Genomic DNA, 140,824 nt, shown 5'->3' with positions numbered 1-140,824 from the left:
TTTCCTATACAACAATATAATAAGTTGGCACAACTTTAAAAAATTTGGGACTCTTGGTATGTAAAACTTACATGTTGAGGTTCATATACATGGGCAAGATAAATTATCTGAACAAGATATAATAAGTTAGCATAACTTGAATCATTAGGAATTATTTGTAGGCAATACTTAAAATCTGAAGTTTATATACCTGTGAAAAATAAATAATTGGAACAAGAAATAATAAGTTGGATCAACTGAGTGAATTTCTTAAAAACTTAAGAGTTTGAGTTGGGATCAAAACTCAAAAATCGAGTGCAGTAAGTTGCCTTGAAATTTTGAGTTTTCTCAACTTTTTTTTTTTTGGATCAAACTCCTCCATCTGGCCCTGTCCTGAGTGTCCTCCACTGACACCACAGCCACTCTCATATCCTCTACCACTGCATCCATAAACCTCCTCTTAGGTCTACCTCTCCTCCTCTTGCCTGGCAGTTCCATCATCAAGACCCTCCTACCAATATACCTCTCTTCCCTCCTCTGTACATGTCCAAACCACCTCAATCTCGCCTCGCTAACTTTATCTCCAAAACATGCTACATGTGCTGATCCTCTAATAAACTAATTTCTGATGCTATCCTTCCTCGTCACTCCAAATGAAAATCTCCACATCTTCATCTCAGACACCTCCATCTCCCTCACCTGTCTCTTTGTCAGTGCCACTGTCTCCAGTCCATACAACATAGCAAATTGCAGCCCTTACTTCCTCCTTGTTCACCTGAGGCACTTCCTGATTCACAACCTCTACCTCTTCTAACCTTCTTTCCCTTTCATTCTCTTGATTCATCAGTTCCTCAAAATACTCCTTCCACCTTTCCAAGACACTCTCCTCACCAAACAACACATTTCCATCTTTATCCTTTATCATCCTAACCTGCTGCACATCCTGACCATCACGGTTTCTCTGTCTGGCCAATCTGTACCAGTAGCGAACCGTGACCATTAAACCTGGGCCCTCTTCTAATAAACTGCAATAAAGAATTAAGAAAAAACCGAGACAACAGTATAGCTTTAGAAATGCAATAAACAATAACATTTGTACTAGATAACTTGTTAAGCAAAATAAGTTTCCAAACAAAATAAGGTTTCACAGCTCCGTGGTTCTCGGAAGTGGAATATGTAAATGAGGACATCAAAGGACTGAATCGAAACTAGCTAGCGGTGGTGCGCTAACGACAGCTAGCGTCGCCACAGCGGGCGGAAATTATCATATAGTTAAGCTCGCCCACTAAGAGGGAAGATATGATTGGTCAATTTTACTGTCATTTGAAACTAGTATTGCGCTGAATTATAACTGCCAGGCCCTCTGTAAACGAACAGCGGGCACCACAGTCCTGATAGGGGGAGACACAGGGTCACAGGCTTCCACTTAACCCCTCACCTTCCAACACAGATTGAATAGACACGGTTGAATAATTTGTGAATTACAATTTGTAATTGTTTAGATGTTGATTGTAAAACTGTAAGTAGATCAAATAAAATTGGATAATTATATATATATAATGTTTTAAGAATATTTTAAGCCCTCTGAGAGGGCGTAGAGGGCCCTGACGGTTCCCCACTGAACTGTACAGATCCTGTTCCCCTTCCTTAGTGTCCAACTTCTCATACAGCTTGCTATATGCCTTCTCTTCAGCTTCTGCCACTGCTCTCTCTGCCTTACGACACATCTCCTTGTACCTCTGTCTACTTTCTTCATCTCGCTGAAAATACCAATTATTTTAAGCCAAACACTTTCCTCTCAAACTTTCCTGAACTTCCTCATTCCACCACCACGACTCCTTGTCTATCTTCCTCTGTCCTGAGGTCACACCAAGTACCTTCCTAGCCACATCCCTTACTGCATTTGAAGTCTCATCCCAGGTATCCAGAACACCACTACCATTACCCAGTACCTGCCTCACCTCATCCCTGAATTTTACACCACAGTCCTCATCCTTTAACTTCCACCACCTGATCTTAGGTTCCGCTCTCACTCTCTTCCTCTTCTTCACCTCCAAGACCATCCTACATATCACCATCCTATGCTGTTTAGCTACACTCTCCCCTGGTAACACCTTGCAATAACTAACCTCTTTCAGGTTTCATCTCCTACAGAGGATATAGTCGACCTGTATGCATCTTGCACCACTCTTATGTTACCCTGTGCTCTTCCTTTTTCTTACAAAAAAGGAAGTTTTCTGTTAACTACAGCCATCTTTATCCTTTTAGCAAAATCTACCACCATTTGTCCTTTCATATTCCTTTCATTAACACCATATCTACCCAACACCTCCTCATCACCACTGTTCCCTCCACCAACATGTCCATTTAAATCTGCTCCAATAACCACTCTCTCTTCTTTAGGAACCTGCAAAACAACTTCATCTAACTTTCTCCAGAATTCTTCTTTCTCCTCCACATCACAACCTACCTGAGGAGCACAAGCACGGATGACATTCATCATCAACCCTTCAATCTCTAACTTTACACAGATCATCCTGTCACTTACTCACTTTACCTCCACTACACTCTTACTAAACTCATCCTTCAGGATTACCCCTACTCCATTTCTCTTCCTGTCTACACCATGATAGACGAGTTTGAAGCCACCACCAATGCTCCTGGCCTTGCTCCCCTTCCACTTGGTCTCATGTACACACAGTATATCTATCTTCCTCCTCTCCATCGCATCAGCTATCTCTCTCCCTTTACCTGTCATAGAGCCCACATTCAACGTACCAACTCTAACCTCCACCTTCCTGCTCTGCCTCCTCTCCTTCAGCTTCAGAACCCTCTTCCCCCCTCTCCTCCTCCTCCTTGTCCCAACAGTAGTCCAATTTCCACTAATGCCCTGTTGGACAACAGCACCAGTGGTGGTTGTTGTTAACCCGGGCCTCGACCGATCCGGTATGGAATTTCTGTTTTTGATCCGCATCATTTGATTTGGTGCAGTTTTTACACCGGATGCCCTTCCTGACGCAACCCTCCCTATTTATCCGGGCTTGGGACCAGCACTAAAATACACTGGTGTGTGCACCCTAGTGACTAGGTTACACTATGTCCACTGCTATGGACTGGAAATTCACAAAAGGTACATTATATTTCACCTGTGCTTGTGTCTGTTGTAGGAGAGGAAGTGACTGTAGTTTTAGATGTTGTGAGTACAGTTGATCTTGGTGATGAGCATGATGAAGATACTGATGGTACTGGCACTTGTGGTTCTGTTAATGGAGATGAAGACATTAACATTTCAACATTCAGTTGCAAAAGCAAAAACTGTTTTGGTTAAGATTATGGCGTGTGTAATTGGCTGCTGCTTCTCAAGTGTGTGTGTGTGTGTGTGTGTGTGTGTGTGTGTGTGTGTGTGTGTGTGTGTGTGTGTGTGTGTGTGTGTGTGTGTGTGTGTGTGTGTGTGTGTGTTGATTGGTTGCATAAAGGGAGAAAGGCAATATAGAAGTGTGTAAAAATAATAATGTCATAAGCAGTACATGTGAGGTCTGTATTATACTCAAACATACTTCATGTGTGCACATAAATAATAAAAAATAGCTCAAACAGACATTCGTCTAAAATCACCCATTCTGGGACATACTGATGTCTGTATTCTAAAAAAGTAAATTCTACAGAATAAAACATCATGTACACAATAATAAAGCTACTAGACAACTAATTGAGGCTTTTTTCTGCCCCTCATGTTAAACAATATAAATATGACCAACTTCCCCATTTAAATAATATATTAGAATGTGCAGCTATTTCCTAATAGAAAGTGTCTTATATCAGTGATTCACAACTGGTGGGTCGAGACTCAAAAGTGGGTCGCTGACAGCTTGTAAAAATTTAGCTCTTATTGGGTGGCTGAAGTTGGTTCCTTATTCAAAAAGGGTGTGTTCACGATGTGTGTTTGCTGCGCACTTTGTTTAAAAGAGATAGATTAAACAAACGAGCACAGGAGCATACATTTAATAGGTTATTGTTTCCCATACTGATTTTGTGAACGTAAAAAAAATTATTAAAATATAATGAAAGCATTCCTTTTGTAAATTAGTTCTATTTCAAGTTGTTCCAGTTGTATGCAATTTGTACATAATTGAATTCATCAGCATTTCTAACGTAAGGAAACATTTTTAGGCCCCGTCCACACGACGCAGATTTTTAAAAACTGAGGTTTTTGTCTCCGTTTCAGCCTCCCGTCCACACGAAAACGGCGTTTTCGGTCACCGAAAACAGAGGTTTTTGAAAACGCCTTCCATGGTGGAGACTTTTGAAAACTCCGGTCTCGGCGTTTTCGTGTGGACGGGGAAAACGCATGTTTAGGAAAACGCTGACGTCACATAGTGAGTCTGCGCATGTCTTTTTTTTGTTTACATTCGCTCAGCTTGTTCAGCATGGATACGCAGCCGTGTGGACATAGATATTTTTGAAAACGGAGACAAAAACCTCCGTTTTTAAAAATCTCCGGCGTCGTGTGGACGTAGATATTTTTGAAAACAGAGACAAAAACCTCAGTTTTAAAAAATCTCCGGCGTCGTGTGGACGTAGATATTTTTGAAAACGCTGATCGTGTGGATGGAGATATTTTTTTACAACGGAGACAAAAACCTCAGTTTTTAAAAATCTCCGGCGTCGTGTGGACGGGGCCTTAGATTTGAAAATTAAAAAGGCTGTTCTAGAACACAAATGAATTGGAAGAAGAACATGGCATATTGAGCAGTGGGCATATAGGTGAATGGATTTAAAGGGGCAGTATCAGAGGCTTATTGAAGGCCTTATTGATGGTGGGCCAGAGAAATAACAAATGCATCATGAAGAACAGATCGCTCCCTAAGAGAGCAACCTGATTTTAGCCTGATCCAACATCATTTTATACCTTAAATCTAACTGGCAAATTGGCATATTGAGTAGTTAAGCGCACAGATGAAATGGTTCATGAGGTTGATTTCAGAGGTCTGCTGTATGCCTCTAAGGCTTTGGGCCAGACAAATAACACAACTGGTTCCTATATGTATGAGGAACCTAATTTTTGCCTGTCTCAACATCATTTTAGCATTCAGATCTAACTGGAAACATGGCACATGCAGTGGTGCGCACAGGTGAAATGGTTCAGATGGGCAATTTCTCAGGCCTGCTGTATACCTGTAAGGTCTCGGGTCAGGCAAAACTCAATCTAAAATCAGGTTCCACTTGTAACGTTAGACAGAGACTGGGATGACACAAATGCAGGCGAACTGCTTTATTCAAATAATAAAACAGAAACACTGAACACAAGGAGCGAACCTAAACAACAAGGAAATACAAGAACACAAAGAAACACACAACCACCAACTCAACAGGCTCAACAGGGGAAACATGAGGAACATAATGCAACAACCTCCATTAATTACAGCTAATGATAAATATAGTGGATCATGAGTCATGGGAATGGTAAACGGGGAGCAGGAGTACGCTAGTACGCTAGTACACTACAACCACTGAGAGGCAGAACAGAGAATAAGGCACAGACACAAAGCACTCTCAACAAACGAAATTTGGACAAAGACTACAATGCAGGGCAAGATAAGGGAGTACTCACGAACACAATGATCGACACAGATGGCTGAAACAGAGGGACTAAAAGACACTGGAACAGGGAAACGAAACAAGACACAGGTGGGAACACTAAGGCCTAGTGTATGACCTACAGAAGGGAACTATGGCAACAGGGAAACAGGGTGGGACAAGGGAGGAGGCCGGAGTGAGGCGTAACACCTCTCTTAGGGAGCGACCTGTTTTTTTATGATGCATTTGTTATTTCTCTGGCCCACCATCAATAAGGCCTTCAATAAGCCTCTAAAATTGCCCCTTTAAATCCATTCACCTATATGCCCACTGCTCAATATGCCACATTCTTCTTCTGATTAATTTGTGTTCTAGAACAGCATTTCTATGTTTTTAGTTTTCAAATCTAAGAATGTTTCCTTACGTTAGAAATGCTAATGAATTCAATTATCATGTACGAATTGCATACAATTGGAACGACTTACAGTGAAAAATCACAATTAACAAAATATGGCACATTTACAGTCATGGCCAAAAGTTTTGAGAATTGCTTGGCATCATTGTTTCTCTTCTGTTAACCATGGTTATCTCTAAAGAAACACGTGCAGTCATCATTGCACTGCACAAAAATGGCCTAACAGGGAAGAGTATCGCAGCTAGAAAGATTGCACCTCAGTTAACAATCTATCGCATCATCAAGAACTTCAATGAGAGAGGTTCCATTGTTGCCAAAAAAGCTCCAGGGCGCCCAAGAAAGACAAGCAAGCGCCAGGACCGTCTCTTAAAATTGTTTCAGCTGCGGGATCGGGCTACCAGCAGTGCAGAGCTTGCTCAGGAATGGCAGCAGGCAGGTGTGAGTGCATCTGCACGCACTGTGAGGCGGAGACTCTTGGAGCAAGGCCTGGTCTCAAGGAGGGCAGCAAAGAAGCCACTTCTCTCCAGACAAAACATCGGGGACAGACTGATATTCTGCAAAAGGTACAGGGAGTGGACTGCTGAGGACTGGGGTAAAGTTATTTTCTCTGAATACCCTTTCTGTTTGGGACATCTGGAAAACAGCTTGACGAGGTGAGCGCTACCACCAGTCTTGTCTCATGCCAACTGTAAAGCATCCTGAAACCATTCATGTGTGGGGCTGCTTCTCAGCCAAGGGAATCGGCTCTCTCACAGTCTTGCCTAAAAACACAACCATGAATAAAGAATGGTACCAGAATGTCCTCCGAGAGCAACTTCTCCCAACCATCTAAGAGCAGTTTGGTGATCAACAATGCCTTTTCCAGCATGATGGAGCAACTTGCCATACAGCAAAGGTGATAACTAAATGGCTCAGGGAACAAAACATATAAATTTTGGGTCCATGATAGATTCAACTTTATTGTCATTGCTCAGTACAGGTACAAATGCAGTTAGCATCTACCAGAAGTGCAAATAGTAGCAATAGTGCAAAAAGACAGGGCAAGTGTGCAATAAGTGTACATAGTATACATGTACATAGTGCAAGATTGATGGAATAAATTACTATTCTAAATGTGCAAAAATAGATTCACTGTGGATATGTGAATATTACTGTTATAAATATACAAAAATAAATTAACTGTGGGTATGAACTTGTTGGAGACTGCAATGAAACTAGTCCGCTGTGTGCAGTATGAGTGGTAGTGTTATCGGTGAGGTGTGCAGTATGAGTGGTAGTGTTATCGGTGAGGTGTGGAGTATGAGTGGTAGTGTTATCGGTGAGGTGTGCAGTATGAGTGGTAGTGTTATTGGTGAGGTGTGCAGTATGAGTGGTAGTGTTATTGGTGAGGTGTGCAGTATGAGTGGTAGTGTTATCGGTGAGGTGTGCAGTATGAGTGGTAGTGTTATCGGTGAGGTGTGCAGTATGAGTGGTAGTGTTATCGGTGAGGTGTGCAGTATGAGTGGTAGTGTTATCGGTGAGGTGTGGAGTTCAGCAGAGTGATTGTGGAGGGAAAGAAGCTGGACCTGAGCCGACTGGTTCTAGCACGGATGCTCCTATATCTCCTCCCGATATGGAAGTAGGTTGAACAGTTTGTGGTTGGGGTGGGAGGAGTCCCTAATGATGCTGTGTGGGGTGGGAGGGGTCCCTAATGATGCTGTGTGGGGTGGGAGGGATCTCTAATGATGCTGTGTGCTCTACACACACAGTGCTGGTGGTGGATGTCTTTGATGGCAGGGAGCTGCGTGCCTGTGATGCGCTGTGCAGTCTTTACTACCCTCTGCAGGGATTTCCTCTCTGTCATAGTGGAGCTTCTGTACCACACGGTCACAGTTGGTCAGTATGCTCTCAATGGTGCAGCGGTACAAGTTTGTGAGGATCTGAGGAGACAGACGGTCTTTCTTTAACCTCCTCAGGAAGTAAAGATGCTGCTGTGCCTTCTTGACCAGATGGGAGGTGTTGAAGGACCATGAGAGGTCTGCAGAAATGTGGATTCCCAAGAACTTGAAGCTGGAGACACGTTCTACCTCTGCTCCGTTGATGTAGACAGGAGAGTGTGTGCAGCCCTTGGTTCTCCGGTAGTCCACGATGAGTTCTTTAGTTTTGTCTGTGTTCAGGATGAGGTTGTTGGTGGTGCTGCACCAGGAAGTCAGGTGCTGGATCTTCTGCACACTTAATGAAGGTGTTGGATGTGTGCGGAGGAACACAGTCATAGGTAAACAGGGAGAAGAGCAGAGGGCTCAGCACACAGCCTTGCGGTACACCAGTGTTCAGAGTGATGGTGGTAGACATATGATTGCCCAATCTCACGGACTGAGGTCTGTCTGTCAGGAATTCCAGGACCCAGTTACACATGGGAGTGCTGATTCCCAGGTCACTGAGGTTGGTCACTAGCCTAGTCGGGATGACCGTGTTAAAAGCGGAGCTGAAGTCGATGAATAACATGTGGATGTAGGTGTTCCTTTCATCCAGGTGGGTGAGGGCAGAGTGAAGAGCAGTGGAAATTGCAATCCTCAGTCGACCTGTTCGCACGGTAAGCAAACTGATGGGAGTCCAGAGATGGTGGGAGCACCATCTTCAGGTGGCTGAGGACCAGTTTCTCAAAGCACTTCATCACGATGGGGGTGAGCGAAACTGGACGGAAGTCATTAGGACATGCAGCAGTTGAGCGCTTTGGCACCGGTATAATGGTGGATGTCTTCCAGCATGCAGGAACAGCCGCCTGGGCCAGTGATAAATTGAAGATATCAGTGAAGACCTTGGCTAACTGTCCAGCGCACGCTCTGAGGACACGTCCAGGAACGCCATCTGGACCAGCAGCTTTGCGTGTATGCAGCATGCTCAGTACAGACTGCACATCATCTGAGGAGAGTGTGAGAGGGCTTCCATTGTGGGGAAGACCACTCCATGTGCTGTGTTGGTCATTCCTCTGGTCAAAACCAGCGTAGAACTGGTTAAGCTCATCTGGGAGAGAGACACTGCTGGCTGGGGGCGTCAGGGATGGAGGCCTATAGTCAGTGATAGCCTGGATACCCTTTGTCGTGGAAATTTTCTGGAAATAGATGAGGACTCAGACGTGGTTATATGATTAATTTATTACAAAAACATAAATATATATAAATAGGACAAAGACAGATACAAGACAGACACAGACATGAGAGTCTCATTCAAGCATGACAACTCTGAAGGCAGAGGTCAGAGTTGTAGAAGTTCTCTTCAACAGACAGTTTGTAGGTGTATTTAGCTTTCCTGATCCCCTTTTTCAGGTTTGCCCTGGCTGAGCTGTAAGCTTCGGCATCACTAGATCTGAAAGCAGCATCACGTGCTTTCAGCAGTAGGCGAGCCTCCGCATTCATCCAGGGTTTCTGATTAGGGAAGATTGTCAGTTGTTTGACAGAAGTGACGTTGTCTATACATGAGTTGATGTAACTCATGACTGCAGAGGTGTATGTGTCCAAATCTGTGTGTGATCCTGTGGTGGCTTGAGAGGAGAACACACTCCAGTCAGTCAGTGAGATATAGATCTCAAGATGGCGGTGCGTGCACAACGCGAAGCTCAGTGTCTCTCCAGATTTCGCTTTCTAGTAGTTATTAGTCTACTGGTTTCAACTTTTTTTATTACAAACTGCCAGGCAAACATATCTTACAGCCGGCAGGCCTTGTTGGACATTGGTTTCACCTGCAACAACAGAGTTTGAACCATCTAGAACTCCCTCGGGAAATCTCAGCAGTACCGTGGGCAACGCAGCCTGCTCCCCCAGCTGAGTGCAGCCGGCGCCAGCGTGCAGAACGAAAACGCGGGGAAAGCGAGGGGGGCTACGTGCTAAGCTAAGGCTAAGCCCCCACCAATCAGCGGTTCCCAGCTTATTTCTCGCCAACATCCGGGCTCTAGCGGGCAAAATGGACGAGCTGTGACTATGGACCACTACACAGAGATGGATCAGGGAGTGTAACATCATGATTGTGACGGAATCGTGGCTGAACGGCAACATTCCCGACACCGCGGTGGACCTGGACGGACGCAGCATGTTCAGAGTGGACAGAGTGGCTGAGGACTTCAGTAAGGGGGGGGGGGGGGGGGGGTCTGTGCATCTATGTAAACAAACTGTGGTGCACAGACTCCACAGTAACTGAACGTCGGTGCTCTTCAATCATTCCAACCTGAGATCTGTACTGCCAAAATTTCACCAGTATGTCTCTTGCCCTACAAGAGGAGACAAGACCCTGGATTGGGTCTACACAAACATCGCAAAGGCATACAAGGCTGTACCCCTCCCCCACCTGGGGCAGTCTGATCACCTCTCATTGTTCCTGCTCCCGAGGTATGTGCCACTCATCAAACGTGTGAAAACATCAACAAAGACTGTTAAAATGTGGCCAGAGGGGGCCATCTCTACCTGACCTGGAAATTCCCCAGATCTTAAACCCATTGAGAACTTGTGGTCAATCATCAAGAGAGGGGTGGACAAACAAAAACCTACACATTCTGACAAAATGCAAGCATTGATTGTGCAAGAATGGACTGCTATCAGTCAGGATTTGGTCCAGAAGTTGATTGAGAGCATGCCACAGAGAATTGCAGAGGTCCTGAAGAAGAAGGGTCAACACTGCACATAATGACTTGCTGCATTAACTCATTCTAACTGTCAATAAAAGTTTTTGTTACTCATAATATGATTGCAATTATATTTCTGTATGTGATAAAAACATCTCACAAACACATAAAAACCAGAGGGCAGCAGATCATGTAAAAATATAATATTTGTGTCATTCTCAAAACTTTTGGCCATGACTACACATTCACCCTTTTTGAATAAAGAACCAACTTCAGCCGCCCAATAAAGAGCTGCGAATAAGTAGCCAAACGAATCGGAAGCTGCGAATGAGTAACCAACTTCAGCGTCGTCCAGTGGCGACAGGTGATACAACAGCATAATTTTTTATGGGTGAGGATTTTTTGTAATTGGAAAAAAATATCCACCATTTTCTTTTGAGTTTGTATTTTAAAAGTTAAACGATAGTTATGGAGTGATTTGAAATTCTTTCTTCAAAAATTTTAAGACATTACTAGCAAAAGTGCCAAAATATGGAAATTCTTTTTTCTGGCAACCAAGACAAACATCTACAACTTTGTTTCCGTCAGGAATAGACATATTTTCAATAGCAGACGGGTTGCGTCTTAATGACAATGAGAAAATGTGGGTCCCGGTTTGAGACCAGTTGAAAACCCCTATCTTAAATAACAGATTCATTGATCATGTTATGTACTCACCAGTCACTGTCAGGTAGATCTGTGTGATATAAACCTTGTATCCATGATCAGATTCCCAGTCTGATTCAGCTCCACACCAGTATGTACCAGAACCAGTCAGTTCTCTGATGGTCACAGTGAAGAGTAGAGTTGTTCTGTCGTCATACAGAGACATGTATCCCTCATTTATCCATCTGCCACTCTCTTTAACTGACATTTTATAAGCACAAACATCAGTGCCCACAATCTTGCAGAGAAACTTGGGGTCACTCCTCTGGGATTCTGGGTATTTGCAACTGATGTTCACAGTTCCTCCTCTATAGCCAGTCTCACTGATGGACCTCCCATAGTTCAGATCTGTCAATCATATACATTCAGATCAATATGTGCATTTATTAGTACTGTTATTCTGGCATTTACTATGCTAATAAATGTTAATATATGCTAATAAATGCTAACAAAGTACAAATATCACACATATTTAGCTCTGCTTCACATGACTGTGGTTGATTTAGGGTTGACGGGTCAGATCTGGTTCACACTTGCATCCTTTAATGCTACGGATCAACAGAGCAGTCTCACTGCTCCAGTGTCCTGGGGTTGAAAATGGCAACTTACTTATTTTGCTTATTTGGTTTGATAGGTTCACATGTGAAACCAATCTGTTCACACTGGACATGACTTCAAGTTATAAACAATTCGATGAAATCCTTGGCTATAATCTAGTTTATGCCCTGATGTCCTGTCCAAGTTTGGTTCCTGTGATGCACCATGTACTGCTATAATAGGCTCCGCCTCCCATGACCTGGAGTTGGATTTAGCAGTTTAGTAGATGAATGTATGTTACATGATACTCACCTTCTGGTACATTCACCTTCACTTCAGTGTAGGTGTGTAGTTGATCAGACACAGCAACACCACACTGGTATGTTCCAGAGTCATTTACACTCAGTTCTCTGATAAACACACTGAAGAATCCTGCACTTCTGTTGTCATGAACTGAGGATCTGAGCTGATGAGTCCAGTCAGTGTTTGGGTTTGTTATTTGATCTAAACACCAATGATCATTTCCAATCTTACAGAAAGATTTCAGTTTGGTTTTGTATTCATCCTCATATTTGCACTTGATGTTGACTCCTCCCCCTGCATATGCAGTCACTTCTTTAGAGGCCACGCCCCCTGCTAAAAGCATGTTGACATCACACTGTTATAAAGAGTCCTGTATGAGAGCTTGTACTGTTACCCTCCCTGTAGTAGTAATACATGATGCTGGAAGGGGTAGTAGGATGAACAGGAGCAGTAGAGGAGAACACTCACCTGCTATTACCTTCACTTTCACTGCTGTGTATTTGTCTGTCTGTAGAAATTTATCCACTGCACACTGGTAGGTTCCAGTATCCTCCACAGTGAGGTTTCTCATCAACACCCAGAAGAATTTAGCACTGGTGTTATCATACAGAGAGAATCTGCCTTCATGCACCCATGTGTTTTTAATGTCTGTTTTAATTTGAATATCACATGGTGTACTTTCACCCTTGCAGAAATATTTATTGTTTGTTTCATATCTTTTGTGATATTTGCATTTGATCCTGACTCCTCCTCCTGAATATGCTGTCACTTCATTGGTGGACTCTCCTGTCACTGAAACACATATCAAACATCAGAGTGAGCTCATAATATGTTTGTGAAAGCTCAGTGGTGACTTTTGTAATAACAAGTATAACACTGCTGTGCAGGCGAATTCAGACCGTAACAACCTTCCTGTGCAAATATACTCAGACAAATAACTTCCTCTTACTGACAGTGTTGATGATGTAGAAGTGCTTTTCATTACCTGAGATCAGGTAGAGGGTGAAAATGATGACCTTCATTCTGAGTTCAGGAGTTCAGATATCCAGACCAACTCCACTGTAAACAGATACCGGAGTCACACCACAGCTCTGTCTCTGTCTGGGCTGTTTCTTCATCCGATTAATAAAGGACTTCCCTCTTTCAAGAGGGAGAGAGAGACCATATTAAGTCAGTTTTATTCATCCCAGGAAGTGACATATAAATGTTTATTAAAGCTTTGTAGGAAATACATAACAAGTCAAATTTTGGGACAAGTTTAGGAACCTTGTAGCTAGTGGCATGTTCTTCTTTAAATAAATGGCAACCTATTTATTTGCCGTTTTCATAGGTTCACATGTGAAACCAATTTGTTCACACTGCACACGCATCTTCACAATTTCTCCCTCATAAATGAACAGCACAACATAGTTCGTATTTATTGTGTCATATTCCTTTGACTACTGAAACATGAAAGTTTAACGTGAAACTTAAATTCTTAAAAAAAACTGTTGTGATGTACAGATGTCAGTGTGATGGTCTACAGCAGATATCAATGAGTGTTGTACCACTGTGTGTGTTGTGTTGTACCACAGTGTGTGTGTGTGTGTGTGTGTGTGTGTGTGTGTGTGTGTGTGTTCTCTCACCTCCTCCCCTCTCTCAGCCTCAGTGAAAGATATAGATGACGTATCGATTGTCTGAGTCATTTGGGCATCTTGTGCACATGCATGTACATGATTCATATAATAGTGTTTTAACTACGTAAGAACCAATTGTTTCTGAATGTTGTTCATGATAATCTAATAAGCTAAAAAAGCTGATTAAACTGATAAACTTAATTAAATTACTTTGTTTAAAATAACACTGGTTTTACAAGCTCATGTTTTTATAATACCACCATAGTCAGCATATATTGTTATGAATCTTGGAAGAAACAAACCTTTTGGTTGTTAAAAATTTTGTAAAGCCTTCATTTGATGCTGATGATTCAAATTGTTTCAGAAGTGTCTGTTCTTACCTGAGATCAGTTAGAAGATGAAGATGAGGAGAATCTTCATCCTGAGATCAGCTTTGTTTGTTGACTTCAACTTCAACTCCCAGATCAGTTGAGGATTAAAGCTAAAGTCTTTGAAGATTCGGTCTGTCTGCATCTGTGTCTGGTCTGTTTCTCTCACTGTTTATCTGTACATTTGTTTCTGTCAGACCACAGGAAGATGAGACATTAGCCACTTCCTATTGCAGCTGGTGACAAAGCAAATTCATCTTTACTACCTGAGTATGACAAATACATTTAATAAAAGGTCATTTTCTGTGGATAACTTTATTGACTTGTCTTGATTTAATGTTTGTAATACCGAGGTCTCTATTATTAATACTATGTTCACATTAATATATCTGTCACATTGAGGACCCCGGCCCCTCCCTTTTGGGCGTGTGTCAACGTTGTCCACGTGCTTTGTCTGCGTCAGTGGATATACGTGGTTAGGGTTTTGTCGTGTGATTTATAAGTCTCACCTGTGAATCGTCTCGTGATCACGTGGGTCTAATGTGGTTTGTCTATTTAATGTGCGCTCGCGCAGTGTCCTGTGCTCGTCGTTGTCTAAGTCGGGGTCCTCAACGTGACAGTAGGATGCCCAACAAACTCATTTTGGAGTGATAGGAAAGTCTCTACATACTGAACAGTGTAGAATAGGAACAGTGACTATACATCAGATTATCTGTGGCAAAAGCTCTGCTGCCATCTAGAGGAAACTGAGAGTAAAGACATTAGCACAAATCCTAAAGGTGTTAAAAACAATGCAGGCTTGAAATTATTCATGAACTGCAGCTATTATCAAACACTATTCTTCAATATAAAATGAATTAACATTATCCAGTGTGAAGCTTACTTACCATATATTGACGTAAATTGTATACTGGTCAAGGTTTACCTGCTTACTTTGAGAAGTATAAAGTGGACAATAAGAACATGAGCACAGACACAAAAGTGTACAAGATATTACCCACATCAACATGATTGACAGATACAATGAGTGCAACTGGGGTTCAGAGACTGAGAGATGGAATGGATCAAATAAGATGAGAGACACTCAGCACATTATGACACAGTTGCACATGTGTGTACAACATGAACTTACAAACTTATGAACTTATGAAGATGGCGGCGCGTATTTACGCAGCGGATCAGTGCTCTCCCTTTAGGTGTTTAGTGTGGTTGTGTGTTTGTGTATTACTGTCCGTTATATTAGCATCCTGCCGCGCAAGGAACACATACAGCCGGCACCGACTTCTAGAGATAGGATTAAACAGAGAACGAACTATTACAGCCGAGTTTCTTCGCTCTCATAACATACGGGAGGACATTGCGCGGAACCCTACCTCTACATGGATTACCATTCCAACGGGGAGGCAACGTCGGCGTCGCCGGGAGAGGAGGCAGAAGCCAGGCTGCAGAGCCGGCGCACTAGCGAGGCTACGAAGGCGGCCACATAAACCACCGCTGCAGAGTATTTTTCTTGCTAATGTAAGGTCCCTTGCTAACAAGACTGATGAACTGAGACTCCAGATTACAACAAATAACATTGTGAGGGACAGCTGTGTGCTGCTTTTCACGGAAACCTGGCTTCACTCGGGGATCTCAGAAACGGCTATCGAGTTAGCAGGTCGCATGCTACATCGGCAGGATAGGACCCAAGCCTCCTGTAAAAGCAGAGGTGGGGGGGGGGGGCGTGTATGTATGTGAACATCAGCTAGTGCACTAACTCTAGGACTATAAGGAGCCACTGTTCTCCGGACCTGGAGTATGTGACTGTCAGGTGCAGGCCCTTTTATTTGCCGCGGGAATTTTACGCTGTGATAATAACGGGGATATAAATTTCACCAGATGCTAATGCCAGCTTGGCCCTGGGACTCTTACATGACATTGTTAGTAGCCAACAGCGTAAGTATCCTGAAGCAGTTAATATCGTGGCAGGAGATTTTTATCATGCTGATTTAGAGAATGAGAAATGTGCTACAAGAGGAGGAAATACGCTGGACAATGTATATTCCAATATAAAGCTAGGATATAAGGCTAAGCCACTGCCACATCTGGGCCAGTCAGACCACATGTCCCTGCACCAGCATATGCTCCTCTCAGTAAAACTGCCCCTACCACATTAAGAACAGTTAAGTCCGCAGGACCTGACGGTGTCTCAGGACAGGTGCTAAGGGACTGTGCTTTTCAACTGGCTGGGATCTTTACTAGGATCTTCAACCAGTCCCTGAGGCAGACCACTGTTCTACATTGTCTAAAGGCCTCCATGATTGTCCCCCTTCCAAAGAAAACTAACATCAGCAGCATGAATGACTATAGTCCAGTAGCACTGTCTTCTATTGTCTCCTGTGTTTTGAGAAACTGGTCCGGACCTACATCATCTCCAGTCTCCCTCCCAGGTTAGATCCTCATCAGTTTGCCTACAGAGCTAATAGGTCAACAGAGGATGCTATAGCCACAGCTCTCCATGAGACACTGTCACACCTGGAGCATCAGGGGGACTATGTACGGCTACTCTTTGTTGACTTTAGCTCAGCTTTTAATACCATACGTCCTGACAGACTGGTGTTCAAACTGTCTCATCTGGGAATATCACACTCCCTATGTCTCTGCATTAAGGACTTATTGACAAACCGCTCCCAGAGGGTGAGGGTGGGTTCTTCCATCTCCTCAGCTATCATCCTCAGTACCGGCTCTCCCCAGGGATGTGTACTAAGCCCATTACTATACAGTCTCTATACTCATGACTGCGTCCCTGTACATTCCAGCAACAGAATCATCAAGTTTGCTGATGATATTACTGTGGTAGGGCTCATCTCAGGGGATGATGAGTCAGCATACCGAGATGAGGTGGAACGGCTAGTGGTGTGGTGTAAGGAAAACAACCTGATCTTGAACACATCCAAGACAAAAGAGATGACAGTGGACTTCAAGAGGAAACCTACAGCAATGCAGACCCTGCTCATCGGGGGGGAGAGTGCTCAGGAAAAACCATCTTGCACAGAAACTCTTGGTGTCTTTCTATCGTTGCTCAATAGAGAGCATCCTGACATACTGTATGTGTGTTTGGTTTTTCAGCTGCACTGCTGTAGAGAGGAAAATGCTCCAGAGGGTTATCACTACGGCCCAAAGGATCATTGGTTGTCCTCTCCCCTCCCTGGAGGACTTGTATCATTCTCGCTGCTTAAGTAAGGCAAAAACATTCTGAAGGACTCATTCAACCCTGGTCATCCACTTTTTGAGCTGTTACCCTCAGGCAGATGGTATCGGACTCTAAGGACCAGAACACACAGACTCAGAAATAACTTTTACCCCAGAGCCATACTTGCACTCAACAATGCAATGTAAATGTATGCAGTTTGATGTAATGTGGGTTATTGTTGATATATGTGTATGTCCATAATTGTTGTGTCCTGGTATTTGAGTTAATTGTAGTTGCACTTTGCACTTTAAAGGAGAAGTACTTCAATTTCGTTGTTTTAAGCAATGACAATAAAGAATTCAATCAATCAATCAATCGAAATGAATGCAGAACGACTATTGACCACCAGTGTAAACACTTGTGTGTTTATTGCACATCTCTAGGTCACACTGCTGCAAGAGTTCAGGGTTCCCACTAGATGGCACTACTGAATCTGTTAAGCACATTATATTCAGCAACAGTATAAGCTCCCCTACCACATTACATATATAAACAAAATATTTCATTGTTTAGATTTATTTATGTTATGTCCAGAGGTGGGCAGTAACGAAGTACATTTACTTAAGTTCTGTACTTAAGTACAGTTCTTGAGTATTTGTACTTTACTTAAGTTGATTTTTTTTTAAAATACTTATGACTTTCACTTCACTATAGTTGAATAACAAATACAGTACTTATCACTCCACTACATTTCTGTCCAGCTCTCGTTACTCGTTACTTCCACACACAACTCTCCCTCCCCCGATAGTATTTTCACAGGTGACAGCCTATCAGCAATCAAGGATGTGTCTGTGAGGTGTAAAATCAAGTTCGGTGTCGCTAGTCGTTCTTTTCCTAAATAACAAGCAACATGAACGGAGACGGCGGTGATGGAGCATGCCAGGGTTACCAACTTTTCAAGATTGCTTGGAGGGAGATTTGAACCTGGACTTGGTGGCGAGTGTAAATTGTTGATCGGGGGGGGTGGCGAACGTAAGTTGTTGAGCGGGGTGGTGAACGTTACCGGGGCGGTGAAAAATGGACACAAATTAAGTATTATATCGCGATCGCCGGTGGTTGATAGATATAGATCAGAGGTAAATAAACTAGATTTTTTTTCGGCGTGAGATATCGGAAGTGTGGCGTGAGAGTGTGTGAAAACGGTCAAATGCGTGTGTCTCACGCTGGCAACCCTGGCATGCTTTTTCGAGTACTTGCACCCATGGCCGTATCTCGACAAAATGTTCAGTTTTCTGAACGGATAAATCATTCCTATCGTTTTAAATGCATGCTTTGTTTGCCAAAAACAAACTATAGGCTATCACTGCATACAAAAATTCACTGTCCCACCTGAGGAAGCATATTATATGCAGCCTAAATGTTTTGTTAAGTGACCATTTTCTATGTAGTCAGAGGAGCTTTGCAGTAAGGCTAGTGAAATGACTTTGCCTGCTCACTCCACTGCTAGGTCTGCTAGGATCACTATAAATAATGTTAACATTATATTGGCAAGTAATACTACGGAAAACTACGCAAGCAAACTACGGAAACATCAATAAGGGAAACCGTGTGGGTTAATCGAATATTGTCAAATAATGTTTCCATTCTAATGTCAGTGTAATGTCAATAATTCTAATGTGGCTGTGATTTCTAGTTTGAAAAGAGTTTGCTAGCATGTTGGGTGGCATGGAGTTGGCGGGCTTTAGCCATACTGCAAAAGGTTGTGGCAAGGTTAGACTACCAAGATGCCGCATTGCTAATTTTACTTTGTCTTTGTTAATATTGACTGTAGCATAATGTTGTATTGGATGACTGAATACCTAACTAGCAAAGAGAGAAAACCGTCATTTTATTATTGACTTTTAATATGGTGACATAATTTGCTTAAACAGGTTAGGCTAGGCTAATCAGTGAATTATGGTTTTAGAAAATGTTTTTGTTCCTTAAACTAAAACGTAGGTTAAAACTTTTCTGCTACCACTACCTGAATGATGTACATCATTGGAATATGCCTTATGGATTATTATCAAAGACTGTATGATTATTATGCCCAAAATGGATTTGGTAGGTTGTATAATACTTTTAAACTATAACGTTTTTACAAATGTGAAGGAAGGTGTACTTTAATACTTAAGTATTTTTAAAAGCAAGTACTTCAGTACTTTCACTTAAGTAAGATTTTGAACATGCAACTTTCACTTGTATTGGAGTAGCATTTGACCAGTGGTATCTGTACTTTGACTCAAGTAATGAAATTGAGTACTTTGTCCGCCTCTGGTTATGTCAGAGAAACAATTCTTGACAAACAGGATAATTTTTAGTGCTGTCAATTCCAGGTGCAGCGATTAAAAATTCTCACCTGGATTTTGCTCAAGCTTGCTAGATTTTCTAATTAGCAATCCAGGTAACATTAGTGGAATCAACACAATCCAGGAAGCCTGAGCAAAATCCTGGTGAGGACTTTTAATAGCGGCACCTGGAATTGACAGCACTAATAATTTTATATAACATTAAAAAGAGAGCATACATTATGAATATCTGTGTCCTGTGCTCCATCACTCCCTGTGCTCCATCACTCCCTGTACTCCATCACTCCCTGTACTCCATCACTCTCTGTACTCCATCACTCCCTGTGCTCCATCACTCTCTGTGCTCCATCACTCCCTGTACTCCATCACTCTCTGTACTCCATCACTCTCTGTACTCCATCACTCCCTGTACTCCATCACTCTCTGTACTCCATCACTCCCTGTGCTCCATCACTCTCTGTACTCCATCACTCCCTGTACTCCATCACTCCCTGTACTCCATCACTCCCTGTACTCCATCACTCTCTGTACTCCATCACTCCCTGTGCTCCATCACTCTCTGTACTCCATCACTCTCTGTACTCCATCACTCCCTGTACTCCATCACTCCCTGTGCTCCAACTCTGTTTCAGTATTAGCTGCTGCTGCTCTACTGAACACATTTACATTATTAATAGAAAAGTTTCATAGGCCTTAAATCTCAGTCATCCTGTGGGGAATTCACAATCTGGGATCTAATTGAATCTTCACACACATGCTGATTCAATGATGAGTCACAGATGGATCCTGTTGTGTAGTATAAATCAGTGTTGCTATACCTGTTACGGTGACAGTCCCGGACCCTTCCCTGTGGGCGTGCCGCTATGTTGTCTGCATGCTGTTATGTCCATATAAGTAGTTCCGTGGGTGTGGGTTGTCCGTGAGCGTGTTCGTAGTATCACCTGTGCCTTGTCTCGAGATCACGAGGGTCTGTGTTAATCACCTATATAATGTGCGTTCGCGCAGTGTCTTGTGCTCGTCTTTGTCTAAAGTTTCGTGCCTATGTGAGAGGTGTGTGTTCCGTTTGCACTCCGCACGGAGCTTCACGTGTTTGTTAAATCAATAAATGTTATACGTTGCACAGTTTGACGTTCGTCGTGCCTCCTATATCGAGCGTCACAATACCTGCTTGGTCATTAGCCTGTGTGTTTATACTTGTAAATACAGAAGCCACATAAATAAATAATAGGCTGCACAACTGACATTTAATTCCCTTGTAATCAAGTAATTAAGTACACAAGTGAACAAGTATGCAGGAAGACGGCTACACAGGTGGACAGGTACATAGGTGAACAGCAGTGTTGGGGAGTAACGAATTACATGTAACAACATTACGTAATTTAATAACAAAAAAGTGTAACTAATTCAATGAGAAAATATGTAATTCAGTTAGTTACTTCTGGAAATATTAAGAATTACAATTTTAGTTACACTACCGTTCAAAAGTTTGGGGTCACCTAGACTTCGGTAGTGAGTTCGGCTACACGAGTGCCTTTCTCATGCAGGTGAATAATCTCCTGCTTAGTTTCTGTAGTTATCATTCTCTTCTCACTGGACTTTCCACTACTAGAGCCTTTCTTTGGAGCCATAATGCAAAAAAAAAAAACGTTTGTAGTATTGAAATACTGTACTGTATACACCGTACGTACTGTTACTCGTTGCAAAGCACACGTGCGAATGGCTGTGATGACCGGGTACAGGTGTCGACCTTACCAACACCTCAAGAATTAAAAAAACGCTATTGGCTGCTAGAATGCGCTAAATGACGTCATCTCCACACATACAGGTATGTTTGTGTTTTTGAACCTAAGGTTGTGGGGGAGGGAGAGAAAGAAAAGCGTTTGAGTGTGTCTGAGCTGATTAATGATTTTTTTTTCCATATAGTACTGTACTGCCACCTAGTGGTTCATGCTCATATCTCGAGCGTGCACTCGGGTGTCGAACAGAAATTTTGCTCGTCTCGGTGCTCGTATCTTGGATCGCTCGTATATAGAGCAGCTTGTATCTCGAGGTACCACTGTACACACCATTGTAGGAAATCTTCAGTTTCTTGGCAATGTCTCGCATGGAATAGACTTCATTTCTCAGAACAAGAATAGACTGTCGAGTTTCAATTGAAAGTTGTTTTTTTCTGGCCATTTTGTGAGTTTAATCGAACCAACAATTGTAATGCTCCAGATTCTCAACTAGCTCAAAGGAAGGTCAGTTTTATCCCTTGTGAAAAAAAAGTATACTAAAATTATGCTGAAATATATATGTATTTAAGTTGTGCTATTTTGGAACTACTAATTTGTACTTAATTACTACTTATTGTCACGGTGAGGCAGCCCCCTACCGGCCGTCTCTGTCCACAGCGGCTGTTGTTGTTATTGTCTGGTGACGTCATGTGCGTCCCTCAGGTGGGCAGAGCCCGTGATCCGTCTCACCTGAGGGTCGTTTGTTTGCCTATATATGTCTTGTCTTTGTACCAGTTGACCGCTGGTCATTATATCCTTAATTTGGATCTATTGCACGGGTTTTAGGTTTGCACACTTTATATTAAACCACCCTTTTTCCCTGAGACTTGGCGTGATCGCTTCCTTTTTGTTGCTCACACCTGCCCGTCACAGAATGACCAGCCACCCTTCGGAAGCCGCCGAGTCTCTTTTTCTTTCTCCTTCGTTCGTGGTCATGTCTCGTGGTAAGTGTTTGTCTACGTGGTGTTTTGTTTGAAGAGCTCCGCCGTGCTTTTGTGTTTTGTGTGTGTGTGTGTATGTGTGTAGCACGGCGAGGACCAGGGCAGTCTGCCCTGGGAAAGCCCTTCGTGTCCGTTGTGTGTTGAGAGAGTTCCGCCGTGCGTTTGTTTGTGTGTGGCCGGTGAGGACCAGGGTGTCTGCCTGGGAAAACTCTCGTGTGTGTGTGTGTGTGTGTGACAAGTGTGTACGGGTAACGGACTGGAGGATCAGTGTGCTTGCGCGTCGTTATGTGTTTAGTGTTTAATGTGTGTGACGCGGTCGCCGCTCGTCACGGTCGCCTCGCTCCCCGTGTGTCTTGTGTTTAATGTGGGGAGCGACTGCGACTCTGAGCGGCGCGTCACTATTGTGTTTATGTAGAGCACGCACGTTTTGAACCCGTTCGTTTACTGTTTGTACACCGTTTTTTGTTTGTCTAGTATTTGCGTGTGTGTTTTGTCCTAGCGTGTTGTCTAATGTTTAATGTAATTCCACGCATGCTCCTCCCCTTAAATGTGTGTTTGGGGGGGGGGGGGGACCGGCTGTGGTCCCGTGCCGTGGGGTGTGGCATGGAGGGCGTCTCTCCCAAGGGAGGCCCTGAATAGGGTAGGGCGCGTTTGTGTTTTGTGTTTGTATATGTGTGTGTGTGTGTGTGTGTGTGTGTGTGTGTGAGGTTGTGTTCTTTGTGCAGGTGCTTCTCCTTGGCAGTGTTCCTGGACCTTGTGGGGGTCTCCACCTGGCAGGAGCCCCCTTGTGTTGTGGGGTGACCGGAGCCCGGTCATGAAGAGCCCCTCCCTAGAGGGCTGGGGCCCCCGGATGTTTGGGGACCATGGGGCTCCGGTCTGAAAAGCTCCTGCTGGGGATGGATTTCCTCCCTCCTGCCCGGGGTGACCAGGAGGCCCTTGGGGCTGCTCCCTAGCCCGCGTCGGGGGTGCTCTGGGCCTCGGTCTCTGGCGCTCCTGGGTTGGGTAGAGGAGTCCACCTTGAGATGAGAGGCCCCGGGAGGGGTTGGCTCCCCAGGAGGCTGGGGTGACCCCTAGCAGAAGGCAGGGGTCAGCTCTGGGAGGAGGTAGGTCCAGGAGGTGAAGTAGCTACGCCTTGGAGAGGTAGCCTGCACACCCACACACACACGAGGGACGAGAGAGGAGCCGTAGCCCCTCGTCCCCACACCCATGGGGCTTACCAGCTGAATGCCGGTTAGGGCGTGAGGGCCCTGTGACCGACTGGGGCGTGGTTTTGTGTTAACGGCCCGGTCGGTCCAGGGTCCCGCCCGGGGAGGCGAGTTGAGTAATGTTTTGTGTTTTATGTTTCAGCTCCCGGACTGCAGGAGGTGTGTTCCTGCCTGTCTCTGCCAGTGAGGCGGCCCCCTACCGGCCGTCTCTGTCCACAGCGGCTGTTGTTGTTATTGTCTGGTGACGTCATGTGCGTCCCTCAGGTGGGCGGAGCCCGTGATCCGTCTCACCTGAGGGTCGTTTGTTTGCCTATATATGTCTTGTCTTTGTACCAGTTGACCGCTGGTCATTATATCCTTAATTTGGATCTATTGCACGGGTTTTAGGTTTGCACACTTTATATTAAACCACCCTTTTTCCCTGAGACTTGGCGTGATCGCTTCCTTTTTGTTGCTCACACCTGCCCGTCACACTTATTTGTAATTAAAGTGATATAAATCTGCACTAAGTGTATACTAAATATACTAGTCATATGTTATTTTCGCCACTATTTAATATAATTTAAGTATATTTGTGTGAGCTGTCCAACAGAAAATTAAAAACATTAAGTGTGATTAAATTAATCTTGTGATATACTTACTTTAGTATAGGTAATGTAATCCTAATATACTGCAGTATAATTGACATACACTTTCTGTAGGATGTCATGCACTTCTATTACACTATTATTAGTACAAGTAATGTACTCTTAGTATACTTTCTGTAGGATAAGTCAGGTACTTCTAATACACTTACTTTAGTGTGATTTATGTAATTCTAGTACACTTTAGGTGGGATAAGTAATATACTTCTAATACACTAACTGTGGTATAATTAATGTACTTCTAATACACCAACTGTGGTATAATTAATGTACTCCTAATACACTAACTGTGGTATAATTAATGTACTCCTAATACTTTACTGTAGTACAAATCATTTAATTCTACTAAATGTAATGTAGTACAAGTCATCAACTTCTAGTACACTTCCAGTAAGATAAGACACATACTTCTATAATGCTGACTGTAGTACTGTTCTACTGTCATAGAATTCCAATTTTGTTATAATACACATTGTGTAGTTATTCTGGAGCATTCCTAATGACACATTGTAAAGAGCCAGATTCACATTACAGTGGAAAACAGTAAAAAACTGTAACTCACATACAAAGTTGTATGTCAATATGCAACCTTCGAACACAACTGTGATATAAAACACACACAGGAGTGTAATGAATGCAGAACACTTTATTTAAACATTTCTTTTTTACTTTTGCCAAAATCAAAATTCAGATAATCTATTTACCGTCTATATACACACACATACATACATACACACTGCTCAAAAAAATAAAGGGAACACTTAAACAACACAATGTAACTCCAAGTCATCCACAGATAGGAAGCAACACTGATTGTGAATCAATTTCAACTGCTCTTGTGCAAATGGAACAGACAACAGGTAGAAATGAGAGATTTTCAACTGATTTCAAAAGATTTTTATTAATTGAGATCTAGGATGTGTTATTTTTAGTGTTCCACACAATTCTTAAAACATTATTGTGAAACACAGAAAACCAGAACAGAACATATTTAAATATGTAACCATTATATTGTTGTCCTTGTAGAGTAACCCTTCACACTTGCACAGCCTTCTTTCTGTTGTAACTCTCATTATTGCACTTTCGCCTTAAGATGTTTTTAACATCTTGGACTGTAGTTCCTGGAAACTGTCCTATCACACAATCTGTGGGAAGAAAGTCACAGTCACTACTTTAACACTCTAGAATTAGGTTTAGCCATCCCAAGTTTAAGAATTTAAAAATATGCTAATAATGCACACTATGTGGTGCAACACAAAATGTATACAATGTAAGATCAGACAGATGAGCAGGCAGTCCATGTTAACTCACATCCGACATCACTACATAATCTAACATGTTGGATGTCATAGCTCAAAATAAGCAAACAGCTCATTTTTATGTTTAGCTTGATCTTGTTAGCTATTAGACTAGTTAGATATTATTATTTTCTAAAACTGAAAATGTATAAAAATGTTGCATCTATATATCAGGACTAGTGTTGTAAAAAAAAACAATATATCGATACGTATCGATACTGAACATTCTGAAACGGTACAATACTCATTTCCCTTAAGTATCGATTCTCTTTACATAAAATGCGCTTTCGTTTGTCCCACCCAAGCTGCCGTAATGCACAGGACGGTTTGTAATGCTAATATGGCAGCTAAAGCAAACGCAGTGCTGTTGGATTCGAAGCAGATACAGATGGAAAACCGAAGGACATGAACAAGCCCGTTTGCAAGCGGTGCTTTTGGAACATTTCAACGAAGGGCGCTAAAGCCTGGTTGAGTGACCATAGCGCTCGACTCCGCGCGAACCTCTGCGAGCGGTGGAGGCGTTTATACTTTCCGCTTTGCAGTGTTGTCCGAAACTATATGTGGTAGTATAAAAGAAACACCCCTCAAAACAGGGGAATGAACACTTACCTGACGAATTTTAATGCTGCTTTGTTTTTCAGGTTTGAAAAGTGCTGCAATTTAGGCTAAAGTACTTGAAAATGTTGAAATTGTAACTACTTCGTTTCACAACAATTATCTGTCTGACTGAACAGTTTTCTTGTGTAATTCCAGGATGAAACATGAGATAACGTGAAGACATTAAGTTTGGGCTTTTTGAAAATAAACAACCATTAAATAATGTGATTAAAAGCGCAATATTTCTAATCATTTTGAGTATATGTATAAATATTTAACTTAATTAAGTTTAACGTGCTGGGAAATATTGGTACAAGCGCTTGAATTGAACCCTGCAAACATGACTTTGTTCATTGCGCTGAGGCGCGGCGCGCGAAGTTACAAAATTCGAGAGGTGCACGACCTCGCGTGCGCCGCGCTTCAGCGCGATGAACAAAGTCATGTTTGCAGGGTTCATACACCTTGTGGAATTCAAACACTTGTATGTCACTTTCAAGGTCCATTTCAATATTTCCCAGCACGAGCAAAGACACTTTGTCAGACGTTCAAAAGACGTCCACTGAAAAGCCAGAATGAAAGTTTTAGCGACGTCTTTTTTAAACGTCTGCCATTCAGTTGCAGTTTTTGCACGTCCTGACATCCAATAAAGGTCCTAGTCAGACGTTCAGATAGAAAACTCGTCATAGACGTTCATGTTAAGTTAAAAGGTTAAGGTCCTAGTCACACTGTCAGATTTTGAACCAGTTTTGAACGTCCACCAGACATGCAAAAATGGGTCTGGACTGACCGACGTGATACAGACTTGATTTTAACGTTTTTCTGATGTCGCATGTTTGTTGGGATAAGTTAAATATTTATACATATACTCGAAATTATTCGCTTTTTTATCACATTATTTAATGGTTGTTTATTTTCAAAACGCCCAATCGTAACGTCTTCACGTTCTCTCATGTTTCATCCTGGAATTACAAGATGCTCGTATTTGTAATACAAAAGAACTGTTCAGTCAGACAGATATTTGTTGTGAAATGAAGTTACAATTTCAAGCATTTTCAAACACAAAGCAACATTCATTTGTTTGTTTATAAAAAAAAATAAAAAGGCTTTAAAACGGAAATTAGCACCGTATCTGACTTTGGTATCGAAAATGGTATCGAATTTCAATATTTTTTTAAGTATCGTATCGAAGTTGTAATTCTTAGTATCGTGACAAGCCTAATCAGGACAATGACAATTTTCAAAGGCAAAATTACAGTCCTAGACTATTATAAATTCTAATACACAGATTTGTTTTTAAAAAAAAAGTGATCCCTACAATATACAGTCGCTTCAGAGGTTTACATACAATCACCTTGAACATTTTTTCTGGGGCAGAAAAGTTACAACAAACTCAATTTCATTCGTAGAAAAAAAAAAGATTTGTCTCACAGGGTTTTCTTACATAACCACAAGATCAAAAGGTTTACATAACACACCTAGGCTCATATTTGGCTAAATGTCCTTTAAAAAGTTACCTGCACCAGATACTTTTTAAAGTCTTCAACAAGTATCTGGCAAAAATTCTGTTTACATAATGAATTGCTCATTCTGCCCCAAATTAAGTAAGAAAAAATTAACAGATTAAGTATAAAAGTCTTTGTAAAAAAATATTGTAAAATTAACTTACCAATAAGTGCATTGACCTTCTCTGGAGCAAGCTGGGCCTTTTCAGGAAGATCTTTAAAGACATTGCTGTGCTTCCCTGTAATTGAAGACTTTGCAAGTATTTCCTTTCCAAACACCAGGACGGCCAATTCTTGCGCATAAACTGACATGCGTGTTTCTTCAAAACTTTAACAGTTGAACTGGGAAGCACAACCTGAAACAGAAAACCTTAAATCAGGGGTGGGCAATCTTATTCACATAGGGCCAGTGTGGCTGTTTTTTATCCTTTTCTAACCAAACAGGTCACACAATCAGTTAACTAAGACCAGCTAATTAAACTAGTGATATAAGGTGTTGTCTGGCCTGGTTGGACTAAAATCCAGCAGCCACACTGGCCCTTTGCAAAGCACACAAAATTCACCATGAGCAAAGCCAAGAAAGATCAATGTTTTACCACATCAGGGGATTGCAGTTTGCTGGAACTTGGCTGGGCCTCATCCACCGTTGTGTTGGAACTGCACCTTGCATCTGATTGGCCTAACTTTTCCAAGTACTGCCTCACTGTTTAAATGAATGACGGAAGTTCTGGGGAGAATAATGTAAATATATTTAAGGAACAAATATTTAGGTAAGTGACAAAGTCACTAAGCAGGACAGTGTTTGTGCAACCTTTAGGTGCGTGAACAGTCTCCTCATCAAGTTCCACTGTGCAGGGTTTTGACTTTTTCTGTGGCCTCATAATCTCCACATCACTGTCTGAATCACTGTCCTTCTGTAACCAAGGTATGACAGGCAAAAAGTTTACAGAAATTTGCATTGCCACATTTTGCACAACCGTTAATTAAGCTGTATATATAATGGCAAGTACAGGTTAAGATTTTGAACAATTAAGCTGTTACTGATAGACTGAAACTATGTTTTTTGAAAATGAGTAAAATGTCATGACAATCAATATTTATGTTTTGAAAAAGTCATACTTTTAGGTAAACAGCAACTTGATTTATGTGGTTAGAATGGTGCAGTGGGCAGCATCACAACCTAATGAAATTAATGGTTAAATGTACGTGAATCAGTGGTTCAGTTTTTCGACCTGTGATGTCTTTCCAATGCAGATGGTGAGGCGGAGTCAACAAAGAATGACTTAAAACTTGTTTGTAAGTTTAGAGACCAAGAAGGCCTTTGGGAACCCGGCGCAACATTGCCATTCTTAAAGTTCTTTGTAAACTGCTAAGCTCAATTGATATAGAGAAACACACAAAATTGTGTCTTATATTGCTGATGATTTTTATTATATACCTGGTTTGGAAAATTAGAAACAGTTTCAATAGTAAATCAGAATGACTATTTAAAGGACATTTGGCAGCATCTATAGTTTTAAGGTTAAATGCTTCAAGTTAAGCAGTACTTTGTGAGTTATGAATAGGTCAAAACACTCTTAACAAACTGGTTTAAGTATAAAACAAATAAAAATAAAATAATAAAAAATTACAAACCTTTTTGGGTATGCCAGTTTTTATGCTGGTTTCTGCAGACAGAAACTTTTTTTCTTTTAAACATTCCTACAGCCTCTGTCCAAATGTCTTCACCTCTGATGAATCGGTTTCTCTTTTCAATAAGCACCTTCTGATAGTCTAAAACAAGAAATTCAGAGTTTATATTATTTTTCAAATATGTTCTGGGATTAAAGTTATTTAAACAGGTAATGGAAATGCCATGGTGCATGCTTTACCACACAGCAAAAATATTCTAATTTGTTCTTACATTTTAGACTAATGTTACTGGTGGCAGTGTGCTACAGAAAGCAGTGCAGTTTTAGATGTAATTAGCTAACGCTAGCGAGCTTAGCGAGTTAGCTGGCATGTTTTAACTAGCCAGCTAGCTAGCTAACTCAATTTGTTCACCCAGCTAGCGTTAGTTGGCTAACCCCATAGACTGCAGGCATGATTCCAAATGTATAACGACAAATACTACACAAAGTAATCACACCATCATTTAGCTACACTTACCTCCAAACATCAGTATTTTTGCGGCATGTGTTTCAGTCTTCCTCCTTCCTTTTCTGATGGGCCATTTTACCTCTATCCAGCCATCCTCACTGGTTAAATCTGGGCAAGCAGTGACCTGAGACAGTGGGGTGTTCGATTTCACTATTATATCTGAGCTCTCAACCTCCACAGACTTGTCCAGAAAATAAAATAACGTGAATTTTCCGAGCATTACTGAAGTGCTAACGGTTGAGTTGCAGCACTGGACAAACTTCCCAAGTTCCACAAACACTGAGGCTGAACCTGATTGGCTGATTTTTGGCACTAAATTTAAACAGTTCTCTGGCGCTATTCCTGCATTCAGTCTGCACAGCGCTTAACAGGTAAGTTCATTTTCCAGCAGTAAAATGAATATGAAGATAATATAGTGTAAACAACTACATATGGAACTACACATGGAAGCCTATATATAGACTTGTTTTGATCATTTAGATATTATTTTGTAACCGTTTTAATTCAAATGATAATTATATTGTCTTTTTTTCATACAAGAATTGAAAGGTCATAGCCTATTTTTCCGATACAGTTATACAAAGACCAATAATATGTAGATCCCTTCATGTGTGTGTGTGTGTTTGTTTGTTTGTGTGTGTGTGTGTGTGTGGGGGGGGGGGGTCATGTGAGTGTATGTGTTAGAGACACAGAAGCAGAGAGAACATAATGAATATATGTCAGTCATGATCCCTATTGGTATATCTTTCTGAAGTATATAGTTTGTGTTGTTACAAATCTCAAATAGGAAAAGAAAGAATTACAAACAAGCAATTAATTGTAAAATTGCATGTTTTTTTTTTGTTTGTTTTGTTTTTTTAATTTCAGGATGGCTAAAAAAGGGGTCAATATAAGGCATATCTAGAAGAAGACTGTCCAACTCCAAGAAAGCGTCTTAAGAAAAGAAATACTGACCAAGTAATATACTTCCATTAGAATAGGAATAGTTGTCATACTTTTGACCTTATAGTGTACTTTTGAGTTTTCAATTTTATTTTTATATTAATGTATATGTATTTGTTGTATTAAAAATGAGTTCACACATATGCTTTCACAATTCCGAATCATTTGTTATAAATTGCATTTTGTTAAAGATGTTAAATTCTATTATCACAACGTGTCACGTTGAGGACCCCGGCCCCTCCCTTTTGGGCGTGTGTAAACGTTGTCCACGTGCTCTGTCTGCGTTTTCGGAACTCCGTGGTGATAGCTTTGTTGTGTGAATAATGTGTCTCACCTGTGAATCGTCTCGTAATCACATGGGGCTAATGTGGTCTGTCTATTTAATGTGCGCTCGCGCAGTGTCCTGTGCTCGTCGTTGTCTACAGTCTACACGTTGCTGTGTTAGTGTTTTCTGTTTTCCGTGCGCTATTGCGCAATATCTGTTTATTAACGTGACGTCTGTTGCTACAAGGAAGGACTCAGTGTCTCGTCCTTCACGCCGCACCCACCGTCACACAACGTTTGTCATGGAATATTCATTTGAAATTGTAAATACTTATTGTACTGTACTTCAGTGAAAGTATCTATAAGTTATATTGCAAAAATATAGGCTCATAGGACACATTTAGTAAAATTATAAGTTTATCATAAAAAAGCACAGTTTAATACTAAGTATATTTTTATTAAGTACATAGCCAGTACAAAAGTAGCACAGCCAAATAAAGTATACTTTTTCAAAGTATACTGAAAGACTAATTAAGTAGGTAAAATTGTAAGTATAAGAAGTAAAAGTGTACTTTAATTATTCCGCATATAGTTCAAGTATACTATTATTATATTTAAATATACGACTTTTTCACAAGGGATAGCTTCTCTAATCAGCAAAACTGTTTTCAGCTGTGCTAACCTACTTGCACAAGGGTGTTCAAGGGTTTTCTAAATATCCAATAGCCTCCTTACAGAGTTAGCAAACACAATGTACCATTAGAACACTGGAGTGATGGTTGTTGGAAATGGGTCTCCATACATCTATGTAGATATTGCATTAAAAACCAAATGTTTACAGCTAGAATAGTCATTTACCACATTAATAATGTATAGAGTGTATTTTTGATGCATTTAATGTTAGCTAAATTGAAAAAAAAACTGCTTTTCTTTCAAACATAAGAACATTTCTAAGTGACCCCAAACTTTTGAACGGTAGTGTATATGACCTACACCTACAGACAACAAAATTCAGAACACACACACACACACACACACACACACACACACATATATAGAGGGCGGCACGGTGGTGTGGTGGTCTGGGCTGCTCTGTGTGGAGTTTGCATGTTCTCCCTGTGCCTGCGTGGGTTTCCTCCGGGTACTCCGGTTTCCTCCCACAGTCCAAAGACATGCGTATTAGGTTGTTTGATCATGCTAAATTGCCCGTAGGTGTGAGTGCGTGCGTGCATGCGTGTGTGTTGGCCATGCGGTGGACTGGCGACCTGCCCATTGTGTACCCTGCCTTCGCCCGGAGATGTTGGAATTGGCTCCAGCCCCCCCGTGACCCCGACTAGCAGGATTAAGCGGTTCAGATAATGGATGGATATATATATATCGTTCGTTAATTTGATAATCTTATCGGGCGATATAAAAATGATCGCCGTTAATCTATTCTTAAAGTTGGGTTGGGAACTGGGTCAAAATGGGTAAGCAAACTATGATGACTTTCAACTTGATAGTTTAGCTCGTCTGTATTCCTAACCAAATTGCACAGTAGGGGAGAGAACGAGTTTTCAAACCTGTGAATTACAAATCGTTCGTGTGTTTACATGGATGCGGCCACGAAGTCGCCAGGTTTGCTTCATGGAAAATTCATTTTTAGGAATGTAAAGTGTTACCGGATCGGAGCTCGGAGCGGTGGTTTTCTGCATGGTCCTAGCGCTAGATTCGTCGCTATTTAAATATTTCTTTTTAACCGTTAAAACTGCAGAGGACCAAAACCGGCTTTTGAAAAAGTGCGTCCGTGAGGTTAAATGTAGGGGAGAGTGGGGACAGTTGCAACACTTTATGTATTTCCTTCAGTATCTCAGAGACCATTTACAAAAGAAAGACAAATTTTTAAATACATTAAACCCACATGTAACCCAGGTGTATATAAATATATATCTCCAAGGTTGTAAATATTCATTGATACTGAATATGGCTTAGTTATAACTAAGGAGAAACCCCATTCTTTTACCCATATCATTATAATTATTAGATCAATTTAGATTGTAGATATTAATTAGTGGCATATTTTAAGGTGCTTGCCCCTTTAAGAGAATCCATGCGTAGTTAATAGAGTTGCACCGAGTGTGCGCGCGCAAAGCACGAGCGGGAGAAAAGACACAGATAGCGGGAGAAAGACGCAGATGGCAAGAGGAAGACGCGGATAGCGAGAGAGAAAAGCAGATAGCAAGAGATATTCTGAAATTAGACAGCACTGGAAACAAGGCAACAGTTAGAGCATACTGTAGGTTCGTTCTAACTGAAACCTTAAAATCCTGACACTGCAGACAGAATATTCTGAAACCCGAGAAGTTGGCCAGGTTTTCTGTTGTGCGATTTATTCAGTTTCCACGGGCCTCCGAGTGTAGTTTGTGGCTGCAGCTGCACCATGTGGACCGTGGATGGCGAGCCAACCCAAGAGTGATTCATGAATGTATTGTTCTAGCATTCCTATTCCTTCAACACGGTAGGAGAAGAGATTTTTCTTGATTTTGGATCATTTATTGAGATATTCGTCTCCAAGGAGTATCCAGTTTTTTTTTTCCTATTTTTGCTGTTTTTTGGAAAAGGACAGTTATTCTCCATATTTTTTTTTCCAATTGACTCTTGACACAAGGACTACAATTTTGACCCTCTGTTATTTTAATGGGTTCTTAATCAGTGGGAGAAAAGAAATTGTCACAGAAGACATTGCACATATTCAACTGTGAATTGTGTTGTAATTTGATTGAGGTGGAGTAGCCTACTCGTGAGGAAGCCCTGGAAGAGTATTACTTGTAGATTGTTGCACAAGGGTTATGTGATGGAAACATTGTGAACTATTTTTTTTCTTTCAAGGGGAATTTTCATATGTTGATGTAAAGTACCTAGTATACGGTTGCTTTAAGAGTATGCTATTAATAGCCAGTCACTTTTGAGAGGTAGCCTAATTTACCCATACCCACTAAACCGATAGACAGCCAAAATACACTATTTAATTAGATAAATAATTTTAAGTAAACATAGGATTTTAGTCCAACTAACATAAGGAGGCAACTTAATGAAAGCTAGATGAAAGGACATTAATAAGAGATAAAGCAGGTAATATATATGTTAATCTAAATTGATAAGAGTCTTAATTTGAGTGGGTAACTGGAAGGAGTTTTACTCTGCAGGACAAAGGTTGGGCTAACTCAATTAGTCATCTGTTGCATCAATTGTCATTGTTGCTGTCAGTTCCTTTTCAATACAAAATTGAAGCTCACTTATTGAAGCCATTTATTTATCATCTTGGTGTTCTGAGTTTTACCACTCTACGATCCTAGAACTGGTCCTGTAGCTCACCCGCTGGTGAGGACGATAGTATATCTCGTATCTCATACATGCTACACACATCTGTCACCTATCTAGCCATACTGATGCAACATGTCTAAATATTATTGTATTGTAGTAAATTACATTATAATGGAGAAAGTGAAATGTTGCAAATTAAATGACTAAATGTTGGCTTACATTTCAAATATCATGTTTAGCTGAATAAACATGTTATCAACCCCTTTTAATGTACAGTATGTAGGCTTACAAATTCATTTTTAACTGAATAAACCGTTGAACACGAGTAGCCTACATTTTATTGAGCATGTTTTTTTTTCTTCAAGTATCAAAGTAGAACAGCTTCCTCAAGCAGTCATTGATGCATTTTGGAAACAGGAGATGAGCCCCTGGTCTAATGCACCCTCTGTATTAAGAAACCCTATCTCAAAAACTGACTTTTAGTCATTACTTGGGTAGCACACATATGAGCCATTTTAATATAGATTAATCTAGATTAATCTAGATTAATTTCAAGATTTCAGTGAGATTAATCTAGATTAAAAAAATTTATCTATGCCCACCCCTAATATATATATATATATATATATATATATATATATATATATATCAGTGGGGAAAATAAGTATTTAGTGAGTCACCAATTGTGCAAGTTCTCCCACTTAAAAAGATGAGAGAGGCCGGTAATTGACATCATAGGTAGACCTCAACTATGAGAGACAAAATGTGAAAAAAAAATTGAGAAAATCATTTTGTCTGACTTTTAAAGAATTTCTTTGCAAATAATGGTGGAAAATAAGTATTTGGTCACCTACAAACAAGCAAGATTTCTGGCTGTCACAGACCTGTAACTTCGTTTTTAAGAGGCTCCTCTTTCCCCCACTCATTACCTGTATTAATGTCACCTGTTTGAAGTCGTTAACAGTATAAAAGACACCTGCCCACAACCTCAAACAGTCACACTCCAAACTCCACTGTGGTGACGACGAACTTGCACAATTGGTGACTGACTAAATACTTATTTTCCCCACTGTGTATATATATATATATGTGTGTGTGTGTGTGTATATATATATATGTGTGTGTGTGTGTGTGTCTGTAGGTCATATATATGTTGTGAATTTTGTTGTCTGTAGGTTATATATATATATAGATCCCTTGCTGATTTTCTTCGTTGGCCCACTAATAAAGACATGATCATTCTATACTTTAATGGTAGATGTATTCTTACATGGAGAGACAGAATATTAAAAAGAAAATCCAGAAAATAAATCTAAGGAATATAAATTGATTTGTATTTCATGGAGTGAAATAAGTATTTGATCCCTTAGTATTCATTAGCAGTTCTGGCTTTTACAGACCAGTTAGACACTCCCAATCAACTTGTTACCTGACCTGAAGCCACCCGTTCTCACTAATCACTTGTGTGAAAAAAACCTGTCCACAGAATCAGACAGATCACACAGATTTCAAGTCTCCAACATGGGTAAAACCAAAGAGCTGTCACAGGAGTCAGAATTGTTGACCTTCACAAAGCTGGAATGGGCTACAAAAAGATTAGTAAGGTGTTGGATGTGAAAGTAACAACTATTGGTGCAATTATCAGAAAGTTTAAAGAGTATAACATGACAATCAGACCTCGGCCCGGTGCTCCAAAGAAGATTTCGCCTCGTGGGGTGGCAATGATGCTGAGAACGGTCAGAAATCGTCCTGCAACCACTCGGCAGGAGTTAGCAAATGACCTGAAGGCAGCTGGGACCACAGTTTGCAATGAAACAATTGGCAACACTTTGCGCAACAATGGATTCACATCCTGCAGTGCCCGAAAGGTACCCCTGCTGAAGAGAGCACATGTGGAGGCGCGCCTCAAGTATGCCAATGATCATTTGAAAGATGAACCAAGTTATTGGGAGAAGGTTTTGTGGTCAGACGAGACCAAAATTGAACTTTTTGGCCTCAACTCCACCCGCCATGTGTGGAGGAAGAAAAATGCTGCCTATGACCCCAAGAACACTGTGCCCACCGTCAAGCATGGAGGTGGAAGCATAATGTTTTGGGGGTGTTTCTCTGCCAAGGGTACAGGGCTACTACACCGCATCACTGGGAAGATGGATGGAGCCATGTAACGCACAATCCTGAGGGACAACCTCCTCCCCTCTGCCAGGGATCTGAAAATGGGCCGTGGTTGGGTCTTCCAACATGATAACGACCCTAAACATACAGCAAAGGCAACAAAGGATTGGCTCAAGAAACATCACATTAAGGTCATGGAGTGGCCCAGCCAGTCACCAGACCTCAATCCGATCGAAAATCTATGGAGGGAGCTGAAGGTCAGAGTTGCCAAGCGACAGCCCACCAACCTTCATAATTTAGAGAGGATCTGCAAAGAAGAGTGGGCCAAAATTCCCCCTGGTGTGTGTGCTAAACTTGTGGTTAACTACAACAAACGTCTCACCGCTGTGCTTGCAAACAAAGGCTTTGCCACTAAGTATCGAGTGTGTTTGGCAAGAGGGATCAAATACTTATTTTCCTCATTGAAATACAAATTAATTAAAATATATTCTTTAAAATTATATTCTGGATTTTTGTCTTGATATTCTGTCTCTCCATGTAAGAATACATCTACCATTAAAAGTATAGAATGATCATGTCTTTATTAGTGGGCCAACCAAAAAAATCAGCAAGGGATCAAATACTTCTTGGACTCACTATATATATATATATATATATATATATATATATATATATATATATATATATATATATATATATATATATATATCAGACATGATGTATAAAGTATTAGAAACCCATACTTGAGTAAAAGTACAAGTAGTCTATCAAAAAATATACTTGAGTAGAAGTTGAAGTGTTCTTTAAAAACTTTACTTAAGTAGAAGTACAGAAGTATTCAGCATTTTTTGTACTTGAGTATTGCAAGTAGTTTATTCTAAAATGTATTACTCAAGTACTGAAAGTAAAAAGTACAAGTATTATGTTTTGAATTAATTAAAGAAAGCAGTCAAAGTTTGATTATCAAATTGTTTATATATAACATATCAAATAACATATATAATATATATATATAATGTATATAACATTTATATATATATAACATATTGATTATATATAACATCTTTATATATAACAAATCAAATAACAAATATATAACATATATTGTTTATATATAACAAATCAAATAAATACAAATCAAAGCTGTCAAAGAATACAAGTATATATTTTATAAATAAAAGCAATTACAGCACCTATAAAAACTGGGCTTGACTCTTTGTAAACAAAACAGATGAACTATGTCCCTTCCCCCTTTACAGCTGCTTGTGCTTTCTTCCCCTCAATGGCTTATTCTCTTCTTGAACTGGTATGCATAAAGCAGTCATATTAAGGAATCCAGAAATCTTTTGTTTATCTTCAAAAGTAGTTGGTTTTCAAAATTGAATGCATTCAGTCTTGCTCTTCTAGGGCTAAAGACTAATCCTGCAATGCTAAATAGCCTCTCGCAGGCTGCTGATGCTGGAAGGGGTGTGTTTAACCTGACAGACAACTTGCACACAGCTGGAAAAGACTTGAGCAAGTCCATGTTATCTGCTGAACAGGACAAGTACGCATCGAGCTGTTTGGCGCCGTCTTGTGCTCAGCTGCGTCGTAGGTTTGATGCACAAGTATACGTTGTCCTTAATTTAACTGAGAAAACAAGGTGTGTTTTGGACATAAAATCCGTCCGTCGAATTCTAAGGGTGAGCCTACTGCCCTGCGTTTACCCTCATTAAATGCCCTTACCATATAAAAACACTACACTATAAAAATGGGCACGTGATTAGTCAGCATGAAAAGAGACACGGCTTACAGTTGCTAAAAACACAACTCAGCCTTTATGATCGCCAGCTAATGTTAAGTGAATACTGCAGCACGTCATGAACATAATTAGGTTAGTTAGCTAGCTAAGATATCTAACCTAACTAGCACTTACTAATAGCTCAAGCTCGTGTGTCTTCTGTGCGTTATATTTGTAATTTACCTTTATGTGTTTCTTTAGGTTTGAAGGGGAATTTTTAAAAGCCAATATTTTGCACTCTTTAGGGAGGCAGAGTAGGCACTTCATACTGTAAGAATTTTCTTTTACTCCGTCAAAAGAAAACATCGTATCTAGATAGGGCCAGGGGTGGTCTCCGTCCTCACCGCGATGATCACTCGCCGTGGAAGGTGCTGAAAGTGGTGAAGGAGGTGTTGCTGGCTCTTCCATCTTGGCTTACGAAGCTAAAGTGTTGAGGCAGGTATCAGAGAAAAAGGCGGGACGCAATCGGAGAATGTGCAGTTTTCACGAGACAGACTGATTGTTTAACCCGGTGACAGCACCATCTACCGCTCTGGCAGTGATGATAATATGGGTTTGATTCCTAGCTAACATGTTTATAATTGTAACGAGTAACTATACAGCACGTAAAAAATTTATAGGAGTAAAAGTATTAAACTAATGGAAAATATGTAGTGAAGAAAAAGTAGAAGTAGGAGAAAAAAATAATACTCCAGTAAAGTGCAGATACAGCATTTTAGTACTTAATGTAGCGTTCTGCGTGGGGCAGAACAGGGAGGCGGACACAAATGCTGAGGAGAGCGAGATTTATTCAAGGAAATTCCAAAACCAGTGTTAAACGGACAGGCATGGGTCAAACTGGGAGGGCAGCCAGAACAAGAAAGGACAACGGGCATATTCAGACAAGAAACTAACGACGAGGGGGAAAACACGGAACAGGCAGATGTAGACGGATAACAAAATGCAAAGCTCAAACTTACGAACAGCAGGTGACGGGTTTAAAGAAAAAGACCGATCCGGACATGGGAGACACAGGGACTTTTATACACAGAACTAAACTAGGGACAGGTGATGACAATGACACAGGGGCGTGGTAACAAACGAGGAATCATCAAAACCAACGAGCAGGGCGGGACAAACGGGCAAGGAACACAGACACGAGGGAACCCAGAGTGACAGCTACGATAGGGGGCGTAGCCCTACGTGACAGAACCCCCCATCAAAGCGTGCCACTCCGGGGCACGCAAGGGCAGACAGGACAGGGACAGCGGACACAGGACAGACCGGAGGAACAGACACGGGGAAAGCAGGGCACGGAGACCGGGGCACGGCAGGGACAGGGGAACCAGAGACGGGCCAGGAGCCGGGCCGGGGCATGGCGATACAGGCAGGGACAGGGCGAGGCACGGGAGCAGGACTGGGAACAGACACAGGAGACAGGCCAGGGGACAGGGCAGAGGCATACACGGAGGCAAACACGGCTTGACGACTGAGACAGGCACAGGCACAAGGAGGGTGACAACTTGGGGAACAGACATGGGGACTGGGACAGAGATGACACCACAGGAAACAGACACGGGAACAGGAACACAGACCTTGACAGACACAACCACAGGGACAGGAACCAAAACAAAACCAGGGACAGGACTGGGGAACATGGGGAACCCGGGCACAGGAGCAGGAACACAGGGCGGAGCAGACAGTACACAGAGTCCATGCCCAACAGGGGGCAGCACAGTCTCTTGGGGCACAGGCGCGGCCGGGCAGCGGGCACAGGCGTGGCCGGGCGGCGGGCACAGGAGCCGGCAGACAGGCAGCGGGAACAGGAGCCGGCAGACAGGCAGCGGGAACAGGAGCCGGCAGACAGGCAGCGGGAACAGGCAGGGTCCGCTGGAGGGCAGCGGGAACAGGCAGGGTCCGCTGGAGGGCAGCGGGAACAGGCAGGGTCCGCTGGCGGGCAGCGGGAACAGGCAGGGTCCGCTGGCGGGCAGCGGGAACAGGAACAGGCACGAACTGCCTACGAGCAGCGGGAACAGGTTGCTGTGGCAAGGAGAAACCCTCGGGGGGTGGAGCCACCAAGCCGACGTCCTCGGGGGGCGGAGCCACCAAGCCGACGTCCTCGGGGGGCAGAGCCACCAAGCCGACGTCCTCGGGGGGCGGGACCGCCATACCGACGTCATCGGGGGGCGGGACCGCCAAGCCGACGTGGCCAGTACTCCCCCCCCAAAAAATACTTGGGGGTGTCGCGATGAGAAGCTGGCGGGCTCAGCGGCGGTAGGTCCTCCTCCACAGGGTCCTGGGTGAGCCTGGAAGAATACACAAACACAGAAGCCCCTCGGTGGCTCTCTCTGCGACGGCTCCGCCTCCTCTGAGGCGTCGGGAGCTCGCAGAAGCCATCGAGAGCCAACCGAGGGTTAAGCAAACGCCTGTCTGTGCACTCAATCCATCTGCTCAGTTGACTTGTACCACAGGTTTCTCCTCCCTATAGTGATCAAGCCGGGCAGACACATAGCGCTCAACCGGAGTCTCGACGCGAAAGCCAGTCGAAACCGAAAGTGACTGGGCTTTCGTTGGCTTTCGAGACTTCCGTGTTCCCACAGCGCCAGGGGAATTTCTGTCTCTGGTTCGTTCACGCTGCGATATCGGAGAGTCGGACCGAACCAGCCAACATCTCATCGCAGCGATTAAACTCACCAGAGTCTCGCTCCCTCGCTGTGTCCTTGTGAGATCGGTCTTTATGTAGCGTTCTGCGCGGGGCAGAACAGGGAGGCGGACACAAACGCTGAGGAGAGCGAGATTTATTCAAGGAAATTCCAAAACCAGTGTTAAACGGACAGGCATGGGTCAAACCGGGAGGGCAGCTAGAACAAGAAAGGACAACGGGCATATTCAGACAAGAAACTAACGACGAGGGGGAAAACACGGAACAGGCAGATGTAGACGGATAACAAAACGCAAAGCTCAAACTTACGAACAGCAGGTGACGGGTTTAAAGAAAAAGACCGATCCGGACATGGGAGACACAGGGACTTTTATACACAGAACTAAACTAGGGACAGGTGATGACAATGACACAGGGGCGTGGTAACAAACGAGGAATCATCAAAACCAACGAGCAGGGCGGGACAAACGGGCAAGGAACACAGACACGAGGGAACCCAGAGTGACAGCTACGATAGGGGGCATAGCCCTACGTGACACTTAAGTAGAGTAGCGAAGTAGTTCTACTTCGTTACTATACATCTCTGTATACAATTATATTTATATATATAATATAAAGAGTATATATATATGATATAAAGATAACAAAATCACCCATTCTAATATATTCTATATGTCAAAATTATTTTCTTACCAGAGACATCTACTGTTGCTTGATATTGATGTTAGGGAAAGAATCATGAAATTAACAAACATGGTGGATTAATGGGGATTCAGGTGGCATAGCAACTGTATATGCTGGTCTACATCATTCAAAAAAGTTGGGATAAACATGCAACTTCATAAGAGTAACAGATTCTCACATGTGACATGAAGCTGTATTTCACAGAAGACAGGAATGTAGGGGGTCATAGATCTGTCCAGCTTCTTCTGAGCTCCACACAGGTAAAGTCCTCCATCCTCCGCTGTCACATTACTGATTTCCAAACTAAACATGTTTACTTGTGTTTCCTCTAAAAGGGAAAATCTCTGTTTCCCTTTTCGTTGTTCAACATTAGTTACGACTGCATGGATGCTGTTGTTAGCCATTCTGAACACATATTTAACATCATTTTTATACTGCTCTGGATATGTGCAGTTGAGTGTAATGTTGTGTCCTTGGTGAGCTGTTTGTGTGAGTGATGTTCCACAGCAAGGATCTGCCAAATGGACAAAATGAGTCAGTGAGCATTTCATGTGCTGTAAAGAAGCTAGAAAGAGAAAGAAAGTATTTCTGTGCTCTTCTGAGGTGTAAAAGATCAGAATCTAAATGTAAATGTGTCCCTCTAATTGAGTTCAGTAATACTACTTACTGGTTTAAGCTAACAAACGATGACTGGAACAAAATCCTGCATCTGAACTTCTCTAACTAAAAACACTATCTGTGCCATTCTAGGGGCCCTCCTGACCAGACCTTCTTACAGTCCACATGTGCTATGATATGTTTGAGAAATCAAACCCAGAACACAAAATTAAGTCTCTCACCTTCTTGTACGTTCAGTGTCACGTCTATACTCAACTCTCCTTCTACTCCACACCTGTAAGCTCCAGCATCCTGCTTACTTATGTTTCTGATTAATACACTGTAGAGGCCAGTCGTAATGTCATCTACAGCCATAAATTTGACTTTACCAGCCCACATCTGGGAAATTAGTTCATTTGTGCATTTGTTTTGTTTAATCTTGCAAAAATACTTTGTGTGATTCATGTACTTGAGACGATCGTACTGCCAGTTGATAATGATACTTCTCTATAGCCAGTCACATCCTCACAGTTCACTTGACCTGTGAATCAAAATGCAGTTCCTCTTATAGTCATGTTATCTGAACAAGGGGCTTTGTGTCATACTCACAAAATGTATATTTTTATTAAAAAGGTAAATGAACAAGATTAAAAGGATGAAAATATGAACCATGTAAACACAATAATAAACATGTCATAAAAGCCTCTGAGGGAAGTTGAAGACCTCACCTGAGAAGAGCCATAAACTGAAGATGAGGAGGATCTTCATTGTTTACTCATTGGATTTTATGATCATCAGATTGTGCTTCCAAAAGGACTGAAGATTTCCTAAGAGTGCAAAATGTCTTTTCTTCTGTTAAACTCTTTCACTTTCTCATTCTCTTCTCTTGTTGAACTCCCTTCTGTTAAACTATTTGTATTCCCTTAAACTCTCTCTTATGTTAAACTGTCTCTTCTGTTAAACTCTCTCTTCTATTCTGTTACACTCTCGCCCTCACATTTTAAGTAGACTGCTCCTCTTTCTGTCTAACACCACTTCCTCCTGTCTGTGGTCCATCCTCTCTGTTGCACTGTCTTTCCTTAACACCACTTCCTGCTGTCTGTGGTCACTCCCCTCCAGTGTGGTTCACTGTATTCACTCCAGTATAGGAGGTGCTTTTAGATTTGGATGTGCAAGTTGGCCAAAATTAGCAAAGTTACACAAGTTCATATGGCGTTCATCTGCTGATTCTACTTAAGACTGGGATACTAATTAGACCACATCAGCTTTTATGTAATCTTAAATGTAAATTGATATGAGTTCATCACTTTTTGAATAACTGCAATCACAGTTCAGGGCTCAAACAGACCACAATGCACATAGACCACAGCTCACACAGATCACAACATACACAGATCACAGCTCGCACTGATCACAATGTTCACAAACCACAGCTCACACATACCATTGCTCACAGACAACAGCTTACACAGACCACAGTTTACCCTCTGCTCTTCCTCTTCCTCACATATCATGTGTTTACACCACAGTGTCCAACAATTACCCCCAGTTGTGTTCTAGATGAAAGCTAATCCAGGTGGAAATATGCAGGAGTCTAGGTACTAGATAACATACTAAGAACTGCTTTTGTCACAAAATCATTAGAAAACCAGTAATTACAGTATGATAAATATTACTCTACTCATTTTATGAATGATAAATGATGGATTTATCTTTGCATTGTATATGTATCAACTTAACCAACTGCCCAGCAACATTCAGTGGGAGGCAAAGAGCAGCTGTAACCCAGGTTATAAAAGCTTAGTATTTTAATTTTTTAATTAAATAAGCTAAGAACATATAAATAAATAAAGACACAAAAGTAACTTTATAAAAGAAACTTTATTCACTTGATAAATAATAATTATTTAATAATTATTATTAATTTAATTCCCAGCATATTTCACAGCCCTCCATAGTACGTCACACGCTACAGCCAATAAGGTGGTTAATTAAATCGATAGGCGCGGGAAATACTGTCGACCTGGACCCAGTTCTTCCTTTTGGTTCGAGCAGCCATCGTGAGCAGAAGGCATTTCTGTAAGAAAGTTAACAGAAACGTGATTCGTGATAAAAACTGCCGTGCTGGCAAGTAAAGCCCTCTTTAATTTAAAACGCGGAGCGGGTGGACCCAAGAAGCGCTTTATATTGAACGGGGAGTGTTACTGTTGGGATACACGGAGTTTTGCATTGGTGAGTGACTAGTAATTACGGCGCTAGCCAACTATGCTAAGCTAACCATATAGGTTCTGTAGGATTTCCGTGATGTCTGCGCTTAAATGTGTCAGCATAATCACCTAAAATAATGTATGACCTGTCTAACTAAGACGAGGAATAAGAGTGGCATCCATAGAGGCTGTGAGTGTGTATTTTTGTTTTATTAGAGATTTTAGGCCTGTGTAACCACAAGCTGGCCTGTGTGTGCCCGCTAGAAGTGTGCACCATATGTTCGCGCGCTGCACAGACGCGCGCTGCAGAATTGTAACCCCTTGTTTGCCAGTCGTTACAATTATTTTGATTTTCGCTGTAAAGTAATTTAAAAATGTTCAGTTAATTGTTAAAGGAAGTCAAGATGTTGTGAATATGTGTATTTAAGTGTGAATTGTAATGTTTAGAGCTGATATGTGTTCATATAAGGCTAAACCGTGATATTGACGGAGTTATATGACCTATTATAGGTCAGGTTTTTTGCTAGAGTTCAGATTGGACCCCTTTTCCATTTGATGGCGAGCCTCCCTGGATTTCGACTCTGGAAGCAGTCTGCAAGCGCTGTGGACAGCTGTGATTAGTGAAAGTGAAACTATTCGTTTGCTGTTGCTGAATTTCCATTCATCTGCAGAGCGGTAGGAGAAACGCGTACTTTTCCACAGACTGGATATTCCAACTGCCACCTGTGAAACAAACGGACATTAGTTACACTCACACACACAGATCACAAGAGAAATTATATTGTACAACTATTTGAAATATATATAGATATTTTATTGCTGATTGTAATTGACACCAACTAGTGAGTATATATATATATATATATATATATATTATATTATTATTATATATATAATCTACCTATAGGTATTATCCTTATTGAATGTTATGATTGTTTTGTTTTATTTTTATTTATTTTAAAGAAAAATTATTTTTGCTTACCTTGTCATTAAAAAGAGGTTATCCCTAACCTCCAAATCCCAAAGCAGTGGTGCGGTGTCATCTCTGGTGTGGTGTCCTTGGCTCCGTAGACGATCCTAGGTTTTCTGATTGGCCCACAGTATTCCCTTTATATTTCCTATTAATTAACCTCAAACACTTACCCTTTGTATTCAGTACTGGTTAACTTATTTCAACTTCCTAGTAAGTCCGTTACATAAAACTTGGCGAGCCAGCCAGGAGCCTATTTACGCACACCCGAGAGCAGCACTGAACCACTGCCTAATCAAGCTAAGTTGTTTCACACGCTAACAATGGAGTTCATTGAATGTAATGGTGTAAAAGTCCCTAACTCTGTGGTAGTTAATGGATTAACTGGGCCAGACTATGATGAAGAGGTGCTTGCATTTCTGAAAGAACATGGTTCCATAAATAGGACGCTAAAAATAGATAACGTTAGTTCCGAGCTACATTCACAAGTAATTGTAGAATACAGTTCCGGTTCTGCTTTGCAGACCTTAGAACCCCTTCTACCCTACCGCTGTACACTCACTGATAATACTGTGTGCTGCGTACGAGCTCTAGCGAGTGTTTACAGTCGGGGGGTGGGTAGTAAGATTACTCACACTTATGTAGGTGAGCTACAGAGAGTAGCTAAACTAAGTGGGAGGGATCTAGAAGAAGTCTTAAGAGAAGCCCTGGATCAGATAGGTGGTATCATTGACACACCCGATGTGGTTGAGTCAAAAATGAACCTTCATCCTGCATCGAGCCCCGACCAAACATCAGATCAAAACCCGTTAGAAATTCCGTCCCAAGCCTTGTTCGGTGCTCACCTGAAACCTGCCTCTGACAATGAGAGCCATCATTCTGCACATTCCTCACCTGCTAAGCCCAGAACCATTCCATTGCTTGATTCTTCCGCACTCAATCCACCCGAAGTACAGAAAGTAATAGTGGAGCACATTGTGAGAAGCGAAGATAAGTCCCTATTTGCTAGTTCATCCATGAGACTGAAACCCTTTTCTGGAAAAGCTCCCAAGCCATACAGCGAGGTCGACTACGACACCTGGCGTTCTCAGGTTGGCCTGATGTTCAACGATCCATCAGTGTCTGATAGAGAGAGAACGCGCAGGATACTTGAAAGTCTTCTCTCTCCCGCCGCTGACATAATCAGACACATAAGTCCAGAGTCTTCAGCCACAACATACTTGCAGCTGTTGGATTCAGCCTATGGTACTGTAGAGGATGGAGAAGAGTTGTTTGCGCAGTTCATGGGCACCCTGCAAGATGCAGGAGAAAAACCTTCAGCTTACTTGCAACGTCTTCAGTCTGTACTGAGTCAAGCTGAAAGAGCAGGTGGAGTTAAGGCTCGTGACATGAACCAGCATCTCCTTAAGCAGTTTTGCAGGGGCTGCTGGAATGAAAGTTTGCTAACAGACCTACAGTTAGGACACAAGCTAAAACACCCCCCACCATTTGCTGATATACTGCTGTTACTGCGTACAGCTGAAACCAAGCAGGAAGCTAAAGTTGCACGAAGAAAACAGCATCTAGGCATAGTAAAACAAAAAGCAGCACTGCACTTACACACTACTGACAACAGTGGTGAAGTTCCAGTGCAGCCAGTTCCCAGTGAAATGAGTGAACTAAAGAAAGAACTAGCTCAAATTAAAAGCCAGCTAACTTCCATTCTGGCACAAAAAAGTGAAAGAAAAGCCCGTGTGAAGTCAGAATCCTCGACAGGAGAACCACTGACACAACCTAGACCTACAAGACCTGACCATGCGCAGAGGAAAGAAAGAAAGCCTCACGCTAAGAAAAACACCAGTGAAAAGCCAAAGCCTTGGTATTGTTTCCATTGTGGAGAAGATGGACACATTGTGGCTAATTGCGAAGCTGAAGCTAACCCTGCTTTAGTTACTGTCAAAAGAAAAGAGTTAAGGGAGAGACAAAGAGTATGGGAGGGTGAACAGAGTCCTTTAAACTGAAGCCAGTTTCTGTCATGGGACAGTCAGGAACTAGGGCTCATTCACGTCCCACTATCAGGAAACCAGAAAACCCACATATTCGACGAGCTTCACTGAAATGTGCACAAACAAGACAGTCATACGCTATACCTAAAGGACTGATAGGAACCAAATGTACAGCTCAAGTGAAAATTGAAGAAACTCAGACAAACTGTCTACTCGACACTGGTTCCCAGGTAACCACAATCTCCCAATCGTTCTCCAACCAACACCTACCAGCACACCAGATGAACCCACTTGGTGACCTGCTGGAAGTAGAAGGAGCTAATGGACAGACGGTACCTTACCTGGGGTAAGTAGCTCTAAGTATCACTTTTCCCAAAGAATTTGTTGGAGTGGAGGTGGAAGTGCCGACACTAGCACTGGTTGTTCCGGACTTCGAGAGTTCGAAAGCTCAACCCCAAGTCCTCATTGGTACGAATACTCTAGATGTTTTGTATATGTCTGTCACTGACAAGGTTGTGGAAAGACACTATCCTCCTTTGTACGGTTATGAAGCTGTATTAAAAATACTCAGAGCAAGGCATAAACAACAACAAGACCTCACTCATGGGTTAGTCAAACTCCACAGCAAGAACCCTCAAGTCATTCCCGCTGGAGAAGATGTGGTTTTGGAGGGTTATGTTTTAGTCAACCAACAGACATCAAACACTATGGCTGTTTTAGAGCACCCCACATGTTCCACCTTGCCTGGGGGACTATTAGTAAAGCCCTGTTTGGTGAACATTCCTGCTAAGCTACCCCAAAAAGTATCCGTGATGTTAAAAAATGAATCTGAGCATGACATAGTGATGCCCCAGCAGTGCATCATTGCAGAACTCAATGCTATTCAGGCTATACTACCCCAGTCATCCAGCTTAGCTGGGCCTATGTCAGTCAAACCTGAATTGAATTTTAATTTTGATGATTCACCCATTTCTAATGAATGGAAAGAGCGCGTTACGAAGATGTTGGGAAGCATGCCTGAAGTTTTTGCACAAAATGATCTAGATTATGGGAGAACTGATAGTCAACCATCACATAAAACTCTCTGATGAGACTCCATTCAAACACAGAGCTCGACCTATCCACCCGCAAGACCTGGAAGCTGTTCGTCAGCATCTTCAAGAGCTGCTGCAGGCTGGTATAATCAGAGAGTCTGAATCCCCCTTTTCGTCTCCTATAGTAGTCGTGCGGAAGAAGAATGGCGATGTTCGCCTCTGTATAGACTACAGGAAGCTGAACCTTCAAACGGTTAAAGATGCTTATGCTCTTCCAAACTTAGAGGAGACCTTTTCCACCCTCACAGGATCAAAATGGTTCTCAGTGTTAGATTTGAAATCGGGGTACTACCAAATTGAAGTTGAAGAGGCTGACAAACCCAAGACTGCATTCGTGTGTCCCCTTGGTTTTTGGGAATTCAATCGTATGCCGCAAGGGATCACAAATGCGCCAAGCACATTCCAACGCTTGATGGAAAAATGTATGAGTGGTATGAACCTCAAAGAAGTCCTTGTATTCCTTGATGACTTGATTGTTTTCTCCAAGACTCTGGAGGAGCACGAAGCAAGACTGCTGAAAGTTCTGAATCGCCTCAAAGAATATGGTTTGAAGCTTTCTCCAACTAAATGCAAGTTTTTTCAAACTTCCGTCCGATATTTGGGCCACATAGTTTCCCAAAATGGAGTTGAGACAGACCCTGACAAGGTAGAAGCCCTAAAGACATGGCCAAAACCTGAAGGGTTGAAAGAGCTGAGATCCTTCCTTGGTTTTTCAGGCTACTACAGGCGCTTTATTAAAAATTACTCAAGTGTAGTCAAACCACTCACAGACCTCACTGTTGGATACCCACCATTGAGGAGAAGTAGCCAAAACAAGAAAGAACAAAAGCAGTATCACGATCCAAAACAACCATTTGGTAGTCGCTGGACTCCTGAGTGCGAACGCTCATTCCAGACCATCATTGAAAAACTCACCTCAGCACCTGTCCTAGGGTTTGCAGACCCCCAGCTTCCGTACGCTCTCCACACTGATGCCAGTACAACCGGAGTGGGAGCAGCTTTGTACCAAGAGCAAGAAGGTAAAATGAAGGTTATTGCTTATGCAAGTAGAGGGTTATCAAGAAGTGAATCGAAGTACCCTGCACACAAGCTTGAATTTTTGGCACTTAAGTGGGCAGTCACGGAAAAATTCAGTGACTATTTGTATGGGAGCCCATTTACTGTTGTGACTGACAGTAACCCACTAACATACATCCTCACTACTGCTAAGATGGATGCCACAAGTTACCGGTGGCTAGCTGCGCTGTCAACTTTCAACTTCAAGCTGAGGTACAGGGCTGGGAGGCAAAATTCAGATGCTGATGGTCTTTCTAGAAGGCCTCATGGTGAGCTGACCAACGACACTGTTTCCAGAAAAGAACAGGAACGAATCTATCAGTTTGCTAATACTCACCTGGAAGACTCAGATGTTTGTGTGACCCAAGATGTCGTCAAAGCTGTCTGTGAAAAGCATTTTGTGAGACATACTTTGGATGAATGTCAGCATGACAATGACACTGTGGCACAGATACATTCTCTGGTTGTTTCGTCAGATTCCATTCCAGATGGTTTAGTTGATGAAGAACAAAGTGGGTTGCCAATAATACCACAAATGTCTGAGGGAGAGATCCAGAACCAACAAAGAGCTGATCCATGTTTAAGGGAAATCATCCACCAGCTGGAGACGGGGCAGACCATTCCTCCAACAGTCAGGAGAGAGCTACCACAAGTCACCCATTTCCTGAAACAATGGAAGAAGCTAAGATTGTACAACAACATCTTATATCGTCAGCGCTTAGACGAGGACAGTCCTACTTACCAGCTGGTCTTGCCTGAGACATTAAGAGCGGTTGTTCTCAAAAGTTTACATGATGACATGGGTCACATGGGAACAGAGCGGACACTCCATCTGGTAAGATCTCGATTTTATTGGCCAAAGATGTCGGATGACGTCGAAAGAAAAATCAAGACCTGTGACAGATGCGTCAGAAGGAAGACACTGCCAGAGAAGGCAGCACCCCTGATGAACATCACTTCGACCAGACCACTTGAACTTGTATGCATGGATTTCCTATCCATAGAGCCTGATCGAAGCAACACCAAGGATATTCTCGTGATTACAGACCATTTCACGAAGTATGCTGTAGCGATTCCCACACCAAACCAAAAAGCCCAGACTGTAGCAAAATGCCTCTGGGAAACTTTCATAGTACATTATGGGATCCCAGAATGTCTACACAGTGACCAAGGTCCTGATTTTGAATCCCATGTTATTAAGGAATTATGTCAGATTATGGGAATTCGCAAGTCACGTACTACGCCATATCACCCTCGCGGGAATCCTGTAGAACGCTTCAACAGAACTCTGTTAAACCTCCTTGGCGTTCTGAACGAGGAAGACAAGTCAAAGTGGAAGCAGTTCGTCAAACCCTTGGTGCATGCATACAACTGCACAAATAATGATGTGACTGGGTATACTCCATATGAGTTAATGTTTGGGAGACAGCCAAAACTACCTGTAGACCTAGCATTCGGCTTACCCCTGAGAAATAAGCATTATAAGTCACATTCCCAGTACATCCAAGATCTTAAGTCGCGTCTAGACGAAAGTTTCAAGTTAGCCAAGCAAGGGGCGGACAAAATTGCAAAAGCTAACAAGATCAGATTTGACCGGCGTGTCACGATCTCCAAACTAGAAGTTGGAGACAGAGTCCTTGTAAGGGCAGTCAGACTCCGTGGAAAGCACAAACTTGCTGATAAGTGGGAGCCGGACATCCACATAGTGGTGAAACAGGCTGAAGACTTTCCAGTCTTCACGGTCAAGCCAGAGACTAAAGATGGTCCGCTCAGAACTTTGCACAGGGATCTGCTACTCCCTTGTAATTTCTTGCCGGAAACTACTCCAGAACTACCTGCTTCAGAACCTCCACAAAGACCTAGAACACGACAGTCTGTTGAACAAGAAGCTGTAAACCAAGATTGGGACTTTGATGTTGAACACCCATACCAGAGAGTCACAGAGCGACCAGTTGTCAGACCAACCCGTTTCACTACTATCTATGAAGTACCTGTGAGAAGAGAAATTCAAGAGAACCTGCTTGCAAAAGACTTGCCTGAGGAGAACCTGCCTGAAGAGAACCTACCTGCCAGTGATTCATCTAATACTCCTGATGACAACTTAAATGTCAGTGAACCTAGAAGTGGAACACGTGAAGAAATCAGACCTGAAAGCCTTTCAGTACACTTGCCATCAACATCCAAACCTGAGAGCATTGAGCCTGCTGACATACCTGCAATGTCACCTGAATCCCTTGTTGAGTTGGAGGTTGAGAAAGATCAAGATTCAAGTGCTCAAGTGGATGCGGAAAGACAAACCGAAGATGTTCTGCCTGGAGCTGAACAGAATGACGTGAGTGAAGATACTGACTCCGGTAACCCAGATTGTGTCAGGCAGTCCACCCGTAAAAGAGAGAAACCTGAGCGCCTACACTATGCTCAGTTGGGAAACCCAATGGTCTCCATTGTTCAGTCCTTATTCCATGGTCTGAGCAGAGCTTTCACAGAAGCCTTGAGAGACAGTCTAGAACCTGATTACTTACCTCGTCCCCATCCCAAACCTATAACTACACAGCCACACAGATGCACAGGGACGTGCATAAGTTCAAGCGGGGAGGGTGTAACCCAGGTTATAAAAGCTTAGTATTTTAATTTTTTAATTAAATAAGCTAAGAACATATAAATAAATAAAGACACAAAAGTAACTTTATAAAAGAAACTTTATTCACTTGATAAATAATAATTATTTAATAATTATTATTAATTTAATTCCCAGCATATTTCACAGCCCTCCATAGTACGTCACACGCTACAGCCAATAAGGTGGTTAATTAAATCGATAGGCGCGGGAAATACTGTCGACCTGGACCCAGTTCTTCCTTTTGGTTCGAGCAGCCATCGTGAGCAGAAGGCATTTCTGTAAGAAAGTTAACAGAAACGTGATTCGTGATAAAAACTGCCGTGCTGGCAAGTAAAGCCCTCTTTAATTTAAAACGCGGAGCGGGTGGACCCAAGAAGCGCTTTATATTGAACGGGGAGTGTTACTGTTGGGATACACGGAGTTTTGCATTGGTGAGTGACTAGTAATTACGGCGCTAGCCAACTATGCTAAGCTAACCATATAGGTTCTGTAGGATTTCCGTGATGTCTGCGCTTAAATGTGTCAGCATAATCACCTAAAATAATGTATGACCTGTCTAACTAAGACGAGGAATAAGAGTGGCATCCATAGAGGCTGTGAGTGTGTATTTTTGTTTTATTAGAGATTTTAGGCCTGTGTAACCACAAGCTGGCCTGTGTGTGCCCGCTAGAAGTGTGCACCATATGTTCGCGCGCTGCACAGACGCGCGCTGCAGAATTGTAACCCCTTGTTTGCCAGTCGTTACAATTATTTTGATTTTCGCTGTAAAGTAATTTAAAAATGTTCAGTTAATTGTTAAAGGAAGTCAAGATGTTGTGAATATGTGTATTTAAGTGTGAATTGTAATGTTTAGAGCTGATATGTGTTCATATAAGGCTAAACCGTGATATTGACGGAGTTATATGACCTATTATAGGTCAGGTTTTTTGCTAGAGTTCAGATTGGACCCCTTTTCCATTTGATGGCGAGCCTCCCTGGATTTCGACTCTGGAAGCAGTCTGCAAGCGCTGTGGACAGCTGTGATTAGTGAAAGTGAAACTATTCGTTTGCTGTTGCTGAATTTCCATTCATCTGCAGAGCGGTAGGAGAAACGCGTACTTTTCCACAGACTGGATATTCCAACTGCCACCTGTGAAACAAACGGACATTAGTTACACTCACACACACAGATCACAAGAGAAATTATATTGTACAACTATTTGAAATATATATAGATATTTTATTGCTGATTGTAATTGACACCAACTAGTGAGTATATATATATATATATATATATTATATTATTATTATATATATAATCTACCTATAGGTATTATCCTTATTGAATGTTATGATTGTTTTGTTTTATTTTTATTTATTTTAAAGAAAAATTATTTTTGCTTACCTTGTCATTAAAAAGAGGTTATCCCTAACCTCCAAATCCCAAAGCAGTGGTGCGGTGTCATCTCTGGTGTGGTGTCCTTGGCTCCGTAGACGATCCTAGGTTTTCTGATTGGCCCACAGTATTCCCTTTATATTTCCTATTAATTAACCTCAAACACTTACCCTTTGTATTCAGTACTGGTTAACTTATTTCAACTTCCTAGTCAGTCCGTTACACAGCTCATCGGTAATTAAAGTTCATCAGAGGCACATGCACTTGCTTCTGCTTAAGCGAAGCTCTTCACCAGATTCTCTGGCAATCTCTTGATCTTTCTCTATGGCAGAGGCCTTTGCATGTACTCCCACAGCTCCATGTCTCTTGAGGTTCTCAGTATTTGTCTCTTTACTCCTGTCAAGCTTGAGCTCATCCTGGTTTCTTTTGCCTTTCAGTCTTCAAATCTGGACTCTTTGTTGTCTGGGCCATAATTCTACTTAGCAAAACACAAACCAAACACATTGCTGCAAAACTTCTCAAAAACTGTTCACAGCTCATTTCTTTTCACTCTTTTTGCAAGAAAGAAACAGTGTTCCAAAAACTGGTATTTCAAAACTAGCCTGAGCAAAACACACACACACACACACACACACGCGCACAGTTCAGATCAGTTTGTAAGACCGGGCTTTGGCTGAACTATTATCTAGAGGCTCTAAATGCAGTAATAGTAGTACTATTACTAGTAGTAGTAAAAAAAATTATTGCAGGACCTGGGGCCTCATTTATAAAACTCTGCGTAACTTCTGGAGTGAAAATGTGCGCACACACAAAAAACAGGAAATGGCGTACGCCCAAAAAAATTCAGATTTAAAAAAGCGTGCGTATGCACACTTGAACGCTGTTTCCTCTTTATAAATCACAACCTGCTTGTAAGTGTGCGCAGGTGACCCAGCCTCGCGTTCCGCCTCCGCACCGCCCACATTTACCCATAAAAGGTTCATGCAAATCACACAATGAATATTTAAATATAGGATTCCCCATTCATTCTGAGTGGGATAATGGAGGAACGCAAGCCAAAGAAGCGGAATTTAGAAGAATGTGAAGTAGAGGCCCTTGTTTCGGAGGTAGAGGCAAGGAAGGATGTGTTGTTCCAGGCTATCGAGCAACCACATTGGTTAAAACCATGGTCACATCACAAATAACCTGTACGTTTATAGAATGAAACTGCTTCAATCTGGCTCGGCGCTTTTATAGCAACATGAGTGCAGTCAATTGCTCCGATTACATTGGGGAAACTGGCCACTGCTGTTCATGCCTGTTCATTTGCAGTGTAAGGAAATCTGATGTACCGACTTGTCAATCTGATTATGCCAACTAATACAGCTGGCATTATGGAGCTTAAAGATGGTTGAGAGATTCCTGACCTGTCCGCTAATTCTCTCTGAAAACTACCTGTCGCCAGGAATCCAAGGGTTGTTTAACAATCCAAGGGTTGTTAAATCTGACCCCAACTCAACACACAGTTCCATGAGAATGGCTCTTGGAAACCTAAATCAGCTCATTAACCAGTCATCATCATTCGCAAAAAAATCTTCTTGATCTCTGAAAACACGTTGTCGCCGTATTTGTCGGTTGGCTAGGTCTTCAAGTAATGCCAAAAACGCCATTATGACAGACAGTGCTTCACTCTTTTCTGCCTATTTATAGAGCTGCTATTTTATGCCATTACGTACAGCTGTTTATGCTCGTAATTATATGCAACTATTACCAGCCCTTAACATCTTTCCTCTCTCTTTATTATACAGTATAATTTGTTGCAATAATAATAATAATAATGAATAGCACCTTTAGATTTTAAAACTGTGAGACAAAACAGATAATACATATACATATAATGCAGAATAAGATACATACATAAACTATACATGCAGACCAAAAACATAATTGAACAAGTGATGCTTAATTTTCCTTAATCTTCCGTCCTTACTCTTGATTTATGCACTATGAACTAATAAGCGGAAGGAATGAAGGCTTGTGCATTTACTTGCAATTCCCTACCTTACCACATGGATGTCACTAATTCCCGCTCTCTCCGCAATCTTTTTAAGGGATACGGATGCCTCAAACTTTGCTTAAATATACGCTCGTTTTCACGCCAAGTATTTTTTAATAAATCACAGGTCTTACGTGAGATGATGCGTTTCAGGCCCCTTTTTGTGCGTACGCACCCTTTATAAATGAGGCCCCTGCACACTACATCAATCTATATAACTGATGACAAGTTTACACTTGAGAAAGAGGTGGCTTTACCTGTGAACTCATTTTATGTTATCATTTTACTCATTTTATTGATTTTGTAATTTGGCTTTGAAACTCTTCTCTGTCACTGCATCTCCCAGTCTCACTGTCTTTAACCCTATGCACAACATATGGCCGTCAATCATTTAAACACACAGGGTAGCAACCAAAACAACACTTATTTAATTGGTACAGTCATTTAAAATCTGTATCAGTTTGTCTGACCATTATAACAATGACATTATATCAATGGCATACTCTCCTATTTACATACATATAATTGCATACAAACATTGACCTCTGCCGATAAATAAAATAGGTGGATCCTCTGATCTCTATATAAAATGTGCTGTACTTAAAATTGTTATCTTCCATCACAAAAGGAAGAATTCTATCATGTAAATCAGATTATTACATGTTTGAGGAATTGATATTTGAAATAAATATTCTATAAAATGCAGATTAGCACTTGTTTTGCTCATCTTTTACTGATTTGGGTTTCAAAAGATAGCCAATATTTTAAGGTGGGTCTACTCACACTCTACCTCTTCAACTCCATGATTGAAGATTTCATTCATTGAATTTGAGAGATTAGGCTCTGTAATAGTGGTTCTGGAAAGCAAGGTAAGTGTGGTTAGTGTTGGGAACTAAGTGCTGGTATGTTGAATTTGAATGTATGGTGTTGGGATCTAAGCTCTGGTATATTGAATGTGATTGGTTGGCATTGGGGGCTAAGCTCTGGTATATTGAATGTGATTGGTTGGTGTTGGGGGCTACGCTCTGGTACATTGAATGTGATTGGTTGGCGTTGGAGTCTAAGCTCTGGTACATTGAATGTGATTGGTTGGCGTTGGGGTCCAAGCTGTGGTACGCTGAATGTGATTGGTTGGTGTTGGGCTCTAGGTTCTGGTACACTGAACGTGATTGGTTGTTATAGGGGTTCGGTATCAGGGAGACTGGCTGAGTGCTCATCTCTAATTGATTTTCTGAAGGACGACTTTCATTATCCATCTGAAACCAAAGGAACACACACAGCACAGGTTAGAAAGTTACTGTACATAGAATATCTTTCCATAATCATCAAATTGCACTAAGGGTACAATCAGTATTATATGCTTAAATAAATGTATTTAGTAAGCAGTATGTAAATAGCCAATATTGACTAAGTAGGAATTAAACATAAAATGTGGCAGCGTCTGTAACAGCACAGATCATTCTTTTTTAAATTACACACAGCTTATGGGGTTAAATGACATGTGTGAAGTCACTCAGGCAGGACAGAGCAGAGCAGTCCTACACAGTACCACTTCAAAACAGTGTCACCACAGGAAGAAGAACGTTCACTCACCAACTGATTTCTTCCAAGTTGAGTTCTGAAAGATGCTACACAAAGAAAGAGGAGGTCAGAGTCAAAGAGCTGCTCCGTTTCTCACTTCTCTGTTTGTTTCTCACTGTTGTTTCTCACTACCTTGTTTCTCACTCCTCTGTTTCCAGAGGTGGGTAGTAACGAGTTAAATTTACAGTAATTTTAAATCATACTTTTAATAATTCTTCTTTTTTTTTTTTTTTTTGGATAGGCGAATGTTTGTTTTAGGTTACATATGTTTTAAACATTTCCTAAGTCTCTTTTAATGTCTAGATCTCCCCATAGCCTCACAGATTTTTTTTTATCCACAGAGAGTTCACCCCAACAAACTCTTAAGTACACAGACACACTAGAGTCCCACAGAAATCAGAAGTTCTCCTTTTCCAGTGATACAGTTTTTGCTACCCCAGGGCGGGTAAACACAAGCAACGCTTGACCAGCTGCTGCTAAATGTTGTATGTGTGTAATGCCAGAGTGTTGGAGGCTGGACATCTGTGCGGACAGTTAAGCGGTTTAATGAAAAGATGAACACAACAAACAGAACACAAACATGAAACAAAGACTAATCCAACACTAAGAACATGTGGTAACACCAACAGAAAACACTAACACACTGAACAGGGGAGACATAAAAGCTTGCAAGTCATAGACATGAAACAGCAAGATCACATACAGCATAGAAAACCATAGAACTTACAACCACACACATTATCAAAGAAAGACAAACCAAAAGATTTAACAGATGAGAACCAAGACACTAACTAGAAATACAACAACATAGAGCATGACGATATCTATATAAATAGGAGCAAAGCCTAAATAGCATACCAACTAGTAAACATGCATACAGGCAATGACCAATAAAACAAATAGTAAAACACAGGACTAAAACACACAGAAAAACCAAGAACCAAACAAGACACACCTGAAGACCATGATGAGGGGGATGGAGTACAAGGGAGGAATGTGAAACCAGACAAAATAAGGAATGTCAAAATAAAAGCACACAAGCGGTGTTGCTGAGGGAACCATGACAATGTAAGGCCAACCAACCATTTTCTGTGGTTGAGATGCCATCTTACTAAGATTCAGAACATCCTGGACCACAGACGAGAACATATGTATAAATATACTTCTTTATCAATTCAAGTGTGAACCAGTAGATACCAGAGGTGGACAGTCTAGGTTCAGAAAGTAAAGGTCCTCACCAAGATTTTGCTCAGGCTTCTTGGATTGTATTGATTCCACTAATTTTACCTGGCTTGCACTGATTAGAAAACCCAGCAAGCTTGAGTAAAATCCTGGGAAGGAGTTTTACTTCCTGAACCTGGAATGTCCACCTCTGGTAGATACTGACCTATATAAATCTGTGTAATGTTACTGTCATTTAGGATAATAGTGTGTTGGGGAAAATCCACAGGGTGGCATCATAGAAAGAAGCTCAGGTAACTTGTCAAACATCAGCAGCTTGAAATCCTATATAGTAGATGGGTAAGAATAATGTGAATTATTAGTTTGAAAATTTTTCTTGCCATAGGCCTTGACATCATCAGAAAGCACATTGACACTGACTTAGATGATGTCACCAGCACAAATAGCAGCCTCTCTGATGAAGACGCCTTGACATCATTAGAAAGCACATTGACACTGACTTAGATGATGTCACCAGCACAAATAGCAGCCTCTCTGATGAAGACGACTTCTTTGCATCCATAGATTTGGGAAAATCACAAGTAGGAGAGCTGGAGATGTACCTGTAATGTCTGCCCCCTGCAGGTATGGATCTACTCCACACCTTTCCTCACATTAAGAAGCTGTCACTCAAAATCAACACAGGTCCTCCTGCATCTGCAGCGTGTCAGAGACTTTTCAGTCATGCAGGTCTCCTGTTCTCTGCTAAATGATCACGTCTTCACTGCAAGAACTTTGAGAGCAAACTACTGTTGAAGCATCACTGAGTGATTCTTTAGTGAAATTGTTTATTTCTGCATGTTTTGTCACAAACACACACACACACAGTTTATGAGAGTTTATGGGCTGAGTTGGTGTAGTTCTGCCTACAGAGCCTGGTGAAAAAGTATAAAGGTTTTGAAATTTGAGATGCTCATGCTTAATGAATTGAATGTATTATTATTTAATTTAATTTTTATTTAAGTATTTGAATTAACCTGGATTATTTTAATGTAAGATATTTTGTAATTTGTTTCTCACTGCTCTGTTTGTTTCCCACTTCCCTGTTTTCACTACCCTGTTTCTCACTGGGGTAGGTGTGTGTGTGTGAAGCAGGGAGGTGGAGGGGATGGGGTAGGTGTGTGTGTGTGAAGCAGGGAGGTGGAGGGGATGGGGTAGGTGTGTGTGTGTGAAGCAGGGAGGTGGGGATGGGGTAGGTGTGTGTGTGTGAAGCAGGGAGGTGGAGGGGATGGGGTAGGTGTGTGTGTGTGAAGCAGGGAGGTGGAGGGGATGGGGTAGGTGTGTGTGTGTGTGAAGCAGGGAGGTGGAGGGGATGGGGTAGGTGTGTGTGTGAAGCAGGGAGGTGGAGGGGATGGGGTAGGTGTGTGTGTGAAGCAGGGAGGTAGAGGGGATGGGGTAGGTGTGTGTGTGAAGCAGGGAGGTGGAGGGGATGAGGGTAGGTGTGTGTGTGAAGCAGGGAGGTAGAGGGGATGGGGTAGGTGTGTGTGTGAAACAGGGAGGTGGAGGGGATGGGGTAGGTGTGTGTGTGTGAAGCAGGGAGGTGGGGATGGGGTAGGTGTGTGTGTGAAGCAGGGAGGTGGAGGGGATGGGGTAGGTGTGTGTGTGTGAAGCAGGGAGGTGGGGATGGGGTAGGTGTGTGTGTGTGAAGCAGGGAGGTGGAGGGGATGGGGTAGGTGTGTGTGTGAAGCAGGGAGGTGGGGATGGGGTAGGTGTGTGTGTGTGAAGCAGGGAGGTGGGGATGGGGTAGGTGTGTGTGTGAAGCAGGGAGGTAGAGGGGATGGGGTAGGTGTGTGTGTGAAGCAGGGAGGTAGAGGGGATGGGGTAGGTGTGTGTGTGAAGCAGGGAGGTGGGGATGGGGTAGGTGTGTGTGTGTGAAGCAGGGAGGTGGAGGGGATGGGGTAGGTGTGTGTGTGTGTGAAGCAGGGAGGTGGGGATGGGGTAGGTGTGTGTGTGAAGCAGGGAGGTAGAGGGGATGGGGTAGGTGTGTGTGTGAAGCAGGGAGGTAGAGGGGATGGGGTAGGTGTGTGTGTGAAGCAGGGAGGTGGGGATGGGGTAGGTGTGTGTGTGTGAAGCAGGGAGGTGGAGGGGATGGGGTAGGTGTGTGTGTGTGAAGCAGGGAGGTGGGGATGGGGTAGGTGTGTGTGTGTGAAGCAGGGAGGTGGAGGGGATGGGGTAGGTGTGTATGTGAAGCAGGGAGGTGGAGGGGATGGGGTAGGTGTGTGTGTGTGAAGCAGGGAGGTGGGGATGGGGTAGGTGTGTGTGTGTGAAGCAGGGAGGTGGAGGGGATGGGGTAGGTGTGTGTGTGAAGCAGGGAGGTGGGGATGGGGTAGGTGTGTGTGTGAAGCAGGGAGGTGGAGGGGATGGGGTAGGTGTGTGTGTGTGAAGCAGGGAGGTGGGGATGGGGTAGGTGTGTGTATGAAGCAGGGAGATGGAGGGGATGAGGGTAGATGTGTGCGAGAGAGGGAAGCACCTTGTGTCTTGCTGTTTTTCATCTTGTACAGCTTCATCGCTAATCCTCCAATCAGCAACAGAATCACACAGACACACACAAGGATTGCAACACATAGAGCTGGAGGTGAGAGGAAAGAGGCCCAGAGAGAAATGTAATATAATAATAAGCACATAACTAGCATACTTTGAATATGCTAATATATGTGATATAAAAGTATGAAAATGTATATAGTATATACTGAAAACACAGAAATGTAATATAATAATAGTAATAATAATAAATATATGAAATGTAGTAGCCTATATACTGCAAACACAGTAATGTAATATAATAATAATATATGAAATCTAGTATATACTGAAAACACAGTAATGTAATATAATAATACATGAAATATGTCTAGTCTAGAACACATGCTTGGTTTATAAAAGAGCTTTATAGTCTCGCAGTAGGCTGCTTCCCGCTGATGCTGCTTCCCGCTGACGCTGCTTCCCGCTGACGCTGCTTCCCGCTGACGCTGCTTCCCGCTGACGCTGCTGCGGAGCGAATTTTGATTGTCTATCTAAAGTGTAATAATCTCTTTATGTGCTAATCTTTACCTTTTGCCTTCCCAGATAATTTTTACAGGTAGTACTTCCAATATCAAGACGGGCAGTTGATTATTCCGGCCACTGACAAACTTTCTGCTTCTACAAATCAGCTAGCGTAAGTTTGTATAACTCGTCTAGACGCGGTAAGTGTTTTGATTTATTCATGGCTGGTGTTGGTTTGTTTCCCTGTTCGGAGTGTGCCATGTTTAGTCTAGACCCTTTCGCTATCTAGTAATAGTGATAGCATTTGTGAGAGGTGCCAGTTAGTTAACTCTCTCGTGGCGAAAGTGGAAAGTTTAGAGCGCCGCGTCCACTCATTATTGATGGATAGAGAGACAGAGTCAGTAGTAGGTGTGGACGCGCCAGGGAGAACTAGCGCCTCCGCGACTCCGGCGATAGAGCCCTCACTGCGGGGCTAATGGGTGACGTCTCAGCGGCGTAGTCGGAGAGTGAGGGCTGCAGCTAATGCTAACGCCAACGCTAGCCCACCAGAGCACCACTCCCCGGTTCACGTGTCCAACAGGTTTGCCCCGCTCAGTGAAACACCCGCTGAGGAGCCTGTCTCACGGACTCTGGTGATAGGAGACTCTATAGTCCGACATGTGCAAGTAGCTGTACCTGTAGGGGCTCCAGCGGTTACAGTTAGCTGTTTACCGGGAGCCAGAGCACCGGACTTTAGTGGCAACCTTAGACTGTTAGCCCATAGGAGATTCTCTAGGATAGTTATACATGTACACTGTAAAAAACAGAACTTAAAATTGCTCGCCTTACAATGATTTTTAGTTTAGCTTAGCCAAAAATAATTAATTGCACCACAAACGATAGCAAAGCTTACTTTATTGAGTTACTTGTTAAAAGTTGATCTGACCTTACAACCTGCATTGTCAAAATATACAATTTGTAGTTGAACCCTAGATTAAGGCCAGGCCAACTCCTCTGCGCATGCTCAATTTGACTCCTTGTTGAGAACGGGGCGGGGTTTGCGATTGGACTCCGGACATCTTGAAATGAATTTCACCTGCAGCAAGCAGCGACCTACGCTACTCTGTAAAAACGAAAAAGTCAAGAAAACTCAAAATTTCAAGGCAACTTACTGCACTCGATTTTTGAGTTTTGATCCCAACTCAAACTCTAACTACTTAAGTTTTTAAGAAATTCACTCAGTTGAGCCAACTTATTATTTCTTGTTCCAAACGTCCAAATGTGAGTATTTTGGTTGAAATACTACCTTTGTTGCAGAAAGGTATAATAAACGTGTTAATTTAACCGTTTTGTCATTTGTCTTCTATGACCCAACTTCAGTTAGCTATTCTTAGTATTGAATTTAGAGATTTATGTACATGTGAAATATACATTATCTCAGGGGTCACTAACGCGGTGCCCGCGGGCTTGTTTTAAAAATAGCTCACTATAGTGCCACACACCAAAGCGCCACATCGTTTATGTTTCTGCTACTATTATAGATTGTCCGGGTCTTCCCGCTTAGCAATTGACACTCGCACACGCACAACTTTCGTTCGCCCCCCCCTGCATTATCTGAACAAGATATTGTAGCGTCGGGCCAATGGGGGGTACCAGAGGGTGACGTCATTACCCATGAGCCCTTGCGGCTCCGGCCCTGTTATGCGTATTATGTGGTGTTTATGTCTGTATAGTGTTATATATTATTGATTATTAATTGTGTGTTATTAGTTAAGTCACCCCGGTCCATTTTTTATGTACATGTGCATTATCCGAGTTTCCCCTCCATGTATGTGTAACGTTGTCATCTTCATGACCTCCCCCTGTATTTCATGTGTAAGGCCAATTTAGTTAAGGCCTTGAGTTTGATCTAATTGTGCCTGTGAGTGCCAATTTCTTGCGAGGTGAGAATTAAACCACCGTTCTTGATAAGAATGGACTTGTCTGTGGCCTTTATCTCCCGCACCATGCCACAATATAATAAGTTGGCACAACTTAAAAAAATTTGGAACTCCTGGTATGTAACTTCCTTTTTGAGGTTCATATACATGGGCAAGATAAATTATCTGAAGTTAGCATAACTTGAATCATTTGGAATTATTTGTAGGCAATACTTAAAGTCTGAAGTTTATATACCTGTGAAAAATAAATAATTGGAACAAGATATAATAAGTTGGCTCAACTGAGTGAATTTCTTAAAAACTTAAGAGTTTTAGTTGAGATCAAAACTCAAAAATTGAGTGCAGTAAGTTGCCTTGAAATTTTGAGTTTTCTCAACTTTTTCGTTTTTACAGTGTAGGGGCCAACGATATACGTCTGCGGCAGTCAGAGGTGACTAAGGCTAATGTTAAAGAGGTCATTAAATTAGCCCAGACGATGTCCGATGCCGTAATCTGCTCTGGTCCCATCCCAATGCGGCGCGGCGATGAGCAATACAGCAGACTCACATCGCTAAACCGCTGGATGTCCAAGTGGTGCTCTGAAAATCAAGTGGGCTTTATTAATATTGGAAAGAGTTCGAGGGCAAGCCTGGTCTTTTAGGCAGGGACGGTGTCCACCCCACCCGGGATGGCGCCGCCTTGTTATCCTGTAGCATAGCCCATACCCTGTTAGTTAGTGGGCAGTGTAGTACTAGCAGCTGCTGACTAACCAGAGTCGCAACCAGGCCGCAGACTAACGGGCTAAACCTGTCTGCGAGCTGCTTAGAGGCGTCACCAAGTTCCCATAGGATTGAGACTGTGTCTGTGCCCCGGGTTAAACTAAATCATAAGAAAATAGTCCGTCCTAAGTTTTTAACTAATATTCAGACTTCACATCCAATTATTACCTATATGACCGATCTGAAAATCGGATTAATCAATATTCGATCGCTCAATTCTAAAGCAGTTTTTGTGAATGAACTTATAACTGATCAGAAAATTTATATTCTACACTGTAAAAACAAAAAATGTTGAGAAAACTCAAAATTTCAAGGCAACTTACTGCACTCAATTTTTGAGTTTTGATCTCAACTCAAACTTTTTTTGAGAAACTGTGAGAAATTCACTCACAGTTGAGCCAACTTATTATTTCTTGTTCCAATTATTTATTTTTCACAGGTATATAAACTTAAGATTTTAAGTATTGCCTACAAATAATTCCAAATGATTCAAGTAATGCTAACTTACTATATCTTGTTCAGATAATTTATCTTGCCCATGTATATGAACTTCAAAATGTAAGTTACATACCAGGCATTCCAAATTTTTTTAAGTTGTGCCAACGTATATTGTGGTGTGGGAGAAAGAGGCCAGACAAGTTCATTCTTATCAAGAACAGAGGTTTTATTCTCACCTCGCAAGAAAATTGGCACTCACAGGCACAATTAGATCAAACTCAAGGCCTTAACTAACTTGACCTCACACATGAAATTATAGGGGGAGGTCATGATGATGACAACGTTACACATACATGGAGGGGAAACTCGGCTAATGCACATGTACATTAGAAAACGGACCGGGGTGACTTAACTAATAACACACAATTAATAATCAATAATATATAACACTATACAGACATAAACACCACATAATACGCATAACAGGGCCGGAGCCGCAAGGGCTCATGGGTAATGACGTCACCCTCTGGTACCCCCCCCCCCCACCCCCCCCCCAATGGCCCGACCCTACAATCTTGTTCAGATAATGCAGGAGTGGCGAACGAAAGTTGTGTGTGTGCGAGTGTCAATTGCTAAGCAGGAAGACTGCTAGCAACCGCGGACAATCTATAATAGTAGTTAATAGTTAACTCATCCATTACAATAGGTCACATGCCCAAATCATGTAAATTAGCAATTATTAAACCTCTGATCAAGAAACCAAATCTTGATCCGACTGTCCTATCTAATTATAGACCCATTTCAAACACATCATTTATATCTAAGATCATAGAAAAAGCTGTTGCCCAGCAATTATGCCTATATCTGCATAGGAATCACATACTTGAAAAGTTCCAATCTGGTTTTAGGCCCCATCACAGTACTGAAACAGTATTAGTCAAAGTAACAAATGATCTCCTCCTTGCTTCAGGCTATGTATCACTCCTAGTCCTTCTCAATCTTAGTGCAGTTTTTGACACAATTGATCATAGGATCTTGCTAAAGCGGTTAGAATGCTGGGTTGGAGTCTCAGGCACAGCCCTTTCATGGTTTTACTCTTACTTGACAAATCGCCATCAGTTTGTAGAGCTCAATAATATTCCATCCAAACGTACAATAGTTAAATATGGGGTCCCACAAGGCTCCATCTTAGGACCACTATTATTTACATTATATACAGGGTTGCCAACTTTTGAAGATCGCTTGGAGTGAGATTTCAACCTGGAGGAGGTGGCGAACGTGGACACAAATTAAGTGTTATATCGTGATCTATCGATGAAATGGACACAAATTAAGTATTATATCGCGATCTATCGATCACCGGTGGTTGGCGCCAGAGCAAACTAGTAACTCATTGAATCATAGATGTGGATCAGAGGTAAATAAACTAGATTTTTTTTTTTTCGGCGTGATATATCAGAAGTGTGGCGTGAGAGTGTGTGAAGACGGTCAAATGCGTGTGTCTCACGCTCAATGCGTGAGAGTTGGCAACCCTGTATATATGCTACCATTGGGCACGGTTATAAACAAACATGGTGTCAACTTTCACTGCTATGCAGATGACACTCAACTTTACATATCAGCCAAACCTGATGACAAACTCAGTTTAGGAAAAATTGAGGCCTGTGTAAGAGATATTAAATGCTGGATGTCTCTAAACTTCCTCCAACTAAATGAGGACAAAACAGAAGTTCTCCTTGTGGGCCCCTAAGACAAAAAATAAAAAAATTCCAGATCTAATGCTTAATCTTGCAGACTACCCCATTACACCTGTCACAGTAGCCAAAAACCTAGGCGTCATACTCGACTCCGACCTATCATTTGATAAATACATAGATAATACTACTAGGATAGCTTTTCTACATCTCCGCAACATTGCCAAGTTAAGAAATGCATTATCACAGGATGATGCAGAAAAATTGGTGCACGCCTTTGTTAGCTCTAGATTAGACTACTGCAATTCACTACTGTCAGGATGTTCAAATAGGAATCTAAATAAACTTCAAATAGTTCAAAATGCCGCAGCCAGAGTTCTGACCAGAACTAGAAATTTCAGCATATTAGACCAGTCCTATCAGCCCTGCATTGGCTTCCAGTTAAATTCCGTATTGATTTTAAAATTCTATTATTAACATATAAAGCACTGCACGGGCTTGCTCCTGAATACCTCCAGGAACTTATTTCCTACTATGATCCCCCACGTCCACTAAGATCACAGGGTGCTGGTCTTTTATTAGTTCCACAAATTAATAAGGTAACAGCAGGGAACAACCTTCCAAAATGCGTACGGGACTCTGACACAGTCACAATCTGTAAGTCTAGGTTGAAAACCCACCTATTTGGTTTAGCATTTGATAATTAACATCCCCCCTTAGATAAAGGTACAGATCCAGGGGTTTATAGATGAAGGGTTTTACGGTAGACTGGGGCGCTGGTGCTGTCGTCCTGTCACTGCTCGTGGTCACTCAAGTTTGTTGACAGTGCAGTGGACGGATGCCATTGTCTCAGAATGCCCCCAAGCCTATGTTACTTTCTGGTTCTGCCTTTTTAGCTAGGCTGTAATAGTTTAATTTAATGCCGGAGTTGCTGCCACACTCCAGAAATGTGTTTAATTTCATCTGTCCTGTATATATCCTCATACAGAGCTAATTTTCCCTGTTTTATTTTTTCCACATGGCTGCCCACCTACTCGAGGAAAAATGAGATGAGGAGAGACAAGCGATTCATCCAGTGCCAGCCACCTACTGCCTGACCGGATAAACCTACACCATGATGTACATTACTACATCTCTTCCTTTTCTTTATTTCTTTCTGTCTAAATTGTTTTTGTTGTCATGGTGACCGGTGTCGGCCAGAAGAGGATGGGTTCCCCCCCTGAGTCTTGGTTCCTCTCAAGGTTTCTTCCTCATGCAAAAAATAATTTTTCCTTGCCACTGTTGCCCTTGGCTTGTTCACTGGGGGCTAGGACTCGGCACTTGTAAAGCTGCTTTGTGACAACAACTGTTGTAAAAAGCGCTATATAAATAAAATTTGATTGATTGATTGATTGAATATGTACTGAAAACACAGAAATAAACATTGATATAATCATTTAAGAACAAAGAACAACACAGGAAGGATGAGTTAATTTATCAGTAAGGCCTAATTAATTCAGGTTTTAGTGTTTGTGGTATATTTTTTAAATCTTACCATTGTGAGTGTTGATATCTGGTCTTTCTGTGGTGCTTCTCTCTTGTTGTTTATGGCAATGTTTAAAGTGTTTAAACATACATGCATGCACACACACACACACACATACACACACACACACACACACACACACACACAGAGTTCTTTTAGCATAAAATATGACATCTATTTTTCCCCGGAGTAAATGACTATGATAATGTCTTACCTGTCTGATGTGTTTCTGTGGTGCTTTCTGGGGTCTTGGTTGTGTGTGTATTTGCTGTAATGGAATTCAGTATACATTAGTGGTTCACTCATATGTTTAAATAAATAAATTGTTATGGACTCTATAAGCTGTCAGCATGGACATATAATATGCATTTGTAACAGCTCAGTTCTGGACTAACTTCCTCTTTCTCTAGAAAACCCACAATCCTCTGTCTCATCTGTCTGAGGCTCCTTTACTGTCTGGCTATTCACACATTCTACATACAAAATCTGAACTATAAATCAAGTAAGCCCAGACTGTGGTTTCTTCGGAAGCTGACATGTGAACAATAACTTGAGTAAACCTAGATTGTGTAGTTTCCTCTGAAGTTTGTGACGTTAAACTACTGTGGATTTTTTAATGATTGTGCAACTTAGCTTGTCAATTCATATTTACAAATTTAAAATAAGTTATGTTGTGAGTCTTATATTAAACATCAATATTTACAACGCACAAATATTATTTTTAGTTAAGCAAAGTTAGCTTGTGCAATTGGTATAAACAACATGAATGTAAAATTAGAGGTGTCAATTCCAGGATCAGAGATTAAAAGTCCTCACCAGGATTTTGCTCATGCTTTCTGGATTGTGTTGATTCCGCTAATTTTACCTGGATTGCTAATTAGAAAATCTAGCAAGCTTGAGCAAAATCCTGGTGAGGACTTTTAATCTCTGAACCTGGAATTAACACCACTATGTAAAATATCTCACCAGTTACATGAATCAGAATCTCTTTAAAGAGAGTATAATAACTGACGTCCACGCCTCTGTTCCAGACTCCATAGAAATAAACTCCTCCATCATCATCTCTCACATCACTGATGTTCACATTGAGAAGTTTAGCACTTCTGACATCAGACATGGAGAATCTGCCCTCATGAGACACTTGACCAAGAGTACGGATCACTTCACCAGTGGGACGATCAACCAGTTTGAAGAAGAGCTTGGTTTTCTGTTCATACTTTGCTGGATAGTAAGAATCGATAGTGATGATCTTCCCTGAATTAATGTTCATAGTATTGGTGTCCATGCAGCACTGGTCTGTCAACCATAATAAAGGAATTACTTAATCTGCTCTGTTTGTCAGCAGTTTGGACAGATATCATTTTAAATATCATACTGTTAAGCACCAGAGTTCTGGGAGTTTGGAAGGTCTCACCTGGAATCACTTTTAGTTTGAAATCAACACTCCACAATGCGTTCTCCCCACACCTGTAAGTTCCACTGTCCTGTGATCTTATTTGTCTGTAGAGTACCGTAAGAGCTTGATGAGAATCATCAAATAGGTACATTCTCCCATTCTGAGTCCATATTTTCTGCTCTTGGGTCTGGGCGTATATCATGTTTTCACATTCATTTTTGCTTTTCACTTTGCAAAAATATTTTGCACTCATGCCGTATTCAGAGTTTCTGCAGGTAATCATAAGGCTTCCTCCTGAGTAGCCAGTCATCACATACAAGCAGCTGACCAGACCTGCCAATAAAATGTATGCATCTCACTCATCTTTGTCATCTGACATTTCCCACACATGTAATTAAGTGCCTCAGAATTCATTCAAGTCCTGAAATCTTTTTCCAAATAACAGCAGTATGTGAAGAGTCATTAACTACTTCATGAATGAAATGAGGCTTGAATCTAACATGTAATCTGTGTCATCCAAACTTTCAATTAAATTAAGTTCTGGCATTTTAATGTGAAATTCAGGGTCTCACCTAAATTCAGGTAGATGGGTAAGATGATCAGGATCTTCATTCTGGACAGTTCATGAACATCTGACGTTCTTCAATGTTCTGTGATGTCACTTTGGTTGAGAGCAATCCTTGTCTTTGCAGCTCTCTTGGCCAATGATCTCTCTCTGCACTTTTTCCTCATTTTGTGTTTTGTGGGTAGCATTGGAGAAGACCCAGATAGTTGTCATCACAACTACACCCCACACGGCATTGCTTACACCACATACTGAATTAATCACTGAGGTTTGTACTAGTTTGTGCCGCCTGCAATGCCACGCGCGCTGTAACCAAACAGGAAGTGTATGAAGTGATGTCTCATGCAGTTATTTTTGAGATGTCTTCTGTGCATTATGTTAAAGGCAATCTTGAGCAAAAGCTCTTTCACTTTACTGGAGCACAAATGTGACTGAATGGTCCCATCAAACACACAATTTCAAGGTTTGTGTTGTCAAGGTATCATCACCTCATCAGAGTCTAATATTAGTTGTGGGTTGTTATCAGTAAATCAGAGTCTAATATTAGTTGTGGGTTGTTATCAGTAAATCTGAGTCTAATATTAGTTGTGGGTTGTTATCAGTAAATCTGTGCCCAGAACAAGATTTTGTGTCCTATGCAGATTACACTGTTCCATAAGGTGTAAGTTCCTGAAGTCTACTAGTAAGTTTAGTTCAGTTTGGGGGGTTTCCATGGGGGACACATTTAATTGGAGCTGAGCATTTCTGTGGAAATCACTGGAGACATGATGACTAATATTCTAAAGTGAATCAAAGGTTTGACATGAATTTATTTTAAAAAATGAGACAATGTCAGAAAAGCATAAATAAACACAGATGCTATTGCTGCTGGACACCAGACAGTTGAGGAGGAAAACTAATTCTGGACAAGGACACTATGATGCTGTACTGGTGACTTATTTCTTCCCAGAGTCCAGAGACTAGTGCAAGTACTGTAAAACAAAACAACAACAATGATCTACAACAACAAACAAAAACAAACAAACAAACAGAAAAGTCCCTCAGTTTTCTAATTATCTGAGCTTGGTAATTACAACAAAAATAATTGTATACATTACTGTTGTGGAGATTTCCTGAAAATAGATGAGGACTCAGACGTGGTTAAAAGAGAGTTTTATTATACAAGTAAAAAAGCATGAGAGTCTCGTCTAGAACAAGAACTCTGAGGAGAGAGGGCAGTCCAATCTCCTTTATTCCTTTATCACGTTTACAGTCCAATCTCCTTTATTCCTTTATCATCACATGTTTACAGTCCAATCTCCTTTATTCCTTTATCATCACGTTTACAGTCCAATCTCCTTTATTCTGTTATCACATGTTTACAGTCCAATCTCCTTTATTCCTTTATCATCACATGTTTACAGTCCAATCTCCTTTATTCCTTTATCATGTTTACAGTCCGATCTCCTTTATTCCTTTATCACGTTTACAGTCCAATCTCCTTTATTCCTTTATCATCACGTTTACAGTCCAATCTCCTTTATTCTGTTATCACATGTTTACAGTCCAATCTCCTTTATTCCTTTATCATCACATGTTTACAGTCCAATCTCCTTTATTCCTTTATCACGTTTACAGTCCAATCTCCTTTATTCCTTTATCATGTTTACAGTCCGATCTCCTTTATTCCTTTATCACGTTTACAGTCCAATCTCCTTTATTCCTTTATCACGTTTACAGTCCAATCTCCTTTATTCCTTTATCACATGTTTACAGTCCAATCTCCTTTATTCCTTTATCACGTTTACAGTCCAATCTCCTTTATTCCTTTATCATCACATGTTTACAGCACATTTGGTCACACTGAGAACCTGAGAGGAGAGAATGCACAGTAGACAGCTTTCGTCTCACATGTGTATTCCTCCTAATATGGATCTTTACTGTTTGGTCTCACATGTGTATTCCTCCTAATATGGATCTTTACTGTTTGGTCTCACATGTGTATTCCTCCTAATATGGATCTTTACTGTTTGGTCTCACACGTGTATTCCTCCTAATATGGATCTTTACTGTTTGGTCTCACACGTGTATTCCTCCTAATATGGATCTTTACTGTTTGGTCTCACATGTGTATTCCTCCTAATATGGATCTTTACTGTTTGGTCTCACATGTGTATTCCTCCTAATATGGATCTTTACTGTTTGGTCTCACATGTGTATTCCTCCTAATATGGATCTTTACTGTTTGGTCTCACATGTGTATTCCTCCTAATATGGATCTTTACTGTTTGGTCTCACATGTGTATTCCTCCTAATATGGATCTTTAGTGTTTGGTCTCACATGTGTATTCCTCCTAATATGGATCTTTACTGTTTGGTCTCACATGTGTATTCCTCCTAATATGAATCTTTACTGTTTGGTCTCACATGTGTATTCCTCCTAATATGGATCTTTACTGTTTGGTCTCACATGTGTATTCCTCCTAATATGGATCTTTACTGTTTGGTCTCACATGTGTATTCCTCCTAATATGGATCTTTACTGTTTGGTCTCACATGTGTATTCCTCCTAATATGGATCTTTCCTGTTTTTAGCAGAACACAGAAAGAGATGATGGTCAACAGAGGGATGACAGACATAACATAGTACTTTCTGTCTCTACATGTTCTCCTGACGCCAGTTACACACAAACAAGGACATGATTACAAATGAATCACTGAACCAAATCACTGATCAACCTTATTCACAGTTTTTCTGCTAATATACTAAATCATAATGTTCTTATGTGATCTTAAATGATATTAGCAAATTTCCCTCACAATTATAAAAATGCAAAAACACTCAGGCTCTCACCTTTCTCTCAGAGTAACAGGTGGGACTAACTGGGACTACAATGGTACTAAAACTCCTGTCAGACACCACTGCTCAGGTCTCTTGACTCACAGCAGTGCTGCCTGTGTAAAATTCTGTTAAATGGGAATCCCTTTGGAACTATTTAGAAAGCAAATTAAAAACGCGTGGTTCAATCAAAACAATTAAAAAAAGGAAACAGTTTACTTTGATATTTAAATGTAAATAGGGGTAGGCCAAAAAGATTAGACTTCAGCCTACAACTTTTTGGACATTGTATAATCTGATAGAGAAGTTGTTTAATGTTATTGGATGTTGTTATTGTAATAAAAACTTACACAACTAGGGAGTGTAGGAGCGGTCAGGACAAGGAGTGCGATGTTCAGCTTCTAATAAACTGAATCTAATAGGTTGGTGTTAGGTTGTAGGCTCAGCTGTATCCCATCTGTTTGATGTTAGGGTGTAGGCTCTGGTAGGATAATTCTAATTCTACTTTGCTGCTGGGCTCCACGTTGTGGTAGATTGGATCAGATTGGTTGGTATTATTTTCTAGGCTCTGGTAGAATGGACCCATGCTGATATTGCTTTCTTAATATGTATCTGGCAAATACATATTTGGAGTTCTGTCAAAAGACCAGGCATGGGTCTCATAGTCTGTTCCTTGGGCCTCCTCACTTGAGCTGCACTTCTCCCGTCCTGAGATCTCTCTGTACCTCCTTGTTTGGGAGAGCAGTTTGAAGTTTTCCTGTTATTCTCTCTGTCTTGCAGATGCTATTTTTATATGCATGTTTTTAATATCTTCTGAGCAGGAAAGACGCGGAGTCAGTATGTACTCAGAAGTGCTTCAGTTTATTGTGGAGTGACACAAGTGTGTGTGACAGGAAGAGGAAGTGCAGAGGCCTGTCTGCCTGGCAGCCAGTTTCACCGGTGCGATGCGTATAGAAAAACGGAAGCAATCACGCAAGTCTCAGGAAAAACAAAGTTTTATATAGCCATTATGATTAAATGAAAAACCTCAATAACCAGCAACACACTGGCATGAAGACAAAACATACTTTGCTGAGAAAAAGAATATTTTCTGATCAACAAAATTGGGCAGTCATAGTCTTGTCACTGGAGTGTTGTGGGATTGACTCACATGACTTTGATGATTGAAGTGCCCTTAATCCCATCTGGGTGCTGGGATTGGGCTGCCCACTGCTCTGTCCACCACAGCCCCCTAGTGATCACTTGTGTGTGCGTTCTCACTGCCCAGTTGGGTAAATGAGGAGGGCTAATTTTGATTGGGGTGAAAATCATGTTCAGAAATCAAATCAAATCAAATCAAATCAAATCAAATCAAATATATTTGTATAGCGCTTTTCACAACAAATGGCACCATATATTTGTAGACAGTAGTACAGAGTCAAAACCTGATAATTAATGTGGCAGTATGGACAAGGCTTTTCCAGTTCGTGACTACTTGTATTATTAATAAGTGACACAGCTGCTGTATGTTTTCGTAGTCCTGCCTAGATTTTTTGGGACAAGTTGTTTTTTTTCTGATCTTCGCTGCATACCGTCAGCCTGCATCAGCTGGCCCAGTCCACGGCCCGGTCCAACTCGTTCATGTGTTTACAGGCTCAGTCCGCGGCCGCGCTGAGCAGGTTAGTGTGACTGGAGCGGGGGAGGTAATAACACTGTTAAACAGCAGCGTGACTACAGGCCGGGGCCGCAGTGCGCGCCAATGGCTCCTCTACCGGCGGCCCGGCGGCCCACTAACCCATTGGCCCACCGGGGAAATCCCCGGTAGTAATGTATGCCTGTCCACCCCTGGCTGTGGGAGGAACTGGTTGACAAAACTCAGGCTTAACTGGCAGCAGATAAAGTACGTGGGTAAGCCAAAACACCTGTCACACAGTGAACTCTTGAATACTTACAGTGATGGGTTCAAGGAGGAGCTGGGTACGTTGAAAGACACTAAAGCTACCATTATGGTCAAACCTGAGATGTCACCTAAATTCTGTAAACACAGGCCTCTTCCATTTGCAATGAAAGAAAAAGTGGAAAAAGAGCTTGAAAGGCTGGAAAGGTGCAACATTATTACACCTGTTAGACACAGCGAATGGGCAGCACCAATTGTGCCGGTGTTAAAGAGGAACAGTTCTATTCGCCTATTCTGGACTACAAGGTGTGAGTGAACCAAGGCCTTGAAACAGATACCTACCCGCCGCCTTGTTTGGAGGAACTTCTGGCAACACTAAGTGGGGGAAAGTACTTCTCAAAGATAGACCTGGCAGCAGCTTATCAACAAGTGCTGTTAGATGAGGATTCCAAGAAGTATGCAACCATAACCACTCATAAAGGACTGTTTGTTTAGAATAGGCTTCCTTTTGGAATTAGCACGGCTCCTTCAATTTTCCAGCGCATTATGGAAAACATCATGAAGGATCTACCAGTTGTGGTCTATCTTGATGACTTGCTTATCACTGGATGCTCAAAAGCGGAACATATGAGCAACCTGGAGAAGGTCCTGCAACTCCTCCAGGAAAACGGCCTGCGAGTGAAACATTCCAAGTGTGAATTTAACAAGTCACACATTGAATACCTGGGACATGTCTTGGATGGACATGGAGTCCACCCTTCAGTAGAAAAGGTGAGGGCAATACACGAGGCTCCTGCTCCTACTAAAGTGAAAGAGCTTCAAGCTTTTCTGGGGCTTGTAAATTATTATGGAAGATTCTTGCCAATGCAAAGCACTGCTCTAGCCCCACTTTACACATTACTGAGAGACAATGTGACTTGGAGATGGACTGACTCTGAGCAGGCCGCTTTCGATAAGTGCAAGAGTCTGCTGACGAGCGAACGGGTCTTAACACACTATGATCTCAAACTGCCACTCACTTTAGCATGTGATGCCTCTGCATATGGCATCGGGGCAGTCATACAGCACACCATGCCCAATGGGGAGGAGCGACCTATAGCATACGTATCACGCACGCTCTCCCCTGCAGAAAAGAAGTACTCTCAAATTGAAAAAGAGGCTCTAGGACTGATTTATGGAGTAAAAAAGTTTCACCAGTACCTATGGGGTAGGCATTTCACGTTAGCAACTGACCACCGCCCCCTGCTGACGCTTTTTGGTGATCACAAGAGCCCTACACTAGCTGCGGCACGCATTCAAAGGTGGGCTATCATATTATCAGCTTATGATTACCACATTGTTTTTAAGAAATCGGCAGAGCACAGCAATGCAGACGGGCTATCCCGCTGCCCTTTGAAAGAAACAACTGATGCTGGAACAGCACAGAGTTCTGCATTAGTACATGCACTGCTAACAGAGCATCTTGAGGGAGCACCATTGAATGCAACCCAGGTCAGCCAGGCCACACGTACAGACAAGGACTTGTCAAAGATTTATCAGTATGTAATGGAAGGTTGGCCTACCATTACAGATGTGAGTTTAAAGGCTTATCATAACAAGAGAATGAGCTTTCAACTGAGTTGGGTTGTGTATTGTGGGCAACCAGAGTGATTATTCCCTCAAAAATGAGAAAGGCTGTGTTGGACGAGATTCACCCTGGTCACCAAGGAATCGTAAAAACTAAGGCCTTAGCATGCAAATTCATCTGGTGGCCAAATCTGGATCAGGACCTAGAAGAGGTCTGCAAAACATGTGAAACGTGTCAGCTGGAGCAGAAGTTGCCACCACATGTTCCACTGCACCCTTGGGAGTTCCCAGGTGAATCCTGGAAAAGGCTGCATATTGACTCCGGGACATCCTGCCACTAACGGTTTGGCTGAACGATATGTGCAAACATTTAAAGTAGGCATGAAGAAGCTTGCCAACCGCACAGGCAGAGTTGTTTTTGCACAGGCATATCCGTACCAGATTGGATTTCATCAGACCTAGCACCAAGGAAGCTGTTCAGAAGAAGCAGTATCGGCAAAAAGCTCAACATGACTTCACCGCAGTGGACCGTTCCTTTTCTGCGGATGATGCCGTGTATCTTCGCAACACTGGGGGAGGGGTGCACAAGTGGATACCTGGACAGGTTGTAAGACAAACCGGTCCAGTGTCTTACGAAGTAAAAGAGCAGTACTCGAACACTGTGCACAGACGACATGGGGATCGGCTGTGTGCCAAAGCAACAGCTGAACCAAGTATTGAGAACCCTGAACCACCAACACAAGTGCAAGATGATGTGAACATCACACCTGAACAATGTGCTCTGGACTCTGGTGTGCAACCTCATGTTTCACCAGATCCTCTACTGGATTTGAGGCGTTCCACGAGACCACGGACAACACCTAAATGATATCTTGAATAGCAGTGTGTTATCCATGTTTGGGGGTTATGCAATTTATGTTATGTTATTAGCTATGTTGCATTAAGGGTTACATTGGAGTTAATGTTTATAGAAAAAAAAGAAAACAAGGAATAAGAACCTTTTGTTGTCTAGTAAACATATGGTTGAGTTGTTATTTGGTTTTATGTGATAATGCAATTAAGCTGAAATAAGTACTTGTTTATTTGAGTTTGGTGGATGACAATATTGTGATGATGCCAGTAGCTCTGGCCCATCACCAAGACACTACAGACATTCATGTAATGGACTAAATGGTGTACTTACCTCTTCATGTGTGATTTTCAGGGGGACTGGCGCCCCAGCCAGCTCCTTCCTTATAGTGGACGAAGGGCCCTCGGTCTACTAAAGGAGGGGAGGGGGGTTACAGGTCCTGGGAATACCTGAGGACGGAGATGTACACACTGAATGGACATATTATTATTCTTGTCTTAGTGCACTAAATGTAAAATGTTATGTTACTGCAGTTATGTAATGTATGTATGTTATGTTTGTGTTTATAGGTAACCCCTGCTAGTAGTAATGGTGTGCCCCAGCTTAATTAAGGGGAGGGGCTACTAGTATAGGAGGGCTTCCTCTCAGAGGCTAAGGGAGGTAGAGGTTGGTTGGTTAATGTTGGTTATTGTGTATTGGATGTAATTGCGTTGAGCCCACAAAAGTCCGGGGCTAGACTGGCTGCTGTTTGCCAGTGTTTGCCAGTAAGGTACTGCGTATAAGCCTTTGCGGGCTTGTTGTATGTTTGTTTTCCTTTTATACAGTTTTTCTTTACGTTTACTAGTATCAGTAATTTACTCTCTTGCTGGAATCCACCATTAAAACATCTGGAACTGGAACTCTTGTGCCTGTATTCATCTCACTCTCTGTAGTGAACCCACCTCCATATTCACCCACTCGTAGTACCACGTTCACAAATATTATTTTCATCCACAAGGGGGATGATGTAGTGTATCCACCCCGTGATTGTTTGGGAGTTGGTACAATCCACCAAGTTGGTGGTTTCAGTTTGGAATGTGAATCACACATTAAAAAGAGTGTTACAGCAAAAACACACATTAAAAGAGTGTTACAGCAAAAACACACATTAAAGGAGTGTTACAGCAAAAACACACATTAAAAGAGTGTTACAGCAAAAACACGGTGCCTCTTCATCTCTTGTCAAGACGTAACACCCCACTTTTGCCATCACTGCCGAACACAGACTACAGGAAGCACTTAACTAACATGGAACAGAACTAGTCACAACTTTCAATTACAAGATGCATAAGCAACACAGCATACTCACAACCACAATGAACTGCAACCAAATATACCAAACACATAGCTTAAATAACGGGACATAATTACAAACCAAACCAGAAACAGCTGATGACAATAACCAAAGCAGAAAGACAGAAAGGAAAACAAGAAAAACCGGAACAGAGGCAGGACTAGGGACAGTTTATTATTTTATATATTATATTTTTTTATAATTATTTTATAAATATATTTACCTCTGTTCCAAAAATGTATTGTATTCCACTACTCTGAAGTACTGAGTGTACCTTGTTGAGAAAATAAAGTCTGAAAACATGCCAATGTGTGGAAAACTTAAAAGGGTCTGAAAACATTCTGTATGCATGTATTTCTATCTAAATGGATTTCAAACTAAATGAGTGAATCAAAATAAATGAATGTCTTTCTCTGTTTCTTGTACTCACCAAAAATGCAGTTTATAACTTTCAATCTACATTTTTAGTTTGTCAAGCCATTTTGACCACAGATTTTCACCTATGACTGACTTCCCTTTATAAATGCAACTCTCTCACAAAGGTGTTAAAAAACACATCACATTATCTCACATCACTAATGACACTGACTTGTGCCATCAGGAATGGAAAGTCTGCTTTTATTACCATACCATACCATACCACTTTATTTATAAAAGCACTTTAAAAACAACAATAAAGCTGACCAAAGTGCTGTACACAATACAAAGCAGAGAACAGGGAAAGTAATTAAAATGACACAAGGATATAAAACAAACACAAACAGTTAAACAGTCTGAGTCAATTATGCTGATTTAAAAGCCAAGTCATAAAAATATGTTTTTAGATGGGTTTTAAAAACACTGAGTGAGGGAGCGTGCCTGATGTACTGCGGTAACTCATTCCAAAGCTTTGGAGCTATGCATGCAAACGCTCTATCCCCTCTAAGTTTGCGATGCGTCTTTGGAACAGTTAAAAGCATCTGGTCAGCTGATCTAAGGGACCGAGATGGAACATATGGATGTAATAGTTCAGATAGGTAGCATGGGGCAAGTCCATTAAGAGATTTAAAAGCAAATACCAGTATTTTAAAATGGATTCTTAAGTGAATTGGGAGCCAGTGAAGAGCAGCTAAAATTGGCGTAATGTGCTCTCGCCTTCTTGTACCAGTTAAAAAACGGGCCGCGGTGTTCTGCACTAGCTGTAGACGGGTCATGGAAGCCTGACTTATTCCAGTCAATAGTGAGTTACAATAGTCCAGGCGAGATGTTATAAAAGCATGTATTACTGTTTCCAGATTACGTCTAGAGAGTAGAGGCTTGATTTTTGATAATCTCCTCAGCTGAAAAAAGCAAGCTTTAACCACAGCGTTTACCTGGGCATCCAACTTTAACATAGGATCCATTTTTACACCCAAATTTGTCACAATGTGTTTTTCAAACAATGACAGAGATGAGAGGTCAACACAAGGAATGCTGCTTGTATCACTAGGTCTAAACAACATGATTTCTGTTTTTTTCTCATTCAAACTGAGAAAATTTATCGACATCCATCCTCTGACATCCATAAGGCAGTCAAGGAGAGGCTGGGCCGAATGTGAACCAATACCTTTCAATTGGAAGTAGATTTGGCAGTCGTCCGCATAACAATGAAAAGGAATACCATACTTCCGAAAAATTGTTCCAAGTGGCAGCATATATATGGAGAACAAGAGAGGTCCCAAAACGGAACCCTGCGGAACACCCCAAGGGAGGTCAACTGAGTCTGACTCACAGTCACCAATGCTGACACAAAATCTTCTATCAGACAGGTATGATTTGAACCACCTGAGCGCTACGCCTGTAACACCCGCACTTTGCTCCAGCCTAGAGATGAGTATCTCATGGTCCACTGTGTCAAAAGCAGCTGTCAAATCTAAAAGCACCAGTACCACACAGTCACCAGAGTCAGTTGCTAGCAAGATGTCGTTAAAAACCCTTAGCAGGGCAGACTCTGTGCTGTGGTGGGTTTTGAAACCAGACTGAAACACCTCCGTAATTGCATGCTCATCAAGGAAGGACTTCAGTTGAGCAAAAACAATCTTTTCCATGATTTTTGACAAAAAAGGAAGTTTAGAGACTGGCCTAAAATTTGATAACACAGCCGAATCTAGGCCCGGTTTCTTCAACAAAGGCTGCACCACAGCATATTTAAAACTACTTGGCACCACACCAAAGGTCAAACTACTATTAATAATTTTAAGGATAAATGAACCAATAGTAGGAAAGGCTTCTTTAACAAGCCAAGCAGGGGCAGCATCCAAAGGGGAGCCGGTTGGCTTTAAACTGGTAACCAGCTGTTCTAAAAAAGATAGTGAAACTGGCTCAAAGTGGTCAAAACTAACAGTACAGGATCTTAGAATAGATGGATCCTGAACAGGTGAAGAAATTGAAGCCCTAGTGCTTATTATCTTATCCAGAAAAAAGTGAAGGAATCTGTCACATGTCTCTCTGGACGTCTCCAGATGGCACGGTTCTTGAGCATTTAATACCGAGCTCAGAGTGTTAAAAAGCACTCGGGGATTTTGAGAGTTTGAAACAATGATATTGGAAAGAAATTTCGACCTAGATGCTTTGAGTCTTTTGATAAAATTGCAATTTTTCTCTCAGTATCTCCAGATGAACAATTAATCTCTCCTTTTTCCACCTCCGTTCAGCTTTCCTGCACTCCCGTCTGATGTTACGAGTATGTTCATTTAACCAAGGCTCTGATCTGGGCTTTACACGCTTGGTTTTTAATGGAGCTACAGAGTCCAGAACAGTTCGACAAAGTGAGTTAAAATGAATGGTCAGATCCTCTGTACTAGCGGCCATAGAAACGTTTGAGTTTAACTCGTGATTAAAAGCAGCGGAAAAATGAACAGCAGTGGAGGGTTTAAAAACACGGAAGCGCCGTACAGGAGCGCATTTTTTAACAGGTTGACCATGATTAATAAAATCAAATAATACAGGCATATGATCCGAGAACACTGCATCACCAACTTTCACATTCTGAACAGATAAAACAGAGGATAAAACGAGATCCAGTGTGTGCCCACACACCTGTGTGGGACCATTTACAAATTGGGTCAGATTAAAAGAGTCCACCAAGTCTAAAAAATCCTTCACCAGAGGCTTCTCGGGGCAACAAACGTGAATATTAAAGTCCCCGACCATTAAAAGTTGGTCATATTTAGGCATGATCTCAGCCAATAGATCTGAAAAATCACTTATAAAGTTTTTATTATATTTTGGTGGACGATAAACCACCGCACAGAGAAGTGCAGGAGAGTGACCCAACTCAAAGAGGCTCAGTTCAAAACTGGAGTATGAGACTGCTGGTGACAACTGCTTACAGTCAAAGTTTGATTTAAAAATGGACACTAAACCTCCGCCTCGACCCGAGAGCCTCGGAGAATTGAAGAAAGTGTAGTCAGGCGGCAGCAGTTCAGTAAAAGCACTAGACTCACCGGGAGACAGCCAAGTTTCAGTCACAAACAGAAAATCCAGATCGTGAGAGGTAATGAAATCCCTTAAAATAACAGTTTTGTTCGTTAAGGATCTGGCGTTCACCAGACCCATCTTAAAATTATTCAGAACCACAGTTGCAAGCGAAGCGCGCTTCAGGTGCCGTAGGTTCTGGAAGTTCACGCCTCGCTGCCGCCTGCGTATGTAAGAGCGCGGAGTTCGAAAAACTTGATCCAAGCCAACAACCGGTACCAACCAGGATTTGACAGGATCCAAAGTGTGCCACAATGCATGAGAGTGTAAAACAGGATCAGTATGCGCTTGAAACGCCCTGGAAGCGGCCAAATAGCCTTTAAGCTTCACCAGCCGCCCACCGCGTTTACCCCGGCGTCTGTGACGCCTCCTCCGGCGAGGTAGATCCGGAGGACGGCAGAGAAAAGCCGGGACTCCCGACAAGAGCGGAGGTAAATAATCCTGTTCTTGATGGTGGTACTGCCCGAGGTTTTGGGCATACCCACGAAGCTTCAGTAGTGTTTGACGATCATATACAAGTAGCGACTTGACATTTTCTAAAACACAAAGGAGTAGCACAAACAACAGAATAAGGAGCGACCGACGGCGTGCCGTACACAGAGGCGCCATCTTCCCTTTCTTTCTTCCCTTTCTTTATTAGACTGTTCTCAGTGAGGACTTTACTCATTCTTGTACCACTCTGTGGTTTGGTCACTTCCTTTGTCTGATGTGTCAGAGATGTTCACTACTGCAGCCCCTCCCCACAGCACCAGTGAGTAAGTACTGCACTATGGCATCTCTGTATAATAAACAGAGATGTTCACTACTGCAGCCCCTCCCCACAGCACCAGTGAGTAAGTACTGCACTATGGCATCTCTGTATAATAAACAGAGATGTTCACTACTGCAGCCCCTCCCCACAGCACCAGTGAGTAAGTACTGCACTATGGCATCTCTGTATAATAAACAGAGATGTTCACTACTGCAGCCCCTCCCCACAGCACCAGTGAGTAAGTACTGCACTATGGCATCTCTGTATAATAAACAGAGATGTTCACTACTGCAGCCCCTCCCCACAGCACCAGTGAGTAAGTACTGCACTATGGCATCTCTGTATAATAAACAACGATGGAACAACAGAATGCACATCCAAAAACACCAATGACACAGATGAGAGTGAAAGTAGATTCTGTTCATATAAAGTTTACATGTTCAAACATCTGCCATTATCACTGCCTTAAATTAATGTTGCTACAATCCTAACGATGGTTAAATGTTTATCTTCACAGTTAATAAACTTCAGTAAATAAACTTCTGTAGTAGACTTGTGATGTTTGCACTCTTTCAATATGATTGCTTTTCATTCACAAACTCGACTATCCCCACTCCCATTTTTCTTTCAATAATTCACACTGTATTTACTGCAGCTTAGAAACACCTCCAATACCTCAGTCCACTGAAGGTATCTGTCCTCCTCTCCTCTCTCCAACAACCTCCGCTCAAGCCCTCCACCTAAGTCCTACTCCACAGTCTCTCCCACCAAACACATGTATGCTTAGATCTTGGCCTACTTTTGTATGTGTTGCATACACCTATTTTAGCAAGTATGACCAGGCAAAGACAGGTAAAGTGTTAATAATAAACAAAATAGTGTCCATCAGCTTTAATAATTACTATTTTTTTACAGCTCCAACATCACATAGACGGGAAATCACATTCATTCTTTGTAATGGTCCAGTCAGGATGATTAAATATTGTTTTGTGTCCATCATAGACTGTCCAATGGACTGTTGCTAGTCCAGACTTCTTGATGTTAGCCCACTGGTTGGTGTTACCAATGTAAGCCCACAGAGTGGGCATTCCATTATCATAAAATACACAGCTGCTAAATTGAAAACTCTCACTCAGATTATTTAGGCTGCTCCTGAATGAAATCAGTTATCAGTTATGTTTTAACATGTACACAACTGTAGCCCTCTGATGAGCCTGGTGGGTTTGCTTTACAGACATACAAATTACATAGAAAACAAGCAACGATAAATGTTTGTTTGTGTATCATGTTCACACTGCATCTAGAGGGCAGTGTAGTATTGTGCTTTTCTTGTGTTTCCTTCATTTGCTCATAGAGTGGAGAGATGGAGACATCTGGGCTCCACTCATATCCTGTTATTTGGCATTTATAGCTCCCCACTGTAGCTATAATTCATCTGCTTGGTAGAAGGATATATTGAGAGATAAAACTTTCTCCAAGACTTCAAAAATTAAAGCTTGTCTGCCACATCATTAACCCACAAGCACGGATGTAATTGGGGGGGGGGGGGGGGGGGTACATGTTCCCTGCACTTTTTCAAAAGCTGGTTTTGGTAAACCCCATGCCCCAGTTCTCAAGCCATTTGTGCACCCCCCCCCCCCCCCCCCTATGAAATCAAAATTTCGTCCATGTCCACAAGCATGCATGCCTGGCTTCCCCAGGACTGCTTCCCTAGATGAGTCAAAACGTGACTTCACGGCAGAGTTGAATTTTCCAGCAGGTCTAGTCCAAAGCAAGAAAACCATTGAATGAAGTGCTTGCAGTGGTCACCTCAGCCCCCTGATCTCCACCCACAGACAACCTCAGGAAAAGTCTAGTCTAGTCTTCAGAGGTTTCAGAACAGACCACTAGTGGTGCAGGGGTTTAAGATACATCCATGTGCATTCTCCAGGAGACCTACTCCAGGGAAATGGATGGTGCACCATGTATAAAATAAAGAGGTGACAATAAGTGACAATTAACTTCCTTATGTTAAACGGCATGAAGACTGAGCTTATCCTGATTGGCACCAAGTCAGTCCTGAGTAAAACTCCTCCATTCTCTCTCAACATTGACGGTGTACAGATTTCACCTGTTACCCTGGTCCAGAATCTGGGTGTCCTCCTCGATCCTACCCTTAGTTTCACTGCCCACATTAACTCTGTTGTAAAAACTTCATTCTTCCACCTGCGCAATATAGCAAAGATCCGGCGATGGCTCTCTCAGTCTGCTGCTGAGCACCTCGTTCATGCTTTCATTTCAAGCAGGATAGACTATTGCAATTCACTATTGGTTGGTATTAGTTCTTCCTCTGTTCATAGGCTTCAAATGGTCCAAAACTCTGCTGCTCGTCTCCTCACTTTCACCCGTATGATCACATTACACCTGTTCTCCAGGATCTTCACTGGCTCCCCGTTACATACCGGATTCAATTTAAGATACTCTTACTGACCTACAAAGCTCTAAACAACATGGCTCCTCCTTATCTGTCTGACCTCCTACTTCCCTACAGACCTCTAGATCTCTTAGATCTTCTACTGTTGGACTACTAAAGGTACCATCATCTAAACTCTGTAGCTTTGATGATCGGGCCTTTTCTAGACTCGCTCCTCGACTGTGGAACCCCCTTCCAACTGTGATCAAACAGTCTCCCTCTCTTTCCACATTTAAATCAAAACTTAAAACTCACCTCTTCTCTCTCGCCTATGATCTCCCTGCTCCATAATTTTCTTTGTACTGTTTTGTATGTTTTGTATTATATGTTTCTGCTTCCTTATGTATTGTAAGCATCTTTGGGTCTCAGAAAAGCGCTATATAAAAATAAAGTATTATTATTATTATTATTAAGTGGTGTTTTCAATAAAGCTCTTTATTTTTTAAAACCTTTCAAAAATAACTCACTGAAATGATCATTTTCACTAATACATTTAGAATGATAAAACATCTTTACAACTTATTTTTCTGTTATTCAGCAGCAGACCCATCCTTAATGAAGGTCAAAGTGGTGTCCCTGGGAGAATCTGAATCCTTCTGGAAACTCAAAGTGGCATAATTCTCCTCAACAGAGGCAGCCTGGTTGGAGCGGAGGATGGACAAGGATATGATCAGAACGAACACACACACACACACACACACACACACACACACACACACACACACACACACACACACACACACACACACACACACAGATACTCACACATCTGGTGTCTTTGAGCTTCCTCTCAGTTGAAGAGTGAGTAGAACCTGTGAGAGAAAACAAATGACACATCATGCAGTCTCACAGCACCCAGGAGCAAATGCTATATGAATGTGAAGGAGGGGCTACCTTGGTTCGTCTTGTATTTCAGTCTGTAGAACATCAGTACTAATCCTCCAATCAGCATCAGGAGCAGACAGACACATACTATAATACTGGCCCCTGTGGTACCTGCTGAGAGACAATGTCATCCCACTAAGCTTCATATTACCAAACAGGAAAGTAGCCTGACTGAGTTTGTCCAGCAGGTGGCACTGTAGCTGTACAACAAAGGTAATCTAAAAACTCTTTTCAAGGTTTTTGAAATGACAGATGACAGCTGTCAGCCTTCTGTCAACTGGAAGGCTCAAAATGCATATTTAAACACACACACATCTGTGTAGGTGTGATGTGTTAAATATTGTCTCTTACTAGATCAGTGTGTATCTGATGTGCTCTGTGAACTTTATGGAGTTCTTTTGAAAGAGATTGATGATGTATCTTGGATTAATAAATGAAAACAGATAGAACCATTACACACACTTATACAATTTTAAATCACATTTGCCTTCAAGACATAAAGTCCTGTGTTTCCTGTCAGGCAATTTCACTTCGGCTTTCTCTCATATTCTTCAGGTGTCAATTAACATTTTTATTTCTATCAATGTCTTTCAGTTCTTCATTTCTATTTCACCTACCATCTCTCCCTCCTTGAGTTGGTGAGAGGAAATGTCAGAGCTGATTGGAATCATTTGAGGATATGCGTGTATTTTCTATGTTGCTTTTGATTTAATCACTCTGTCTGGTTAGCTGTTTTCTCTGTGGTTTGTAAAATGTACAGTGCAGAAATATACTTTGATTCCTTAGAGCGTTAAAGAAATGTTTTTCTTTGCTTGTGTTTCCAGTAACTAGAATAATTTTTGTATGAGAAGGGCAGTTAGTTAATTATTGTTTATCAAAGTTTAAAAGTAAATGAAACAATGACAGTTTCTACCTTTTTTAACATGAAGCTGCCATTTAACATAGATTGCACATTCAAAGCTGTCTTCCCCACACCAATATATTCCAGAATCCTCCTCTGTCAGGTCAGACATGGTCACAGCAAAAACTCCTGCACATGCATCATCAGTCAGCACGAGTCGTCCATGTCTGTGTTTCTCTGAGAACGCAGTGATTCCATCTTTGTCACATCTGGACACCTCCTGTGCTCTGCAGATTTGCCCACGATTCTTTGCAGATTCCACCTGATACCTGCATCTGAACGTGACTTTTTCTTTCTCCTGTCTCGTTACCTCAAATTCTTCAAAAAGGTAGAAATTTGCACAAACTCAGTAAGGCTGATGTTGGATTAAGCACCTACATCAGTTTATCATGGCTTTTCATGTGTCTTTGCATGAAATCCTCCAATACTCCAACCTCTAGACACAATTCAAGAGATCTGGTTTATATTTTGCAGTGTAGGCAATTTTTACTTTACCAACCATTTATGGTGTTCCTCATTCGTTCCTCCATCTGATTGTCATTTTCAATATATGATGTGTCTTCTTTGCAGAGAAATTTGGTTTGAAGTTTTAAGCCATAGGGGCATGTGAGTATTGTGGACTCTCCTTGGCTAATTAATGAGGGTGCTGTAAATTCAAATAGGTTCAATATAAATAAACAGATTTGTGTTTGGTAAAGTCTCATTGGTGTGCTGCTTCAAAACTGCTCCAAAAGTAGAATAGAAAAAAAAAACATGGAAAAATTTTATCGGATGTGACTATACATGTCTTGAGGAGCTGTTGTGATATGTGGCTGTAGTGATATGTGGCTATAGTGAGATGCAGTGTCTTTTTGATATGCTAATATCAGTCAAAATGTAACCATACTCACGAGTAACAAGAAGTTGGATATTTGTGATCAATGAGACGTAGCTGATGGTGATTCCACTGGTGTACACACCACAGAAATAAATCCCTGCATCAGACATTGTCACCTCTCTGATGATCACTCGGAACACGTTTGAAGTTCTGTTATCAGACACGGAGAACCGCTTTTCCATCCACTCTGCATGAGTGGTGTTTAACATCTGCTTCATGAAGCCATCGTTTATTTTAAGTAAGTATTTAGGGTTGTGTTTATTAGTATCTGGATAGTTACAGCTAAAGGAGACTGTCTGTCCAAGCAGACCTGTGATTGTCTTTAACTGCTCACAACAAGGATCTGCTAAAGAAGGAAAAAAGAATTTACTTTGCTATTCAGGATAAAAAATGAACCATCTTTAATGAGTTAAAAGCACCATCCATTAATGTTATGAAAGGACACTGAATAGTATTGTCATTAGAAGCTGGTCTGTAAATGAGAGAGTCTCACCATCTGCAACTTTCAGCACCCAGTCTCCTATGGCCCTGTATGCAGAGTCCTGCACAGCTGCACATCTGTAAGGTCCCGCATCCTGTGGACTCAGATCTCTGATAAGTACTTGGATGACATTTGTGAAGGCGTCGTCGTACAGGCAAAATTTATCATCACAAACCCATTCGTTTTTATCCTCTGATTTGATCTTGGTTTCACAGATCATTGCTATACTGCACACCACCTTCGAGAGATTTGTGAATGCTCTTGAGTAATGGCAGCTGATGAGGACATTTCTCCCCAAATGGCCAAAAATATCAACCAAATCCACATGACCTGTTAAATAAAGATGACTTAATTTGGCTTCATGTCATTTTCCTTTTCGTTTTTTTTATTCAAAGACGGCGAAATTATGTGTTTGAGATGTGGATTAGAACAACTGACCTGAGATCAGTGAGAGCATCAGGATGGTGGGGAGTTTCATCTTCTGTTTCTCTGATGGTCAGGTGAACTGCAAAGCACTGTGTCTTCACACATCCATACGTGTACATCCAGTGTGTGGCTGCATTTATCGCTACGTTTTGTGTGTGTGTGTGTGTGTGTGTGTGTTCCTGGAGGAAGTTGTTTCTGTGTGGTCATTTCCTTTTTTTCTAGTGTACGATCAAGACACATAGTACCTCCCATCATCACCACGTACCACTAAGAGCACCTTCAAAGGCTGATAAAACAAATTCTCCATGATAACATTCTAATGTCATAAATTCACATGTACCTCTGTAAAAGAACATGTGTAAAATGTTTGTGAATACTGGCTTTTTTTATTAGTCTTAAGGTACAGTGGCCAGGAAGGGCAAGACAAATTTACATTTTAAGAAACAAAATTACAAAAGTATAAACAAAAAAATTAGGCCACTGAAACAAATTTTCAAATGGCAAATCAGAAAGAGAGGATAGGCAGAATACACAGGAAGTAGCTCTCGTCTGGTTTCCACTTCCTCCTTCAGTCATTCGTATAACACCAGATGCTTTACCACAACCACACCTACATACAGTGGGGAAAATAAGTATTTAGTCAGTCACCAATTGTGCAAGTTCTCCCACTTAAAAAGATGAGAGAGGCCTGTAATTGACATCATAGGTAGACCTCAACTATGAGAGACAAAATGTGAAAAAAAATTGAGAAAATCATTTTGTCTGACTTTTAAAGAATTTATTTGCAAATAATGGTGGAAAATAAGTATTAACCCTAACCCTAACACAATTATAAAGGAGTGCATAAACAGTGTGTGTGTATGATTTAATTGTTTAATCTTCTAAAAGGATAATATAGTCTATGACTAGACCTAATCCCTATCCAGGAAACCAAGCTTATCCCCTGCATAACACTGAAAAGGGTTAATCTTAGTAAAGCTACAAACACAGTGTATCTTGACTAACTCCACTAACCTGTCGACTTCTCAGCTCTTTGTAGAGATCAGGGTGCTTGTCTGCTAAATGCTTAGCTAGGTTGCTGGTGTTCCCTCCTCTGCACTGGATAGACTTATAACACCGTTTACAAACTGGGTTTGTGGTGTTGGTCGGATTCCCCTCTTCATCAGCGATGTAAGCAAAATATGCCCACACTTCACTCCTCGCGCCCGTTTTGTCCACAAGTTGCGGACGAGAGACATCTGTTATTTTAGCCGTCGCCATTCTACGCTCGCTGCTGCTCTCTCTAGCTGCTGCTCTCTCTCTAGCTGCTGCTCTCTCTCGCTGCTGCTCTGCCAGCTTGCGCGTGCGTGTGGCGCTCAACCGAGTCATTTGTTCAGAACACTACGTTTATCTGAATCCTGCCACACCGACTGCTGTGGTGTGAATCAGTTTTCTTATGAACTAAATCAAATCGCGCCTACTAATTTGACTCATTTGACGCTAGTGACTGGGCTATATACAGCATCGAAAGCATCGAACGCCAAAGAACCGAATCAAATCCGAAACTCCAGAAATGTTTATAATTTTACCTGTCCTGTATATGTCCTCATACAGAGCTAATTTTCCCTGTTTCATTTCTCCACATGGCTGCCCGCCTGCTTGAGGAATAATGAGATGAGGAGAGACAAGCGATCCATCCTGGGCCGGCCACCTCCTGCCTAACCGGATGCCTACACCATGATGGACATTATTACATCTTTTATATTCTGTCTAAATGGACATTATTGCATCTTTTACATTCTGTCTACATTCTGTCTACATTCTGCTTGGGGGCATTCTGAGACAATGGCATCCGTCCACTGCACTGTCAACAAACTTGAGTGACCACGAGCAGTGACAGGACGACAGCACCAGCGCCCCAGTCTACCATAAAACCCTTCGTCTATGAACCAGAGGGGGAACCCATCCTCCTCTGGCCGACACCGGTCACCATGACAACAATAACAATTTAGACAGAAAGAAGAGAAAGAAAAGGAAAAATATGTAATAATGTCCATCATGATGTATGCATCCGGTTAGGCAGGAGGTGGCTGGCTCAGGATGGATCGCTGGTCTCCTCATCTCATTAATCCTCAAGCAGGCGGGCAGCCATGTGGAGAAATGAAACAGGGAAAATTAGCTCTGTATGAGGACATATAAAGGACAGGTAAAATTATAAACATTTCCGGAGTGTGGCAGCAACTCCGGCATTTAGTTAAATTATTACAGCCTAGCTAAAAAGGCAGAACCAGAAGGTAACATAGGCTTGGGGGCATTCTGAGACAATGGCATCCGTCCACTGCACTGTCAACAAACTTGAGTGACCACGAGCAGTGACAGGACGACAGCACCAGCGCCCCAGTCTACCATAAAACCCTTCGTCTATGAACCCCTGGATCTGTACTTTTATCTAAGGGGGGATATTAATTATCAAACGCTAAACTAAATAAGTGGGTTTTCAACCTAGACTTAAAGATTGTGACTGTGTCGGAGTCCCGGACGCATTTAGGAAGATTATTCCAAAGCTGGGGGGCCTTACAAGAAAAGGCTCTTCCCCCTGCTGTTACCTTATTAATTTTTGGAACTAATAAAAGACCAGCACCCTGTGATCTTAGTGGGCGTGGGGGTTCGTAATAGGAAATAAGTTCCTGAAGGTACTCAGGAGCAAGCCCGTGCAGTGCTTTATAAGTTAATAAAAGAATTTTAAAGTCAATACGGAATTTAACTGGGAGCCAATGCAGGGCTGATAGGACTGGACAGATATGCTGAAATTTTCTAGTTCTGGTCAGAACCCTGGCTGCGGCATTTTGAACTATTTGAAGTTTATTTAGATTCCTATTTGAACATCCTGACAGTAGTGCATTGCAGTAGTCTAATCTAGAGCTAACAAAGGCGTGCACCAATTTTTCCGCATCATCCTGTGATAATGCATTTCTTAATTTAGCAATGTTACGGAGATGTAGAAAAGCTATCCTAGTAGTATTATCTATGTATTTATCAAATGATAGGTCAGAGTCGAGTATGACGCCTAGGTTTTTGGCTACTGTGCCAGGTGTAATGGGGTAGCCTGCGAGATTAAGCATTAGATCTGGAATTTTCTGTTTTGAGGCCTTAGGGCCCAGAAGAAGAACTTCTGTTTTGTCCTCATTAAGTTGGAGGAAGTTTAGAGACATCCAGCATTTAATATCTCTTACACAGGCCTCAATTTTTCTTAAACTGAGTTTGTCATCAGGTTTGGCTGATATGTAAAGTTGAGTGTCATCTGCATAGCAGTGAAAATTGACACCATGTTTGTTTATAACTGTGCCCAGTGGTAGCATATATAATGTAAATAATAGTGGTCCTAGAATGGAGCCTTGCGGGACCCCATATTTAACTTTTGTACGTTTGGATGGAATATTATTGAGCTCTACAAACTGATAGCGATTTGTTAAGTAAGAATGAAACCAAGAAAGGGCTGTTCCAGAGACTCCAACCCAGCGTTCTAACCTTTCTAGCAAGATCCTATGATCAATTGTGTCGAAAGCTGCACTAAGATCAAGAAGCACTAACAGCGATACATAACCTTGATCTGAAGCAAGGAGGAGGTCATTTGTTACTTTAACTAATGCTGTTTCAGTACTGTGATGGGGCCTAAAACCAGATTGGAACTTTTCAAATATGTGATGCCTATGCAGATATAGGCATAATTGCTGGGCAACAGCTTTTTCTATGATCTTAGATATAAATGATGTGTTTGAAATGGGTCTATAATTAGATAGTACAGTAGGATCAAGATTTGGTTTCTTAATCAGAGGTTTAATCAGTGAGGCTAGGTATGCTGAGCGTGCTTTAGCGAGTGCCCGTTTGTAGTCAATGATGCTATCCTTCCAGGCACAGTAGAATACTTCCAACTTAGTAGATCGCCATTTACGCTCTAATTTACGTGCTATTTGTTTTAAGTTTCTAGTTTGGTCAGTGTACCACAGAGCGAGTTTTTTAGATCTAGTCTTTTTATATTTGAGTGGAGCTACTATGTCTAGAGCTGATCTGCAGGTATTCTCTATGCAGTTGGTTAGACTATCTAACTCTCCTGGATAGGATGGCGAGTGGGCTAGAGCAGTTAAATCAGGGAGGGCTTCAATAAACTGTGTTGCTGTTAATGAATTTATCGAGCGCTTTATACACTGCCGAGGAGACGGGCGGGTATTTATGTTAAGATGAATCTCAAATTTGACTAAATAGTGATCAGAGATAGCTACGGTTTGCAGGAGTATATTTATATTATCTACGTCAATACCCAACGTTAAGATTAAATCTAGGGTATGATTTTGATAGTGTGTGGGTCCTACAACGTTTTGTGTAATGCCAACAGAGTTCAATATAGAAGTAAAAGCCCTTGTCAGTGGATCCTCTGCATTATCAAAATTATTATTTTGTCACTACTAAGACTTTCAGACCTTTAAGACCTTTTTAATACCTCTCACAAGAAAAAATAATACTATTACCGGGGATGCAGGTGTGTTCCACATCGTTGACAGGGGGGGGGGGGGTGTGTGTGTGTGGCGAACGAGAATTGTTGAGGAGGGGGGGGGGGGGGTGTGTGTGTGGCGAACGAGAATTGTTGAGGAGGGGGGGGGGGGGTTTGGCGAGGCCGTATACTCTAACGCTAGGAATCTAGCACTAGGACCCTGGAGCGGTTATTTTCTGCATTAGCGCTAGATTCGGCAAAGTTCACATCGCGCCAGAACAACTGAACAACACACATTTATAATAATTTAAAGCCTCCCCTCATAAAATTCCAGACATTTTAAGACATTTTAGGCCTTGAATATGGAAAACTAAATTTAAGACATTTTAAGACTTTTTAAGGACCCGCGGGTACCCTGGTATTGATGCCACATATCAAATAAACACTATAGCAGGTATGCTGATCTGTTTGCTGCCCTTTTGACAAAGCAAAGATCATCAGTCGGTGAGATCAAGTAAAACAAAGTGCAGTGACTGAACTTTGGCCTTCCAAGAAACCTCTTAACACTCATTCCTCCCTGCCTGTCAGCATTTGCCAAATCAGAGCCTGAGTGATGACACTGTAAGGGGGTGGAATTAGCTAGCTTACTGTAGATTTTGAAAAACTGAATGTAAGTGGTTTTTGCGTGGCCCATCACAGTGATTCAGTATCTTAAGGAGTACCTCTCTTCCCTGAGTGAAACAGCAGTGAGAAGTTCATTCCGTGCAGTGCTACCTGCTGATTTCTGCTGTGCTGAAGAGGACCAGTTCATGGAGATGACCTCTGACCCCACACTGAAGCTGAAGGTCACATGTCAGACAATAAGTGAATGCTGGTGTGGTGTGGAGAGGCCATAGGGCAGAGATCAGCGGGTCAGAAAGCACACTGTAATACTGAGTCAAGGCGGGCCAGGCCAGACACAAGTGAGTTGGCAGAACGATATTTATTGACAAGTAAATAAACAAAACTGATGGTCCTGAATGGGCAAACAACCAAAACAGAAACCGAGAACAAACTGACTGAGCGTAGAATCACAAACAAAAGTACGTAGAGCAGGATAACAGTGATCAACCTTCAAACATACACTGACACTGAGCACATGTGACACTGAGCAAACAAATCAAAATGAAAATGTTTCATCCTTCAAATGAACAAGACATGTTCATGAACATGTGACCCTATGTGGGAACTGTCTGTCAAAACTTTATCAGCCATATACATTAACTATAAATATGTCACAGAACCACTAAATGCATTTCATGCTGAAGATCAAATAATAGTATCAATGATTAGTAAATGATTCCACTGTAGTGACTGTTGTACTACACAGTGTTTAGGGGACTACTGTGTTTAGGAGATGACTGTGGGTAACTCCGCAAGGGCATAGACTGTGTTTGGCGGAACAGAAGGGATTGTGGGTAGTTGGACGGTAGAGTACGGTTTGTCATCCTTAATTTCCTCATACTCAGTGTAAGTGTGGGAGATCTGAGGAGAGATCAATGCTGCCATACAAGAACACACACACACACACACACACACACACACACACACACACACACACACACACACACACGCACGCACGCACGCACGCACACACGCGCACACACACGCGCACGCACACACACACGCACACGCACGCACGCACGCACGCATGCACACACACACACGCGCACACACACGCGCACGCACACACACACGCACGCACGCACACGCACGCACGCACGCACGCATGCACACACACACACACACACGCACGCACGCACGCACACACACACACACACATTAAAAATGTGCCCTAAATCACTTAGTTGTTCTAACATTATTGCACATTTTAATTTAGTATGACATGAATATATAAATTTCAAGCACTCAAAAAATACCCTTTGTGTGTGTGCTTAGGGGCATGTGTGTGTGCATGTATTCCCCTGTGTGTTGGGATGTGTCTAGGTATGTGTGTTTAGGGTCGTGTGTGTGTACATGTATTCCCCTGTGTGTTGGGATGTGTCTAGGTATGTGTTTTTAGGGTCGTGTGTGTGTACATGTATTCCCCTGTGTGCTGGGATGTGTCTAGGTATGTGTTTTTAGGGTTGTGTGTGTGTACATGTATTCCCCTGTGTGTTGGGATGTGTCTAGGTATGTGTGTTTAGGGTCGTGTGTGTGTGCATGTATTCCCCTGTGTGTTGGGATGTGTCTAGGTATGTGTGTTTAGGGTCGTGTGTGTGTACATGTATTCCCCTGTGTGTTGGGATGTGTCTAGGTATGTGTTTTTAGGGTTGTGTGTGTGTACATGTATTCCCCTGTGTGTTGGGATGTGTCTAGGTATGTGTTTTTAGGGTCGTGTGTGTGTACATGTATTCCCCTGTGTGTTGGGATGTGTCTAGGTATGTGTTTTTAGGGTCGTGTGTGTGTGTTCCTACAGTATGTGGGCATGTTTGTGCATGTGGGCATGTTTGTGCTTCTGCATGTGGGGGTATGTGTGTTTGTTTATGTGTGTGTGTGTGTGTGTGCAGTACCTTGTGCCTTCATGTGTGTGAACTTGTATAACATCAATCCTAAAACTCCAATCAACAGCAGAGCCACACACACACACGCAATAATGAAGACAGAGGAACCTAGAGATGAGATGCGCACACACACATAGGTATGCACACATGCACACACAAACACACACGCGCATGCACAGATGATGTGTTAATAGGATCATGTTTAGAGCCAAAATATTACAGTAATAAACCTTTCATAATTATCATATGAAATAATAATAATAATAATAATAATCATATATATTAGCATTAAATCTCAAATGTAGTGAAGGCTGAGGTATAAGGTATAAAACACACACACACACGCACACACACACACATATATATATATTAGTGCTGTCAATTCCAGGTGTCGCGATTAAAAGTCCTCTCCAGGATTTTGCTCAAGCTTGCTAGATTTTCTAATTAGCAATCCAGGTAAAATTAGTGGAATCAACACAATCCAGGAAGCCTGAGCAAAGTCCTGGTGAGGACTTTTAATCGCGGCACCTGGAATTGACAGCACTAATATATATATATATATATATATATATATATATATATATATATATATATATATATATATATATATATATAGAGAGAGAGAGAGAGAGAGAGAGAGAGAGAGGGTCTACCAGAGGGTCTTACCAGGCTGTGATGTGTCTGGGTTTTTGTCTGTAGCCGTGGTGACTGAAAAATATGCACAAAAACAGTGTGAAAACAGTATTAAAATACAGGCAAACATCATGATCAGTTAATTAGACTGCAGTCAGTCAGTGGAACAGGGTGTGTCCGGTGTTTAGGGGATAATCAGGGGAACCAGTTCAAGCACAGAGACATGAACACTGTCCCCACAGAGACATGAACACTGTCTACACAGACATGACCACTGTCCACACACAGACATGAACACTGTCAACACAGACATGCACGCTGTCCACAAAGACATGACCAATGTCCACACAGAGACAAGAACACTGTTCACACAGAGGATCTTACCAGGCTGCATTGTGCTTGGAATGTTGTTATTAGTTGTGCTGGCTGACACACACATAAAAAACATTGAAAATTTTAACTAAAATACATTGAAGAAGTCAAAATATCAGTAGTATTCTATCACAGTCTCTACCAGAAGGTCTTACCAGGCTGTGAAAATATATACACAAAAACTATGAAAATATAATAAATAGCTTCATGGGTCCATATGCAACAGAATTAATGTTTAAAGACAACAGGCAATTGGCTGCCCGGTCAGCAGCAGTGCTTGTTTGGTTGTGTTCCTGACCATGAGGTGGGTGTTACCCATTAGTGGGTTTACCACCTGAGGGTCGTTTATCTACTCATGTTTTGAGTTTCTACTCCTCTGTAGTTATTCAGTTCTCCTGTGTCTTGTTTTTTCCCCCCTTTTGTTTGTTCATGTCATTGTGGGTCATTGTCTTTTCATTCATTCACCAGCCCAAGTTTATTATTGCCTAGTTCTGCTCCCTGTACCTCTGTATCTCCCTAAGTTTAGATAGTGTGTGTTTTTCCCTTGCCCGGTTATCTTTCCCTTGTGTTTGTTTTATTGTAAGGGTTGGCTCCAGCACTATACCGCCGCCGACCACCAGAGGGAGCTGACATGCTTGGCTACTACTGTTGGTACGTGTAATTCTGTTTCTGCCACACTAATTGAGAGCCAGTCCTTCCCCTGGCGTCCTTCGTTCTTTTCTTTTTGTCCTTAATTTTTTCCCTTTTCTTTCATTTGCTTTTGTTGTTCTGTTTGCTAGCTGTGCCATCTGGCTTAGTGAAGGTGCTGGTTTACCTATAGGGTGACCTGGGTCTCTTCCCAGTCCCCATGTTTTTTTCTCCCTGTTGCTTTCACTCAGTCCCAGTCATAAACTAACTCAGCAATTGGGTCCTACCCATCAAAACCCTGTGGTGGCTCAACTGGTTAATCTCTAGTTAACCAGCTAGTGATCCTGCCCAGCTGGCACACGACCGACCTTCAACATTGAAATGTGGTTGAAATATAGTTGAAATACTGTCTGTTGTTGTTTCAACGTTGAAACAACATTGAATCAACGTTTAATGTTAAATGGTTGCGCAAACGTTGAACTATTAACGGTGAATCAACGTAATATCTTCAACCTGCCTTTGTATTACCATTTCAAGTTCAAGAAACACATACAATAAAAAAGTACAAACAACACTTTGGCATTGGCTGAGGGTTTTGAAAGAGGTATTAATTATTATTATTAGTAGTAATATTAATAATAATAATAATAATAATAATTTTTGTTTATTTATTAACAGGCAGGTATTAACCAGGAAGACAACATCAGGCAATGAAACAGTTTGAAATGTTTTGAGGCAGAAACAAAACTTCGCAATGACAAATCAACAGGTTTAAAGAGAGTAGGGCAGGGCATGGACGTAATTTTGATTTCAAAAGTGGGGGGGGCATAGATTCGTCGCTATTTAAATATTTGGTTTTAATATAAAAACTGGGGGGGACCAAAGCCAGGTTTTGAAAAAGTGGGGGGGGACATGTCCCCCCCGTCCCCCCCTAAAATTACATCCGTGGGGCAGGGTAGTCGTGGCCTGGCGGTTAGGGAACTGGTCTTGAGACCAGAGGGTCGTGGGTTCGAGTCCCAGACTTGAGGCCATGACTGAGGTTGTGTGGTGGTACTCCGAGTAAAATGAGAGAATAAAATAAATTTGTTCTTTTTTCATTATGGCATACAGTTGTTTTTTTCCTCTCTCCCATGCAATTTTGAGCATCATGAACGTGAATTTTATGGTTTATTCAAGGTTGAATGTATGACGTTGAAACGACGCTGGCATATCAACGTTGATTCACCTTTCAAAATCGACACAAAATCCAACGTTGATTCAACCATCACATTCGACGTTGATTCAACGTCGATTCAACGTTGAAATGCCTGCTGGGTGGTTCTCTTCCTACCTCTTGCAAACCACCTTGTTACACGTATCAGTTTTTCATGTGTTTAGTTTCTATGTTTTGTATTTCTCAGTCTTCCCCCTGCTTTACCATTGTGTTAATGTATGTGTTATGTCTGTTGGTTGTTTATCCCACTTTCCCTCTCCCCAGTGTGTGTGACTGTATTTCATCAACCTCCCCTTTTGTCCGCCAAGTTCAGTTCTCATTCTGCTTATTTTGCTGCATGTGAACTTTGTTGAAAACAAAGACACGTGATCTGTGTACTCACCAGTAACGTGTAGCTGCACCCTTTTGACTGTAGAGATGAAGCTGCCTTGGTTTCTGTTGGTCTTTATGCCACACAGGTAAAGTCCTGCATCACCTACTGTTACTTTCCTGATTTTAACATTAAACATTGATTCTCTGTCATCATAAATGGAGAGTCTGTTATTTTGACAACCCACTTCAGTGGAGCATCTCTCTTCAGGGGGGTGACCACCCAGTTTGAATAAGTACTTGTATCTGTTCTTATACTTCTTTGGATAGTCACAGTTGATGTTTTCACTGTCACCCTCACGACCAGACACATTCTGTGACCCCAAACAACACGCATCTGCCAATCACATTAACAAACACACAGACAAACTTAATTTACAAGCCTAGATGATGTCTTGCTAATTCTTTGAGATTGAATACAAGTGAAAAACGTACAAAATACTCACTCTTCTGAACTTTCAACTTCACATTCTGTAAATGCTGATTATTCACTCTGAACCTGTATTTTCCAGTGTCCTGAAAGTTCAGGTCATTGATCATCACTGTCATCAGTCCTTTTGAGTTTTTATACAAATTGAATCTTCTGTTATAAACCCTGTTTCCTCCAGGGCTGTCCTTCATTACATTGATACAGGTATTTTGTGTCACTTTGCAAAACTCATTTCTATTACTTAAATCCCCCTGGATAGCAGAAAATATAATGACACTTCCACCAGAGTAGGCATTGACGTCAAAGCTGCCCACTGAAAAGAGGAAACAGTCCCATCAGTTCAATTTAAGTTTTTTATTATTTTCCTAATCACATACCGATCATGTTTATCATGCAGATGATAAACTCTCAATAGAGTATCTATAACATTGTCATGAATGAGTCAGAAGAGAATTTGGATACAATCACAGCCAAGTTTACTCAAAAATGGAACAGTTCAATGGTCAGAAACCAGCGATCAGTGACCTCAAACCAAGCAAACTAACCTCAGCAACTTGACTCACCTGAGATCAGACAGAGAGAGAAGATAAGGAGGATCTTCATCACAATGTAAAGTTCACACAAATGTCTGTACGTGACTCTTCCACAGCACTGTTGCTTATTCTACCACACTATTCTTTTTTTCTTTATGCTCATCTGCTTTTCCATGTCTCACTGTGTGCAAATGAGTTAAAGTCATTTCCTCTTTCATCATTGTGCATGTGTAACTTCTGCCTGGGCAATCCCAACATCCCCTCTCCACCTTCTTCTTTTTGTTGTAATCAGTGATGATAGAAGGAAGCGCCTCATCAAGAAAACCTTTGTTTAGAAGTGAGTGCAGACTTCGTACACACAGGGTGCCCCTAGACCAATAAACAGTTGAGTTAAATGCAACAGGATTTAAACAGTGCTAATTTCCTGTCTGGCACGTGCTTGCACTCCAGTATGGCAGAAGCAGGAATCTACGGCGACGTAGAGCTGCCAGCCATATAAATATAATTTGACTCAGTAACATGTAATAACGTGAAAGGTTTCATGTTATAACGTGATATTTATTATATCTATCACGTTATTTCGTGATACAAAACTAGCATGTTATTTCATGATATGATATTTTCACGTTATATCGTGAAATTATCACGTTATTTCATCATAAGAAATTATCATGTTATTCCGAGATATGAATCTATCACGTTATTTCATAATATGAAATTATCACGTTATTTCGAATTATGAAATTATCATGTTATTTTGTGATAAACATTTATCACGTTATTTCATGATATTTTAACGTTATAACGTGAAAACATCAATGATTTTACTTTGATGCACGGCCAAGCAAGCACGCTTCCATTTCACTTGAGGATGGCTGAAAAAGTGGATTCTCCACTCTCGAGATTTCTTTGAGGTCGAGGTGTTCCAGAGGACTGTCTCCTTCGAATGGAGCAAGATCATGTAAGTGTATTTTACTGTTTACGTCTTCAATTGGTAGTTTGCCATATAACTGCTGAATATGGCTGCTAGGTGCATAGCGAGTAATTGGCAGTGGCAGTGCACAACTCTGCTGAAATTCGGCAACTATGTGGCCTTAAGCTCTGACAAATGTCTGTGTTTCTCGATTTTCATGGATAAAGACCAATATTGTTGACGGCATGCACCCCAGTCTTAAATCGCAACCATAAGCAAATCAGAAAAATGGGGCTTAGTTGCTAGCTATTTGGCTTCTCCAGTAAAGGGGAGAGATCTGCTCCAAATCGCTGTTCTGTTTGGACTTTTGACACTTTACCCGGGAACTTTGGTAAAACGCTCTCTCTTACAAACCTCAAAATATGGCACAACACTTTGTGCACAACATTATCAGGACCTCTACACATGAACCTGAGTATGCCCAATATATAGATTTGTTAAATCAGAAACTAAATGAGGGGAAATTGCAGTATTAGTATCACTGCATATACCGCTGTAGCCTATATATCTGTAGGCCTATTAGTGCTGTAAGTGCATTGTTTTGGATAAATTAGAACTGCTACAAGAATACTGCACTTTAATGCAGAATGCAATACAAGCAAGCAAACATTGCAGTTCAGTCCTGGAGAAAAAGACTGGATCTACCTTCATCAATGAAGTAGAACAGACTTTGAAGGTGAAGGTAGATGAAGGTAGATTTTGAATATGTGATACAATTGGGGTTTAAGGATCAATACAAGGAACCATTACTATTGCAATTTGTTTTTGTTGCAGGGATTAGTGATCTGAGTTTAGTTTAGTCTCATTTTAGGCTATATGGGCTATAGTGAGAAGTTGATGCTACTTGATTGTGTTTGTCTTAATTAATTTAGTTACTGTGTGTATTGTTTACTTATTATAAGCACTTAGTCTCAGTTCATGAAGATAATGGTATCATACACTGTAAAAAAGAAAAAGTTGAGAAAACTCAAAATTTCAAGGCAACTTACTGCACTCGATTTTTGAGTTTTGATCCCAATTCCAACTCTTAAGTTTTTAAGAAATTCACTCAGTTAAGCCAACTTATTATATCTTGTTCCAATTATTTATTTTTCACAGGTATATAAACTTCAGATTTTAAGTATTGCCTACAAATAATTCCAAATGATTCAAGTTATGCTAACTTACTATATCTTGTTCAGATAATTTATCTTGCCCATGTATATGAACCTCAAAACGTAAGTTACATACCAGGAGTTCCAAGTTTTTTAAAGTTGTGCTAACTTATTATATTGTGGTGTGGTGTGGGAGAAAAAGGCCACAGACACGTCCATTCTTATCAAGAACAGAGGTTTTATTCTCACCTTGCAAGAAAATTGGCACTCACAGGCACAATTAGATCAAACTCGAGGCCTTAACTAACTTGGCCTTACACATGAAATTATAGGGGGAGGTAATGATGATGACAACGTTACACATACATGGAGGGGAAACTCGGATAATGCACATGTACATTAAAAATTTAAAAAGGCTTAGAGGGTAAACGGTACGATTTGACTTGATGTGTATGTGACCTGGCTGGTGGGGCACGGGAGGTATCTGTGACCGTGTGTGCTGTGCTGAAGACGCTTCCTTCCACTCGCTGAACTGAACTGCTGCTGCAGCGCATCTAGTGTTAAAGGAAGAGAGAGGTTGGGTGTGTGCGAGGTGGTGGCTCATTTCAGGGCATTGTTTTTAATCACTCAGGTTTTCAAAAGATCATTTCAAACCGACCTCAGTTAAATGATAATAATAATAGTAAAAAAAACCCCGAAGTTTCAAAAGGGCACTTTCGTTGATAAAGGGCAGAGTTGGTGGTGCTTTAGCACCACCTGAGGTCTAATTGTGCACGCCACTGCTATACAGACATAAACACCACATAATACGCATAACAGGGCCGGAACCGCAAGGGCTCATGGGTAATGACGTCACCCCGACGCTACAATATCTTGTTCAGATAATGTATATTTCCATACCTGTCAAGTGTCCCGTTTTGGCCGGGAAAGTCCCGTATTTTACCGCTTTGTCCCGGCGTCATCCCGTATTTTCAGTTTTCAATTGTTATTTTTTTTAAAGCATTCATGTGCCGCTTCAAACAGAATTCTGTCACTAGCCTCGCGAGAACTGCTACCCAGACTACTGCAGGTGGCAGTTCTCGCGAGGCTAGTGACAGAACTCTGTTTGGCATGAATGCTTTAAAAAAAAAAACAATTGAAAACTCGCGGGTTTAGTCACATTTGTAGTTCAAAACATATTTGGGGTGTCTTTTCTTCACTTTTTGCCACTCCAAAGATGTTTTTGTCTCTCCTACAGCCTCGATTGCAGCTATATGCAAATAACCGATTATGCAAATTACGCGATACGCGATTACGTCAGATACAGGAAATGTCTCGTATTATTAAATACAAAACTTGACTGGTATGTATTTCACATGTACATGTACATGTACATGTTTCAAGTTGTCCGGAGTCGAAATCGCAAACCCCGCCCCGTTCTCAACTAAGGAGTCAAATTGAGCATGTGCAGAGGATTAAACTATAACAAAGTAATTGGATCAGCTTACTTTATTGAGTTTCTTGTTAAAAGTTGATCTGACCTTACAACCTGCATTGTCAAAACATACAAATTGTAGTTGAACCCTAGTTAAGGCCAGGCCAACTCCTCTGCGCATGCTCAATTTGACTCCTTAGTTGAGAACGGGGCGGGGTTTGCGATTTCTGCCAGAATTTGACTCCGGACAACTTAAAATGGATTTCACCTGCAGCAAGCAGCGACCTACGCTACTCTGAACTGAATATTAACGTCCAAATGTGTTTTGTCATTTGTCTTATATGACCCAACTTCAGTTAGCTATTCTTAGTATTGAATTTAGAGATTTATGTACATGTGAAATACATACCAGTCAAGTTTTGTATTTAATAATACAGTGGTACCTCGAGATACGAGCTGCTCTATATACGAGCGATCCAAGATACGAGCACTGAGACGAGCAAAATTTCTGTTCGACACCCGAGTGCACGCTCGAGATACGAGCATGAACCGGTCATCACAGCCATTCGCACGTGTGCTTTGCAACGAGTAACAGTACGTACGGTGTATATAGTACAGTATTTCAATACTACAAACGTTTTTTTTTTCATTATGGCTCCAAAGAAAGGCTCTAGTAGTGGAAAGTCCAGTGAGAAGAGAATGATAACTATAGAAACTAAGCAGGAGATTATTCACCTGCATGAGAAAGGCACTCGTGTAGCCGAACTAATCCACCATTAGCACTATCCTGAAGCAGAAGGACAACTTTAAAAGTGCAAACACGGCGAAAGGCTTGACGATATTGTCCCAACTTCGGACACCGGTTCATGCCTTTATTAATAAAGAACATGTCTTTTTTTCCACATTTACGCTAGTTTTGTGACTTTTTTAAGGACCGGAACCAATTACAATACTTTACATTGTTACAGATCCGAGCAGTTCGAGATACGAGCACGGGTCTGGAATGGATTAAATTCGTATCTCGAGGTACCACTGTACGAGACATTTCCCGTATCTGACGTAATCGCGTATCGCGTAATTTGCATAATCGGTTATTTGCATATAGCTGCAATCGAGACTGTAGGAGAGACGAAAACATCTTTGGAGTGGCAAAAAGTGAAGAAAAAACACCCCAAATATGTTTTGAACTACAAATGTGACTAAACCCGCGAGTTTTCAATTGTTATTTTTTTAAAAGCATTCATGTGCCGCGCCAAACAGAATTCTGTCACTAGCCTCGCGAGAACTGCCACCTGCAGTAGTCTGGGTAGACTGGGTAGACAAGTCTGGGACACTTAACAGGTATGGAAATATACATTATCTGAACAAGATATTGTAGCGTCGGGATGACGTCATTACCCATGAGCCCTTGCGGCTCCGGCCCTGTTATGCGTATTATGTGGTGTTTGTGTCTGTATAGTGTTATATATTATTGATTATTAATTGTGTGTTATTAGTTAAGTCACCCCGGTCCATTTTTTAATGTACATGTGCATTATCCGAGTTTCCCCTCCATGTATGTGTAACGTTGTCATCATCATGACCTCCCCCTGTATTTCATGTGTAAGGCCAAGTTAGTTAAGGCCTCGAGTTTGATCTAATTGTGCCTGTGAGTGCCAATTTTCTTGCAAGGTGAGAATAAAACCTCTGTTCTTGATAAGAATAGATTTGTCTGTGGCCTTTTTCTCCCACGCCACGCCACAATGTAATAAGTTGGCACAACTTTAAAAAACTTGGAACTCCTGGTATGTAACTTAAATTTTGAGGTTCATATACATGGGCAAGATAAATTATCTGAACAAGATATAGTAAGTTAGCATAACTTGAATCATTTGGAATTATTTGTAGGCAATACTTAAAATCTGAAGTTTATATACCTGTGAAAAATAAATAATTGGAACAAGAAATAATAAGTTGGCTCAACTGAGTGAATTTCTTAAAAGCTTAAGAGTTTGAGTTGGGATCAAAACTCAAAAATCGAGTGCAGTAAGTTGCCTTGAAATTTTGAGTTTTCTCAACTTTTTCTTTTTTACAGTGCAGTGCAAGCTCAGCACTCATCATTCCAGACACAGCAAGTGACAACTCATCCAACTTGTCTCACTCCACAGGTGCAGCAAACATTGCTCCCGAGTCAGCAGCTATAGATGATGTAGCAGGTACCTCTACAAATTCATCTTTTATGAATATAACAGTTAAAACTACACAGGGTCAATCTTCTGGAAGAGATGATAGCCCAGTTCAAGGATTCAGCACTTCTCAAGCACTCCCTTCGATACACCTTCATTGATGAAAGAGGAGCCGACCACAATGGTGTCTCAAGGGACGTGTATGCTGCATTTTGGACAACTTCTGGATCACACAGCTGAAGGGGAGGACCTGAGAGTTCCATCTCTGTGTCCTAACTGGCAAGAGAAAGAATGGAAATCCATTGGCTGAATCCTCCTCAAAGGATTTCAAGACCATGGCTATTTTCCTTGTCGCTTATCCCCCGCTTTCACAGTTTCACTCATTTTTGGTGAGAATGAGGTCTCAGATAATGTGCTTTTTGAAAGTCTTCTTCGGTTTGTTAGTCAATTAGATAGGATGTTAATCACTACTGCTTTAAAAGAAGATCTTTCAGAGGATGACCAGGATGAGCTGATTGATCTGCTGGACCGCTTGGATGTTACAGCCTTTCCAACACGAAACAATTTGAAAGGCATCCTTCTAAAGGTGGCACACAAACAGCTGATCCAAAAGCCAAGATATGCATGCAAGAAGAAGTCCTTAATTGCTGGTGCATCCCTGAAAGAAGCTTTCGTGAACACACAACATGTTCTGCTTATGTACGAAGACAAAAAGCCAACAACCAAAAAGCTTTTGAAATTACTAGAAGCTTCTCCTTCCACTCAAGCAGAAAACCAGAGTTTTCGTTTCCTGAAACAGTACATCAGGGGATTGGATAATATTGGTCTGAGAAGGATGCTAAGGTTCATGACAGGATCTGATGTTGTCTGCGTTGACAAGATTGACATCATGTTCACATCTGCAGATGGACTTGCACACCGGCCTGTAGCACACACCTGTGGCCCAGTTCTGGAACTGCCATGGACATATGCCTCCTATCCTGAACTACGCACCAAATTTGACAGCATACTGATCCATAATACCTCGTATGAATTTAGCATTATGTAAGTTTACTATGATATAGTTATCTCAACTGATAGTAGCAGAAGCAGGAGGTATCCGGGTATGTATGTTTGAACATCTGAACAGAGATGGTTTAAAAGTTAACAGTTCTATCAGCATTTTACTGTATTATTTTTTTACTGTTATAGTGATGCCAGTCATAAAGTGTCTTATCGGCTTGAGAGCTGTTGTTGAACACATTTTTAGACACTGGACCAGAGCATTTTATAATCTGTCAAATTTAAACAAAGCAAGCCTGTTGTCTTATGTTCATGAGTTCATGAGTACTGTATGTTACTACAAAAGTAAATTGGACTGACTTATATACAGCCTCATTTTTTCATTGATTAGTGGCAGACCCTAATACTATATGCTGAGGAACACAACAGCTTTTTGTGCCTAGGTTTATTTCACTTTTATTAACACAAAAGTGATGAGGTTGATAGAAGCAAACACAAGAATAAACCTCCATGTTATGTTGATGCATATCCCCTTGTGCTGAGAAACATAACCACTCCTTGACTAACACTAATGCTACCATGTTAAACTACCATGTTAAACAATGCCCTATCACCTATACATTTGACTATTTACCTGTCTAACAACACTTATTTCATGTATTCAGGTCACAGCACTGCATGCACATTACATCGTATGCAACAGTATTTAATACTAGAGACATGTCAAGTATTTTAACTGCAGATTTAGGGCAGGAATTCATGAAAGAATTGATCAAGTAAAGAACAAAACAAAAACGTGATCATTGTGCTTTAGATGTTCACCATTCATTATTCTTAGCACTAAATATAAAAAAAAAAATTTTTTTTTTAAATGTGCCATATTTTGTCAATTGTGATTTTTACACCCCAATCGAAATTTGTCCTCCGCTTTTAACCCATCTGTGCAGTCAGAACACACACACACATACTAGTGATTACTAGGGGGCTGTGGATCACACGTGCCCAGACCGGGGAGCAGTTGGGGTTAGGTGCCTTGCTCAAGGGCACCTCAGTCATGGCCTGTCTGGGAATTGAACCCACGACCCTCCGGTCACAAGACCAGTTCCCTAACCGCCAGGCCATGACTGCCCATATATACAGCTATCATGGGATAATGTCCAAGTCTTTAAGGTAATTATTAATAATAATAATAATAATAATAATAATAATAATAATAATAATAATAAGTTGAACATCAAATCAGCAAAACACACCTGGATGATGGACAAGCAAGTAAACAAGATAAGCTGCTTGTCCAAGAAGTCTCCAGAGAAACAGTCTTGATCCTTAAGTTCCTGAAAACGATTCATCCAGTACTGGGCATGATGACTTCTTAAAAACGCCCACCAGCTTTCAATCCGCTGATTGTGATTACTGGACCCAGCGATATAACAGTTTCTGACGATGCTGCGATTGGTACTCCATCGTAGGAACCCCATGCTTTTCAAAATCCTTCGGAGAGTACGCATACTGACAACAATACCATCTATAGTGCTCAACAACTGTAGAATGTCACCATGCCTTAAACCAAGCTTGAAATAGAACTGAATTAAGTCATGCAGATGAGCCACACTGTAAAAAAAAAAGTGTAAAAAAACGGTAATTTTCTGGAAATGGGGGCGCCAGAAAATTACTGTAAAAAAACAGATAAGTACTGTAAATTTAAAAACATACATAAACTGTAAAAAAAATGGCAATTTTCTGGCGCCCCTGTTTCCAGAAAATTACCGTTTTTTACAGTTTATGTAAAAAAACAGATAAGTACTGTAAATTTAAAAACATACATAAACTGTAAAAAAACGGTGATTATAACACTTAACATGCAACACTGTCATTTTACAGGAAATATTCAATGTAAAAATCTAATGTCTGAATTGACATTGAGAAGTCACTCTTCATTCTGTAGTCATCATAAAAATTAGCATAATCATGATTTTCAATTGCAGAAATTGTTTTTTTTTACTTCATCAAATCAATTACCATCACGTTCTGTGGCAAATTAATATGTCCAGACCCTATATGTTTTGATCTGTGTACATATTTCTCCTGAACATTAATGGATCCTCTGAATTACGAAGACACCTAACAATCAAAATACGAGTATTGCTACATGTAAGCTAATACTATGAAAACCCCATTCATTTCTGACATTGAAAATCATGTTTAAACCAGCAGTGCCAAACAACTAAACACATCGCCAAGACATTAGATAATACAAGTTAATAAGATTTGGATTAAAATAACAGAGAAAAAACTTTTTTGTTCTTACAGACATAAACCTTCATATAATCAACCAAATATTTAATTGCAGATAATTGCTGTAATTGTACATGAATCTGTATGTAATTTAAGAAAGCAGAAAAATACCGTATAAATAATACTGTATTTTTTCTGTAATAAAATGAGAAAAGCGTGTAACTTGTAATTATTATCATAATACTTTGATATATTTTGTCAAATTACAAATATCTGTAATTTTACAAAGTTTTGTATACAATTGGAAAAAAATGTTAAACTACATTGAAATATTTACAGTTATTTTCCATAAAATTAGGATTTTTTTTTACAGTGTACACAAACATGGCATAGAATAATTCACACAGTACAACTACATAAATTGATGAAGGGGGACTTAAACCAAGTAATGCACATAATCAAGTACACAATTAATCAACACATGCATAGACATCACATTAACAGAGAACAATACCGGAGTCGCAGGGACTCCTGGGAAGTTGCGCCGTCCCCCATTGGATAAAAATATCGGAGTGTCTATTTGCACCCGGGTACAAGTAGCATTTGCCACACAGCGAGGCTATTTTCACCCCTTAATTAAAAAAAAAGAAAGCGAACCCATCTGCGCATGTCTACTAATGAATGTGCGGGAGCGAAAAGGCGCAAATTCAAAGGAACCGAAACGGAGACAGTAGGAAACGGTAAGCAGAATTTGGTTAATAGTTATGTATAAAGGTCCATCACTCAATTTAACTCTACATTTTAAGATATATATTTAAGAAATAGTGTGAGAATTATTATCCAACGAACACTGATATATTTTTGAGCTAATAGGAGCATAATAGTGGCGAACGTAAAGTGTTACCGGGTGGGGGGTGTAAAATGGACACAGCGAGAAAAAAAAGACAGATTTCAAGTGTGCAGAAACAGTCTAAATAGTCGTTTGAACTAACCTAGTGAAAACCGGGACATTAAATGATTTTTATTTTTTGCCGGGACCGAATATTAAAAAGAAGGAAAACCGGGACAAACCGGGACAGCGACGTGAAAACTGGGACAGGTGGCAACACTAAACGTAGCTCGCGCTACAGAGCTTGGAGGCGGACACAAACGCTGAGGAGAGCGAGATTTATTAATGGGAATTCCAGTCGTTCAAACAGGCAGGGGTCATAACGGGCGAGCCATCCAGGTTTGACAAATAAACAGGCATGACGATACTAAGAATTAAACTAAGACACCGAACGAACACTTCAAATCAAACACGGGGTAAACGCATACAAACTAGAAAATCAGGATACGGAAAACACAGACGACTGAGCAACGAAACGAGTAGAACTCAGAGACCAGGAAGCGTAGAACACTGAACAAAGAGCATGAATAACAAGAACACAACACGACCAAAGAGCATGAATAACAAGAGCACAACACGACCAAAGAGCATGAATAACAAGAGCACAAACTAACCAAATAGAACAAAACAACCGATAAGTGAAACATTGGGACTATAAATACACAGAACTAAACTAGACAGGTGAAGACACTGATGACACGGGCGTGTCAGACGAGGGGAAACCATGGATACAGACACGCAGGTAACAACAGCAACCCGAAGTGACAGCTAGAGAGGGGGGCGTAGCCCTACGTGACAGTCGCATTGCTATCTTACAAAAACAATTTTGTCCAGTCTATTTTTTGAGTTTTGTGTAAAATTATATAATTTTGTCTTTTTGTTCTCTATTTTTGTGTTGTTTCAGTACACACAAAGGACATGAATGTGTATAACAAAAGATGTACAGTCCTTTTGAATTAAGGTTTTTGCATGACAGAGTCAATATGCCAGACTTATAATGTAATGACTATTTTATATAAGCTAATATTTGTGTTTTCTCCCAAGAAGGAAGAAAAGCTAAAGAACATTTGTGAAGGATACTCCTTCGACAGTTGTGAGGAATTCCAGAGAGCACTGAGATTATGGAGTGAAGAGGGCTACCATCCAATGCACAAAATTAAAATTTATTTAAACATGATGTAAATAATAAAAACCCCAATTTATTTCTTTAAAAAATTTACAAACCATCCAGAAAAAATGAATTAAAAAGTCAAATCTGTCTTCTGCATTCTGTGAAATTAAATAAAATTAAAGAGGCTGATAATGTACTGGCAGGAAGAACATTTGTATACATCATACTGTAACGCTGGCGACTGGGTGAAGGACGAGACACAGAATCCTGTTCGCTACAGACGTTACTTTATTCGTCTTTACACATATAGCGCAGACAGCGCACGTTTAACACTCAGACATATAGAGACACGTAGACTCAAACAACGACGAGCACAAGACACTGCGCGAACGCACATTAAATAGACAAACTACATAAACCCCACGTGATGACGAGACGAGCCACAGGTGAGACGAATTATCACAGGACGCAACCGCACCCACGGAGATCCACTGACGCAGACGACGTAAACACACGCCCAAAGGGAGGGGTCGGGGACCGTAACGTGACACATACAATGTGGTGTACATATCAGGGTGCTACAGACAGATATTAACTTGTGTTACATTTTGTTTTAACATTATTTATCACTGGCAGTGTATATTACATGTAGTATTTACCATGTGATTACTGCCATTAGCGGTAAGCGACTTAGGATAATTAAATTGCCATTTAAATTCTAAGCATGGTAAAGAAAAAGACTCACAAGTGAAAAACAAAATTCAAACTGAGGTCTATGTCACGTTGTGGGGGGGCCCCCTACCGGTCGCCCCCGGTTACAGCGGCAGCGGTCCTGTTTTTGGTCACGTGATGTTCGGCCCTCAGGTGGGCGGGACCCGTGATCCGTCTCACCTGAGGGTCGTTTGTTCGTCTATATATGTCTTGTCTTTGTACCAGTTGACTGCTGGTTATTATTTCCTTAATCTGGAACCATGCACGGGTTTTTGGTTTGCACACTTTCTATTAAACCATCCTCTTTCCCTGAGACTTGGCGTGATCGCTTCCTTTTTAGTTGCTCACACCTGCCCGTCACAGTCTACCCCATAACCCCAAATAAAAGTATCTTCACTTCTTGTAAAATAATTTTGTAAGTAAAATGGAACACAAAAGAATAGTACTAATCTTTGATAAATAAAAATGTTGGGTGCAAATAGTACACACTGCTACGTATAGCCGGGTGCAAATAGCACACACTGCTGCATATACCCGGGTGCAAATAGCACACACTGCTATGTACACCCGGGTGCAAATAGCACACACTGCTGCATATACCCGGGTGCAAATAGCACACACTGCTATGTACACCCGGGTGCAAATAGCACACACTACTGCATATACCCGGGTGCAAATAGCATCTGCCTAAAAATATATATAACATTAATAGTTAAAATGAGCCATAAACTCCGAACCGTCAGAACACACATTTCAACGCTACGGTTATAGTTAAACTATGATCGGACAGGAATGCCAGACACATGAACCGATAAGAATATATTACGCGTTAACTAAATAAGTTACATGCACTGAAAGCTGACAACGTTGCAAATACTCATTTGAAGAAACACTGATTTCAAAACTCATACATTTGGGCTGCAGCGGGGTGATAACGAAAGGTTCTTCAAACAATATGCACAACCAGAACAACTCTTCATGCACACTGTGCAGTGGTCCGATTCAAACAGGCCCCACCCCTACCAATCATAAACTTAACATAATCAGTTATCTTTACTTAACATGATCATTGCAATGCCTATTTCAGCTCAATAATGATAACAACTAGTTTTATTTAGTAATGGCAATATTTTTTACGAAACATGAAATAATAATTAATGATTACTAAAATAATTTATTAAAACCTAATCCGGGTTTACAGTGTAGATACAGTGATACAGATACAGTGCATATTTAATAGTGGATTGAAAATGAGCTGGATCTGGAACGCCTTTGTAACGTATTGAACAGGCAGAGAGGGATCCAAATGCGGAAGAACACCGCTTTTATTGAAATGAGACGTTGGTACAGAAACAGGCAGGTGTATCACGAGCACTATGACTAGTAACAACTGCGTTGTCTTGGCGTGGTCAGGACGGTCCAAGGTCATACCGGGGGAGCAGAAGTCAGGAGGTACAGAGGGACTAGGCAGGAGACAAGGTCGGGGACGTAAGCGAGGGTCGGAACACAGGAAAGCAGACAGGTAATAGAAAGGCTTGGTACGCGGCATGAGTCGGCAGTACTTCGCGACTAGGAAGTGGAATGTGGGCATTTAAGTAGAGATACAGGGGGTGTGGTGATGAGTGTCAGGTGAGGCTGGTTAGGTGGAGATCAGGTGGCATTCCTTACAGCCTTAACTCTTTATGTATGTTATAAATATAAAAATAAATCACAGTTAAGAACATTTTACTTTTTACTCACTTTTATAACATGAAAATCACATATTTAACATGTCAAAACTTAAATTAAAACATGCATCAATGTTGTCTTGTAATATTTCCTTGAAATTAATTCCAGAAGATTCTATTACTTTGTCTCAATAAGATTAATCAATATTACTTTCTTTTTACAGTTTGTTTAGTTAAAATTATTATCTAAGAATTGTTAAAAAACAGATTTATAATGTCTTTAATTTATAAAGATTTTTCTTGTTAAATCACATGACATTTTTAAATAAACAGTTTGTTCTGGTAATTGTAATACACTTTCCCTGTCATTTTAAAATACAGGAAAAAACTGTAAAATTTATTGAGAAAAACCTGTAAAAAGACTATTTTTTTTTTACAGTGCATGTTCCTTGACTGAACCTGGGAAGTGTTGAAGTGCTGAATGGTCTAATATCATGAAATAACATGATAAATGTTTAACATGAAATAACGTGATAGTTGCATATCTCAGAATAACTTGATAATTTCTTATCTCAGAATAACGTGATAGTTGCATATCTCGGAATAACGTGATAATTTCATATCACGAAATAACGTGATAATTTCTCGTTATAACGTGAAAATACCACATAATGAAATAACATGATAATTCCATATCATGAAATAACGTGATAAGTATCACGTTATAACATGATAAATATCACGTTATAACATAAAACTTTTCACGTAATTACATGATACTGAGCCAAATATATATTAGGGCTTGGCAGCTCGGAGCTTCCGTAGGAATCAGCTGTAGGTAGTGAACATAAGTTATAAATAGTGGTGGGACTTTAACACGTTAATTTCGATTAATTAATTACAGGAAAATTAACGCACTAAAAAAATTAATGCATTTTAACACATTTAACGCATGAGACACTTTTGCACCGTGGAATGTTTCTCAGTGCACGAGTTCCAGACATACAGATTATATGGACGTACAATAAGATGATCATGATGGAGATGACTGAAGAGGCTACGCTGGAGGATGAGAAATTTAAATATAAGAAACTTCCAGATGGAAGTACAAACACAAATAAGTGTTATTTACACTTTATGTAGGAAGGAGTTCGCTTATCACAGGAGCACTTCCACCCTTCGTTACCACCTCAACGCAAAACATGTTGGGACTAACGTGCAGGTCAGTAATGATAACTCAGCTGTTAATTGTATACCTAGTACGATAGGGTGACCAAACGTCCGTATTTCCCGGGACATGTCCGTATTTCACATCCTGTCCCGGGTGTCCCGGGCTTTTTTCTAAGTGAGGACATGTCCTGGTTTTAAAATTACCTTCATTGGACCATTAAGACTGGATTAAACTTTCACAAGTGGCCGTAGTGCACGACTCCGCATGCGTTTATACATGACGCGTCACATTATTTGCAGAGTTGTTCGCTCTGTGTGGTTGAAGATAAAGGCTCTGTTCGAAATAGACTACTACATACTGGATACTGCATACTGGACTCAGTATATACTGGATACTGCATACTGGTCCTCGTAGTAGTATGCAGTACAGTTTCCAGTATGCGACAAAAGCAAAGCATACTACGGGGTCACGTGATCGTAGCATTGCATGATGGGATGCAGTACACCACGAAGATGGTGTTCGCGTACTGGAATATTTTGCGGAAGTAGTAGGTCATCCGGGTATGTTTCACGTACTGGAAATTTTCATTTTGGTCACATACTGCATACGACATACTGATTTGGGGCTCGATCAGTACGCCAGTAGTATGTAGTAGGCTATTTCGAACACAGCCAAAGGCTTACAAGAAGCGCTGAACATTGCGTCAACTGAGTTAAGTTACGAACTACCGTCCAGAAAGACAATGTCAAAGAAAGTCCAGCAGCTGTATGATGAGGAAAGGGAAGTAAAACAGGTTATTGTGAAGAGCGCCACAAATGTGGCTCTGACTGGGGATCACTGGACCTCTGTTAGCAACAAGAATTATCTTGGTGTGACGGCTCATATTATAGATGATGAATGGAAGATCCAGTCATTTGCTTTGAGCATGCAGAGGACCACTTTTAGGCACTATGGAGATGCCTGTGGCAGAGGCCTGGGAAATTTAAGAAAAATATACCATCTAAAATGGTATTAAAAAACATCTTCTGATTTACTTCAATTCTTCCAATATCCTGAGCAAAACTCCCAAAATTAAACAACAATTTTGGTCAGAATTTCCAGTGTTCTGAACTATTTTCTGCACTCATATATTGGTCTGTGTAGTACACTGGTGGAAAAATAAACAATATATTGACGTTTATGATTATGTTCATTGATACATTCATCATTCAAACTTAAATTAATATTTCTCATGTTAAAAGACTGGGGCTTTCCATGATGTTCTATGTGAACAAGATCTAATCCATCACAGAATCAGTCATGGCTTTATTCATTCTATTCGATCTCTAAACCTAGCTAGGAGCATAAAAAGCCTTAAAACTGTTGACAAACGGCAGAAGGAGTCTTGCCAGCGACGGCAAAATCAATACGCACTGGGTGCTTCTAGAGCGGGCTACACGTAAGGACTCTTGTCCTTTGCTGAGTTTGACGTGCAAGACCAAAATGTTTTCCAATCATTTTCCCTTTCCTGTAATCAAGTGCCCGCCCATTGCCCTGCAACCCCGCCCCCTGTCTGTCAGGCCCTGACCCGCCCTCCCCTCTGCCCATGTTTTCCTTTTCCTGTGTTCTGACAAGGGGAAAGGGTTCTTGTACAGCTGCATTTCCAAGTCATACTTACCTGGCAGGGGTGAGACCATGATCAGGAAGGTGGTTCGCCCAAGGTGAGGCTCAGCCATTGCACTCAGGCTGTGCTGACCCTTGCGAATTCCCCAAATGCGGGAATCTCGACTGCATAATTTCTGGTAGTGGGGGACTGCGTTCGCGCTCTCCCCTGATACATTTTGTGGAAAAAAAAGAAGAAATAAAACAAGCAATTATTACAACTTGCTTCACAGTAGCTTCTCAGTGCTTGAGCTCCACCTGTTGGTATGGCATTATAGACATTGTGGGTAGACAGGTTTAGTTGTATTTTGCCTGAAATGCAGTATATTTATGTACACACTTAAACGTTTCATTCTTTCCTATTTCCTACATTGATCAAAGCATTTAAAAGACTGGGGCTTTCCATGATGTTCTATGTGAACAAGATCTAATCCATCACAGAATCAGTCATGGCTTTATTCATTCTATTCGATCTCTAAACCTAGCTAGGAGCATAAAAAGCCTTAAAACTGTTGACAAACGGCAGAAGGAGTCTTGCCAGCGACGGCAAAATCAATACACACTGGGTGCTTCTAGAGCGGGCTACACGTAAGGACTCTTGTCCTTTGCTGAGTTTGACGTGCAAGACCAAAATGTTTTCCAATCATTTTCCCTTTCCTGTAATCAAGTGCCCGCCCATTGCCCTGCAACCCCGCCCCCTGTCTGTCAGGCCCTGACCCGCCCTCCCCTCTGCCCATGTTTTCCTTTTCCTGTGTTCTGACAAGGGGAAAGGGTTCTTGTACAGCTGCATTTCCAAGTCATACTTACCTGGCAGGGGTGAGACCATGATCAGGAAGGTGGTTCGCCCAAGGTGAGGCTCAGCCATTGCACTCAGGCTGTGCTGACCCTTGCGAATTCCCCAAATGCGGGAATCTCGACTGCATAATTTCTGGTAGTGGGGGATTGCGTTCGCGCTCTCCCCTGATACATTTTGTGGAAAAAAAGAAGAAATAAAACAAGCAATTATTACAATTTGCTTCACAGTAGCTTCTCAGTGCTTGAGCTCCACCTGTTGGTATGGCATTATAGACAGTGTGGGTAGACAGGTTTAGTTGTATTTTGCCTGAAATGCAGTATATTTATGTACACACTTAAACGTTTCATTCTTTCCTATTTCCTACATTGATCAAAGCATTTAAAAGACTGGGGCTTTCCATGATGTTCTATGTGAACAAGATCTAATCCATCACAGAATCAGTCATGGCTTTATTCATTCTATTCGATCTCTAAACCTAGCTAGGAGCATAAAAAGCCTTAAAACTGTTGACAAACGGCAGAAGGAGTCTTGCCAGCGACGGCAAAATCAATACGCACTGGGTGCTTCTAGAGCGGGCTACACGTAAGGACTCTTGTCCTTTGCTGAGTTTGACGTGCAAGACCAAAATGTTTTCCAATCATTTTCCCTTTCCTGTAATCAAGTGCCCGCCCATTGCCCTGCAACCCCGCCCCCTGTCTGTCAGGCCCTGACCCGCCCTCCCCTCTGCCCATGTTTTCCTTTTCCTGTGTTCTGACAAGGGGAAAGGGTTCTTGTACAGCTGCATTTCCAAGTCATACTTACCTGGCAGGGGTGAGACCATGATCAGGAAGGTGGTTCGCCCAAGGTGAGGCTCAGCCATTGCACTCAGGCTGTGCTGACCCTTGCGAATTCCCCAAATGCGGGAATCTCGACTGCATAATTTCTGGTAGTGGGGGACTGCGTTCGCGCTCTCCCCTGATACATTTTGTGGAAAAAAAGAAGAAATAAAACAAGCAATTATTACAATTTGCTTCAAAGTAGTTTCTCAGTGCTTGAGCTCCACCTGTTGGTATGGCATTATAGACAGTGTGGGTAGACAGGTTTAGTTGTATTTTGCCTGAAATGCAGTATATTTATGTACACACTTAAACGTTTCATTCTTTCCTGTTTCCTACATTGATCAGAGCATTTAAAAGACTGGGGCTTTCCATGATGTTCTATGTGAACAAGATCTAATCCATCACAGAATCAGTCATGGCTTTATTCATTCTATTCGATCTCTAAACCTAGCTAGGAGCATAAAAAGCCTTAAAACTGTTGACAAACGGCAGAAGGAGTCTTGCCAGCGACGGCAAAATCAATACGCACTGGGTGCTTCTAGAGCGGGCTACACGTAAGGACTCTTGTCCTTTGCTGAGTTTGACGTGCAAGACCAAAATGTTTTCCAATCATTTTCCCTTTCCTGTAATCAAGTGCCCGCCCATTGCCCTGCAACCCCGCCCCCTGTCTGTCAGGCCCTGACCCGCCCTCCCCTCTGCCCATGTTTTCCTTTTCCTGTGTTCTGACAAGGGGAAAGGGTTCTTGTACAGCTGCATTTCCAAGTCATACTTACCTGGCAGGGGTGAGACCATGATCAGGAAGGTGGTTCGCCCAAGGTGAGGCTCAGCCATTGCACTCAGGCTGTGCTGACCCTTGCGAATTCCCCAAATGCGGGAATCTCGACTGCATAATTTCTGGTAGTGGGGGATTGCGTTCGCGCTCTCCCCTGATACATTTTGTGGAAAAAAAGAAGAAATAAAACAAGCAATTATTACAATTTGCTTCACAGTAGCTTTCAGTGCTTGAGCTCCACCTGTTGGTATGGCATTATAGACAGTGTGGGTAGACAGGTTTAGTTGTATTTTGCCTGAAATGCAGTATATTTATGTACACACTTAAACGTTTCATTCTTTCCTATTTCCTACATTGATCAAAGCATTTAAAAGACTGGGGCTTTCCATGATGTTCTATGTGAACAAGATCTAATCCATCACAGAATCAGTCATGGCTTTATTCATTCTATTCGATCTCTAAACCTAGCTAGGAGCATAAAAAGCCTTAAAACTGTTGACAAACGGCAGAAGGAGTCTTGCCAGCGACGGCAAAATCAATACGCACTGGGTGCTTCTAGAGCGGGCTACACGTAAGGACTCTTGTCCTTTGCTGAGTTTGACGTGCAAGACCAAAATGTTTTCCAATCATTTTCCCTTTCCTGTAATCAAGTGCCCGCCCATTGCCCTGCAACCCCGCCCCCTGTCTGTCAGGCCCTGACCCGCCCTCCCCTCTGCCCATGTTTTCCTTTTCCTGTGTTCTGACAAGGGGAAAGGGTTCTTGTACAGCTGCATTTCCAAGTCATACTTACCTGGCAGGGGTGAGACCATGATCAGGAAGGTGGTTCGCCCAAGGTGAGGCTCAGCCATTGCACTCAGGCTGTGCTGACCCTTGCGAATTCCCCAAATGCGGGAATCTCGACTGCATAATTTCTGGTAGTGGGGGACTGCGTTCGCGCTCTCCCCTGATACATTTTGTGGAAAAAAAGAAGAAATAAAACAAGCAATTATTACAATTTGCTTCAAAGTAGTTTCTCAGTGCTTGAGCTCCACCTGTTGGTATGGCATTATAGACAGTGTGGGTAGACAGGTTTAGTTGTATTTTGCCTGAAATGCAGTATATTTATGTACACACTTAAACGTTTCATTCTTTCCTGTTTCCTACATTGATCAGAGCATTTAAAAGACTGGGGCTTTCCATGATGTTCTATGTGAACAAGATCTAATCCATCACAGAATCAGTCATGGCTTTATTCATTCTATTCGATCTCTAAACCTAGCTAGGAGCATAAAAAGCCTTAAAACTGTTGACAAACGGCAGAAGGAGTCTTGCCAGCGACGGCAAAATCAATACACACTGGGTGCTTCTAGAGCGGGCTACACGTAAGGACTCTTGTCCTTTGCTGAGTTTGACGTGCAAGACCAAAATGTTTTCCAATCATTTTCCCTTTCCTGTAATCAAGTGCCCGCCCATTGCCCTGCAACCCCGCCCCCTGTCTGTCAGGCCCTGACCCGCCCTCCCCTCTGCCCATGTTTTCCTTTTCCTGTGTTCTGACAAGGGGAAAGGGTTCTTGTACAGCTGCATTTCCAAGTCATACTTACCTGGCAGGGGTGAGACCATGATCAGGAAGGTGGTTCGCCCAAGGTGAGGCTCAGCCATTGCACTCAGGCTGTGCTGACCCTTGCGAATTCCCCAAATGCGGGAATCTCGACTGCATAATTTCTGGTAGTGGGGGATTGCGTTCGCGCTCTCCCCTGATACATTTTGTGGAAAAAAAGAAGAAATAAAACAAGCAATTATTACAATTTGCTTCACAGTAGCTTCTCAGTGCTTGAGCTCCACCTGTTGGTATGGCATTATAGACAGTGTGGGTAGACAGGTTTAGTTGTATTTTGCCTGAAATGCAGTATATTTATGTACACACTTAAACGTTTCATTCTTTCCTATTTCCTACATTGATCAAAGCATTTAAAAGACTGGGGCTTTCCATGATGTTCTATGTGAACAAGATCTAATCCATCACAGAATCAGTCATGGCTTTATTCATTCTATTCGATCTCTAAACCTAGCTAGGAGCATAAAAAGCCTTAAAACTGTTGACAAACGGCAGAAGGAGTCTTGCCAGCGACGGCAAAATCAATACGCACTGGGTGCTTCTAGAGCGGGCTACACGTAAGGACTCTTGTCCTTTGCTGAGTTTGACGTGCAAGACCAAAATGTTTTCCAATCATTTTCCCTTTCCTGTAATCAAGTGCCCGCCCATTGCCCTGCAACCCCGCCCCCTGTCTGTCAGGCCCTGACCCGCCCTCCCCTCTGCCCATGTTTTCCTTTTCCTGTGTTCTGACAAGGGGAAAGGGTTCTTGTACAGCTGCATTTCCAAGTCATACTTACCTGGCAGGGGTGAGACCATGATCAGGAAGGTGGTTCGCCCAAGGTGAGGCTCAGCCATTGCACTCAGGCTGTGCTGACCCTTGCGAATTCCCCAAATGCGGGAATCTCGACTGCATAATTTCTGGTAGTGGGGGACTGCGTTCGCGCTCTCCCCTGATACATTTTGTGGAAAAAAAGAAGAAATAAAACAAGCAATTATTACAATTTGCTTCAAAGTAGTTTCTCAGTGCTTGAGCTCCACCTGTTGGTATGGCATTATAGACAGTGTGGGTAGACAGGTTTAGTTGTATTTTGCCTGAAATGCAGTATATTTATGTACACACTTAAACGTTTCATTCTTTCCTGTTTCCTACATTGATCAGAGCATTTAAAAGACTGGGGCTTTCCATGATGTTCTATGTGAACAAGATCTAATCCATCACAGAATCAGTCATGGCTTTATTCATTCTATTCGATCTCTAAACCTAGCTAGGAGCATAAAAAGCCTTAAAACTGTTGACAAACGGCAGAAGGAGTCTTGCCAGCGACGGCAAAATCAATACGCACTGGGTGCTTCTAGAGCGGGCTACACGTAAGGACTCTTGTCCTTTGCTGAGTTTGACGTGCAAGACCAAAATGTTTTCCAATCATTTTCCCTTTCCTGTAATCAAGTGCCCGCCCATTGCCCTGCAACCCCGCCCCCTGTCTGTCAGGCCCTGACCCGCCCTCCCCTCTGCCCATGTTTTCCTTTTCCTGTGTTCTGACAAGGGGAAAGGGTTCTTGTACAGCTGCATTTCCAAGTCATACTTACCTGGCAGGGGTGAGACCATGATCAGGAAGGTGGTTCGCCCAAGGTGAGGCTCAGCCATTGCACTCAGGCTGTGCTGACCCTTGCGAATTCCCCAAATGCGGGAATCTCGACTGCATAATTTCTGGTAGTGGGGGACTGCGTTCGCGCTCTCCCCTGATACATTTTGTGGAAAAAAAAGAAGAAATAAAACAAGCAATTATTACAACTTGCTTCACAGTAGCTTCTCAGTGCTTGAGCTCCACCTGTTGGTATGGCATTATAGACATTGTGGGTAGACAGGTTTAGTTGTATTTTGCCTGAAATGCAGTATATTTATGTACACACTTAAACGTTTCATTCTTTCCTATTTCCTACATTGATCAAAGCATTTAAAAGACTGGGGCTTTCCATGATGTTCTATGTGAACAAGATCTAATCCATCACAGAATCAGTCATGGCTTTATTCATTCTATTCGATCTCTAAACCTAGCTAGGAGCATAAAAAGCCTTAAAACTGTTGACAAACGGCAGAAGGAGTCTTGCCAGCGACGGCAAAATCAATACACACTGGGTGCTTCTAGAGCGGGCTACACGTAAGGACTCTTGTCCTTTGCTGAGTTTGACGTGCAAGACCAAAATGTTTTCCAATCATTTTCCCTTTCCTGTAATCAAGTGCCCGCCCATTGCCCTGCAACCCCGCCCCCTGTCTGTCAGGCCCTGACCCGCCCTCCCCTCTGCCCATGTTTTCCTTTTCCTGTGTTCTGACAAGGGGAAAGGGTTCTTGTACAGCTGCATTTCCAAGTCATACTTACCTGGCAGGGGTGAGACCATGATCAGGAAGGTGGTTCGCCCAAGGTGAGGCTCAGCCATTGCACTCAGGCTGTGCTGACCCTTGCGAATTCCCCAAATGCGGGAATCTCGACTGCATAATTTCTGGTAGTGGGGGATTGCGTTCGCGCTCTCCCCTGATACATTTTGTGGAAAAAAAGAAGAAATAAAACAAGCAATTATTACAATTTGCTTCACAGTAGCTTTCAGTGCTTGAGCTCCACCTGTTGGTATGGCATTATAGACAGTGTGGGTAGACAGGTTTAGTTGTATTTTGCCTGAAATGCAGTATATTTATGTACACACTTAAACGTTTCATTCTTTCCTATTTCCTACATTGATCAAAGCATTTAAAAGACTGGGGCTTTCCATGATGTTCTATGTGAACAAGATCTAATCCATCACAGAATCAGTCATGGCTTTATTCATTCTATTCGATCTCTAAACCTAGCTAGGAGCATAAAAAGCCTTAAAACTGTTGACAAACGGCAGAAGGAGTCTTGCCAGCGACGGCAAAATCAATACGCACTGGGTGCTTCTAGAGCGGGCTACACGTAAGGACTCTTGTCCTTTGCTGAGTTTGACGTGCAAGACCAAAATGTTTTCCAATCATTTTCCCTTTCCTGTAATCAAGTGCCCGCCCATTGCCCTGCAACCCCGCCCCCTGTCTGTCAGGCCCTGACCCGCCCTCCCCTCTGCCCATGTTTTCCTTTTCCTGTGTTCTGACAAGGGGAAAGGGTTCTTGTACAGCTGCATTTCCAAGTCATACTTACCTGGCAGGGGTGAGACCATGATCAGGAAGGTGGTTCGCCCAAGGTGAGGCTCAGCCATTGCACTCAGGCTGTGCTGACCCTTGCGAATTCCCCAAATGCGGGAATCTCGACTGCATAATTTCTGGTAGTGGGGGATTGCGTTCGCGCTCTCCCCTGATACATTTTGTGGAAAAAAAGAAGAAATAAAACAAGCAATTATTACAATTTGCTTCACAGTAGCTTCTCAGTGCTTGAGCTCCACCTGTTGGTATGGCATTATAGACAGTGTGGGTAGACAGGTTTAGTTGTATTTTGCCTGAAATGCAGTATATTTATGTACACACTTAAACGTTTCATTCTTTCCTATTTCCTACATTGATCAAAGCATTTAAAAGACTGGGGCTTTCCATGATGTTCTATGTGAACAAGATCTAATCCATCACAGAATCAGTCATGGCTTTATTCATTCTATTCGATCTCTAAACCTAGCTAGGAGCATAAAAAGCCTTAAAACTGTTGACAAACGGCAGAAGGAGTCTTGCCAGCGACGGCAAAATCAATACGCACTGGGTGCTTCTAGAGCGGGCTACACGTAAGGACTCTTGTCCTTTGCTGAGTTTGACGTGCAAGACCAAAATGTTTTCCAATCATTTTCCCTTTCCTGTAATCAAGTGCCCGCCCATTGCCCTGCAACCCCGCCCCCTGTCTGTCAGGCCCTGACCCGCCCTCCCCTCTGCCCATGTTTTCCTTTTCCTGTGTTCTGACAAGGGGAAAGGGTTCTTGTACAGCTGCATTTCCAAGTCATACTTACCTGGCAGGGGTGAGACCATGATCAGGAAGGTGGTTCGCCCAAGGTGAGGCTCAGCCATTGCACTCAGGCTGTGCTGACCCTTGCGAATTCCCCAAATGCGGGAATCTCGACTGCATAATTTCTGGTAGTGGGGGACTGCGTTCGCGCTCTCCCCTGATACATTTTGTGGAAAAAAAGAAGAAATAAAACAAGCAATTATTACAATTTGCTTCAAAGTAGTTTCTCAGTGCTTGAGCTCCACCTGTTGGTATGGCATTATAGACAGTGTGGGTAGACAGGTTTAGTTGTATTTTGCCTGAAATGCAGTATATTTATGTACACACTTAAACGTTTCATTCTTTCCTGTTTCCTACATTGATCAGAGCATTTAAAAGACTGGGGCTTTCCATGATGTTCTATGTGAACAAGATCTAATCCATCACAGAATCAGTCATGGCTTTATTCATTCTATTCGATCTCTAAACCTAGCTAGGAGCATAAAAAGCCTTAAAACTGTTGACAAACGGCAGAAGGAGTCTTGCCAGCGACGGCAAAATCAATACGCACTGGGTGCTTCTAGAGCGGGCTACACGTAAGGACTCTTGTCCTTTGCTGAGTTTGACGTGCAAGACCAAAATGTTTTCCAATCATTTTCCCTTTCCTGTAATCAAGTGCCCGCCCATTGCCCTGCAACCCCGCCCCCTGTCTGTCAGGCCCTGACCCGCCCTCCCCTCTGCCCATGTTTTCCTTTTCCTGTGTTCTGACAAGGGGAAAGGGTTCTTGTACAGCTGCATTTCCAAGTCATACTTACCTGGCAGGGGTGAGACCATGATCAGGAAGGTGGTTCGCCCAAGGTGAGGCTCAGCCATTGCACTCAGGCTGTGCTGACCCTTGCGAATTCCCCAAATGCGGGAATCTCGACTGCATAATTTCTGGTAGTGGGGGACTGCGTTCGCGCTCTCCCCTGATACATTTTGTGGAAAAAAAAGAAGAAATAAAACAAGCAATTATTACAACTTGCTTCACAGTAGCTTCTCAGTGCTTGAGCTCCACCTGTTGGTATGGCATTATAGACATTGTGGGTAGACAGGTTTAGTTGTATTTTGCCTGAAATGCAGTATATTTATGTACACACTTAAACGTTTCATTCTTTCCTATTTCCTACATTGATCAAAGCATTTAAAAGACTGGGGCTTTCCATGATGTTCTATGTGAACAAGATCTAATCCATCACAGAATCAGTCATGGCTTTATTCATTCTATTCGATCTCTAAACCTAGCTAGGAGCATAAAAAGCCTTAAAACTGTTGACAAACGGCAGAAGGAGTCTTGCCAGCGACGGCAAAATCAATACACACTGGGTGCTTCTAGAGCGGGCTACACGTAAGGACTCTTGTCCTTTGCTGAGTTTGACGTGCAAGACCAAAATGTTTTCCAATCATTTTCCCTTTCCTGTAATCAAGTGCCCGCCCATTGCCCTGCAACCCCGCCCCCTGTCTGTCAGGCCCTGACCCGCCCTCCCCTCTGCCCATGTTTTCCTTTTCCTGTGTTCTGACAAGGGGAAAGGGTTCTTGTACAGCTGCATTTCCAAGTCATACTTACCTGGCAGGGGTGAGACCATGATCAGGAAGGTGGTTCGCCCAAGGTGAGGCTCAGCCATTGCACTCAGGCTGTGCTGACCCTTGCGAATTCCCCAAATGCGGGAATCTCGACTGCATAATTTCTGGTAGTGGGGGATTGCGTTCGCGCTCTCCCCTGATACATTTTGTGGAAAAAAAGAAGAAATAAAACAAGCAATTATTACAATTTGCTTCACAGTAGCTTCTCAGTGCTTGAGCTCCACCTGTTGGTATGGCATTATAGACAGTGTGGGTAGACAGGTTTAGTTGTATTTTGCCTGAAATGCAGTATATTTATGTACACACTTAAACGTTTCATTCTTTCCTATTTCCTACATTGATCAAAGCATTTAAAAGACTGGGGCTTTCCATGATGTTCTATGTGAACAAGATCTAATCCATCACAGAATCAGTCATGGCTTTATTCATTCTATTCGATCTCTAAACCTAGCTAGGAGCATAAAAAGCCTTAAAACTGTTGACAAACGGCAGAAGGAGTCTTGCCAGCGACGGCAAAATCAATACGCACTGGGTGCTTCTAGAGCGGGCTACACGTAAGGACTCTTGTCCTTTGCTGAGTTTGACGTGCAAGACCAAAATGTTTTCCAATCATTTTCCCTTTCCTGTAATCAAGTGCCCGCCCATTGCCCTGCAACCCCGCCCCCTGTCTGTCAGGCCCTGACCCGCCCTCCCCTCTGCCCATGTTTTCCTTTTCCTGTGTTCTGACAAGGGGAAAGGGTTCTTGTACAGCTGCATTTCCAAGTCATACTTACCTGGCAGGGGTGAGACCATGATCAGGAAGGTGGTTCGCCCAAGGTGAGGCTCAGCCATTGCACTCAGGCTGTGCTGACCCTTGCGAATTCCCCAAATGCGGGAATCTCGACTGCATAATTTCTGGTAGTGGGGGACTGCGTTCGCGCTCTCCCCTGATACATTTTGTGGAAAAAAAGAAGAAATAAAACAAGCAATTATTACAATTTGCTTCAAAGTAGTTTCTCAGTGCTTGAGCTCCACCTGTTGGTATGGCATTATAGACAGTGTGGGTAGACAGGTTTAGTTGTATTTTGCCTGAAATGCAGTATATTTATGTACACACTTAAACGTTTCATTCTTTCCTGTTTCCTACATTGATCAGAGCATTTAAAAGACTGGGGCTTTCCATGATGTTCTATGTGAACAAGATCTAATCCATCACAGAATCAGTCATGGCTTTATTCATTCTATTCGATCTCTAAACCTAGCTAGGAGCATAAAAAGCCTTAAAACTGTTGACAAACGGCAGAAGGAGTCTTGCCAGCGACGGCAAAATCAATACACACTGGGTGCTTCTAGAGCGGGCTACACGTAAGGACTCTTGTCCTTTGCTGAGTTTGACGTGCAAGACCAAAATGTTTTCCAATCATTTTCCCTTTCCTGTAATCAAGTGCCCGCCCATTGCCCTGCAACCCCGCCCCCTGTCTGTCAGGCCCTGACCCGCCCTCCCCTCTGCCCATGTTTTCCTTTTCCTGTGTTCTGACAAGGGGAAAGGGTTCTTGTACAGCTGCATTTCCAAGTCATACTTACCTGGCAGGGGTGAGACCATGATCAGGAAGGTGGTTCGCCCAAGGTGAGGCTCAGCCATTGCACTCAGGCTGTGCTGACCCTTGCGAATTCCCCAAATGCGGGAATCTCGACTGCATAATTTCTGGTAGTGGGGGATTGCGTTCGCGCTCTCCCCTGATACATTTTGTGGAAAAAAAGAAGAAATAAAACAAGCAATTATTACAATTTGCTTCACAGTAGCTTCTCAGTGCTTGAGCTCCACCTGTTGGTATGGCATTATAGACAGTGTGGGTAGACAGGTTTAGTTGTATTTTGCCTGAAATGCAGTATATTTATGTACACACTTAAACGTTTCATTCTTTCCTATTTCCTACATTGATCAAAGCATTTAAAAGACTGGGGCTTTCCATGATGTTCTATGTGAACAAGATCTAATCCATCACAGAATCAGTCATGGCTTTATTCATTCTATTCGATCTCTAAACCTAGCTAGGAGCATAAAAAGCCTTAAAACTGTTGACAAACGGCAGAAGGAGTCTTGCCAGCGACGGCAAAATCAATACGCACTGGGTGCTTCTAGAGCGGGCTACACGTAAGGACTCTTGTCCTTTGCTGAGTTTGACGTGCAAGACCAAAATGTTTTCCAATAATTTTCCCTTTCCTGTAATCAAGTGCCCGCCCATTGCCCTGCAACCCCGCCCCCTGTCTGTCAGGCCCTGACCCGCCCTCCCCTCTGCCCATGTTTTCCTTTTCCTGTGTTCTGACAAGGGGAAAGGGTTCTTGTACAGCTGCATTTCCAAGTCATACTTACCTGGCAGGGGTGAGACCATGATCAGGAAGGTGGTTCGCCCAAGGTGAGGCTCAGCCATTGCACTCAGGCTGTGCTGACCCTTGCGAATTCCCCAAATGCGGGAATCTCGACTGCATAATTTCTGGTAGTGGGGGACTGCGTTCGCGCTCTCCCCTGATACATTTTGTGGAAAAAAAGAAGAAATAAAACAAGCAATTATTACAATTTGCTTCAAAGTAGTTTCTCAGTGCTTGAGCTCCACCTGTTGGTATGGCATTATAGACAGTGTGGGTAGACAGGTTTAGTTGTATTTTGCCTGAAATGCAGTATATTTATGTACACACTTAAACGTTTCATTCTTTCCTGTTTCCTACATTGATCAGAGCATTTAAAAGACTGGGGCTTTCCATGATGTTCTATGTGAACAAGATCTAATCCATCACAGAATCAGTCATGGCTTTATTCATTCTATTCGATCTCTAAACCTAGCTAGGAGCATAAAAAGCCTTAAAACTGTTGACAAACGGCAGAAGGAGTCTTGCCAGCGACGGCAAAATCAATACGCACTGGGTGCTTCTAGAGCGGGCTACACGTAAGGACTCTTGTCCTTTGCTGAGTTTGACGTGCAAGACCAAAATGTTTTCCAATCATTTTCCCTTTCCTGTAATCAAGTGCCCGCCCATTGCCCTGCAACCCCGCCCCCTGTCTGTCAGGCCCTGACCCGCCCTCCCCTCTGCCCATGTTTTCCTTTTCCTGTGTTCTGACAAGGGGAAAGGGTTCTTGTACAGCTGCATTTCCAAGTCATACTTACCTGGCAGGGGTGAGACCATGATCAGGAAGGTGGTTCGCCCAAGGTGAGGCTCAGCCATTGCACTCAGGCTGTGCTGACCCTTGCGAATTCCCCAAATGCGGGAATCTCGACTGCATAATTTCTGGTAGTGGGGGATTGCGTTCGCGCTCTCCCCTGATACATTTTGTGGAAAAAAAGAAGAAATAAAACAAGCAATTATTACAATTTGCTTCACAGTAGCTTCTCAGTGCTTGAGCTCCACCTGTTGGTATGGCATTATAGACAGTGTGGGTAGACAGGTTTAGTTGTATTTTGCCTGAAATGCAGTATATTTATGTACACACTTAAACGTTTCATTCTTTCCTATTTCCTACATTGATCAAAGCATTTAAAAGACTGGGGCTTTCCATGATGTTCTATGTGAACAAGATCTAATCCATCACAGAATCAGTCATGGCTTTATTCATTCTATTCGATCTCTAAACCTAGCTAGGAGCATAAAAAGCCTTAAAACTGTTGACAAACGGCAGAAGGAGTCTTGCCAGCGACGGCAAAATCAATACGCACTGGGTGCTTCTAGAGCGGGCTACACGTAAGGACTCTTGTCCTTTGCTGAGTTTGACGTGCAAGACCAAAATGTTTTCCAATCATTTTCCCTTTCCTGTAATCAAGTGCCCGCCCATTGCCCTGCAACCCCGCCCCCTGTCTGTCAGGCCCTGACCCGCCCTCCCCTCTGCCCATGTTTTCCTTTTCCTGTGTTCTGACAAGGGGAAAGGGTTCTTGTACAGCTGCATTTCCAAGTCATACTTACCTGGCAGGGGTGAGACCATGATCAGGAAGGTGGTTCGCCCAAGGTGAGGCTCAGCCATTGCACTCAGGCTGTGCTGACCCTTGCGAATTCCCCAAATGCGGGAATCTCGACTGCATAATTTCTGGTAGTGGGGGATTGCGTTCGCGCTCTCCCCTGATACATTTTGTGGAAAAAAAGAAGAAATAAAACAAGCAATTATTACAATTTGCTTCACAGTAGCTTCTCAGTGCTTGAGCTCCACCTGTTGGTATGGCATTATAGACAGTGTGGGTAGACAGGTTTAGTTGTATTTTGCCTGAAATGCAGTATATTTATGTACACACTTAAACGTTTCATTCTTTCCTATTTCCTACATTGATCAAAGCATTTAAAAGACTGGGGCTTTCCATGATGTTCTATGTGAACAAGATCTAATCCATCACAGAATCAGTCATGGCTTTATTCATTCTATTCGATCTCTAAACCTAGCTAGGAGCATAAAAAGCCTTAAAACTGTTGACAAACGGCAGAAGGAGTCTTGCCAGCGACGGCAAAATCAATACGCACTGGGTGCTTCTAGAGCGGGCTACACGTAAGGACTCTTGTCCTTTGCTGAGTTTGACGTGCAAGACCAAAATGTTTTCCAATCATTTTCCCTTTCCTGTAATCAAGTGCCCGCCCATTGCCCTGCAACCCCGCCCCCTGTCTGTCAGGCCCTGACCCGCCCTCCCCTCTGCCCATGTTTTCCTTTTCCTGTGTTCTGACAAGGGGAAAGGGTTCTTGTACAGCTGCATTTCCAAGTCATACTTACCTGGCAGGGGTGAGACCATGATCAGGAAGGTGGTTCGCCCAAGGTGAGGCTCAGCCATTGCACTCAGGCTGTGCTGACCCTTGCGAATTCCCCAAATGCGGGAATCTCGACTGCATAATTTCTGGTAGTGGGGGACTGCGTTCGCGCTCTCCCCTGATACATTTTGTGGAAAAAAAGAAGAAATAAAACAAGCAATTATTACAATTTGCTTCAAAGTAGTTTCTCAGTGCTTGAGCTCCACCTGTTGGTATGGCATTATAGACAGTGTGGGTAGACAGGTTTAGTTGTATTTTGCCTGAAATGCAGTATATTTATGTACACACTTAAACGTTTCATTCTTTCCTGTTTCCTACATTGATCAGAGCATTTAAAAGACTGGGGCTTTCCATGATGTTCTATGTGAACAAGATCTAATCCATCACAGAATCAGTCATGGCTTTATTCATTCTATTCGATCTCTAAACCTAGCTAGGAGCATAAAAAGCCTTAAAACTGTTGACAAACGGCAGAAGGAGTCTTGCCAGCGACGGCAAAATCAATACACACTGGGTGCTTCTAGAGCGGGCTACACGTAAGGACTCTTGTCCTTTGCTGAGTTTGACGTGCAAGACCAAAATGTTTTCCAATCATTTTCCCTTTCCTGTAATCAAGTGCCCGCCCATTGCCCTGCAACCCCGCCCCCTGTCTGTCAGGCCCTGACCCGCCCTCCCCTCTGCCCATGTTTTCCTTTTCCTGTGTTCTGACAAGGGGAAAGGGTTCTTGTACAGCTGCATTTCCAAGTCATACTTACCTGGCAGGGGTGAGACCATGATCAGGAAGGTGGTTCGCCCAAGGTGAGGCTCAGCCATTGCACTCAGGCTGTGCTGACCCTTGCGAATTCCCCAAATGCGGGAATCTCGACTGCATAATTTCTGGTAGTGGGGGATTGCGTTCGCGCTCTCCCCTGATACATTTTGTGGAAAAAAAGAAGAAATAAAACAAGCAATTATTACAATTTGCTTCACAGTAGCTTCTCAGTGCTTGAGCTCCACCTGTTGGTATGGCATTATAGACAGTGTGGGTAGACAGGTTTAGTTGTATTTTGCCTGAAATGCAGTATATTTATGTACACACTTAAACGTTTCATTCTTTCCTATTTCCTACATTGATCAAAGCATTTAAAAGACTGGGGCTTTCCATGATGTTCTATGTGAACAAGATCTAATCCATCACAGAATCAGTCATGGCTTTATTCATTCTATTCGATCTCTAAACCTAGCTAGGAGCATAAAAAGCCTTAAAACTGTTGACAAACGGCAGAAGGAGTCTTGCCAGCGACGGCAAAATCAATACGCACTGGGTGCTTCTAGAGCGGGCTACACGTAAGGACTCTTGTCCTTTGCTGAGTTTGACGTGCAAGACCAAAATGTTTTCCAATCATTTTCCCTTTCCTGTAATCAAGTGCCCGCCCATTGCCCTGCAACCCCGCCCCCTGTCTGTCAGGCCCTGACCCGCCCTCCCCTCTGCCCATGTTTTCCTTTTCCTGTGTTCTGACAAGGGGAAAGGGTTCTTGTACAGCTGCATTTCCAAGTCATACTTACCTGGCAGGGGTGAGACCATGATCAGGAAGGTGGTTCGCCCAAGGTGAGGCTCAGCCATTGCACTCAGGCTGTGCTGACCCTTGCGAATTCCCCAAATGCGGGAATCTCGACTGCATAATTTCTGGTAGTGGGGGACTGCGTTCGCGCTCTCCCCTGATACATTTTGTGGAAAAAAAGAAGAAATAAAACAAGCAATTATTACAATTTGCTTCAAAGTAGTTTCTCAGTGCTTGAGCTCCACCTGTTGGTATGGCATTATAGACAGTGTGGGTAGACAGGTTTAGTTGTATTTTGCCTGAAATGCAGTATATTTATGTACACACTTAAACGTTTCATTCTTTCCTGTTTCCTACATTGATCAGAGCATTTAAAAGACTGGGGCTTTCCATGATGTTCTATGTGAACAAGATCTAATCCATCACAGAATCAGTCATGGCTTTATTCATTCTATTCGATCTCTAAACCTAGCTAGGAGCATAAAAAGCCTTAAAACTGTTGACAAACGGCAGAAGGAGTCTTGCCAGCGACGGCAAAATCAATACGCACTGGGTGCTTCTAGAGCGGGCTACACGTAAGGACTCTTGTCCTTTGCTGAGTTTGACGTGCAAGACCAAAATGTTTTCCAATCATTTTCCCTTTCCTGTAATCAAGTGCCCGCCCATTGCCCTGCAACCCCGCCCCCTGTCTGTCAGGCCCTGACCCGCCCTCCCCTCTGCCCATGTTTTCCTTTTCCTGTGTTCTGACAAGGGGAAAGGGTTCTTGTACAGCTGCATTTCCAAGTCATACTTACCTGGCAGGGGTGAGACCATGATCAGGAAGGTGGTTCGCCCAAGGTGAGGCTCAGCCATTGCACTCAGGCTGTGCTGACCCTTGCGAATTCCCCAAATGCGGGAATCTCGACTGCATAATTTCTGGTAGTGGGGGATTGCGTTCGCGCTCTCCCCTGATACATTTTGTGGAAAAAAAGAAGAAATAAAACAAGCAATTATTACAATTTGCTTCACAGTAGCTTCTCAGTGCTTGAGCTCCACCTGTTGGTATGGCATTATAGACAGTGTGGGTAGACAGGTTTAGTTGTATTTTGCCTGAAATGCAGTATATTTATGTACACACTTAAACGTTTCATTCTTTCCTATTTCCTACATTGATCAAAGCATTTAAAAGACTGGGGCTTTCCATGATGTTCTATGTGAACAAGATCTAATCCATCACAGAATCAGTCATGGCTTTATTCATTCTATTCGATCTCTAAACCTAGCTAGGAGCATAAAAAGCCTCAAAACTGTTGACAAACGGCAGAAGGAGTCTTGCCAGCGACGGCAAAATCAATACGCACTGGGTGCTTCTAGAGCGGGCTACACGTAAGGACTCTTGTCCTTTGCTGAATTTGACGTGCAAGACCAAAATGTTTTCCAATCATTTTCCCTTTCCTGTAATCAAGTGCCCGCCCATTGCCCTGCAACCCCGCCCCCTGTCTGTCAGGCCCTGACCCGCCCTCCCCTCTGCCCATGTTTTCCTTTTCCTGTGTTCTGACAAGGGGAAAGGGTTCTTGTACAGCTGCATTTCCAAGTCATACTTACCTGGCAGGGGTGAGACCATGATCAGGAAGGTGGTTCGCCCAAGGTGAGGCTCAGCCATTGCACTCAGGCTGTGCTGACCCTTGCGAATTCCCCAAATGCGGGAATCTCGACTGCATAATTTCTGGTAGTGGGGGACTGCGTTCGCGCTCTCCCCTGATACATTTTGTGGAAAAAAAGAAGAAATAAAACAAGCAATTATTACAACTTGCTTCACAGTAGCTTCTCAGTGCTTGAGCTCCACCTGTTGGTATGGCATTATAGACAGTGTGGGTAGACAGGTTTAGTTGTATTTTGCCTGAAATGCAGTATATTTATGTACACACTTAAACGTTTCATTCTTTCCTATTTCCTACATTGATCAAAGCATTTAAAAGACTGGGGCTTTCCATGATGTTCTATGTGAACAAGATCTAATCCATCACAGAATCAGTCATGGCTTTATTCATTCTATTCGATCTCTAAACCTAGCTAGGAGCATAAAAAGCCTTAAAACTGTTGACAAACGGCAGAAGGAGTCTTGCCAGCGACGGCAAAATCAATACACACTGGGTGCTTCTAGAGCGGGCTACACGTAAGGACTCTTGTCCTTTGCTGAGTTTGACGTGCAAGACCAAAATGTTTTCCAATCATTTTCCCTTTCCTGTAATCAAGTGCCCGCCCATTGCCCTGCAACCCCGCCCCCTGTCTGTCAGGCCCTGACCCGCCCTCCCCTCTGCCCATGTTTTCCTTTTCCTGTGTTCTGACAAGGGGAAAGGGTTCTTGTACAGCTGCATTTCCAAGTCATACTTACCTGGCAGGGGTGAGACCATGATCAGGAAGGTGGTTCGCCCAAGGTGAGGCTCAGCCATTGCACTCAGGCTATGCTGACCCTTGCGAATTCCCCAAATGCGGGAATCTCGACTGCATAATTTCTGGTAGTGGGGGACTGCGTTCGCGCTCTCCCCTGATACATTTTGTGGAAAAAAAGAAGAAATAAAACAAGCAATTATTACAATTTGCTTCACAGTAGCTTCTCAGTGCTTGAGCTCCACCTGTTGGTATGGCATTATAGACAGTGTGGGTAGACAGGTTTAGTTGTATTTTGCCTGAAATGCAGTATATTTATGTACACACTTAAACGTTTCATTCTTTCCTATTTCCTACATTGATCAAAGCATTTAAAAGACTGGGGCTTTCCATGATGTTCTATGTGAACAAGATCTAATCCATCACAGAATCAGTCATGGCTTTATTCATTCTATTCGATCTCTAAACCTAGCTAGGAGCATAAAAAGCCTTAAAACTGTTGACAAACGGCAGAAGGAGTCTTGCCAGCGACGGCAAAATCAATACACACTGGGTGCTTCTAGAGCGGGCTACACGTAAGGACTCTTGTCCTTTGCTGAGTTTGACGTGCAAGACCAAAATGTTTTCCAATCATTTTCCCTTTCCTGTAATCAAGTGCCCGCCCATTGCCCTGCAACCCCGCCCCCTGTCTGTCAGGCCCTGACCCGCCCTCCCCTCTGCCCATGTTTTCCTTTTCCTGTGTTCTGACAAGGGGAAAGGGTTCTTGTACAGCTGCATTTCCAAGTCATACTTACCTGGCAGGGGTGAGACCATGATCAGGAAGGTGGTTCGCCCAAGGTGAGGCTCAGCCATTGCACTCAGGCTATGCTGACCCTTGCGAATTCCCCAAATGCGGGAATCTCGACTGCATAATTTCTGGTAGTGGGGGACTGCGTTCGCGCTCTCCCCTGATACATTTTGTGGAAAAAAAGAAGAAATAAAACAAGCAATTATTACAATTTGCTTCACAGTAGCTTCTCAGTGCTTGAGCTCCACCTGTTGGTATGGCATTATAGACAGTGTGGGTAGACAGGTTTAGTTGTATTTTGCCTGAAATGCAGTATATTTATGTACACACTTAAACGTTTCATTCTTTCCTATTTCCTACATTGATCAAAGCATTTAAAAGACTGGGGCTTTCCATGATGTTCTATGTGAACAAGATCTAATCCATCACAGAATCAGTCATGGCTTTATTCATTCTATTCGATCTCTAAACCTAGCTAGGAGCATAAAAAGCCTCAAAACTGTTGACAAACGGCAGAAGGAGTCTTGCCAGCGACGGCAAAATCAATACGCACTGGGTGCTTCTAGAGCGGGCTACACGTAAGGACTCTTGTCCTTTGCTGAATTTGACGTGCAAGACCAAAATGTTTTCCAATCATTTTCCCTTTCCTGTAATCAAGTGCCCGCCCATTGCCCTGCAACCCCGCCCCCTGTCTGTCAGGCCCTGACCCGCCCTCCCCTCTGCCCATGTTTTCCTTTTCCTGTGTTCTGACAAGGGGAAAGGGTTCTTGTACAGCTGCATTTCCAAGTCATACTTACCTGGCAGGGGTGAGACCATGATCAGGAAGGTGGTTCGCCCAAGGTGAGGCTCAGCCATTGCACTCAGGCTGTGCTGACCCTTGCGAATTCCCCAAATGCGGGAATCTCGACTGCATAATTTCTGGTAGTGGGGGACTGCGTTCGCGCTCTCCCCTGATACATTTTGTGGAAAAAAAGAAGAAATAAAACAAGCAATTATTACAACTTGCTTCACAGTAGCTTCTCAGTGCTTGAGCTCCACCTGTTGGTATGGCATTATAGACAGTGTGGGTAGACAGGTTAGTTGTATTTTGCCTGAAATGCAGTATATTTATGTACACACTTAAACGTTTCATTCTTTCCTATTTCCTACATTGATCAAAGCATTTAAAAGACTGGGGCTTTCCATGATGTTCTATGTGAACAAGATCTAATCCATCACAGAATCAGTCATGGCTTTATTCATTCTATTCGATCTCTAAACCTAGCTAGGAGCATAAAAAGCCTTAAAACTGTTGACAAACGGCAGAAGGAGTCTTGCCAGCGACGGCAAAATCAATACACACTGGGTGCTTCTAGAGCGGGCTACACGTAAGGACTCTTGTCCTTTGCTGAGTTTGACGTGCAAGACCAAAATGTTTTCCAATCATTTTCCCTTTCCTGTAATCAAGTGCCCGCCCATTGCCCTGCAACCCCGCCCCCTGTCTGTCAGGCCCTGACCCGCCCTCCCCTCTGCCCATGTTTTCCTTTTCCTGTGTTCTGACAAGGGGAAAGGGTTCTTGTACAGCTGCATTTCCAAGTCATACTTACCTGGCAGGGGTGAGACCATGATCAGGAAGGTGGTTCGCCCAAGGTGAGGCTCAGCCATTGCACTCAGGCTGTGCTGACCCTTGCGAATTCCCCAAATGCGGGAATCTCGACTGCATAATTTCTGGTAGTGGGGGACTGCGTTCGCGCTCTCCCCTGATACATTTTGTGGAAAAAAAGAAGAAATAAAACAAGCAATTATTACAACTTGCTTCACAGTAGCTTCTCAGTGCTTGAGCTCCACCTGTTGGTATGGCATTATAGACAGTGTGGGTAGACAGGTTTAGTTGTATTTTGCCTGAAATGCAGTATATTTATGTACACACTTAAACGTTTCATTCTTTCCTATTTCCTACATTGATCAAAGCATTTAAAAGACTGGGGCTTTCCATGATGTTCTATGTGAACAAGATCTAATCCATCACAGAATCAGTCATGGCTTTATTCATTCTATTCGATCTCTAAACCTAGCTAGGAGCATAAAAAGCCTTAAAACTGTTGACAAACGGCAGAAGGAGTCTTGCCAGCGACGGCAAAATCAATACACACTGGGTGCTTCTAGAGCGGGCTACACGTAAGGACTCTTGTCCTTTGCTGAGTTTGACGTGCAAGACCAAAATGTTTTCCAATCATTTTCCCTTTCCTGTAATCAAGTGCCCGCCCATTGCCCTGCAACCCCGCCCCCTGTCTGTCAGGCCCTGACCCGCCCTCCCCTCTGCCCATGTTTTCCTTTTCCTGTGTTCTGACAAGGGGAAAGGGTTCTTGTACAGCTGCATTTCCAAGTCATACTTACCTGGCAGGGGTGAGACCATGATCAGGAAGGTGGTTCGCCCAAGGTGAGGCTCAGCCATTGCACTCAGGCTATGCTGACCCTTGCGAATTCCCCAAATGCGGGAATCTCGACTGCATAATTTCTGGTAGTGGGGGACTGCGTTCACGCTCTCCCCTGATACATTTTGTGGAAAAAAAGAAGAAATAAAACAAGCAATTATTACAATTTGCTTCACAGTAGCTTCTCAGTGCTTGAGCTCCACCTGTTGGTATGGCATTATAGACAGTGTGGGTAGACAGGTTTAGTTGTATTTTGCCTGAAATGCAGTATATTTATGTACACACTTAAACGTTTCATTCTTTCCTATTTCCTACATTGATCAAAGCATTTAAAAGACTGGGGCTTTCCATGATGTTCTATGTGAACAAGATCTAATCCATCACAGAATCAGTCATGGCTTTATTCATTCTATTCGATCTCTAAACCTAGCTAGGAGCATAAAAAGCCTCAAAACTGTTGACAAACGGCAGAAGGAGTCTTGCCAGCGACGGCAAAATCAATACGCACTGGGTGCTTCTAGAGCGGGCTACACGTAAGGACTCTTGTCCTTTGCTGAATTTGACGTGCAAGACCAAAATGTTTTCCAATCATTTTCCCTTTCCTGTAATCAAGTGCCCGCCCATTGCCCTGCAACCCCGCCCCCTGTCTGTCAGGCCCTGACCCGCCCTCCCCTCTGCCCATGTTTTCCTTTTCCTGTGTTCTGACAAGGGGAAAGGGTTCTTGTACAGCTGCATTTCCAAGTCATACTTACCTGGCAGGGGTGAGACCATGATCAGGAAGGTGGTTCGCCCAAGGTGAGGCTCAGCCATTGCACTCAGGCTGTGCTGACCCTTGCGAATTCCCCAAATGCGGGAATCTCGACTGCATAATTTCTGGTAGTGGGGGACTGCGTTCGCGCTCTCCCCTGATACATTTTGTGGAAAAAAAGAAGAAATAAAACAAGCAATTATTACAACTTGCTTCACAGTAGCTTCTCAGTGCTTGAGCTCCACCTGTTGGTATGGCATTATAGACAGTGTGGGTAGACAGGTTAGTTGTATTTTGCCTGAAATGCAGTATATTTATGTACACACTTAAACGTTTCATTCTTTCCTATTTCCTACATTGATCAAAGCATTTAAAAGACTGGGGCTTTCCATGATGTTCTATGTGAACAAGATCTAATCCATCACAGAATCAGTCATGGCTTTATTCATTCTATTCGATCTCTAAACCTAGCTAGGAGCATAAAAAGCCTTAAAACTGTTGACAAACGGCAGAAGGAGTCTTGCCAGCGACGGCAAAATCAATACACACTGGGTGCTTCTAGAGCGGGCTACACGTAAGGACTCTTGTCCTTTGCTGAGTTTGACGTGCAAGACCAAAATGTTTTCCAATCATTTTCCCTTTCCTGTAATCAAGTGCCCGCCCATTGCCCTGCAACCCCGCCCCCTGTCTGTCAGGCCCTGACCCGCCCTCCCCTCTGCCCATGTTTTCCTTTTCCTGTGTTCTGACAAGGGGAAAGGGTTCTTGTACAGCTGCATTTCCAAGTCATACTTACCTGGCAGGGGTGAGACCATGATCAGGAAGGTGGTTCGCCCAAGGTGAGGCTCAGCCATTGCACTCAGGCTGTGCTGACCCTTGCGAATTCCCCAAATGCGGGAATCTCGACTGCATAATTTCTGGTAGTGGGGGACTGCGTTCGCGCTCTCCCCTGATACATTTTGTGGAAAAAAAGAAGAAATAAAACAAGCAATTATTACAACTTGCTTCACAGTAGCTTCTCAGTGCTTGAGCTCCACCTGTTGGTATGGCATTATAGACAGTGTGGGTAGACAGGTTTAGTTGTATTTTGCCTGAAATGCAGTATATTTATGTACACACTTAAACGTTTCATTCTTTCCTATTTCCTACATTGATCAAAGCATTTAAAAGACTGGGGCTTTCCATGATGTTCTATGTGAACAAGATCTAATCCATCACAGAATCAGTCATGGCTTTATTCATTCTATTCGATCTCTAAACCTAGCTAGGAGCATAAAAAGCCTTAAAACTGTTGACAAACGGCAGAAGGAGTCTTGCCAGCGACGGCAAAATCAATACACACTGGGTGCTTCTAGAGCGGGCTACACGTAAGGACTCTTGTCCTTTGCTGAGTTTGACGTGCAAGACCAAAATGTTTTCCAATCATTTTCCCTTTCCTGTAATCAAGTGCCCGCCCATTGCCCTGCAACCCCGCCCCCTGTCTGTCAGGCCCTGACCCGCCCTCCCCTCTGCCCATGTTTTCCTTTTCCTGTGTTCTGACAAGGGGAAAGGGTTCTTGTACAGCTGCATTTCCAAGTCATACTTACCTGGCAGGGGTGAGACCATGATCAGGAAGGTGGTTCGCCCAAGGTGAGGCTCAGCCATTGCACTCAGGCTATGCTGACCCTTGCGAATTCCCCAAATGCGGGAATCTCGACTGCATAATTTCTGGTAGTGGGGGACTGCGTTCGCGCTCTCCCCTGATACATTTTGTGGAAAAAAAGAAGAAATAAAACAAGCAATTATTACAACTTGCTTCACAGTAGCTTCTCAGTGCTTGAGCTCCACCTGTTGGTATGGCATTATAGACAGTGTGGGTAGACAGGTTTAGTTGTATTTTGCCTGAAATGCAGTATATTTATGTACACACTTAAACGTTTCATTCTTTCCTATTTCCTACATTGATCAAAGCATTTAAAAGACTGGGGCTTTCCATGATGTTCTATGTGAACAAGATCTAATCCATCACAGAATCAGTCATGGCTTTATTCATTCTATTCGATCTCTAAACCTAGCTAGGAGCATAAAAAGCCTTAAAACTGTTGACAAACGGCAGAAGGAGTCTTGCCAGCGACGGCAAAATCAATACACACTGGGTGCTTCTAGAGCGGGCTACACGTAAGGACTCTTGTCCTTTGCTGAGTTTGACGTGCAAGACCAAAATGTTTTCCAATCATTTTCCCTTTCCTGTAATCAAGTGCCCGCCCATTGCCCTGCAACCCCGCCCCCTGTCTGTCAGGCCCTGACCCGCCCTCCCCTCTGCCCATGTTTTCCTTTTCCTGTGTTCTGACAAGGGGAAAGGGTTCTTGTACAGCTGCATTTCCAAGTCATACTTACCTGGCAGGGGTGAGACCATGATCAGGAAGGTGGTTCGCCCAAGGTGAGGCTCAGCCATTGCACTCAGGCTATGCTGACCCTTGCGAATTCCCCAAATGCGGGAATCTCGACTGCATAATTTCTGGTAGTGGGGGACTGCGTTCGCGCTCTCCCCTGATACATTTTGTGGAAAAAAAGAAGAAATAAAACAAGCAATTATTACAACTTGCTTCACAGTAGCTTCTCAGTGCTTGAGCTCCACCTGTTGGTATGGCATTATAGACAGTGTGGGTAGACAGGTTTAGTTGTATTTTGCCTGAAATGCAGTATATTTATGTACACACTTAAACGTTTCATTCTTTCCTATTTCCTACATTGATCAAAGCATTTAAAAGACTGGGGCTTTCCATGATGTTCTATGTGAACAAGATCTAATCCATCACAGAATCAGTCATGGCTTTATTCATTCTATTCGATCTCTAAACCTAGCTAGGAGCATAAAAAGCCTTAAAACTGTTGACAAACGGCAGAAGGAGTCTTGCCAGTGACGGCAAAATCAATACACACTGGGTGCTTCTAGAGCGGGCTACACGTAAGGACTCTTGTCCTTTGCTGAGTTTGACGTGCAAGACCAAAATGTTTTCCAATCATTTTCCCTTTCCTGTAATCAAGTGCCCGCCCATTGCCCTGCAACCCCGCCCCCTGTCTGTCAGGCCCTGACCCGCCCTCCCCTCTGCCCATGTTTTCCTTTTCCTGTGTTCTGACAAGGGGAAAGGGTTCTTGTACAGCTGCATTTCCAAGTCATACTTACCTGGCAGGGGTGAGACCATGATCAGGAAGGTGGTTCGCCCAAGGTGAGGCTCAGCCATTGCACTCAGGCTATGCTGACCCTTGCGAATTCCCCAA

General features: G+C 42.1%; 4 protein-coding genes, 3 long non-coding RNA genes and 33 other non-coding genes across 43 annotated transcripts in view; 33 read left to right on the top strand and 7 right to left on the bottom strand.

The window, feature by feature from the left end:
- LOC143486140 (polymeric immunoglobulin receptor-like) overlaps window positions 1-14,251 on the bottom strand; it is a 21,473-nt gene extending 7,222 nt beyond the window's left edge. For 2 of the 4 annotated variants that reach the window (XM_076985990.1, XM_076985991.1), the window contains exons 1-6: window positions 14,107-14,251; window positions 13,096-13,250; window positions 12,579-12,902; window positions 12,120-12,443; window positions 11,283-11,618; window positions 3,126-3,239 (exon numbers count right to left, since the gene is read on the bottom strand). In XM_076985990.1, the coding sequence (XP_076842105.1) occupies window positions 3,126-3,239; window positions 11,283-11,618; window positions 12,120-12,443; window positions 12,579-12,902; window positions 13,096-13,132 (1,135 nt within the window). In that variant the 5' untranslated portion in view covers window positions 13,133-13,250; window positions 14,107-14,251. The remainder of the gene's footprint in view (window positions 1-3,125; window positions 3,240-11,282; window positions 11,619-12,119; window positions 12,444-12,578; window positions 12,903-13,095; window positions 13,251-14,106) is intronic. The other 2 variants (XM_076985992.1, XM_076985993.1) reach the window with 2 other exon arrangements.
- A 13,936-nt stretch (window positions 14,252-28,187) lies between these two features.
- On the bottom strand, window positions 28,188-29,845 carry LOC143486145 (uncharacterized). Its single transcript, XR_013123144.1, has 4 exons — window positions 29,725-29,845; window positions 29,212-29,349; window positions 28,388-28,490; window positions 28,188-28,303 (listed from the first exon to the last, which is right to left on the bottom strand). It is a non-coding gene; the product is annotated as an uncharacterized LOC143486145 (long non-coding RNA).
- An 11,568-nt stretch (window positions 29,846-41,413) lies between these two features.
- Window positions 41,414-43,270, bottom strand: LOC143486133 (uncharacterized). Its single transcript, XR_013123141.1, has 3 exons — window positions 42,767-43,270; window positions 42,281-42,579; window positions 41,414-41,955 (listed from the first exon to the last, which is right to left on the bottom strand). It is a non-coding gene; the product is annotated as an uncharacterized LOC143486133 (long non-coding RNA).
- A 12,009-nt stretch (window positions 43,271-55,279) lies between these two features.
- LOC143486129 (uncharacterized) lies at window positions 55,280-69,658 on the bottom strand. The gene is made up of 8 exons (XM_076985980.1): window positions 69,470-69,658; window positions 68,916-69,230; window positions 68,468-68,797; window positions 67,716-67,769; window positions 67,511-67,552; window positions 60,653-60,751; window positions 56,974-57,008; window positions 55,280-56,636 (listed from the first exon to the last, which is right to left on the bottom strand). Exons 1-8 carry the CDS (start codon window positions 69,507-69,509, stop codon window positions 56,217-56,219), a joined length of 1,335 nt encoding a protein of 444 aa, XP_076842095.1. The 5' UTR covers window positions 69,510-69,658; the 3' UTR covers window positions 55,280-56,216.
- A 15,394-nt stretch (window positions 69,659-85,052) lies between these two features.
- On the bottom strand, window positions 85,053-85,606 carry LOC143486088 (uncharacterized). The gene is made up of 3 exons (XR_013123128.1): window positions 85,498-85,606; window positions 85,369-85,415; window positions 85,053-85,241 (listed from the first exon to the last, which is right to left on the bottom strand). It is a non-coding gene; the product is annotated as an uncharacterized LOC143486088 (long non-coding RNA).
- A 234-nt stretch (window positions 85,607-85,840) lies between these two features.
- Window positions 85,841-88,316, bottom strand: LOC143486130 (polymeric immunoglobulin receptor-like). Its single transcript, XM_076985981.1, has 6 exons — window positions 88,186-88,316; window positions 87,760-88,077; window positions 87,280-87,609; window positions 86,889-87,035; window positions 86,402-86,707; window positions 85,841-85,908 (listed from the first exon to the last, which is right to left on the bottom strand). The coding sequence occupies exons 1-6, from the start codon at window positions 88,223-88,225 to the stop codon at window positions 85,874-85,876; spliced, it is 1,176 nt and encodes a 391-aa protein (XP_076842096.1). The 5' UTR covers window positions 88,226-88,316; the 3' UTR covers window positions 85,841-85,873.
- A 5,288-nt stretch (window positions 88,317-93,604) lies between these two features.
- On the bottom strand, window positions 93,605-99,557 carry LOC143486091 (CMRF35-like molecule 8). Its single transcript, XM_076985911.1, has 7 exons — window positions 99,392-99,557; window positions 98,845-99,141; window positions 98,412-98,735; window positions 96,202-96,243; window positions 95,851-95,892; window positions 95,194-95,292; window positions 93,605-94,182 (listed from the first exon to the last, which is right to left on the bottom strand). Exons 1-7 carry the CDS (start codon window positions 99,429-99,431, stop codon window positions 94,031-94,033), a joined length of 996 nt encoding a protein of 331 aa, XP_076842026.1. The 5' UTR covers window positions 99,432-99,557; the 3' UTR covers window positions 93,605-94,030.
- Window positions 99,558-115,442: 15,885 nt separating this feature from the next.
- LOC143486326 (U1 spliceosomal RNA) lies at window positions 115,443-115,606 on the top strand. Its single transcript, XR_013123317.1, has one exon. It is a non-coding gene; the product is annotated as a U1 spliceosomal RNA (small nuclear RNA).
- A 627-nt stretch (window positions 115,607-116,233) lies between these two features.
- Window positions 116,234-116,397, top strand: LOC143486343 (U1 spliceosomal RNA). The gene has a single exon (XR_013123334.1). It is a non-coding gene; the product is annotated as a U1 spliceosomal RNA (small nuclear RNA).
- A 626-nt stretch (window positions 116,398-117,023) lies between these two features.
- On the top strand, window positions 117,024-117,187 carry LOC143486325 (U1 spliceosomal RNA). The gene has a single exon (XR_013123316.1). It is a non-coding gene; the product is annotated as a U1 spliceosomal RNA (small nuclear RNA).
- A 626-nt stretch (window positions 117,188-117,813) lies between these two features.
- LOC143486342 (U1 spliceosomal RNA) lies at window positions 117,814-117,977 on the top strand. Its single transcript, XR_013123333.1, has one exon. It is a non-coding gene; the product is annotated as a U1 spliceosomal RNA (small nuclear RNA).
- Window positions 117,978-118,602: 625 nt separating this feature from the next.
- LOC143486324 (U1 spliceosomal RNA) lies at window positions 118,603-118,766 on the top strand. The gene has a single exon (XR_013123315.1). It is a non-coding gene; the product is annotated as a U1 spliceosomal RNA (small nuclear RNA).
- A 626-nt stretch (window positions 118,767-119,392) lies between these two features.
- Window positions 119,393-119,556, top strand: LOC143486341 (U1 spliceosomal RNA). Its single transcript, XR_013123332.1, has one exon. It is a non-coding gene; the product is annotated as a U1 spliceosomal RNA (small nuclear RNA).
- A 626-nt stretch (window positions 119,557-120,182) lies between these two features.
- LOC143486323 (U1 spliceosomal RNA) lies at window positions 120,183-120,346 on the top strand. The gene has a single exon (XR_013123314.1). It is a non-coding gene; the product is annotated as a U1 spliceosomal RNA (small nuclear RNA).
- A 626-nt stretch (window positions 120,347-120,972) lies between these two features.
- On the top strand, window positions 120,973-121,136 carry LOC143486321 (U1 spliceosomal RNA). The gene has a single exon (XR_013123312.1). It is a non-coding gene; the product is annotated as a U1 spliceosomal RNA (small nuclear RNA).
- Window positions 121,137-121,763: 627 nt separating this feature from the next.
- Window positions 121,764-121,927, top strand: LOC143486340 (U1 spliceosomal RNA). Its single transcript, XR_013123331.1, has one exon. It is a non-coding gene; the product is annotated as a U1 spliceosomal RNA (small nuclear RNA).
- A 625-nt stretch (window positions 121,928-122,552) lies between these two features.
- LOC143486339 (U1 spliceosomal RNA) lies at window positions 122,553-122,716 on the top strand. Its single transcript, XR_013123330.1, has one exon. It is a non-coding gene; the product is annotated as a U1 spliceosomal RNA (small nuclear RNA).
- Window positions 122,717-123,342: 626 nt separating this feature from the next.
- LOC143486320 (U1 spliceosomal RNA) lies at window positions 123,343-123,506 on the top strand. Its single transcript, XR_013123311.1, has one exon. It is a non-coding gene; the product is annotated as a U1 spliceosomal RNA (small nuclear RNA).
- A 626-nt stretch (window positions 123,507-124,132) lies between these two features.
- Window positions 124,133-124,296, top strand: LOC143486319 (U1 spliceosomal RNA). The gene has a single exon (XR_013123310.1). It is a non-coding gene; the product is annotated as a U1 spliceosomal RNA (small nuclear RNA).
- A 627-nt stretch (window positions 124,297-124,923) lies between these two features.
- LOC143486338 (U1 spliceosomal RNA) lies at window positions 124,924-125,087 on the top strand. The gene has a single exon (XR_013123329.1). It is a non-coding gene; the product is annotated as a U1 spliceosomal RNA (small nuclear RNA).
- A 626-nt stretch (window positions 125,088-125,713) lies between these two features.
- LOC143486318 (U1 spliceosomal RNA) lies at window positions 125,714-125,877 on the top strand. Its single transcript, XR_013123309.1, has one exon. It is a non-coding gene; the product is annotated as a U1 spliceosomal RNA (small nuclear RNA).
- Window positions 125,878-126,503: 626 nt separating this feature from the next.
- Window positions 126,504-126,667, top strand: LOC143486337 (U1 spliceosomal RNA). The gene has a single exon (XR_013123328.1). It is a non-coding gene; the product is annotated as a U1 spliceosomal RNA (small nuclear RNA).
- Window positions 126,668-127,293: 626 nt separating this feature from the next.
- Window positions 127,294-127,457, top strand: LOC143486317 (U1 spliceosomal RNA). The gene has a single exon (XR_013123308.1). It is a non-coding gene; the product is annotated as a U1 spliceosomal RNA (small nuclear RNA).
- A 626-nt stretch (window positions 127,458-128,083) lies between these two features.
- LOC143486336 (U1 spliceosomal RNA) lies at window positions 128,084-128,247 on the top strand. Its single transcript, XR_013123327.1, has one exon. It is a non-coding gene; the product is annotated as a U1 spliceosomal RNA (small nuclear RNA).
- Window positions 128,248-128,873: 626 nt separating this feature from the next.
- On the top strand, window positions 128,874-129,037 carry LOC143486335 (U1 spliceosomal RNA). The gene has a single exon (XR_013123326.1). It is a non-coding gene; the product is annotated as a U1 spliceosomal RNA (small nuclear RNA).
- Window positions 129,038-129,663: 626 nt separating this feature from the next.
- On the top strand, window positions 129,664-129,827 carry LOC143486316 (U1 spliceosomal RNA). Its single transcript, XR_013123307.1, has one exon. It is a non-coding gene; the product is annotated as a U1 spliceosomal RNA (small nuclear RNA).
- Window positions 129,828-130,453: 626 nt separating this feature from the next.
- On the top strand, window positions 130,454-130,617 carry LOC143486334 (U1 spliceosomal RNA). The gene has a single exon (XR_013123325.1). It is a non-coding gene; the product is annotated as a U1 spliceosomal RNA (small nuclear RNA).
- Window positions 130,618-131,243: 626 nt separating this feature from the next.
- Window positions 131,244-131,407, top strand: LOC143486315 (U1 spliceosomal RNA). Its single transcript, XR_013123306.1, has one exon. It is a non-coding gene; the product is annotated as a U1 spliceosomal RNA (small nuclear RNA).
- A 626-nt stretch (window positions 131,408-132,033) lies between these two features.
- On the top strand, window positions 132,034-132,197 carry LOC143486332 (U1 spliceosomal RNA). The gene has a single exon (XR_013123323.1). It is a non-coding gene; the product is annotated as a U1 spliceosomal RNA (small nuclear RNA).
- A 626-nt stretch (window positions 132,198-132,823) lies between these two features.
- On the top strand, window positions 132,824-132,987 carry LOC143486314 (U1 spliceosomal RNA). Its single transcript, XR_013123305.1, has one exon. It is a non-coding gene; the product is annotated as a U1 spliceosomal RNA (small nuclear RNA).
- Window positions 132,988-133,613: 626 nt separating this feature from the next.
- LOC143486408 (U1 spliceosomal RNA) lies at window positions 133,614-133,777 on the top strand. The gene has a single exon (XR_013123398.1). It is a non-coding gene; the product is annotated as a U1 spliceosomal RNA (small nuclear RNA).
- A 626-nt stretch (window positions 133,778-134,403) lies between these two features.
- Window positions 134,404-134,567, top strand: LOC143486407 (U1 spliceosomal RNA). Its single transcript, XR_013123397.1, has one exon. It is a non-coding gene; the product is annotated as a U1 spliceosomal RNA (small nuclear RNA).
- Window positions 134,568-135,193: 626 nt separating this feature from the next.
- Window positions 135,194-135,357, top strand: LOC143486313 (U1 spliceosomal RNA). The gene has a single exon (XR_013123304.1). It is a non-coding gene; the product is annotated as a U1 spliceosomal RNA (small nuclear RNA).
- Window positions 135,358-135,982: 625 nt separating this feature from the next.
- On the top strand, window positions 135,983-136,146 carry LOC143486312 (U1 spliceosomal RNA). The gene has a single exon (XR_013123303.1). It is a non-coding gene; the product is annotated as a U1 spliceosomal RNA (small nuclear RNA).
- Window positions 136,147-136,772: 626 nt separating this feature from the next.
- LOC143486478 (U1 spliceosomal RNA) lies at window positions 136,773-136,936 on the top strand. The gene has a single exon (XR_013123465.1). It is a non-coding gene; the product is annotated as a U1 spliceosomal RNA (small nuclear RNA).
- Window positions 136,937-137,562: 626 nt separating this feature from the next.
- On the top strand, window positions 137,563-137,726 carry LOC143486310 (U1 spliceosomal RNA). Its single transcript, XR_013123301.1, has one exon. It is a non-coding gene; the product is annotated as a U1 spliceosomal RNA (small nuclear RNA).
- Window positions 137,727-138,351: 625 nt separating this feature from the next.
- LOC143486308 (U1 spliceosomal RNA) lies at window positions 138,352-138,515 on the top strand. The gene has a single exon (XR_013123300.1). It is a non-coding gene; the product is annotated as a U1 spliceosomal RNA (small nuclear RNA).
- A 626-nt stretch (window positions 138,516-139,141) lies between these two features.
- Window positions 139,142-139,305, top strand: LOC143486405 (U1 spliceosomal RNA). The gene has a single exon (XR_013123395.1). It is a non-coding gene; the product is annotated as a U1 spliceosomal RNA (small nuclear RNA).
- A 626-nt stretch (window positions 139,306-139,931) lies between these two features.
- Window positions 139,932-140,095, top strand: LOC143486404 (U1 spliceosomal RNA). Its single transcript, XR_013123394.1, has one exon. It is a non-coding gene; the product is annotated as a U1 spliceosomal RNA (small nuclear RNA).
- Window positions 140,096-140,721: 626 nt separating this feature from the next.
- The window catches only part of LOC143486403 (U1 spliceosomal RNA), a 164-nt gene continuing 61 nt past the window's right edge, over window positions 140,722-140,824 (top strand). Inside the window, exon 1 of the small nuclear RNA XR_013123393.1 lies at window positions 140,722-140,824. This exon is cut by the window's right edge and continues 61 nt beyond it. This is a non-coding gene — a small nuclear RNA (U1 spliceosomal RNA).

The sequence above is a fragment of the Brachyhypopomus gauderio genome, unplaced genomic scaffold, assembly GCF_052324685.1.
Source record: "Brachyhypopomus gauderio isolate BG-103 unplaced genomic scaffold, BGAUD_0.2 sc44, whole genome shotgun sequence".
In the NCBI taxonomy this organism is placed as follows: Eukaryota; Metazoa; Chordata; class Actinopteri; order Gymnotiformes; family Hypopomidae; genus Brachyhypopomus; species Brachyhypopomus gauderio.
Note: the sequence above shows the minus strand (reverse complement) of the source record. Positions and strands in the feature narration are given on the sequence as shown.

What these genes read in the sequence shown, in the direction of transcription:
- LOC143486129 (XM_076985980.1), bottom strand. Translation starts at nt 69,509, where the DNA reads ATGAAGATCCTGATCATCTTACCCATCTACCTGAATTTAG. An exon ending in CAAACTAAAAGTGATTCCAG is followed by an intron (nt 68,798 to 68,915) that starts GTGAGACCTTCC and finishes TATGGTTGACAG; the next exon opens with ACCAGTGCTGCATGGACACC. An exon ending in CACAGAAACACATCAGACAG is followed by an intron (nt 67,553 to 67,715) that starts GTAAGACATTAT and finishes ATAAACAACAAG; the next exon opens with AGAGAAGCACCACAGAAAGA.
- LOC143486130 (XM_076985981.1), bottom strand. Translation starts at nt 88,225, where the DNA reads ATGAAACTCCCCACCATCCTGATGCTCTCACTGATCTCAG. An exon ending in AATGAGGAACACCATAAATG is followed by an intron (nt 86,708 to 86,888) that starts GTTGGTAAAGTA and finishes ACCTTTTTGAAG; the next exon opens with AATTTGAGGTAACGAGACAG. An exon ending in GCAGCTTCATGTTAAAAAAG is followed by an intron (nt 85,909 to 86,401) that starts GTAGAAACTGTC and finishes TATTAATCCAAG; the next exon opens with ATACATCATCAATCTCTTTC.
- LOC143486091 (XM_076985911.1), bottom strand. Translation starts at nt 99,431, where the DNA reads ATGAAGATCCTCCTTATCTTCTCTCTCTGTCTGATCTCAG. An exon ending in GAAGTTGAAAGTTCAGAAGA is followed by an intron (nt 98,736 to 98,844) that starts GTGAGTATTTTG and finishes TGTGATTGGCAG; the next exon opens with ATGCGTGTTGTTTGGGGTCA. An exon ending in CCCAGACACATCACAGCCTG is followed by an intron (nt 95,293 to 95,850) that starts GTAAGACCCTCT and finishes TCTCATCTCTAG; the next exon opens with GTTCCTCTGTCTTCATTATT.